This window comes from Cryptomeria japonica, chromosome 11, assembly GCF_030272615.1.
Source record: "Cryptomeria japonica chromosome 11, Sugi_1.0, whole genome shotgun sequence".
In the NCBI taxonomy this organism is placed as follows: domain Eukaryota; kingdom Viridiplantae; phylum Streptophyta; class Pinopsida; order Cupressales; family Cupressaceae; genus Cryptomeria; species Cryptomeria japonica.
Window position 1 is genome coordinate 656,590,453 of NC_081415.1, and position 144,179 is coordinate 656,734,631.

The 144,179-nt window shown below is 36.9% G+C and overlaps 1 protein-coding gene across 1 annotated transcript; it reads left to right on the forward strand.

Annotated features, from left to right (window-relative positions):
• Positions 1-8,086: 8,086 nt before the first annotated feature.
• Positions 8,087-107,325, forward strand: LOC131041187 (uricase-2 isozyme 2). The gene is made up of 8 exons (XM_057974186.2): positions 8,087-8,542; positions 20,673-20,765; positions 57,215-57,290; positions 75,612-75,721; positions 75,840-75,931; positions 106,289-106,438; positions 106,548-106,626; positions 106,855-107,325. The coding sequence occupies exons 1-8, from the start codon at positions 8,348-8,350 to the stop codon at positions 106,948-106,950; spliced, it is 891 nt and encodes a 296-aa protein (XP_057830169.1). The 5' UTR covers positions 8,087-8,347; the 3' UTR covers positions 106,951-107,325.
• The last annotated feature ends 36,854 nt before the right edge of the window (positions 107,326-144,179 follow it).

Here is a 144,179-nt window from a genome sequence, read left to right on the forward strand (position 1 = left end):
GAATCGGCAATGAATAGTGCAGAGGTACAAACTGAGAAACCAGAAGTGCATACAGAGACTACACCTGAGAAACTGACAGTTGAGAGCTCAAAGAAACATTCTGAGGCACATATGGAGAAATTGGAATAGAAACAGGTTGAGACACAGGTTCAGACTGAGACAGTGCCATTGGCTAAAACTAAAAAGCCTAAACCCTTGCTAATAGAAATGCAAACACAAACTGACCTACCAGAGGTCGAAACAAGCAAGGCTATTAGTACAACCGACAACATGGATATTGGGAAAATAGTTGGGCAGACATCTGGTACTTCAATAGCAGAATTCCAGCCTATAAATATGACAGAAGTCTTACTGGACTCAATAAAGAAAATCACAGTGTAATGCACAAGCCTATAAGGCTATTGATGACACAATTCCTATTCTTAAATTGGTAGCACCCAAGTGCATTGTGGATAATAAAGATTCTTTAGGTCAACTAGACACATTGTCTAAATTCATCACCGACAACATTTTGACAGTTGATCAAATCAACGAAGACACATTCAAAGAGAGGATGAAGAAGGAGAAAGAGAAATTCTTTGAGGAAATAGTAAAGAAGAATAAGGAACAAACAAAAACCTTATTATCGACACTAGGAGAAACAATTTTGGATTTCAAGAAACTGTATAGGGATACTTGCAAAACTGACATCTTGACACTGGACATAGATTCAGAGATCAACAAAACACAAACTGAGATTAACAATATTGTTGACAATCTAATAGGCACATCAGATTCATTTTTGGAAATAGAAAAGAAAATTGCAGATCTTGAAGAGAAAATTGAGAAGTTAGAAAAGGATAAAGAGAAAATAAAGGATAAGGCAAAGAGCTTAAAATGTAAACTTGGTCCTAAACTAGATTACCTCATTTCTTTGAGAAAAGAAAATTTTGAGGCTCTGGCTCCCAGACTTAAGACACCGGAAGAGAAAATGCACATACTCACCAGTACAGTTCAGAGAACACAAGAGGCATTACATGATATCAAAAGATTTAGCAACAGTTTAAATTTGGTTTTGGCAAATAATTTCCAGATTGTAACCCATCAGTTACAAAAATCTAGGCAGGAACCACACTCCACTGACAGCGAATGACAACCTTTGTCATTGATGTCAAAGGGGGAGTAGTGAGATGAGAAAAATGATCTAAATAGGACATCATCAACTCAGGGGGAGCATACATTTTTTGGGCACACAGTTTTGGTAAGACAATTTTGGCAGATTCTTTTTTGGACATCATTTTGGACACTTTTTGATTTTTCTCATGAGTGTTGCCATAAATGCCGAAGGGGGAGATTGTTGGCAAATGCACACTCCAATGAGAAATTGTAGGTGATTGAAAGTATTGTCATTGATGGAAACCTTACAATCATGTGATACCGGCAGGAAGACATTGGCACCGGGAGTGACATACTCTACACCGACATACAGATCACTGGCACCGAAAAAGAAGATTACCGGTACCATGGCTGATAGGAATTTTGTATAAATGTATTTTGTAATTAATTGTAAAATCTTTTGTAAGCCGACATGGTGGATTGTAATATGACTCATATATGTATGAGATCATTGCAGATCATTTAGATAACGAAGTATGAAAAGAATATAGCAGACCTAATGTGCGAATTATTAGGATAAGGGTTTATGTATATTGTAGAGCTTAAACCGGTACTGAATCTGGCATAGTAGATGTTGATCTAAAGCAGTACAAGACATTGGATTTGTATAATCCAATTTTGTAAGTCAGTGTGACTTCTTTTGTATTTGAACAGTGAGCTCTAGGCACTTGGCCTTCCTGCATGTGCAGGCCCCTATTGTAAACAGTAATAATCCTTTATTGGCCAGTAAGTATGAAAAGAATATAGCAGACCTAATGTGCGAATTATTAGGATAACGGTTTATGTATATTGCAGAGCTTAAACCGGTACTGAATCTAGCATAGTAGATGTTGATCTTAAGCAGTACAAGACATTGGATTTGTATAATCCAATTTTGTAAGTCAGTGTGACTTCTTTTGTATCTGAGCAGTGAGCTCTAGGCACTTGGCCTTCCTGCATGTGCAGGCCCCTATTGTAAACAGTAATATTCCCTTATTGGTCAGTAAGCGAATATTGTGGGTCACAAATCCCACCGAGGTTTTTCCCACACCTGGTTTCCTTGTTAAAATATTGTGTTATGGTGTGCTTTTCATGTTGTGGTTGTTGTTCTTATTTGCTGTATTATTTTTGGTATACCGGTACATAGTTTTAATATGCTTTTCATGTTATAAGTTAAGAAAATTCTTTTACCGGTCAGATACTGATTCACCCCACCCTCTCAGTATCTTTGGGAATCCTAACAACAAATGTTGTTGCGAGGTTGTGACTGAAGGGCTTGATGAAGATCAACGACTGTCGCTCACTCACGCGATTCTTTGAGGATTCGTAAAAGGGGTTGCGAGCTTGCGATTAAGAGGATTTGGTAGCATTGTTGGTAACTCGCCAGTTACTTTCCAAATTGTTATAACCAGTTGCCAATGTGTGATTAAAGATGGGGATTGATACGTGGAATTGTTTGCCGGGTTTTGTAAAAGTTTTGCCACGTGTTTTAATGACTTAATATCTTGAAATCACCAATATATTTTTTTATGGTTTGAAAATAGCTTGAAAACGCCAATATTTTATTTTTATGGTTTGAAAATAGGTTGAAATAGCTAATATTTTTTTTAATGGTTTGAAAATAGCTTGAAATTGCCAATGCAAATATTTTTTTGGTTTTAAAAACATTACAATTCGCCCATACAAATATTTTTTTGGTTTTAAAAACATTACAATTCGCCAAGATTTTTCACAAACTTTGAGCGATCATGGCTAATTCGCCAATGGAGGTTATTATTTTTCTTCGTAAACCACAAAAATTCGCTAGTAAAATTAAAATTTTCCTTGGGAATTATACAACTTTCGCCAGGTTTTTACACCTTGTCCGAGGGGGGGGGTTTCTTAAAGTTTTCCCTGCTGTTCTCTGTTGAACTGGTTAAGGATGAACAAGATAATGCCAAGAAGATTGTCCAATCTCTTGTTCCCAAATTGATTGGCAAGGAGGATTGTGTGTTGCTAGGGATGCCAATAACAAAAGAGGAGATTAGTAATGCTATTTTGGCCATTAGTAATGATAAATCCCTAGGTCCAGATGGATTTCCAATGGAGTTCTATAAGGAAAATATCAGTTGGGTGGTTGATGACCTACACTCACTCTACACCGAGGCAATTCAAAAGGGCTCCTTGGGGAAAGACATCAACCAAGAACTTATCAAATTAATACCTAAAGAGGGAGACAAAACCTTGATTAAGAATTGGAGACCAATCACATTTTTGAATGTTTCTTATAAAATCTTGGCTAAGTTGATTGCCTGTAGATTGGAAAAGATTTTTCCTAGAATTGTCAGCACTACTCAAACTGGGTTTGTTAAAGGGTGATATATTCTCAAAAAACTAATTACCTGTTGGGAGTCACTCCACTGGGCTAAGGAATCAAGACAAAATGGGGACATGCTTCTTATAGATTTTGAGATAGCCTACGACAAAATTGAATGGGAATATATTATTCAGATGCTCCATTCATTAGGGTTTCCTGCTAAGTTTTGCATAATAGTTAAAACTTTGTTAAGTGATGGCAATGCCTCTGTAGAAGTTAATGGTATAAGATCTCCTAGCTTTGCTCTCACTAGATCAATTAGGTAGGGATGTCCCCTTGCCCCTGCCTTATTTGTCCTTGCTGCTGATGCTATGTTCTATATCCTAAAAGATTGCTCTATCACTCCACATGTTAAAGGAATCCCCCTCCCTAACAGAGATGAAATTGTTAACATTCAATTTGCAGATGACATTGCAATTTTGCTTAACCTAGAAGAGGATAACCTTGATGCACTTTTGAAAAATATTGAACTCTTCCGCCTAGCATCTGGTAGTAGAATTGCTTTGCATAAATCCAGTCTTCTTGGCTGGGAGGACGACCCCCCATGTTGGCTCTCCAAATTCTCCCTCAAGTGGTTGGGCCCAAGACGAATTGTCAGATATCTTGGCATCCCATTTTTTGTTCTACCAAATCTGAAGGAGACATGGGATTGGGCAAGAGACAAAATTGATAAGAAGCCCTCCAAATGGAACACAATTTTTCTTTCCCTTACTGGAAGATTCCAGGTGTGTCAAAAAATCCTTGCATCCTACAATATATACTTCTCCTCTGCTTGGCTTTTTAGCAACTATCAATTCAACCATATCCAAAAGCAGATTAGAGACTTCCTATGGTCTGATGGTAAGGGAACTAAGAAACAACATGCAGTCAAATGGCAGTGGTGTACTATGCACAAGTTATTTGGTGGTATGAGGCTGCAAGATTTGAAGTTGTAGGGAATAGCTCTCTCTTCTAAATGGATACTTAGGGCCATGGAGGGTAATGAACCTTGGAGAATTCTTATAAGGCACAATATTCAGAGCTTTGTTCCTAAGAAGGCAAAGAAATGGAAAGGTCTTCCCATATTGGACCTCCTTATTGGAAACTTTGATGTGGCTCCCGTAGGGTTTGATATCTTCAAATCATTGTGGAAGGCTTGGGGCTATGTGAAACATTTGGTTAAAATTAGTATAAATGGCAGTACATAGGGACCTCTTGCTGCTAACAGATCAATATGGTGGAATGTTTATCATAATGAGAAGCCCTTGGCCATTCTTCAAGGATGCTCTGCCATGAAGTGGCACAATTTGGGCATCAGATGTTTTGAGTAGATTTTTGATAATGGTCATCTAATTTCTTGGGAGGATCTATCTCTCAGGTTTGGTATTCCCCTTTCCCATGGCAGAACTTATAACATTCTTAAGGCAACTCTCTCCCCTGTTCTCTCCCTTCCTTCTGCCCCCCTTTTGCACTCCCCCGCCTCTGCCTTATGTTGGACTGATGATACCCCTCTCCCTTCCCTTAAAGCTAAAAGCATTTACTCCTCCCTCACCGAGTCTGACTCTATATTCTTGCACTTAAACAAATGTTGGGTCCTAAATTGGGAATCTAAGGCTTGGAAGGACATCCTCAATAGATTCTGGAAGGGACCTAATGAACCTAAAAAGAAGTTCTTTGGTTGGAGTTTGTTACTGAATAAGCTTCCTCTATTTTTTTTTTTTGTTTTCTGCTGTAACATCTGTAGAGTTCCTACAATTGTGAAGCATGCTTTTTTTGAATGCCATTTTGCGAAAGAGATATGGAGATTATTTGGTTTCAATTTGGAATCTGCTTCTTTTGCTTTCATTGATGTTGTTCTAGGCTATATCAAGGGCTGTAGGAAATTAACAAACATCTTTTGGTCTCGTTTTTCCTTGGAAATTCTTTGGCTTATATGGAAGTTTCGTAATGATGACATTTTTAAGTGTAATTCCAGGCACCTCACTGAATCTCTTAGGAGACTCATTTTTCACTCTGTATTTGTGCAGGTTACAGTTGTTCTAAAGCTTGATGCGGGCAAATTTGACAAATGGATTGAGGATGGATCTACTATTGTCTTTATTTGTGAGCTCTCACATGGATTTACCTGAGAGAGAGATGACCTTGGCAAGACTGCCTTTGAGCAAGCTTTGATGTCCTTTATGCGACATCTGGAGCACAGGCAGCTCCGACTGGATGCTATTCAGGAGGAAGATGAGCTGATCTGAGACCACACTACACATTTAGATGGACGAGTGGAGATGTGGATGAAAGGGGAGTTGGGTTGGCTTGCATGGATCCCCCCACTAGGAGACAACACCTCACCAGATATCGACCTGTTGTTCCTATAGCTTCTGTTTCATGTGTTTTTTGCCTATTGTCCTAGGATGTAGCTCTTTTTTGCATATATATTTGTAAATCTGATGTAACTGTTTGGCTCTGCTGTGACTTTGCACCTTGGAGGTGCCCTTAAACTGTAATTTTTTTTGTATATGCACCTTTTTGGTGCCTCTGTTGTTGCTAGGCACAGTTTGATCTGATACTTTGTATTGGTGTTCTATGATATTTAATCAAAAAAAAAAAAATTCTTTTGAGAGAAGGAAAATGAAAGATATTCTAATAAAATATTTTAGAGTTGATTAATTAATACTATTAAATATGTTATAAATGATTCATAGGTATACAAATTTATAATTTATTAATTGATATGTATATGTATTTTCAATTATTTGTCTATATATATAATGTTTTTTGTATAATATAAGTACTTGTTACATAAAAATCAAATGGGTCCATTTATCACTATTTCATTGTCAAAGAAAAAGGGAAAAGAGTCTCATAAAGTAACAAATTCACTATTCAAACATTATTTCATAATAGTAGCACTATTGTCCAAATATGAATATTATCTTAATAGTACTATAAAATTGTCAGAAAAAAAATTAAAAGAACAAAGCAAAGCTGATATCATCCCAATAATGTAGAGTACTATTATCCAATAGAATAATAGATAAATCAATTTGTATATTTCTAAAAAAAAATATAAACAATAGAAAATTCGGTCAACTTATTTTAATTCTTGATTGTGATTGGTTGATGCTTTGACATTTAATATATGTGGTGAATGCATTAGCTTTAACATTCCTCTAGTAGAAAGTAATGAAAAATTGGACAAAAAAACATTCTAAAAGTTCTAAGACATGAGACTAAGCAGGCCTGGAATTTGACGGTCACCCCTACCTGTCATATAAATTTTGATGACGGTTTAGTCAATTCAATGCCTTTCATTTGACGTTTTAAGAAAAATATTAACTGTCAAAAAATATAAAAGTAGAAGATTGAGGCAATGAAAATCAATGCACATCTTTCTTGGGAAGAAATGAAAATCATTATCTTAATGAAAAAATAATGATAAATTAGTAATATATGTAAAAATCTTAAATTTACTAAATAAGTTTCTAAATTAATACACTAATATATATTATACATTAACATTAAATGATAATCAATTAATAATTACTAATTTAGTAATAATAAACATTTAAATTTTAAAATTATATATTATGACAAGTTTCTATAACAATCTTATTAAATATATTTAAAAAATTAAATTGACTAAGTTTCTAAATTCATATATAAAAAAATAGAATATATTGTAAAAATTCATATTAGTCCAAGGGGTTGAGCTTAGTTGGTTAAAGCATTGAGTTCTCAATGTGGAGACCCAAGTTCAACTCCCATGAGGGACACCTTTGTGTAAAATTATAAGTTGTGACTCTTGGTTTTCCATTGGTTGTATTTGTATCATTGTTTAAAGTGGATTTGTAAGTTGTGACCCTTGGTCTTCCAATTGTTGTTTCGAATGAACAAAAATGAGCTTTGTTATTCTATTATACTTAATACAAAAAATTCATATTAAAATATTTTATCAATTATATTCTATCATTTCAATTTTGACAAGTTTCTAAATTCATATGAAAAAAGAGAACTATTCTAGAAAATCATATTAAAATATTATAAAATTAGAAACAACTACATCCTTCCATATTCTAAATCCTTCCATTTCAAAATATTTTAAATAAATTTGTATTTTTATAATAAACATTCTAAACTAATATATATATTACCTACTATATTTTTTTAAGGTTTATTTATAATTTAAAGTGTCATCATGTCAATGCATACGTTCTACTAATTTTTTAAGCTGTCAAATATGGTTCAAAAGTGAAAAAACAGCCATTTTCCCGTACTTATTAATTAATTTGAAAATCAGAATACAATTCTGAACACAAAATACATTCTAATCCGCACATAGACATCATCCCGATTCCCAACTTTAAAAAAAATAAAATAAAAACCAACCAATAAACAGACCCGCAAAATTGAACTACTTCTTGTTGAATAATATGTTAAACATTCCTCTAGAACTCTGGAATGGCATCTAATTTTTCTTTTTGCGCCTTACACCTACTAGTTGGGCGGCCCCACAAAATCTTTTAGTAAATCGTCATCAAAGCGCTAACCATTTTTTATATTGAATTAAGCCAAAAGAATAACAGATGATATGCTGGTCCCGACAACCGTATAATAGAGAGAACGTGTATAGGCACTCAACTTTGGAGTCCTCCTCACCTTTTTATTGTGGGCGCAAACAACGGCTTATTCGTGAAAGCTTGTTTTCATCACAGATTGCTTTCCTCAACAGCGACGTTAATAGATTTGAATGCTGAATCTTGGAATAAATGCCTCTAAAGAGGAATTTTTTATTTTGAGGGTTATTGTAACAGGTGTGAAGCAGATTCATCAAAATACAACATCACTGGCATTTTAAAGAGGTGTGATCTGCGAGAGGAAGAGAAAATGGAGAAAAATCTGTTGTTGGAGCAAAAACATGGCAAGTCGAGGGTTCGAGTCGCCAGAGTGTGGAGGCAGCCCGATGGCACACAAATATTCGTGGAATGGACCGTTAATATTTCGCTTTATTCCGACTGCATTCCTGCCTACACGGATGGCGATAATTCTGATATTGTTGCCACTGATTCCATGAAGAATACGGTCAGTTATTGGCTTGTGTTTCTTTTTTGGGAAAAGATTTGTTGTTCGTTTAATGACATGTCTAGGAAATTGTCTGTGTAGGCCTGTTTTTTCGTTTAATGACATGTCTAGAAATTTGTCTGTGTAGGCCTGTTTTTAAAAACGAATTCTTTCAGTTAATTCTCCCAGTTATTAGATACTTGAGATATTTTATATACGTTTCTGTTTTCAAGAAGTATGTAGCGTTACCACTGTTTACCCCAATTCGTCGACTTAATTTGGTTATTACTCTTTAATATGATATATTAGTACCGTTTTCTCCAAATTCTTGATTCAATTTGGGTTATGGCTTCTAATATGAGACATTTTGATGGAATTATTTGTGCCTACATCTTTTTAAAATGAATCCTCCGAGTCATTAGATTTTGAAAATATTTTGTTTATGTTTCTGGTTTCAAAAAGTATGCGAGCACTGCTCTGTCCAAGTTATTTATTCAATTTGGTTATTGCTCTTAAAGTGAGATTTTAGTCCCGTTTTCCCAAGCATTTGGTTCGATTTGGGTTATAACTCTTAATTTGGGGAAATCGTGTGTACAGATCTCTATTTTAAAATGAATTCTCCGAGCGAGTTCAGAGATATTTTGTATGTATTTTTGCTTTTGTTAGCACTGGTTTTCCACCTTTGTTGATTCAATTTGAGGTATAACTCTCGATGTGAGATATTTCCGCATGAAGAATTAGATTTCTGGGTGAATACGGCATTCAATAATTAACCTGCCTTTGGGATAACTCAAGTGAATATAGATAGATATGTTAGAAAGTGGCCCTGAGCTCCGTAAAAGGATTAAGTGGTGGACTTTGGCGGAGCATGTTTGTACGATCAAACATAATATTAAAACTGAGGACAGTCATAATGGTTTAAAATAATTATGAAAAAAAATCTAAGGGAGGCAGTGGAGATCAATAAATGCGAGCAACTCCATGCTAATTTGATTGTTTTGGGTTAAGCCTTACCCCGAAGTCCATTATAAACGAATTAAAAGTATTCATCGCCTCGGTAAATAGAGTCTCTTCAATTTAAGTAGTTAAGTGGTTACAATTGATTGTATGACTGATTGCATTTAATATATTTCTTTGATAGGTTTATTAATTTTATCCATATTGACGATGGTACACTTGATTGGTTAGAATATTGAGGACTATATATCTATTTTGAATCAAAGCGAGAAAAAAATTACAAGAGAGAAGGCAGCCAAAATGCTGGCAAGAGTGCGGTCTTTACTCAGAAAATCTAATTCCTAATCATTGTAGTCTCTGGAAACAGAAAGCCTCTTATACTTCCCACTTGTCTTATCTTTTAAAAATATTTTTCTATCTTGTTAGCGCTATGTTGGAGTTGTTTCAATTTAGGTATAGCTCTTAATTTGAACTTCTAGTGCACTCACTCGCAACATTGCTGATTGTCTGTCTTACTATGGTTGATTGAAATAAAGAAGATGAGAATTTCCATAAGTCAATATAAGTTGCCCCAACCTGTTGAATCAATCCGTTGGTCTCTTGAATCAGTTGTTCATAAGAACTTTATGTTTTCATTTGACTGATAAGAGCTTGCAGTCGAGTAGGAAATGTGTTTGCCCTGTACGTTTACGCTATTCCTACTCAACTGGAAGCTCTTTTCATTTAACATTTTCACTTTTACGTAAGAAAAAATTAATCGTCATTAATGTCTTAGAACGGGTGTAATGGATTTTAAAGATATTAGGAGTGAAGAAAAATGTTCTCGTGAATGACAACATAGAACTGCGGTTCGCTTTAGGATGACATGCAATTGTGGTGCTAGGTATTTATGTTATTGTATCTTGTAAACAAGAAACATTTAAAAACATTATACATCAAATTATTTATTGGTGCTGTGCAAGAGTGTGTTTTTCATTTTTTCATTTTTTTAATCTGTTTTTCATAGTTTACAATATTAAAATGTTTTCCTCAAACGTGAGCTATATATGATCATGCTCATTTTTTCTGGAAGTTATTGCTGAGGAAAAAATTGAAGCTTCTATGTCCAGAAAAATCAAAATAAAATAATAAACTTCATGTCCAGACAAGAAAATTCTTAACATATACTTGAAAACTGCAGTGAAAAAAATCATATCTGTTTTCTGTAACACTACCAGAAAGTTGCATGGAATTGCTTGATCATTGAAATCAGAGTGGCAGTGCGCTAAATGAGGTTCTACCATAAGAAATTATATCATGAAATACATTTCCAAGTTCATTCTTAGGTTTTCTAAAGGAATTTATTCCATTTTTTATTATTTTAGGGTAATATGTACCATCAGTGAAAAACATAAAAGCATACGAATTTGATCTTGATTGTTATACCATTTATATTTATAATTTTCTGAAATCATTATGATTCAAGGGAAAAACATTTAAGATGATGGCATGGCATTAAAATTGCCCGGTCTTCTTCACTTATATTACAGTTCTGTTTTTGAAACTCAAAATATTTAAAAACGCTTTTAGACTTTATTTATGATCGATTTTGTAGTTCTTTTGATAGCTGTTTATCGAAGGGAAAACTACGCAAAGTTTTTCCTAAAAGGAATACGCGGAAGGTCTGTCTCTATAAAAGAGTAACACCTGGTATTGGACCTTAAACAGGGCATTTTGCCTTTATATATACAAAACCCAAAAGTATTTGTTAAGTTTATAGTCTCAGACAAAAGAGAAAATCGCACAGTAATGATCGTACTGATTGCATATTTGTTACGATCTTACTGATTGCGTATTAGTTAGTAGACTTAACTAACAATACTTAGACATAAACAAACATTCGAATTACACCTAAGTTGTTGACGCCGATGTTGGGTAGGATCATGACTCCACACAGGGTCATGACCCTATGTGGAACCACGATGGTTCCACATAGGATCGTGACTCCCTGTGGAGGCACGATCCAATATGTGAATGATATATAGATGCCAAACATGTTCCCTGCAGATCAAAAGAAAAGATAATAGAGCATAGGCGACCAGTATACGGATAAATACGAAATTCCATACTGACATTGCCAAAGGTTCATTTTATTACATACAGTAATAAAATCACTGCAGAGATCAGTCACAGATATATGTAATTTGCAAACCAACAGAGGCAATTTGATAGAAGAACAAAATCGAATTAACAACATACATAGATCAGAGAACTGATTAATAAAACTATTCTAACAGTTTGTTTAACATTTACATGGTATCAGAGCCTAACTATTCAAAGATCCGAACAGACTAAGGGAGAAGTTTACAATTAAACAAAGACTCATTAAAATGGCGCACACAATCAGATTCGAAGACAGACTTGAAGGAGCAGCAAATTTTGCATCTTGGAAAGTCAAAATTATGATCGTGCTAAAAGAGAACAAAGTAGACAAATCCGTGAAAGAAGACAAACCTGAACCCGAGGCTGAACCAGAGAAATCTATATGGACTTAAGGAAATGATAAAGCAGGTAAAATCATTATTGACGCAGTTAGAGATCATATAATACCAATTATATCAAAACATGATAAAGCATATGAAATGTACAGAACCTTAGAGAAGACATATGAAATAAACAATACGAGCAAAACCCTAGCTCTAAAAAGACACTTAAACCACATAAGCATGAATAAAGGGGAATCAATGAATTCATATTTCATGAGAGTAGGTTCTCTAAGAGATCAACTACAAAAACTTGATTATCATGTCGAGAAAAGGGAACTATCAATGATTACTCTAGATGGATTGCCTGATTCTTGGGAATCATTCAAACAAGGCATAAATGCAAGAGATAATTATACAGAATTTGACCGACTAAGGGAAGATTGTCTTCTAGAAGAATCAAGGCAAATAAAAGGCGGCAATCATAAAACTAAAGATCAAGATCTTCACGTTCTCAATACTGACTCTCATAAGAAAGGTAAGAAGAAAAACTTCAAGAAAAGAAAATTCCACAATGGGAAAAGTAAGAGAGACATGTCGAAAATTCAATGTCACAGATGTGATCAGTATGAACACGTCATTCAATTGTCCTAACAAAGTAAAACAACAAGCATCATTCACCGAAGTGGGGAGGAAGTCAGAAATTGAATCTGAGAAGTTTGTATTCTACTCTGCACTTTCAAGTCAAGCTTCAAACAAATCTACCACTTGGGTGATAGACGGTGGATCGTCAAGGCATGTCACTAGATTCAGAGAATTACTAGACTCAATGGAAGAAGAATCTAATGAGGAGGTAACGATAGGAGATGATTCTGCACATCCGGTAAGAGGTGTCAGAACATGTACCACAAAATTAAAGTTTGGAATCTCAGTTCAACTCATCGGAGTACTATTTGTACCAGGAATCAAAAGAAACCTAGTTTCTATTTCTGCGCTTGAAGATAATGGATACATGGTCTCATTCATAGAAGGAAAGGTAATGGTATGGCCAAAATCATCCACCTTCAAAATAGAACAAGTGATTGGTTACAGACAAGGTCATCTATATGAATTGTGTAATGAGCCAAATTAGACTTTATTTCATGAAGTCACAAATCAAACGGAAATTTGGCATAGAAGACTAGGGCACTTACACTTTCGCGCTCTACCCTCTATGGAGAAATTAGTCACAGGACTACCTAAATTAAATCAAATTCAATCAAGCACTTGTAAGGGATGTGCACTAGGGAAAAACATTAAAAGCTCATTTCCCTGCAGCTCTAGAAGGACTAAGGATGTTTTAGAACTAATTCACTCTGATTTATGTGGACCTATGTCTGAACCATCAATAGGAGATTCATTATACTATGTAATATTTGTAGATGATTTCTCTAGGAAAACTTGGATTTATTTTCTTAGAAGCAAGGAATCTGAAGAGATACTTAGAAAATTTAAAGAATTCAAATCTATTACAGAAAACCATTCTGGTAGAAAAATCAAAACACTAAGGACTGACAATGGTAGGGAATTGTTGTGACGTTTTCACACATCGCCCCATTGCAAATGGGGACCCTTGCTTTTTTTTGCTTTTTAGGGTTTTTTTTTTTTTTATCTTTTTAGGGTTTTGTTAGTTGGCCTTTGCATTTTGAGTGTTGTCGGGGAGATCAATAGGATAGCAAGTCCTACTTAAGTGATGTCCTGATCCTGAAATTTTGGCTACGTCTAAAAGTCCTGATCCTGAAATTTGACTAAGTCTGGAAACTGGAAAACCTCAAAAAACTAGATTTTGCAATATAACTCCTGGAGGTCTGAAACCACTCTCAAACATCCTGAAAGTATATATGGAATATAACTTAAAGTTCTATCTTTCTTCTTTCTTCACTTATACTTAAATGTTATATTCCATAAAAATTGTCCTGATAGAGAGTTCAAAAAGTCAAATTTCGCTCCTGTCCTTCACTGAGGGTCCAGAGCGAAAAGCGCTCCTGTCCCTCTCCAGGGGTCCAAGGCGAATCGCTCCTGTCCCTCACCAAGGGTCCAGAGCGAAAAGGCTTAGTGGAGTCATTCCTGACTTTGTTCGGTCAAATTGAGACATCAAAGGCATGATGGAGGACAAAATGAACGTGATAGAGCATCCAGACTTGATCAAAGACAATGAAATGATGGAGTTTTTGTCTAGAAAGGTAAAAGCGCTCCTGTCCCTCTCTGAAGGACCAGAGCGATTTTATTCTTGTACACATTTTTAGACCTTGTTTGGACTCGAACTCTTATTCATGGCGTGCAACAAGATGATATCTTCCTTAGTCAAGACATTTTTTGATGAAAATTGTAACGATTTGGCCTAGAGAGCAAAATTCGCTCCTGTCCCTCACTGAAGGACCGGAGCTTGAATTTCAAATTTGCACTGTTCTTGCAGGATCAAGACAATTTTATGATTCGAAGAGACCAAGGAGAACATGATTTATCCATTGAATATAATTTGGAAGGCTAACAAAGGACGGATAAGCTTGGATTTGCAAAATAGCTCCTGTCCCTCTCCAAGGGACCAGGGCGAAAAACCTAATATCCAGTCCTTCTCGCCAAGTTTGGACGAATCTAGGCCAAGGCACAAGTTTGGAATGATACTTAAAGTGCTTCGGGGTGGAATGGAGTTGCAAGGACCACAAATTTCGATGACAATTGGCAAAAGCGCTCCTGTCCCTCTCCAAGGGACCAGAGCGAAGTTATCAACATTCGTTATTTTTTGCCTTATTTTAGCAAATCGCATTAGATGCCAAATTCGTTAAAAACTTCAAAATATTTTAAAAAAATTTCAATTAAATTGGCATTTAATAAAGGTGCATGGCATTTAATAAATTAATTTTTGAGCCTTAGAAAAATCGAAATTTTAATTATAAAGGCATTTAAAATTAATTTTTATTAAATTAAAATTGAAAATGGAGCGCTTTGAGGTATTATTTTTATCCATTTTATTAAGTCGGCCTTCATCTTTTATTAGTTTTTATTTATTTTTGGCCTATTTTGTCAAAGTCGGCCTATGGGGAGGTGAAATGGTGAGCACTCTATATATTTGAGGCATGTTTTCATTATTCAAATCATTCACTCATCATTTCAAGTGCGATTTGGAAGAGCAATCTGAGGAGCGAAATTCATATTGAAGGCTATTGGAGAGGCGAATTTCTTGCTAGATTGGAAGATAATTTCTAGATTTTTGAAGACATTTGAAGGCGAATTTCCAGATCTTGAAGAAGCTAGCTAAAGGAGGCGCAAGTTGTCCAAGGGAGAGCTTTGATCTACACTTTGCCTAGCAAAATTCATCTATTTTTTACATCATTTCTTAGAGTTAATTCTCAAGAAGAGGTATGGCAAAATCATCTGGACACCCTTATTCAAGGTTTGATTGTTTAAGCATTTTTTGGAAAAATCTAAGTATTACATCCTAAATTAGGAAATGATAACTCAAGATTTCTCATGAAGTTTCCTAAATTAGAATCTTGAATCTTCCTTTCTTCACTTCAAGATATATTATTAATTGTGAAATGTTGTGTAGGTATCAAGATGGCGACTCCCAGGCTCGAAGGATCTACAAGTCGGAAGGTTCTCCTCAAGGAAAATCAAGCCAGATCAAGGACGGTCTCCTCAAGGGCAATCAAGCATCAACAAGGACGACCTCTTCCAGTCTAGCATTCCAAAGCGAGGTACATCATCATCCTGCAAATCAAGGACACAAGAAGTCAGAGCAAAGGGTTCGTTGAAGAAGCAGATAGTTCCAGAAGAATTAATTAAGGCTAACTTCTCAATGTTACCAAATTGAGTATCAACCAAGTGTCAAATGAGGTGGCATCCTAGTCATCACTTCTCCAGTCAATGTGGTCCACCTCAGCACATCCAGATTCAATGTACCTAACCCATGGGAGGTGGCACAAACTCCGATGTACCTACCCCGGCTATCCATTGGTGGAAATTTCCAGAGAGGACATGTGTCTAAGCAATACAATTTTATCATTGGTCAAGCATTAAATGTTATGTAATGGTTGTAACAAACCCTAATTAGGGTTTTCATTGTTGAATCCTGGCCATTGATCTCAAATTGATCTTAGCCATCGAATTGTATTGAGGGCACTATATAAGCCCTGGCATTTCATTTTGTAAAGCAATTAGAAATAGATAGAGATAGTTGGAAGCAGTTAGAAGACAGATAGAGAGTAGTTAGAAGGTGATTAGAATAGCAATTAGAGTAGAGTAGAGAGAGAAGGCAAAGATTGTTGCCAAGATGTTGTTGTAAAAGACTTGTAACTTCATTGAAGAAATGGTGAAATTTATGGGTCGATTCGACAATTTGCATGGTCTTTATACTTCTCATATTTGATTTCATGTTATTAGATGAGTGGAAGAAATGTGCTTGATTGATGGTGAAATTCGTATATCCATACTACTAGCAGTTTGTTGATTGCAGACTTGCCTTGCGTAGTCAACTAGACTCGTTCAGCCTAAGCTTAACTTCAATTTTTGCTTCTTCATTGATATGCATCAACTTGATGGTGTCTATGCCTGTAGTGATGATTTGAACATCATAAAGCTTTCCTTCGAAGATCGCACTAGCCTTGTGGAGATGGTCCTGCAAAGTCAAGACAAGACTTAGTTAGAATTTCATCAAAGATCATTCATTGCTCCTACATTCTTAGTATTAGGATTAGATCCTCTCCTCGCCCTCGTCTTTTTTCCTTTTTTCAAATCAGAGCTAATGAGAGCCTATGTTCTAGCAATATTCAAAGCAGATCAGAAGTTCAATCATCAAATGTAAGTCCCCTTGTGATTCCAGCAAATCACATCATACCACAGAGAGCTTATCCACACGTAGAGTCCCTACATCAAAGAACCTTGGAGTCATCCTGATTGATCCTTTTTCGCGATATCTTCAGCAATCAGAGGCTTTATTCAAGAGAGGATAAGGTACCTTTAGGTATTTTATTCTGTGTTAGGCAGTGTACAAAATACACGTCAACAGGAATACACTTCAGACTTATTTAAAGAATTTTGTAAAGATGCTGGGATTAAGAGGGAGTTCACAGTACCCTATAATCCTCAACAAAACGGGGTTGCAGAAAGAAAGAATAGAACAATAGTAGAAGCTGCAAGGGCTATGTTATTTGATCAAAACTTAGAAATTGCACTTTGGGGGGAGGCTTCTAACACAGCTGTATATATTCAAAACAGATGTCCTCACTCTCATATCATTGACAAAACTCCTGAAGAAGTCTTTACTAGAACTAAACCTGATATTAGCCATCTCAAAATATTTGGATGTCTTGTCTATATTCATGTACCCAAGGAGAAAAGAATTAAACTAGAACCCGTTGGGCAGAAAGGGATTTTTGTAGGATATAGTGAAACTTCAAAAGCCTACCGAATATACATCCCTGGTCAAAGACAAATAGAATTAAGCAGATATGTCATATTTGAAGAAGATGTAGCTATTAACAAAACAAGAAGTTCCATTACACATGAGACTTCAACCAACTCCATAAATTTGGAGGAAGATTCTATTTCTGAAACTCAGAGGGAGAATCTTGAGGAAAACACATTGGGACAAAAGAACACTACTACTGAGAACCCTAGGAAAAGACCACTATGGGCCACCAAAACAATACAGGAAGCAGAAACCTATGCAGCACCAAGAGGAACATTTAGGGAAAGCAAAAGACCTTCAAGATTTTCTAGCTATGTGACTCTAATGTCAGAAATCATAAATGTTGAACCCTCAAATGTAGAAGAAGCCCTTAAACAACAAGTATGGAAGAATGCCATGATAGAGGAATATCAATCTATCTTAAAAAAAAATGATGTATGGAAAATTGTGCCTAGACCTAAAGAAAAATCAGTTGTATCCTCTAAATGGCTCTTTAAAATCAAGCATGCTGCTGATGGCAGTATAGAAAAACACAAGGCAAGATTTGTTGCTCGAGGCTTCTCACAGAAGGAGGGAATTGATTATGAAGAAACATTTGCACTTGTTGCTCGATACACTTCAGTCAGAACAATCCTAGCTATAGCAGCATCTAAAAGATGGAAAGTTCATCAAATGGACATAAAAACTGCATTTTTGAATGGGAAAATTAAAGAAGAAGTATATCTAGAACAACCCGAAGGATTCGAGGTAAATAATGCAAAAACACATGTATGCAAGTTAGAAAAAGCACTGTATGGATTAAAATAGGCTCCCAAGGCATGGTACGAAAGAATTGACAGTTACTTATTGGGAATAGGTTTCTCTAAGAACATTGCTGATCCAAATCTGTATTTTAAGACAGTCAAAGGTGAAATGTTGATATTGATACTATATGTAGATGACTTATTAATTACAGGAGAAGATCATCTCATTACAAAATGCAAACAAGAACTAGCTTCAGAATTTGAGATGAAGGATTTAGGATTACTCCATTACTTTCTTGGATTAGAAGTATGGCAAAGACCATATGGTATTTATCTAAATCAAGGTAAATACACCATTGACATTCTAAAGAGGTTTGGAATGTTGAATTGTAAGTCAATGTCATCCCCTATGGAAACAAATCTTCATAAACTAAAAGAAGTAGTAGTAGACTCCAAGTTTGTAGATCCGACATTATACAGGCAGATTATTGGATCATTGATGTACCTTGTCAATACCAGACCTGATATATGTTATGCAGTGAATGCACTCAGTCAACACATGGTTGAGCCCAAAGAAATACATTTAGTAGCAGTAAAACATATATTGAGATACCTTCAAGTTACTCTGGATTATGGACTTCACTATGAACACACTGAATTGAACCTACATGGATTCTCTGATTCAGATTGGGCTGGAAGCGTAACAGACAAGAAGAGTACTTCTGGATTATGTTTCAGTTTGGGATCAGCTATGGTATCTTGGATATGCAGAAAACAATCTTCTGTAGCCCAGAGTTCTACAAAAGCTGAATATATAGCTGCATCCATGGCAGCAAAAGAAGCAGTATGGTCGAGGAAACTGATATTAGGATTCTTTGGTGAAGCCTAAAACCTACAATCATTCATTGTGACAACCAAAGCTGCATTAAACTTTCAGTCAATCCAGTTTTCCATGATAGATCCAAACACATTGAGATTCCATATCACTATGTAAGAGACATGACAAAAAGAAAGGTAATAAAGTTGGAATATATCAATACAGGAGATCAGACAGCTGATATTCTCACCAAACCTCTAGCAAGAGTGAAAATTGATCACTTCAGGAGGCTTCTTGGTATGGTTAAAATATAATTATTGATATATATAAAGATGTTTAACTATGTAAACTTCTTGTTCATATAAATGAGTATATGAAATTTATAATCTTTCCTATGTACATTACTAAAGGATGACGATTCTCTAGTTAATGAACACTTGTATTTAAACATTGTAAGGTTATGATCTTACAAATGTTTGGAAGATCATATAAACTGAAAATCATACAATTTGAATATCAGTAATATGATAAGTTATGGTAGACATTATGTAAGTGTATTAATGTCAGTGCACATACCATAACATGGATATCAAAGTGAGTATATCCTTAGTATCACATGTTGATACTTCACACCTAGGTGATGAGATTCTCATGAGATTAGTGTTGAGCTCAGTTAAAGTGATATGTATTAGGCCTATTCTTTTGAGACTAAGAGGGAGTGTTAAGTTTATAGTCTCAGACGAAAGAGAAAATCACACAGTAACAATCGTACTGATTGCATATTTGTTACGATCTTACTGATTGCGTATTAGTTAGCAGACTCAACTAACAATACTTAGACATAAACAAACATTCGAATTACACCTAAGTTGTTGACGCCGATGTTGGGTAGGATCGTGACTCCCTGTGGAGGCACGATCCAATATGTGAATGATATATAGATGCCAAACATGTTCCCTGCAGATCAAAAGAAAAGATAATAGAGCATAGGTGACCAGTATAAGGATAAATACGAAACTCCATACTGACATTGCCAAAGGTTCATTTTATTACATACAATAATAAAATCACTGCAGAGATCAGTCACAGATATATGTAATTTGCAAACCAACAGAGGCAATTCGATAGTAGAACAAAATCGAATTAACAACATACAGAGATCAGAGAACTGATTAATAAAACTATTCTAACAGTCTGTTTAACATTTACAGTATTTAATAATATTAGGCACTTTTTGCAAACCTTATAAGTAGATAATCTTATTTATCTTTTGTATTAAAAATTTGGTCTGCATTTGTTAAAAATAATATAGCAGCTGGCAAATCTGATTTTTGAAATTTTATGAAAAAAAAGCACGACAATTTTATATTAGTCTTCCATCCACAAAAAAACAGTCTTAGGGTTGCCCACTTGTTGTCTGTTGAAATGTTGTGGGGAGTAAGCAGATTCTAATAAATTGAGCTTATTCTCTCTCAACATACTATGTTCCTCCAACCAGCTGTTCCTTATATTATGATGTTTGTTGGTATATTATGCTATGCCATGATAACAATCTTCTATTCCATTTCATGACCGTTAATTACTTTATCCACCCCATCATCCTTCATAATATGTTACTCATTGATACATCATGAGATGCCATATTGATTCTCGAATATTGTATGCTAGTTGATATTTATTTTTGAAATGCAAGTCGCTTGAGCTGGCTTCCAATTATTTGCAGGTTTATGCTAAGGCGAAGGAGTGTTTGGAACAACTATCAGCTGAGGAGTTTGGTATTCTTTTAGGGAAACATTTTACCTCAACTTATCCAAAGGTTTGCTTCCTTCGTCATCTTCCTTGAAAATGTTAGTAAATAATGAGAATCTTGTTCTCCATAACTTTGTGTGCAATGTTCATCTTTAGGAAATAGATTATCATAAAATAATGAGTCTTATTTTCCATAATATTCTTGCAGTTGTTCATCTTTAGGAGATAGAATAACTAATTATGAAAATGCATTGCAGAAACATTGTGTACACGAATAGCACTTTTAATTATATATTTGGTGTTGGATTGGAAGATGTACCGTATGATATCGTACAGAATGTACAATAATATTTCCTTCTCCATCAAATATGTTGAGAAGGTTTACTTGTAGTCTAATTTGCGTAAGTACCAAATAACACAGTTGTGATTTAGTGCCAAAAAAAAGTGAATAAAGTTTGGCCCAAAAGGATGCACACCTTTCATACATAATAGAATTGAACTTAGGTGTTAAAGAGGAACGGACTAAACAGTGGCCCAAAAAGATTCAACCTGTCGTACATAATAGAATTTAACTTGAGGTACATGGTATTGTACATTCCTTACTTCCTGTGATTTGGGGATGAATTACAGTCTTAGAAAGAGTTGCTAACTAGTGGTCTGACTGTTTATTAAGCATTGGCTTGTGTTTGTATGCTCTGGTCCTACCTCCAAGATGATCTTCAATTGCAATAACACTCTTTTCTGTCAGGCTTGGTTACTAATCTGTTGCTGTTGTTTTTCCCTGAAGATGAATCCAGGAGAAAGAAATGAAATCTTATTAACTTAGGACAGTATACTTCATACACAGTTCACTCCAGAAGTTTTTAACATCACCGAACACTTGAAACAGGACAACCTGAAATCTAAAATATAATTATCTTATCTGTTAGTCATTTCTCATCTAGTGTGAGCTTCTTCCAGCTTGTCCTATTTTTATTCTTTTCTAAAATCCCTAGTTGTAGAAAAACCTATATTCTTAAAATTTCAGCTAACCATTGCAGGCATAGACTTATATTTCCATTTTGTCTTATGTGATAGCAAACTATCTGAATCACAAGAGCATGTTCACTATGCGAATTTTATTTCATGACACTCTGAAATGATTTGTTTATTGTTAGGAATATGCAACAATATGCATCTGATATTTTAACTTGTGGTTTCCAAGGGTCACTTCTTGATATTCTAATTTTCTATTACACGTAGCATCAAATTTACATAAATTTCCTGTACCTAGACTAGAAACAACTGTCAAATGTGAGATAGAGCTATTGTATTGGAGGGGAAACATAATGGTATCTGTTTATTGTCTCAACACATTTGTGAAGGAACACTGACAGTCCACTTTGAAAGAATTATTATTGGTCTACTAACGTAGGATCAATGCAGATTACCAAATTGGTTTCAATGCAGGACAATTTTCAACAATGCTTGGTAGCAGATATTGCCTCATTTGTTTAACTGAGCTTTATTAAATCAAGGACACAAGTATAAAGACAATTATTATGGTCCTGTTCTCTTCAGGAGGCAGTTGACATTAGGTGGAGGAAGTCATAAGTTACTTTCTATTGGGGAAATCTAAAGGGAAGTGACACCGTGTTTCTATTAAATCAAAAGGAAGCATATAAATCTATCCTTTTTTGATCAGCAATTCCAAATGTATCATTCAGATGTTTACAGTGCTAACCAAATTGTACTGCCTGTAGAAGACAAGTGCGTGCATATCTTTCCATCATGAAAGGTATCATCTGGATTCTATACGACATGCATGCATAAGAAGGTTACACAAATTTCATACTTCATGAATTAGCATAGAGAATGGATAGATAACAGGCCACATTTTATTTGAGCTATAGGTGAATTTAATGATGTTGGTAAAGTTTTGACAGGAGGGAAGATAACAGGAACCAATAAAACTTCAATAACTTTTATTTTCCTTAATTAGGGTTTGCACATTTTAAATTAAAAGTGACTTTTAACATTTTATAGTATCCATGTCTCCCAAAGCAACATTAAAAGTTACTTTATAAAATAACTTTTATAAAGTTAGTTTATAAAATAACTTTTATAAAGTTACTTTATTACATTACTTTATAAAATAACTTTATAAAGTCACTGTATCATATTGAATAACGTAAAGTTATTTAACTTTATCATTCATATGTTATTTAATATAATATCCATAAAACTTTAGTTGCTATTAAGCTATCAACTTTTGCAAAACTGAATTTCCAGAAGTAACCATGATACTCATTGCTCATCCTGTGACTTACTATAAATAGTAAGTATGAACAAAAGTGACCAAAAAGAGCTCTAGAAGGTACACACAAAACACACTGACTGAAGATGTTGCATGCTGAAGTTGGGAGGAGATTGAACTATGACTAGCTCCCAGAAATAATGGTTACTATAAATAGTTATTGCTAAAAATATTAAGTCAGCCTAGACTCCCAACTACCTAAATGGTGTTGAAATTGACAGTTACTAAAAATAGCAAGTCTCGAACCAATTGCCCAAAATCGCCCCAAAAAGTGCCAGACAACTTTAAAATATTCTTTGAGAAACAGGAAACCTCCAAGAACAGGCTGACCTTATCAGAATTGGAAGGCATAAAAATGGGGACATTCAGTCCACCCTTCCTGAAGATTGCTTGCCCTCAAGCAATCTGCATCTCTATACTAGAACCATTGCTATCTGTACTTGTATGCTGATTTGAATACCAGGATCCCATATCAATCTCAGAGATATGGCTCCACCAATACATTGCACCACTCTGACATAACTGTCATCAATCTGCAGCAGCTTGGGAAGCCTTCCATCTATCATGAAAATCCATGGATCCCAGGGTTGAGAATTATAATATTTTCCAAGAGTGGCTAGATAAGTATGCCCGCATAAATCTACCAAAGGAAAGTATCCTCAAGCTGCTAACAACTCCTTGTAACATAACTATTCAACTGAGAACCTCACTCCAAATGAAGCAACAAGTACCTCCAAGGACAAAAGGATGATGGGAGCTCATCAATATGCCAACCTCCAACAAGGAAAGGGTGATACAAACCTCTCCAATCCCTCCAATCAGCTGCTGTCCCCAAAAGATAAGCTGAAATCTCAGTGGTTAGCAGAATAGAACAGTTATCTAACACCAATGTGTGGACCACAACCCAATGAATTAGGGTTGAAATGCTTCTCTTGATCCATATCTTGCACCCTAAAAATGAATCAGCTCCATACTTCAATCATGCATCATGAGGGAATAGTGGATCAATGGCCTCTCCAAGAGAATCCACATGCTCAAATAATCTTGAATCAACATTGCCACCATCCATGTACACCCCATCATATACTGGTCCAAAAGATGTAAGCTCTACTTGTTGAGCATCTAGAAGTAATAACTCCTCAAATTCTCCACTAATGACCAAGGGCCCAACCAAATATTGATCACACTTGTCCCCCTCTACATGTGTAGGTATAACACTTGTGGCTGATCCACCAAGTGTGTGCTCAACTATCCCATCTTCATCTATGTTCTGAGCCCTCAGTCGGCTCTCCCACAAAGGTGACTCATGATCTCCATGATGTAGGTTGTGTGTATACTCAACAATTTCAGAATCATACCTGTCCTTAAGCCCATGCAAACCTGAAAGCTCCTTTTGCTTGACCATCATAATGGGTTCTCCTCTCAAACCACAAGTACCACTCTCATCCTCAAGTGTTAGGGTAGCCATAGAAGACTAGATTTCTGTTGTGGAGGACGATGCTTGAGCCAAGCTCAATTCTTCACAATTCTCATAAGTTTGAATTTTCGATTCTTGAAGCGCCATCTAAGTGCTCTTCAAAAAATCCTAGGTAACCTTAAGCTCATCAGTAATCCTATCTACTTCCTCTTATTTCCCTTTTAGTGCATCAAAATGGATCTCACCAAGCATGAAAAGGTTATCTCTATCAGAAAGTAGTTGTAGGTCATTTGTTTTCATTACCACTAACGCTTCTCTAAGTGCCTACGAATCTAAAAGGTGAAGTTCTCCACCAAGGTCCATATGCATCCTTGAAATCCTCCAACAACATCTTGCCATCAAATTATGGGTTTCATCAAAATGTTTAATGACTGAAATAATCTGGTCTTCATTTACCTTCAACTATCCCACCAAATGATAGGACTCTTAAGACCTATCAACCCCATACAAATTTTCTGATTTATGATGCAACATTAAATCGGATTTTCTTTCAAGGTTAATATCAACATCATCATAATTTTGTGTCAAAGCACACATAGACTCTATTGTTTCCTTGTACTCATCATATTCAAATGTTACACTTGATGATGACATGTATTCCTCATTAAGAAAGGATGGGGCAGTGTTAGAAGCACACACTACATCATCCACAAAAACCTTCATTTCACTGATTTTGTCGAGCATAACCTCCAAGTTTCCTACCAAGAAGCTTGTGCAATCACTACTTGCTGCAACATCAGTCCCATGACTGAAAATTGCACTTTCAAGTGAAGATTGCTTCTCAGATGAGGCTGCAATAGATGACTGATTTTCTGATTTGGCAACCTCCGTGACGGAATCTCCTTCGATCTTCATGTACTCTTCATTTATAGCTTCGATAGGTTACTCTCTCACATCCTTGTCCTCATAGGAATGAAGTGAATTTATGGTTCTTTTTTCTTTAGAGCTTAGAGTCCACTCCATGCATGTTGACTGATTTTTATCTTCTCCAAGATCACCTGTAAGAGGCAAGTCACAAACAAGTGCTTCTTCTTCCTTCACTAACCCTTCTTCAAGAGTAACTTTTGATTTTTCTTTCTTTATTCTTCTGATGTACTTCACCATACCCATTTTTCTAGGTTTCAAGATTACAACCACACTTAAGAAATCATCATTGGAAACATTTTTTTCAAATCCTCAGGAATGCTTTTGTACTCTTCAATTAGTTGGGTAGCTTCTTGTTTATAACTCCTCTTGATCTGATCTTCAATTGAATCACTCAATAATAGAATGGCAGGAACTTGGGCTCTGATACCACTGCAATGTCCCACCCCAAAATGCAACCCAATTTTTTCACACTTCTTTCACCTACATAGCTACGAAGGTATTTTTTCAAATATTTGACCCCCTTACTGATTTTCATCCTTTACCATGTCATGTTTACAAACAATTTGTTTGCAAGCTTGAATGCTTAGCTTCAGATTTGGAGGTAATGAGATGTGTGACTTTAATTGCAAATAAGAAAACTGAATAACATATGATTGCTGCAATTTTTTTAAATGAGCAATAAATATAAGGGAATTTAGTAAATATCATTCATATATTTCTGACCTTGAATTACATGCAACAGTGAGCAACAGACATTAGTTCTATGTCCTCAAGTATTAATGAAGTTCGGAAGATACAATGATAGTGAACAACAACAAGAAGTAAACACTTTGAAATCCCAACAATACTCAGAATCCCATTTCCACGTTCAGAGATTTCATAATCGTGAGAACAAAATTATTGCATCTAACTTTGACCTGTTACAAATCACAGAATCCTGGACTAATTCTTTCAAATGTTCGGACTGTAGTTTATTACAAACTGCTATATGTAATCGTCCTTCCTGAAAGTTCTGATTGCAACTCTAGAAATGGTCCACACATGATCTAGAAATAGTCTTTAGTTTCCTCTGGCAAGATCTAAATGTTTATCACTATTCACATCACTGTAGCTGCGAAGCACTATTCACGACAATGTAGCACTAGCAATGCCCAACATGCAGCTCAACAAGTCTGTCAAACCCTCTAGAGAGATTTCCAGTTGAAACCTCCAACAATCTGATAAAGAAGCACAATGGTGAATCTTGGATGAATCCACACCAAAGATGGATTTGGGTTTTCATCCAAACCATTAAGAAACTCCAAGGATTTTTGTCCTCATATTTCCTACAAATGAAGCTGGACCTTCCAACTCCTCAAAGAGAAATTAAATTAATCGAGTATATCTCAATTCTCAAGTGCGCTTTCATCGCAACACCTTGATTAGGGTTTGTACATTTTAAATTAAAAGTGACTTTTAATATTTTATTATATCCATGTCTCCCAAAGCATCATTAAAGTCACTTTATTAAATAAATTTTATAAATTCACTTTATCACATTACTTCGTAAAATAACTCTATAAAGTCACTTTATCATATTAAATAACGTAAGTTTAATATTTAATTTAACTTTATTATTCAAATGTTATTTAATATAATACCCATAAAACTCTAGTCGCCATGATGCTGTCAACTTCTGCAAAATTGACTATCCAGAAATAGCCACGATACCCACTAATCATCTTGTGACTTACTATAAATAGTAAGTATGAACAAAAGTGACCAAAAAGAGCTCTGAAAGGTACACACAAACCTACTAACTGAAGACGTTGCATGCTGAAGTTGGGAGGAGACTGAACTATGACTAGTTGCTCTAAAAATAGTAAGTCTTGAACCAGTTGAGAGCACTCCAAAGCATTCTTGGAGAAACTAGAAACCTCTAGGAACAAGCCAACCCTATTAGAATTGGAAGGCATAAAAATGGGGACATTACAAATGTCCAGAGTAACACCATCATTGTAGGGGACTTGTTACTAGAGAAGTTTGCCATGGGAAGATAAAATCCGTACTGATTGAACCATGAGTAATTGTAATAAGGATAGCTTAAGCATTAAGTATTTGTTTGGCTTCAAATCTTATTAAGAAGGCTGCAAAAAATCTATCAAATATGCCATGTTAAAATTTATATAGTCAATCCCATACTATCAAAATATTCTATGCATCAACCCTTGTTCCTCCGTGCACTTCTATAATAGCTATTTAATTCTTGGCTATTAATTTGATGTTGTTGGACTATTCTGATTTGACACATGAATTGGTCTCTTTACCTTGCACAATGCATGCTCGAGATCCCAATGATAAAATGTGTAGAACAACATATATTTAGTGTTGTTGTCACCAAGGATTTTGTAATCTTGTGTTGTGACGTTTTCACACATCGCCCCATTGCAAATGGGGACCCCCACTTTTTGCTGTTTAGAGTAGTTGTTTTAGGTTTAGTTGTCTTTTTTGGTTCTAGTTGTTAATTTTTTGCTTATGGGAAGAGGTTGGTTTGTTGGTTTGAGATTGAGGAGAAATTCAAAATTTGTAAAATTGTCAAATGTTGTCATGTTGCAAAGTTGTCAAGAAAATGTCAAGATGAGTAAACTTCCCAAATTTCCTCCTAGGGGTTGTTTTTCCACCCTTTGGAGAATTGATGAAACCTAGTGTTAAGCGATGGAGTTTGTTTCAAGACAATTAAAAAATTGGAATTTTTCTTCTATCTATCAAATTTCTACTTTTGGAGATTGAGCACTAAGTGAAAGAGAAATTGGAAATCTTCCTTGTGAAGATCGATTTTCCACCCTTAAGGGAAATTTATAAGGCAAATTATGGTGGAAAAGAAAATCTTCCTTGTACTCATCGAATTTCCACTCCTTCCTTGTCTTGTGCTTTTTTCCATCCCTTGCAATTGAGCGAATTATCAAGGAGGAAAGGAAGTGAGGGTGAAATCTTCCTTCTAAGGGTCGATTTTCCACTCTAGGTTAAAAGTTGCTAGCAAGAAATTGAACTAAGAAGGTTGAAAAACAAGGAAATCAAAATCTTTCTTCTACCTTGCATTTTTCCACTCCTTCCTTGTAGGGGTCGATTTTCCACTCTCAAGCAAACGATGAGCAATGCAAGTAAAAAATGAAACGATTCTAGAAGGTCAAAAAAAAGGAAATTAAAACCTTCCTTCTATGTGGCAATTTTCCACTCTTCAGTCGATTTTCGATTCTTCCTTCTAGAGGTCAATTTTCTACCCTTGGTCAAATTTGAGCAATGAAAGAGGAAAGTGAAATTTAAGAAACTAGAAGTGAAGTCTTTTTTGTGGAATTCAAATTTCCGCTCTTCCTTCTAAATCAAGCATTGAGTGAAATTTGGGAACTTCCTTGTAATACAAGGAAATTAAAACCTTCCTTGTCATGAATTTTCACTCCCAATTGTGATGAATTTTCAAGAGCCAAGACAAAACCTTCATTGTAAAACAAGGAAATTAAAATCCTCCTTCTACCTTGTGATTTTCCACTCTTCCTTGTGATGTGCATTTTTCCACTCCTAATCTTGGCGATTGAAGGATGATTAAAAGGTCAAAATTGAGAACTTTCTTGTAATACAAGGAAATTAAAACCTTCCTTGTCATGTGCTATCAAGCATTGAGAACTTCCTTGTAATACAAGAAAATTAAAACCAAAATTAAAACAATGGCAAGTAAAGCTTGTGTGCTTCACCTTGAATGATTATTTAAATGCAAAATTGCAAGAAGGCGGCTAGCCTATTTGACATTCAATTACCAATGCGAATTTTAATTAGCAAACAAAAAATGCTTTAAAGCAAAAGCCGGCTTGTTAAGGAAGAAAAGGGGTGTGACTTTTGATGTAATGCCTAGAAAGCAAGAGGGAAAGGTGTGCTGGTCCAAGAAAACATTTCCAGATTTGCTAAGGCAGAGAAGAATATTAATGTTTGATGCATTTTTGATGGTGTCTTGATAGATGTGCCTAACCCTATGTTTATATCCCTCAAGGAATGCCAAAAGTTGTAAACTTGAGCCAACGGACCTGGAAAGCAAGGGTTAAACCCTTCAAAGTTCACCGATCAATGGTGGAATTTCTAATCTGACCTAGCCGACTTGAGATAATGATTCAAAATCAAAACAATTAAGTGTTCAATTCGGCTAAGGGAAGCATAGGTGATTGGCTTGGCCAAGTTCATTTCCAGTCGTAATTGGAAGTAAAATTTGCCTTAGTTTGTGCAAATTTTTCTGGCTTCACCACCTTGGATAGAATTGAAAATCAGACCTGATTTCTGGTGCCTAATCTCAGTCAAGGTCAGACCAGAGCGAATTTGAGGAGGAGAAATACAGATTGAACCCGATCAAGGATAATTTCCTGACTTAAGTATTTATTTCCAATTCTGAAAAGGGAGTTCTGACATTTGATTGAGGTTAAATTTGTGTTAATTTCATGGGATTGAATTCATTTTATTGCCATTGTAATCTTCTTAACTATAAAATGTTTTCTTTTCCAAGTCTGATGCATGGAACATGAGGATGAAACAAAAGATGCAGCGTGGAGTGGACTTCATAAGGATTGCACTACAGATTCAAGGAGGTCAATCATATCAAGGACAAAGTCTATACTTCAAGGTGAACACGAGTCAACATTTCAATGCAAAAGTAAATCAAGCATAAATATGTTCACAACCTGAGTGAGGGATTGAATCGTCCAAGGAAGCTGATAGCCTGATATAGTGATCAAGCAAAAATGAGAGAATCAAGTTTCAAGGAAAGGATTTCCTCCTAATGCCTAAGGAAATTTGCTCAAAGATAGATAGTATGAGGAGATCTACAACGTGGTAATCAAGAGAGTGGAACTCTTCAAAGAACTTTTGAAGGAAAAGGAACTCTTCAAAGAACTACGACAAGAGGAGAGAAATTCAAGACATCACAATAATGAAGGCGATTTTGCAAAATCTTGAATTTCCTCCAAAAATCCAAGAATCATTGGTAGTACAACAAGGAAGTAGTTTGGGAAAAATAATTTCAAGATCAAAGGGCATCAAAGAAGGAAATTGTTATCACAAAAGCTCGAACCCTTGCTGAGCTATCAACTCAACAACCTTGTGAAACATGGAAACAACCCCAAAGTGTGGGACCTTATGCAAGGGGGTTGAATCTTCGGAGAATGCCGTCTTCCTTCTCTATCTAGGTGCAGGTGTTGAACCAACTCAACACTTCAAAACTAACTCAGCCTATCCTAACAATTTGCAGAGGTAAAGGGAAGAGAGAAATGCTTGAACTAAAGGGAGGTGATGCACCAAGAAGAGATTGTTTCTCTCCCCACCGAAATGACACAAAGAAAATCAACTGAAAACACCCAGGAGATGCACAACTTCAGTCGTATGAGTGACCCCAATGCATGTATGAAAGTTAGAATTCATTGAATGCCAAGAGAGGAGAAGGATTCCCACAAGCCACACTTAGAAAACCAGTTAACACAGCATATATGGAGAGAAAAAACCACAAGACATACACCTGTGATGGAGGTAAGAAAGCATACACAACATACATAAGTTGAAAGTAGGCAAGAATGGTGATTTCAATTAATCATAAGGCTAATGGCCAAACTTACAGTTGCATAAATACAAGATAAATACAAGAGAAGTGGGAGAGCATGCAATAGCTCAAGCCAATAGGGAGAGAGCCCTTTACAATGAGGCTTAAAGCCTTATATAGAAAAATGGGTTACAATGGTGGTCATGACCCCTGCATGTCAGTCTGGAAGTGCAGGGAAGTGCATGCACTAGGCTTGTACATGCAAGCAACCTAGCCATACCACCAAAGGAAACTCTGAGGAAGGTGGATTGACTAACCTTCCAAAGTCAGACATGACATAAGTCACCAAGCAAGGCCTCGTACCTCCTTGATGGAAATCTTGCCAAAAACATTTAATGCACCCTTGTGGCTCCGCAAAAGAAAGTGCACAAGTCACCAAAACTGTTGGAGCATTTAAAGCCTTGACTGTTGATCACGCCATCTAGAAGTGTCGCCAGTCGGAAGGAAGCTCAGAGACTTCGGAAGCTCGGACTCCCGAAGTGAGGAAGACAAGGGAAGGAGCAAGGAACTTAAAAAAAAAGGCTAAGGAAAGAATTCGGAACCTCGGGGTTCCGGAGTTTCGGGATAGAGAGAGGAAGAGAAGAAAAGGAACTAGGGAGAGAAGGCAAATGGGGAAGGAACTTCGGAACCTCGGGGTTTCGGAATTCCAGGGAAGGCAAGGGAAGGGAATCTTGGAACCTCGGGGTTTCGGAGTTCCGGGCAAAGGAGAAACTTAAGAGAAGAGGCGAAGGAAAGGAAGGCTAGGAACTTTGGAACCTCGGGGTTTCGGAGTTCTGAAGAGGGAAGGAGAAAAGGGACAAGGAACTTTCGGAACCTCGAGGCTCCGGAGTTCTGGAGAAACTAGGGAGAGAAGGCAAAAGGGGAAGGAACTTCGGAACCTCGGGGTTTCGGAGTTCCGGAGAATTGGAGAAAAGCTAAGGGAAGGAAGGGAACTTCGGAACCTCGGGGTTTCGAAGTTCTGGGGAAGAAGAAAATGGCCAAGGGAGGAACTTCCTCCGGACAAGGCAACACTTCAAAACCTCATGAACTAGTCCATGGAACATATCTCTGATCGGTTCTTACTGATGGACCAAGGGTGTCATAAAATGACAACATAAATATTTCAGGATTCCAAGGTTGGGATTAGAAATGCATCACAAGAAGGAAAATTCCCAAAAAATTAGAAAATGCAAATGTGATCAAGGAGAGATTGTTTTAGAAGAGTTGATCAAAGTTAGAAGGCTTGCTTGATCATTCTTAGATGATACAATTTGGGAATATGTCCCACTATCTTCATCATATCGGGCAATTGGAAATGTTGAGTATCAATAGATATGCCTCGATCACAAACACTTCGTGATGTTCTACATGTTGTGTGCGTTGTGGTGGCATCCTAGTCATTATCAACCCACTCAAGTTGTGCCACACTGACACGTTCATATACAGTGAACTTGACTCATCCAAAGGTGGAGCAAGTGACACATTGCACCTCATCAAATATTATTTTACATACCTAACATCATCATTCAATGGTTGGAATTCAAGATGGACTTGTGTCCTAAATGTTGTAATGATCTCATTGGTCAAAAAAGAGTTAGTTGTAACTAATCCAAATTAGGGTTTTATTGTTAAATCTTGGCGGTTGATTTGAGGATCAATCCGAGCCTTCAAAATGTAAAGAGACCTCTATATAAGGCTCAAATTTCTCATTTATAAAGGTTAATAGTAAAATAATTAATAGCTAGACAGCTAGTAGTAGTAGAGTAGGAGGAGGAAGCTAGAGATTGTTGCCAAGATTTGTGGAAATAAATGCTTAATTTCATTGAAGTTATGGTGGATCTTTGAGTTGTGTTTCTACATTTGCATGGTTTCTTGTTACTTCTCAAATTTAGATAAAGTTCATTTATTATGATGGAGACTTGTGATGATATTTGATGAATCCTTCGATTCATACCATTTACACCTTGTTGATAGCAAGTTTTTTGCATGGTTAGCATGAACCTAATTATTATTGTGGCTAAGTTCGATTGTGAATACTTCATTTGGATTGCTCTATTGTTGGGTATTTGAATGGATTGTTTACAATATGAAGATCTTTCACCACCTTAGGAGATCGCGCTCTTTCTATGGTGTTGTGAGCTATCTTTAGTTAAGTAGAAAGTATTTTCATGAAAGATTTGTCTGTCAAAGCATCATTCATTATTTTCATTGCCCTTAGGAATAAGAGCTAGCATAGATTCTCTAAACCCTTCCCCCTTTTGTCCTTCTTTTTCATTTGAGTTTCAATTAGTTTAGGCGAAGCAGCATCACATGATTGATACATCTGATGTTCATGTTCCAGTTATAGTGCATAAACATAAGTCCCCTTGGATTACCAACAATCACATCAACACATTGAGTCTATCCACATATAAAGTCAAAACTTGACTATAGGAACCTTTGGAGTCACCTCGTTTGATCATGAAGTTTAGCATTTGAGGAGATTTTGTTCAAGAAAGGATAAGATGCTTAGTATTTTATTCTGTGTTGTAAGGTGTCACAAAACATACATAACAATGTTATTTGTATTTGACCAATTTATTTGAATTTTAGTCATTTGGGGAAGGTGTGCTCACCATGATTTGTGTTGGTGGAACCCACCAAGAGTTTCTGTTGTTAGTTGTCATTCTTGAATTTTGAGTGCCTTGTGATATGTACCTTTTAGTCATTTGTTATTGTTACCCATTTTCCTAGGCTGACTTAGTTTTCTAAATGTTGTGTTGTAGTGCTTCTACATTTAGTTGGGATCTTGAGGTGTCATAATGCAATGCGATCTATACTTAATATTGCATTCCCTAGCAAATCATCAAATTTTTGTGTTGTTACCCTACTTGATAAAATTAATACTTGAATTAATGAAATAAATAACAATGCATACTAGACAAAGGAGTAAAAGCATATCTTTATTTGCACATGAAGTTATTATAGAAGTAGAACAGAGATAGCTGGCCAAGGATCAGACTACCTTTCTTGACTACAGAAAGACTATTTAAAGGTCTCAACTTTTGCCATGAGAACACAACTGTCTATCAACTCTTATAACTGCCCAAAAGTTGTGAACCAATTAATACATATTTAGATACAACCATATTAGTAAATCTAATAAAGGTATTGTATGTTGATTACATCATCCCCACCAAAAGAAAAAGACAAGAAGAAAAACAAGTTAGCATCAAGTAACATTAGGGAAATCTTTCCAAACTGATAACAACACTAAAGACAAATGAGAACCTTGATGCTCATTCTTTCCAATGGAAGTACTCATGGAGCATAAGTAGAACCAACATAACCAAAACACTTGCCAATGTAAGGAGAGCATTGGAGTTGAGGACCAAACAAACTAGGACCTCAATTTGATTGTACACGAAAGTCTGAAATGCTGCATCCAATCGATCACTAGACCTAGAGAGTAGTGGAGGTGTAAAAACCCCTTCTATATTATTCTCAAACTTTTCACACTTAAACACATTTGATACAGTTTCAAATCTGTTGTGTATGTTTCAGGTTGCAGTGTTTATATATTTTGTTTGTTTGATAATTGATATATTCAACAGTGGTTGTGACAATGATACTCAATGCATATAAAATGAACAGGAAATAAAGCATATAACAGTGGAATCAATCTGACCTCTTATCTTAGCACCAGCAATGTATTGGAACTCAGAGTACATTCAATATAGGAAGCATTGATATTCAGCATTGCAAATCGTTAATATTAATAACTGATTCGCATTGGATAATATCAGAATTACATATGAGGAATAACAGTATTGCTTGTTCCCGGCTGTAGCACAATATGAAGAAGATATCAAGTTCTGAGATGACACACAACACCATGGAAGGACCCCATACCTGGAGAAGACCACCTGTGGTAAAAATGGAAGCCAAATACCAGAATCACATCTGCTGTAGCATTATATCAGGGCCCACTCTCCACAAATAACACCCACGATATGTAGGGAAAGACCACAAACACAAGGAAGCGCTCAACAAGTTCCCACAGTATAGAGAATCCTTTCACTTCCCTACAAACCCTACACTCAACAATAAGGCCACAAAATACCTTGGAGTCCGCCCTTTCAAAGTGCCAAGGTCAAACCATAGTTTAAACACCAAATCAAAAGAGGGCTGTGCCAAGACTCATATTCATGATAGGAAGGAGAAGCCACACGTTGTAGAACCCAAACAATATCTCTTGCACCAAAAGACTCCTCACACAAATAATAAGAATAGCGGCCAATATCAATAAAAAAATTCCACATCAAATATTAATATTAAAATGAAATCCTTCCAACAACCAAAATTGTCTCTATTGGATACTTCACAAATTTGGAACACTATGCAAATACAATGTGAGATATTTGGATGATACCTCCAACTTTGGGCTTGGGCAAACAGTTACTCTACTGAAACTAGTAAATCCTTACGGTTTTCATCTCAGGGCTCAATCTTCAAGAAGCTCCCCAAATCAGTAAGTGAAATGAACCAAGCATGTCTCAAATGAAGGCTCAAATTACTCTTTATAACCATTGGAGATGACTTTTGGTTTTCCCTCTTCTTTACCTTTTAGTTTTTCCTCTCTTTGTAATTTAAACTTGAATTTGAGGGAAATAATAATAAAGAGACTTTATTTAAGCCTCACTTAATTAACCATTAAAGTCACTTTATAACTTTATTAAATTAAGTAAATAATTTTACTCTTATGATTTACTTTTGAGGGATAATATTAAATAATTAAATTAATTATTTAATTAAATTAAGTAAATAATTTTACTCTTATAACTTTATAACTTAATTAACCATTAAAGTCACTTTATAACTTTATTAAATTAAGTAAATAATTTTACTCTTATGATTTACTTTTGAGGGATAATATTAAATAATTAAATTAAGTAAATAATTTTACTCTTATAACTTTATAACTTAATTAACCATTAAAGTCACTTTATAACTTTATTAAATTAAGTAAATAATTTTACTCTTATGATTTACTTTTGAGGGATAATATTAAATCAATTCTCCTAATCTTGACTATAGCCTATGGGAACTAAATAGGCTAATAAGTAATAAGTCCTCCACGAGCAACTATGCAGATGGGGACATTGCAACAAGCACTTCAAAAGCATTTAGATGAAAAATATTGCTTAGTATCTCCATTTTCTACAAATATGAAAGTCATAGTTTGAGAAAGAACCAACTAGACTTTTCTTAGTCAAACTCAAAACAAACCAAATTTTGTCTGCTTAAAGCCACTTAAGGAGGTTGTATGATAAGTGCAATAGGAGTAGTACGATGGACCATGCATTACCACTTGACAAAAGATGTTTCAGTAATTCCAATTGCCTAGGTGACCTTCCTTCTATATAGTAGAGCCTTTGTATGGTGGCAATGCTCTAGGAGCTAAACCGTACAATAGTGCTAGAGGAGTTAATCTATATTCCGTAGTATGCCAATCACATTGTGTATCCTTCATCTGAGTTTGTATAGCGTATGACAACAATAACCAATAGATTGAATTGTACAATGGAGGTAGAATAGATAATCTTTATGGTATTATGAATTAGTCATAGAAGATCAAACTCTATGTAGCCCAATTTTATAGTTGAAATAATGCCTATGGTGGTTGGTAATGGAGGTTCTACGACAAACATGCAAGAATTATATAGGCCTTACGATGGAGAGAAACAATGCAATCCATATTGTGGAGTCTGTTGTGGCCTATTGTACAACATGTTTTGAAATTTTAAAATTTTGAATTTATTTATCCTTTTCTACTTGTATAGTTAGGGAGTTTAGAATATTATAAAATTTAATTTTCTTTTCCTTTTAAAATATTTTGGTTTTATTGGTCTTTTCCTCACTTGAAATTTTATTATCATCCTCTTTTGTTTTTCTCATGTGGGGCACACTTGTTATCTTCCACTTTGCTTGTAACAATTACCTGCAGTATACAGCACTATACGATATTTTCCCTTTTCCATAATTTTCCTGTAAAGTTGATTAGTCTTGACAATAAATATTCATATGCTCCAAATCAAATATTTTATTATTATTACTTTGAGATGTACACATTCATTGACTTTGTGATCTTTGATAAAGTGGGGTTCCTCTGCTAGAATTGAAAGTGTTGTCTTTCGCAAACCTTTTACTGCACCCAGCACATAACCTGTCCAACTTTTCATTGATATTATAGCTTCAATAGAATTATTGTGTGATAGAAATACCTTAGTCCTCCGTTTTCCAATGAAATAGGCTGCAAAGAGAAATTGTTTCATCCTCTTATATATATGATAGGAAGATGAAGGAATGTCATATATTGTAGTGACATGAAGTGTAAGGTTGGCTCTCATTTGTATGGTGGTTTTAGTCCATCCAGGGATTTTAATGTTGACAGAAGTCTTGTAGGAGTTTTATTGTGTTGTTGAAGTTCACATATGTCATCGAGGCATTATAAGCACCTATAAGAAACTATTACATAGTTATTTGAGGAGTTTTTGGGCTTCCTATTGTAATTTTGTAATGTCCCATTCCCATTTTCAGGTTCTCTAGCAGTGCAGTTGTCACTAACTTTTTGGGTTTGTGTTAGCTTGTTTGGAGGGGTAATTTGATGTTACCAGTGAGCTCAGATGGTTTAGAGGAGTTATATGATGCTTTCAAGATGTTATTTTAGACTTCCAATTTGGGCTCCATGATTCTTGGAGGGAGTGTCTATTTTTAGTAAGTCACCCAGTTAGGTCCATTTATTATCTTTTATCATTGGAATCACTCCTACGCAGTCATATTTTGATTTTGATGCATTATTGAGCTATATATAATTATTTTCACTAAGGTTGCCTTTTTAATTAAATTTATTTATCCGGTACCTTAGTGTTATAGCTTGTTGGAAAGAGAATAGAATATTTTAAATGATAGGATGCTTTAAAGTGACTTTAATTGCCAGAAGTGCTTTAAAAGTAAATTAAATCACTTTTTGGAGTTAAAAGGCTTAATAAATTAATAATGTGATTTTAGAAGGTAGTTTCTAGAAGGTTCCCTAATAGGCTTATAAAAAAGGGGATTTGAGAACTCATTTGGTATGTTGAGTTTATTATTTCTAATATTTCTTTTTGAGAAAACCTTGCATGGTTTTTTGAGTTGGGTTTGGTTCAACTCAGGCTTTGTGAGAATGAAAACCCTTGCAGGGAACATCTTCTATGTTGGTGAAAGATCCAATTTGGAGGATTACTCAACGATTTCACATAGAAATCATAGCTGGGCTTCATCGTGAAAGATCTCAGTTATATTTACAATTTTGAAGGAGCAGATTGAAAGAATTATTTGCAAATTTATGTCCTTAATTTGTTGGTTGTACAGCCTAGGGAGTGGGATGAGCATAGAGGAAGCTGGTGCTTGGGGTTTTAAGAGGTTTCTACAGCTGTTTGGAGGTGTTTAAGATCTGCACTACTATTTCTATCCATTTCATGTTCTTTGTAGAAGTTATTGAAGATTGGAGTCCAAATTACAAGTGCTTGCTAGCTGATTTCAATACCAGTTCAGTCTATTTCATTACTGCATTTTTTGCACACGTTAGATATCTAATGCTATTTAATGATGTGGGTTGCTTTCATTTTTGGGAAAAAGTGTATTTTCATATCAGAAATAAAATTTGGAATTTTTCAGTTTCATATATTTCAAAGTTTTGTCAAATTTCGAAGTTGTTAAATTGTTGCAAGTTAATTTATTACCTGCACTTTGTTTATCATCTCAAAACCATTGCAAAATACAAAACAAACAAACAAACAAAAAGGAAGAATAGGGTAGCATATTACATAATTGTTTTCTCATTTGAAATATTTCACTAGGAAAAAATTTTGTGTTTGCATCTTGTGTTGTGTTTTTCTTGTATGTTCCTTGGTATTTCTGATGTTTCCATGATATGTCCTTTGATATGCATGTGATGGTGATTTAGAAACCATTAGAGGTGGTTGGTGTGTGTATTGAGCATTTTTGTTGAACATTTTAGTATCCATTCGTAGAGCAGTGTGAGGAATATTGTCCATGTTTACAAATCAAAGGCTATTAGAGTATTTAAATCTTTTGGGAACAGTGACTTTTGTAGGTTGTGCAAGTACAAGATATTCACAAGATTGATTGGAGGCAACAATCTATTTAGATCGAAACAAGAGACTGGTTAAGGATAGTGAGAATGGCAAGGGAAATTGAGGATGATGGGGAACTTAGGTTCTAGGAACTTGAAGGAGAGATGTTGCAAGGATCTCCAGTGTAGAAGAGGAAGTGATATACTTGAAACTTTACAGCATGATTGTAGTTCTAACAGCCAAGTTGGGGGCTTAAAAAGAACATGGGGATGAAGATGAACCCAAAAAAGTAGAACAAGAGCAAGGAGAAGATTTTTCAAAGCTGAGGCAAAGATTAACATGCAATCCTATGGTGGCGAGATTAGTGTTGAGATGCTTGATGAAGAGATGTTTCAAATGAAGTCACACTTCATTTTGCATAGACTATCTTCTCAACAACAAATCTCTTTTGTAGAATTAAAGCTTTTCAAGGAAGTTGTGACTTGATATGAGTTATACACTCTCTTTAGAGTTTTAAAATGCCACTCATTTTGAAGCGGGATGATTGAAACACTGTTATGAAAGTAATTCTACCCTATTTGCCATGAAGAGGAAAGGGTGATGCAATGGCATCATTTGAGGTAAGAACAAGGACAAAGTGTGTACGTTTATATAGGTGAATTTAAGAAGAGAGTGGCTCAACTTCGTAAGGATTTAATGGACCATAAAGTTGTGGTAGGTTGTTTGATCACTTGAAAAGACCAGTCCTAATGACCAAATCTCAGACATAGATGAGGTGTGTACTTAAGAACACTACCTTGAGATAGAGTAGAAGAGGACCTTTTCATACGAGCACAAACAAGGTGAAGATCAGCAGCATGGTGCCAAGAAGAATGCTACTTCTATTGTGAATCAAAGGGCAAAATTAAAAAAAGTGTCATTGAAACATTGTGATAAATATGGGATTTTAGGGGAAAGGTGTAGAAAATTACACCTAAAATTGGTGCCTTCATTGGAAAGGGACACGTAAGCTAATGTTACATAAAAACCCATAGAGATTGAGTGCACATTAGATGAAAACAGCATTTGGCATGTGCCATACTCAGCAAGGGAGCATAGAAGGTTGGTGGCAGCTCTCGTGGAGGAGAAGAGCTTACACAACTATTTCAAGTGGTGGTACAAGTAAAGGTAACAATGTGCCATGTTTGATTCATGTTCAGAAGCAAATCTTGTTTCTTGTAGTCTGGTTAATGAATCAAAATCCACATCTTGTTTCTTGTTGTAACATGGAGTGCAGATTGAGATTGATGATGGAGTTGGAAATGAGTTTCATATGTTTGGGGAGCAGTGATTGCAACAATGTGCAGGACTATTTCATGAAGGTTTTCAAGTGCATTTTAAAATATGTAAGGAGCATGCGATCAGTTTGAAATCATAAAGGATGGATAGCCTTTGCCTTTCATTTATTCTGATGTCTTGTGTGATCAATCAAGAGGTAGGGTTGTTCCATGGTTGATTCATCTTTAGGTGAATGATGAGTTGACTTAGGTGTGTTATTGCCAAGTCATGTTACAAGGAATCCTAATGGTGGCATGGGGGCAAGAGTTCTCTTTCCTAGTCTTTTTAAGGTTTTCGGAACTAGAAGCTGTACAATTGGGGAGGTGTGATCTAAAAAATGTAAATGTTTTCAATTTTCTATTCAATGAGCAAGATATATAATGTTATTGTATTTTTCATGTAATTGTTAATTCACTATATAATAAATCTGATTATTATATTCTATGTTGCAGGTGGAAAGAGAGCATTAATAATTTCGATGATTCTCAAACATCCACCAATTGGTATATATATATGCAAGCAAGGGGATCAAGTAATACCTTGACCGGTCATGTCTATTAGACATGGCCGATCAAGATATTAATTGATCGTGCCTTTTCAAAACCATAATCGTACTTTACCGATACCAATCGGTGCGAATGTATTTAACAAATACAACCAATACTAATCGGTGTTTGTGCATTACGAATTATGACCAATGCTAATCAGTATTTATGTATTGGTTAAGAACCTGATATTAATCGGGATTTGTTTGCAAGGTTATATATATACAAATCAAGGAATACAATCACACAAGATCGTATATGTTAATATCAACATAAGTTTGAATGATCATGCATACGATCATCATTATTAGTATAAGAAAAACCGATAATGCAATAACATATAGAAGAGCAATTGTAATAATTATCAGACAAAGGAATGATAAATGAAGTCTTATCATAGTCTATCCATGATATAGATGATTGAATGAGAGACTTCATTTATCTCTCATTCAATCATTTATCTTACCGAAGCTATCATGTATCAACACTCCCTCTTAGCTAGGGAAGATAAATGAAAGACAACATATCTAGCATCACATTTCTCATGATAGTCAGTATTCCTTATGTAGTCTTATAATCTCACTCTCCAGAGGATCATATCACCTAGACATGTGACATGAAGTATCATCAATCATATGATACAAGAAATCACACCACCTAATAACGTGACATGAAGTATCACCTAAATATGTGATACAAGAAGTCATATCACCTAAGCACGTGACATGAAGTATCACCTAAATATGTGATACAAGAAGTCATATCACCTAAGCACGTGACATGAAGTATCACCTAAACACGTGATACAAAAGTTTATCACATCAACTTGTGATGAAAAGATATCACCTAAGCATGTGATATCAGTATTGCAAAGTAAGCAATACTAAGGATAAATACATAAGAGTAATTAAATTCTCATTTTATCCAAATTGTGGTATGTGCACTAACATTTCCAAATGTCTTTACCACAACATAATCATGGCACATCCATGATATACCAGGAATCACACATGATATTTGGTTTGATCATTATAAGATCGTCACCTTATAATGTCTACATACAAGTGTTCATTAACTGAGAGATCGTCACCTCTTAGAAATGTACATAGGGGGTGGAGCCCATAAAAGTCATATCACGACAAATAAGTTTACACACTAAACATCTTAATAATATAAGTACAGGAATACAAAGCAAATTAAATTTCAATCATACCAAGACCTTTTCTGAAGTTCTCAACTTTCACCCTGGAAAGTGGTTTGGTAAGAATATCTGCTGTCTGATCTCCTGTACAAATGTATTCCAACTGGATCACATTCCTGTCTACCATGTCTCGCACATAATGATATGGAATTTCAATATGTTTGGATCTATCAAGAAACACTTGATTCACTGAAAGTTTTATACAACTCTAGTTGTCACAATGAATAACTGTAGGTTTCATTGGTTCACCGAATAACCCCACAAGCAACTTCCTAAGTCATACTGCCTCTCGAGAAGCCATGGAAGCTGCAATGTATTCGGCCTCAGTGGAACTCTGTGCTACCGATGACTGTTTTTTGCTGATCCAGGATATCATGGCTGAACCTAAATTGAAACAGCATTTTGAGGTGTTTTTCCTGTCAGTTACACTTCCAGCCCAATCCGAATCTGTGAATCCGTGTAAATCTAGCTCAACTCTCTCATATGTGAGACCAAGGTTTAGGGTACCTTGTAGATATCTCATAATATGTTTTACTGCTACTAGGTGTATCTCCTTTGGTTCACACATAAACTGACTCAAGGCATTAACTGCATAACAGATATCTGGTCTCGTATTTACCAGATACATTAGGGACCCAATCTTTTGCCTGTATAGAGTAGGATCTGAGGGTTGTGATTTTGCTGCTGCTTCCTTAAGTTTATGAAGGTTTGTTTCCATTGGAGAGGTCATGGGTCTGTAGTTTAGTATTCCAAATCTCTTCAAAATGTCCAAGGTATACTTACCTTGGTTTAGTATAATGTCATCAGAATTCTGCCATACTTCCAAACCTAGGAAGTAATGAAGGAGTCCCAAGTCCTTCATGTCAAATTCTTTAGCAAGGTCTTTCTTACACTGATCTATGAGGTGATCTTTTCTTGTGATTAACAAATCATCAACATATAAAATCAATATCAACATATCACCTTTGTCTTTCTTATAGTAGAGATTTGGATTTGCATCATTCTTTGAGAAGCCTAGCCCTGAGAGCTAAGTGTCAATTCTTTCATACTAGGCCCTGGGACCCTGTTTAAGCCCATAAAGAGCTTTCTTGAGTTTACACACATGAGACTCTACATCATGAATTTCAAACCCCTCAGGTTGCTCTAGATATACTTTTTGTGCAATCTTTCCATTAAGAAATGCTGTCTTTACATCCATCTGATGTACTTTCCATCCTTTTGCTGCTACAATGGCTAAGACTGCTCTTACTGAGGTATATCTGGCTACAGGTGCAAAGGTTTATTCATAATCAATTCCTTCCTTTTGTGAGAACCCTCTGGCTACAAATCTAGCCTTGTGTTTCTCAATGCTGCCATTTGCAACATGTTTGATCTTGAAGAGCCATTTGGAGTAGACAACAGATTTTCCAGTTGGCCTAGGAACAATCTCCCAAACATCATTTTTCATAATGGATTGGTATTCCTCAGACATGGCATTCTTCCATACTTGATGTTTAAGTGCATCTGATACATTGGTAGGTTCAGCTTTTGAAAGATCATTCATGAGGGCAACATAGTTGGTGAATTTGTTAGGCCTTTTTCTTTTTGTGAAGGTTCCTGAAGGGGCAGCATACTTCTGAGCTTCTTCTACAATTTTGGTGGCTCGTAGTGGTCTTTTCTTGAGATTTTCTCTAGGTGGGTTTTGTATTTCACCTTCATTTTCCTCAAGATTCTCCGTCTGAAGCTCAAGGGTAGGATCTTCATCTATGCTAGGGGCAGGAACATGGACTTCAGGTTCCATGGAACTTTGGGCTCTTTTGAAGGCTAAGTCTTCCTCAAAAATTACATCCCTACTAAGTTCAATATGCCTCTGACCAGGTATATAGATTCTGTAAGCCTTGGAGGTTTCACTATACCCAACAAGTATTCCCCTTTTTCCAGAAGGCTCTAGTTTTGATCTTTTCTCCTTAGGTACATGAAAATAAACATGGCACCCAAATATCCTAAGATGGGTGATATCTGGCTTTACTTAAGTAAAAGCTTCCTCAAGAGTTTTATCTTCAAGATGAGAGTGAGGACATCTATTTTGTATATACACGGCAGTGCTGGTTGCTTCTGCCCAAAGATTGGTATTGAGGTTCTGATCTAGGATCACAGCTTTGGCAACTTCTACAATTGTCCTATTTTTCCTCTCAGCTACCTGTTGTGACCATTTCACACATCGCCCCATTAAAATGGGGACCCCCTCTTTTTGCTCGGTTTTGCCTGTTCTTCTCTCTGTTTTTAGGGTTTTGGGTAAGTGAGTGAGTCGTCTGGACTAGGGTTAAGCCTTAGGGTTTCCATTTTGATGTTTTTAAGCCAGAGTCCAGTCCATTTTGAATGATTATTGAGTATCCTCCTGTGGATTGCAATTTTGAAATAGGGTGAATCTGTCAGGATGTCGGATGGGTCTGTCTAGGTTCAGTCGGAATTTTGAAAGCAAGTCCAAATTTTGCCTAAGTATTAATGATGGAATTATGAGATTTTGTTCGGGTGACTTTTGACCAAATTTCGGAAATTTTGATAATTGACCCCTGGCCTTGGAGATAACCTAATTTTGCCTTATGAAGTGACTGAGAGCCTAAATTCTTGATATTTTGGCCTATAAAGGTAAAATTGCTCCTGTCCCTCTGTCAGGGACCAGGGCGAAATTGGTATTTTTATGCATCTTGGTTATTGACTTGTTTCATTTGTCTTGTGCAGGGTCACTAGGGGATGCAATCGAGCAGGAATTGAAGATTTGGAAGGTTTTTGAGACTCAAAATGGCAAATTTTTAAAAGTTTAAGGCCAAATCGCTCCTGTCCCTCTCTCAGGGACTAGAGCGAAATAGCTTACTTAGGGAATTTTTGGCCTTACTTGATCAAATTGAAGTGTCAGGGACGCAATAAGGGATGAAATCAACATGATGAAGCACCAAGACTTAGTCGTTTGCAATGAAAAAATTGAACATTAGGCCTTAAGGACAAAAATTGCTCCTGTCCCTCACTGAAGGACCGGAGCTTGAAATCCAAGATCGCCTTGTCCTTGCAAGATTTGAATGATTTCGTGATTTGAGAAGAACAACGAAGGTACGTTTTATCAGTTGAATATAACTTGAAAGGGGCACTATGGAGAAAATCGACCCAAGAAGTTAAATCGCTCCTGTCCCTCTGTCAGGGACCAAGGCGAATTGCTCAAGGCGCTCCTGTCCCTCTCCCAGGGACCAGAGCGATTTTCTTAGAGGACAAGTTTTTGGTGAAGAGGAAGTGAGTTTTAAGTTTGAGGCAAGTAAAAGGAGGCGTAACCACTCTATTGAAGATAATTTTGAAGATTGCAAAAAGCCAGTGAAGCCTATTTTGTCCTAGGCGCTCCTGTCCCTCTCCAAGGGACCAGAGCGATCTCTTCATAAGACAAATTTCCCGCAAAGTTAGAGCGAGTTTCATGTTGGAGATGAGTGAAGGGGGCCCCAATCAACCCGTTGAAGACAAATTTGAAAATTGGCAAAACGCAAATGAGCTTATAAGTGCAAGTTCGCTCCTGTCCTTCAGTTAAGGACCAGGGCGAAATCTAGGCTATCTAACATTCCCCTCCGAATTTAAACCACTCCAAGCCAAGATACAAGGTCAAGATGATATTTGGAATGCCACTAAGAGAAACGAAGTTGTAAAAGACCACAAAATTTGCTCAAATTGGCTAATTCGCTCCTGTCCTTCAGTCAAGGACCAGGGCGAAATCTTGGTTATTTAGCCTTCCCCTCCGAATTTTAATGAATCCAGGCCAAGGTACAAGGTGGCGATGATGTTGGAAATGCTTCGAAGAAGAGTGAAGTTACAAAGACCGCGAAATGTGATGGGAAATGGCCAAAGCGCTCCTGTCCCTCTCCAAGGGACCAGAGCGAAATCTTCAAAAAGACATAAAATGCTTGCATTGCAAAGTACTATTTCTTGTGTTCGGGATTCAAGATGGAAGAGAAAGTGATATTCTACGTTTACAAAGCAATTGGAGGTCGATATGATCAAAGGTTCGCACACAGAGCAAAGTTCGCTCCTGTCCTTCAGTCAAGGACCAAAGCGATTTCAATGAAGATCATCATTCCCTCCTGAAGCCACGCCAAAGCAAGGTTGAACGAAGTCAAAGGGTCTTTTGAAGGGTGATGGACAAGGAACCAAACTTTAAAAATTGACTAACTTGAGCAAAGATGCAAAATCGCTCCTATCCTTCAGTCAAGGACCAAGGCGATATTCATTAAAACAGTCATTTCCTTCAAAAAACTACGTCAAGGCAAGGTTACACAAAATTGAAGATGTCTTTAAGAGGATGGTGAACAAGGAGTTAACGACAAAAGTTGACAATTGTGAGCTCAAACACAAAGTTCGCTCCCGTCCCTCTCCAAGGGACCAGGGCGAAAATCACTTGAATATCAAATTTGCCTTGCAAAGGACGAGTTAAACATGCGCAAGACAAACAAAGATGATCACTCCTTACCTCGCAAATTGACTTGATGATTTAGAAGACAAAGACTAAGGAAGAAAAGCAAAAATCGCTCCTGTCCTTCAGTCAAGGACCAGGGCGAAAGTGGTTCAAGAGGCATTCATTCAAAAGATCAAATAGTCCAAGCTCAAGGTTCCCAATTAAAATGCCAATTTGGACGTAAAGGAAGTGACTTTGAACGTAAGAAGCGAGAAATACAAGACCAAAATGCTAAAGCGCTCCTGTCCCTCTCCCAGGGACCAGAGCGATGAGGTTAATATTCATTATTCTTCCCATGTTTAGGCGCCAATACCTTTTGAATTGCATTAAATGCTAAAAATCGATAAACTTTGAAATATTTTTAATTAAAATTGGCATTTAATGGGTGCGCACAAGGCATTTATTAATTAATTTAGCCTTTTTAAAAAAAAATCGAAACTATTAATTACAAAGGCATTTAATTAATTAATTAAAAAATTAAATAAGAGGGAGAGCGCTTGGGTTTTATTTTTATATTTATACAAAAGTCGGCCTCCTTTTATTTTAATTTTTTGTTTATTTTTTTTGCTTATTTTCAAAGTCGGCCTATGGGAGAATGTAATGGTGAGCGCCTATATAAAAAGGATACCTTGATGCATTTTTAAATCATCATTTAATCGTTTATTCACATGCTATTTTGGAGAACAATCAAGGAGCGAATTTAGATCAAAGGAGAAGTGCGAAATCTCATCAAAAAGGGTGCGAATTTGGTTAGAGGTGGAGGCGCATTTTGCTAGAGGAGGACCACGTTGAAGACTTCAATATTCATTTTGCCTAGGCGAATTTCCTTAATTTTGCATTCTTCTCTTAGAGTTAGCTCTCAAAGTGAGGTATGGCGAAGTCTTCTTTGTCTAAATTTTGAATTTTTAAATCGTCCTAGTCTCAATCTCCAATTTTGAATTTTGAAAATTTTGAATTTCCAAGTAGCTCAATCGTATTTAGGAAATGATAACTCAAAGACTTATCATGAAGTTTCCTAAATTCAATCTTTAATCTAGTCTATATTTCTACATTGCAAAATCTATTACTTATTGTGAAATGTTGTGTAGGTGTTACGATGGCGACCCTGAAGGCAGGAGCATCCACCAGTCGTCCAGCTCTCATGAAGGAAGATCAAAAGAATGAAGAATTGGAGACCAAGATCGTGTCAAAGTGGAGCAACATTGGAGATACCAACTTAGGAAACTTCAGTGTGAAGAAGTTTCGAGAGGTCCCTTACATTGGCAAGCCATCACCTGTCGCCAGGAGGATAATTGAAAGTGGCATCATTAAGGCGGCCGGCTTCCCTCCAGCAGTCCAGTGCCATGAGTTGATGATCGAATGTGCTCGCCATTATGATCCACAGTCCAGATCGATCGTGTCCAAGGAAGGAAACACTTTGGCTTACCTCTCAGAGGAGGCTATAGGTGAGGCTTTCCATCTTCCAGAGCACAGAGATATGATCTACAAAAGTATAGAAGGAGCCAGGTCCATGTACGAAGATGATCCAGACACTTGCCTAAGCATCATCAATAAGAATTGGTTACTCAAGAGTCGTCCTCGCTTGAGCAAGATTGCAAACACACCACATAGGATCGACTTCCAGGAGGAGTACAGAGATTTGATAACACTACTCAACCGAGTCACAGGAGCCCCTCAAGCCTTCTATTTTGAGAAGTGGATGTTCTACTTCATCCAAGTGATAGTTCAGGGAAAAGGAACAATTCATTGGGCTAGAATGATTAGCCATTGCTTGGACGTACAGTTAAGGAGACTGAAGGCTACCAAGTCCTTCCACATGAGTTCATACATCATATATGCCTTGATCAGGAGCTTTGAATATGCAGGACTACCTCACAGAGGAGTGATTGGAAGAGGACCCGGGGAGGTCAGAGTTTGTGATTCCTATGTTCACTTGCATCATCCGCCAGGAAGTAACTACAAGTTAGTCAATGATACCTTCACGATGAACATCACCAGGACATTGCAAGGCGGGATTCACAATAGGCTATCTTACGATGCACAAGATCTAGTAAAGAGGTACGGTGCTTGGTTTATCCAATTTCCGAAATTTACATATATTAGAGTTCATGGATGTCCTTCACCTCCATACATGTTGCCGAGATATCCGATAGACAGAATAGTGTTACTTGAGGTAACTAGACAGTTGGCAGCTTGTGCGAAGGCATTCAGACATAGACATGGAAATGGAGTTCCTGTGCCTATCATATTAGGGAATTCAGTTGAGGTATGTCCTAATGCTCTAGCCATGGATGATGCAGAGAAGGAGTTAGCTTTATATTCATTTTCATTCTTTGCCTTGAGAGAGAGCTTTGATCCCTATGGGTATATAGAGGAGACAGTCGGTAGAAAATATAAGCATGAGTTTCAGGTAGAAGACTTTGTGATGAATCTCTTAGATGATCTTGAAGTGAAAAGAAAGATGCATTCTAGATTGCCTTTAGACTTCATCAGGAAATGCAAAATTTACAGAGTGGCCGACCAAGCTCAGGACAGTGGCAGACATCTTCAATCATCTTATGATCGAGAAAGCAAAGCAGTAAGGTTAGATTGGAATGAACCCGAGATTGTGGATCTAGATGCTTTGATGGCTCCAGTTTTGTCTTGTACTCGCAGATGGGTTGATGTGCAGCATCAGAAGTTGAGAGAGCAAGGCATATCTATGACCTTTACTTTGGAAGAAAGACCAGCTGAAGGAGGAGCAAGTGTAAGTGAAGGTAATCCTAATCCCAAAAGCACAAGCGAAGGCAACATTCGAAGCGTAAGCGAGGGCAATCCTCATCCTAGAGGCTCAAAGAGAAAAGAGAGACCTGAGAAAAGAGAATCCTCCAAGAAGAAGCAAGAGGCCAACCGAGATCGTTCATCCGGCACATCTTCTCGACAAGAGAAGAGGACATTTGAAATGGAGGAGTCTATGGAATCAATGGTACAAAACGATAAACAGGAAGAAGGACAGGCACCTCAACGATCATCAAGTCAATCTCTCCAAATCAATGAGCTACATGAAGACAAGAACGATAACGAAGTAACATCTCCTCTCAGAGAAGAAGAAACATTACCTAAGGAGATACAGGTTAAAGAAACAAGGTCTGCCATCCCAGATTGGTTAAAGGAGAGACTAACAAGGGTGATTGTGATCGAGGACGAAGATAATGTGATTGATTTAGAGACCCTTGTTGGAAATTCTCAGGAAGTGATAGATAGGAGGAAGGCTACTAAGATGTCCAAGATGATCAGAGATGAGACCGGATCCAGGAAATTGCAGATAGCTACACCGGCATTAGACAAATATGAGGGTGAGATCCTCGCAGAGGAATATGATGTGGAGACATTTGAGCTAGGTCCACTCACAGCCGAACAGACATTGGATGAGGCCACCGATTCATTTGAAGCATTAAAAGACAAGCTTAGGGAAGAAATGGAGAAAAATAGAAAACTTGAGAGAGAGGTCGGTGCATGGAGAGGCTACTTTAGCCATCTCAATCAGCCTTTGGGACGTCAGGATCCAGCAATATCTCCTGCGCAGGCACTTCCCCTTGAATCAGTTGGTGAGGCAGAGAGAGTCAGGAGTTTGGTCCAGCTTATGAGCTCTTGGATTGACAAATCTCATACAGTTGCTATTGAATTTGCAACAAGGATGATGCAGACCATTCATCGAGCTATCCAGGTTCTTGAGATCATCCACAACCTAATGATAACGGTAGGGGCCTTTGCTCATACTAAAGATGTTATCATTTCTGTCTTGCAAGTAATCAGACAAACATCAAGGAAGGTCTTAGTACAAGAAAAAATAATGGATGGAGGACCTCATAGTTTACTTCAGTGGTCAACTTTACTCCAAATGAAGGAAGTCCTCTTCGAGGACATCAGTACTAGATGCAATCATGTAGAGGAGGTTATCCACCCGATCCAAGACAGAGTGTTTGAGGTACTACGTACTATTCTTGGCAGAAGGATCGAAGTTGAGACAGATGTAGATTTACAAGAATTGGAAGAAAGGGTCAAGGTCATCTTTTGCAAGGATGCGAATATTATCACAGATGAGCAACGGGACCAGATGTTTGCTACCATGCTCCTGATTGAGAAGACCAAAGAACTTGAACCTAAATGGGACGCTGCTCTTCTCAAGGCTTTTGATCAGGTCATCCACTTGGAGGAACGAATGAGGAATCTTCCCGAGATTCCAATTGCTGAGATCGAAGGAATCGTCTCCAGATTCATTGCATATGCTAAAAAGGAGCATTGGAAAGGGAATAAGATTCTAGAAGAAAGATTGTTATAGATGACATGGCACTTTAATTGTCATTGGTCTATGTCTCCTAGGTTTTTGTGCCAAATTTAATATTTGGCTATGCATTTAATATTGTTCAATAAAAAGGGGACTATTTGTAATAAACCCTAATTAGGGTTTAGGTGTCATAATCTTGGCCATTGATCTTCTTTTGATCTGGACCGTTCATTGTAATTGAGGATGCTATATATACCCTCACTTCTTTTCATTTTGTAATAGAAATTAGATACTAGAGAGAATTAGAGAGATATTAGAGATTAGCAATTAGATAAGAGCAAGTTACTTTGTAGCAAGATTGAGCTTTGAAGAAGGAATTTCAAACAATTGTTGTTTATGATGGCTTTGAGATCAATAAAATATTGAAGTTATGGTGTTTTATTGCAATTCTTGTGGCTATTTCCATGGTTGTTCGTTTTCTTGAATCATTCTCAGTCAAGGTAGTATTTTAGTTTGAAGAACAAAGTGTTGGACTTGATATTTGGTGAGATTCACTTTCCAAACCACTAGCTTCTTGCTGATTGTAAGAACGCCTTGTGTGGTCAACTAGAGAAACTTGAGTCACTTAAACCTTCAATTGTCATTGAACTTTGGATATGTACCTTTGTGGTAGTGTCTATGATCCTTGATGAATTGAAAGATCATTTGTTACCTTAGAAGATCGCATCAATTTCAGTTGAGTTGTTATTTTATGGCAATATTGAAGTTGGTAGAATCTTACCAAGTCCTGTCCGCATTAAGTCATTCTTAGGATTAGACTAGGATTAATCTCTTGCAAGCCCTTCTCTTTTGATCTTTTTTGAGAATTTGTTAGTATAGGAAATTCTATTTCGGAACGTAAGGCCCCTTGATGAAACAACAATCACAACGACCACTGGTGCTTATCCACACGTAGAGACCCTACATAAAAGAACATTGGAGTCACCCTGATTGATCCTTTCTTTGTGATATCTTCAGCAATCAGAGACTTTATTCAAGAGAGGATAAGGTACCTTTGGGTATTTTATTCTGTGTATGATTGTGTACAAAATACACGTCAACACTACCCCATTTTGTTGAGGATTATAAGGTATAGTAAGCTCCCTCTTAATCCCAACATTTTTACAAAAATCTTTAAACAAATCTGAGGTGTATTCCCCCCCCATTGTCAGTTCTTAAGGTTTTAACTTTATTTCTTGAGGAGTTTTCTATTAGTGATTTAAATTCTTTAAACCTATTAAGGATCTCTTCTGATTCTTTACATTTCAGAAAGTAGATCCAAGTTTTCCTAGAGTAGTCATCAACAAATATTACATAATACGAGAATCCCCCTAAAGAGGGTACAGACATAGGTCCACATACATTAGAGTGGACTAATTCTAAAACATTACTTGTTTTCCTAGTACTATTTTGAAAAGAACCCTTAGTATTTTTACCTAGGTCACATCCCTTGCATGCCTCTGAATGATACTGTTTTAACTTGGGTAGACCTATGACAAGGTTTCCCATTGATGATAAAGCTCTAAAATTCAAGTGACCTAGTCTTTTATGCCAAACTTTATTAGCATCTGCAACTTCATGGATTAAGGCTAGGTTGGGCTCTGTGCACAGCTCATATAAGTAGCCTTGTCTTTGACCAATGGTTTTAGCTTTCTTAATAAATGAATTCCTTGGCCAAGCCAACACTCTCTTGTCCATGAAGGTCACTCTGTACCCATTATCTTCTAGTGCTGAGATGGAGATTAGGTTTCTCTTGATGCTTGGTACATATAGCACTCCTTTAAGCTGCTATGATACACCTGACTTCAGTTTGATGGTGCAGGTTCCAATTCCTCTTATTGGATGTGTAGAGTCATCTCCGATAGTCACTTCTTCATCATTCTCCTCTATCATGGAGTCTAGCACTTCTCTAAACCCTGTAATGTGTTTGGATGAGCCATCGTCGATCACCCATGAGTTAGCCTTGTTTGATGCTTGGTTTGTAAGTGCCGAGTAGAGTACATACTTCTCGGAGTCATCTCCTCCCTTTGATTTTCCAGTTCTGGCAAATGTGGCTTGTTGTTTAGCTCTTTCTGGACATTTAGCAACATAGTGCCTGAATTTGTCGCACCTGTAACATTGAATATGAGAGAGATCCTTCTGGGAGGTATTCTTGCCTTGACGACCTTTCCTCTTTCTAAATTGTTTCTTCTTGCTTTTCTTATTGGAGTTTGTATTTAGGACTTGGAGATCTTCATCTATATTCTTTTGTTTGATCCCTTTCTTATTTAACCTTGATTTTTCTTGGAGATAGTTTGCCCTTAGCCTTTCAAACTTTGGATATTTAGCCCTTGCACTGATGCCTTGGACGAACATTTCCCATATACTAGGCAACCCATCTAGAGCAATGAGTGTTAATTCTTTGCTTTGGATCTCATATCCAAGGGTTGCTAGCTCATCCCTTAGGGCTGATATCTGCATGAAGTAGGCATTGACTGACTCCCCTTTGATCATAGCTATATGATTTATTTCTCTCTTTAAAGCCAAGGTTCTACTTGCATTGGATATCTCGAATGTATCTTCAAGTGCTTTGAACATGTTGTAGGCCGTTTCATGTTTCCTTATGATGGGCATAATATTATTCCTCACCCCATCAACTATGATTTTGATGGCTTTTTCATTTCCCTCTATCCATGTTGCTTTGTCAGGTTCAGTCTCAGGGTCTGTAGTTTCAACTTTTACAAATGATTCAACTTTATTTTCTCTTAGAATCATCTTAATTCTGAACTTCCATGCTGAGAAATCATCGCCTCCTCTGAGTCTATCTTCGAATCTAATAGTGCTGGCCATTTGGGGTAATGTGATGTTGGATATATTCTTGATTTGAATTTTACACAAAATTGAAAAGCCGCAGGTTCGATTTTACTATAGCTTTGATACCATGTAAATGTTTTCAATTTTCTATTCAATGAGCAAGATATATAATGTTATTGTATTTTTCATGTAATTGTTAATTCACTATATAATAAATCTGATTATTATATTCTATGTTGCAAGTGGAGAGAGAGCATTAATAATTTTGATGATTCTCAAACATCCACTGATCGGTATATATATATGCAAGCAAGGGGATCAAGTAATACCTTGACCGGTCATGTCTATTAGACATGGCCGATCAAGATATTACTTGATCGTGCCTTTTCAAAACCATAATCGTTCTTTACCGATACCAATCAGTGCGAATGTATTTAACAAATACAACCGATACTAATTGGTGTTTGTGCATTACGAATTATGATCGATGCTAATCGGTATTTATGTATTGGTTAAGAACCCAATATTAATCGGGATTTGTTTGCAAGGTTATATATATACAAATCAAGGAATACGATCACAGCAAGATCGTATATGTAAATATCAACATAAGTTTGAATGATCATGCATACGATCATCATTATCGGTATAAGAAAAACTGATAATGCAATAACATATAGAAGAGCAATCATAATAATCATCAGACAAAGGAATGATAAATGAAGTCTTATCATAGTCTATCGATGAGATAGATGATTGAATGAGAGAGTTCATTTATCTCTCATTCAATCATTTATCTTACCGAAGCTATCATGTATCAGCAAAAAATTGGGTCAAAACATTCATAGATGTTTGGGGTTCATGGTGTTCTATGTTCATTGGAGTGTTGACAAGGAGTTAGGAGATGGAGTTGTCACAAAATGATGTGTTATAGAGAGGTAGATGAGATGATATTGTAGGGATGCCTAAGGTGATTTGCAGCTCTTGGAAAGTGTCAAAGACAAGTTTATATAAAATCACTTGTGAGAAACCTATTGCTTTCCATTGGTGGTGAATTTCTTCTACCATGATGAATGCTCCACCTACCATTGTGAATTCTAGAATGTAGCAGTGAATGCTAGAATACCGTAGTGAATGCATGATTGCCGCTTAGTGGGACCAGCAATTTTGCTATAACATAGACAAAATCTTAAAGACAATGAGCTTTCATTGTTTGGTATTCCAATTTTTCATTTGGTCTTTCCCTTTTTTGAGGATAGGAAGATGGAGGAAGGCCATTTATTATAGTTACATGAAGTGTAAGATGTTGGCTCTCATGTTATGGTGGTTCTACTTTTTAGTACATCTTGTGATTGTAACAAGCATAGTTGTAGCCTTGTAGGGATTTTGAGAGTGAGAGGTGTTTCTGGTGTTGTAAGAGCTTTATTGTATTGTTGGAGCTCAAATATGCCATCTAGAAATTATAAACATTTGTAAGAAACTGTTACATAATGATTTAAGGAGCTTTTGGGCTTACTCTTGCCTGGAGTTACTCCCACTTGGATGGTTTCTCTAGGGAAAACTTATGTGTTTGCATATTGTGTGGTGTTTTTCTTGTATTTCTTTGGTATTTCTGATGTTTCCTTGACATTTCCTTTGATATACATGTGATATGTTGATTTGGGAACTATTTAAGGTCATTCGTGTGTGTGTTGAGGGTGTGTCAATTTCTGTTTATGGATCACTTATAATGTACATCATATCATGCCACTTTTTTCCTTTTATCTCCCAAAACCTAGTAGATAGATGTAAAACCTTTCCCTTTGTTTGTTTTACGTCCTCTTGATTCTCACTAGAGTCTATCATGTATCAACAACCCAAGATATCATTTTAATTATAAATGCTATTTGAAGCATAGGTTATGGTTGCAAGACAGATTCATCTCACATATCACACTCTTTTGTTACCAGATTCCTCTATTTAGGCCCTTGTATTGCACAAATTTAGTACTGGTTCAGGTTCAGGTCTAGGTTGTCATGGGGTTCACCCAGGGCCATCCCACCATGATTGCATAGACAAAAGAAAAACAGACCAAGACCAGTCTTGTATTTGACTATGGGAAGAAGAATGAGGTGCCGGGCCAATCCCAAGGCCATGACTGCACAGACAAAAGAATGAACAAACCAAGACTAGTCTAGCATTTCACAATGGGAAGAAGAATGAATGAACAAACCAAGACTAAACAAACTCCTTTGCAGTTTAATAAATGTATTGAGAAAATGCAGATAATGAAATAAATGAAATGGCAGCAGCAACATTGAAACAAGAGATGGAAATAATGGATCGCTTTTCGCATGTTTGATATGCCGGACTTAATGAAGGACACCATTAGCACTCGCACAGGTGATGTATGAATACGTGAGTGTAGAAAAGTGGATTGATGATGGCAATGCGATGTACTTGGTGATGCTGCAGGCATAATATTTGTTGTCTTGGTCTTATATTTCACCGCTACCAGATCTTGCTTTTTAATAGTATTGGCCTGAAAGGGATTTATAATAAGGTAATTTAGTAATGTGATAAGGATCTGGGCCAATCCAATGGAAAAGGTCTAAATTGTTGGGACTGAAGATGTGTTATAAGTAGAAGAAAATCATAATAGAAATCAACAGAATATAGGTAATTGTAGAATTGAATAGAAAATGAATAGAGAGCAGAAGATTGGAATACCATGCATGGAAGGAGAGCAAGTAGACAGCAAAATATATTGTAGTTTTATCATATGATTCCTATACATAAGAAGAGAAGATAACACCACAGCTTGTTCTGGATAGTTCAATATTTTAGATGTACAGGATAAGGTTGTAGCCTTGTACTTTGATGTTGGGATGTGCCTCAAGGAATATGAATGGATTCCCCAAACATATGAGCGGGCTGCGTATGTGATGATTTGATGGCAAGCTGTATGTTAATGTCTCTGTTCAAAAAGATGACTGAAATATTTGAACTGGAAGATGTGGGGAAAATTAGTACAAAGACTAACTTTGAAGTATTGTTTGTTAAGACCAACTTTAGGATATTTTCCTCATTTCTCTTTTTCTAATTTGTTCTTAAATCACTGAAGTACTTTTTGTCTCAGCTTAACCATAACAGCTACACTGAATTTGACTAATGTGACCATTGTCTGTGGATGCTTCCCATTGTAATAGAGGTTGTATCAAGGTGGTAGGGAGTAAACTATTGATATTTACCGATATCCTCTCACCTTTACACAATCAAGAGAAACTCAAAATGAACACGTTTGTAGAATTGCATGACTTCCATCTGTTTTGGATTACTAGATATCACTAAGGTTTACAGTTAAATGGTTTTTACATTATTCTTTGGCCATGTAGTTTTCTCTTTTTAGTTGAGAAATATAGGTCAAAGATGTCTTATATAATTCACTACTTATCACACTTTATTTATTTATTTTATTGCATTACTTAATTTCATAATACAATCCTTTTGTTATTCTATGTTTCATTTATGAAGATCTCTCTAAAGTATCTGTGCTGCAGGTCACAAGTGCCACAATAAAAATTGTTGAAAAGCCATGGGAGCGAATCTTAATTAATGGCACACCACATGAACATGGTGAGTTCCATCTACTATAGAAATGTTAAATTTAGTCAACTTCTTTAGAGGAGCTTTTGCCTAATTGAGATTCCAAAATGTTTAATTGATTTTCCTTAATATATTGTTTACATTTTACACATTGTTGACAGTCATGATGATCAAATGTATATTAGATTTTCATAGGACGTGGACAATTTTTTCTATCCTTTTAGTTTTTGTCAACCTTCTACTCAATAAGAAAATATATAAAGAGAAAGGCACACAAAACAAATTATAACTTTCAATAAGATCTTTGTGCACCCTTGCTGTTCATGGTGTTTGAAGGTAGGCAATCATTATGGATTTTGGGAAGAAGTGTGATTTTTGATCCTTTTAACTTGGAACCATTCTTAATTGGTGGCTCAGTAGTTTGGTAAGAGCATCATGTTCTATTTGCAACTTCTTTATTTGCATTTACTGTATTATGCTGGATCTTGTTATTGTAAAGACCTACCCCAGTTTGCCACTATTATTTTGCACTTTACCTTTTACTTATCTCTCAAGAATTATGTCAAACGGTTGCCCTTATGCTGATTCACAGAGTCCTCTTCTTACAGTGAACTTTACTATGCAACATTCTTCTACAGGGACAGCTCTTGCATTGTAAACGGCAATAGCAATATAACTCTACCTTAACATGCTGCTGTTCACAAACTGATGAGGGAAGATAATTCAGAAATATCAACAACTGTCCTCTCAAAACAACCCAACTGCTCCACCAAACTATTGTGGACCGTAGCAGCTGACTAAAGGAAATTCCCAGAACTATCCTACTGCAGCTGGAAATTGTGGTAGTATTTTATTTCAATCTGCTATCCTTATGCCTGCGTTGCCTTTTGAGAATTAAATACAAATTAAATTTGCTGGCTAATTGCGTTATTTCCTTGCTTCACATCTCTACACCCCCAAAAGGCAGGTCAAGCAGCTGAAGAGTCCTAATCACTTTCAAATTCCAAAAAGGTAGGTCATGCAGCTGAAGAATCCACACATCCAAATAAATCAAAACATTGGTACTGTTTTTTTTTTTTTTCTTTTTCTGATTTTCGTGTTCTTGTGAATTTGTCTTTTAGCACCACCTCTATAAGAGAGACTAGGCCTATGATTTCTTTTATAATTTCTCTCAACTACCAAGTTTAACTCATGTTCGGAAGATTTGTCTTTGTCCCCCTATTCATATTAAAATCCACAAAACCTTCATAGGCAGCGATTACCTTTATATTTTCTCTTTTGTCTCTTTCTGACTCAGATTTGTCTTATATTCCCTTCTTTTGTCTTATTGCGCTGAATCTTTCACAAAACCCCTTAATACTTACCATTGATCTCTTAAACATATTTGCGACCACAAATTACTTATTGCGATTTGCAAATTCCTTCGCACCTTGTGATTCGGCCATTCATACTTATTTACTATTCCTTAATATATATGCAGCTTGCAGTTTATTATTAGTTATTTGTTGCCCTTAGCAAGCATACAGATAGCTCAAACCAAATGTACATTTTTTTTCAGAAATCTAATTAAACATTTGACACAACCACAAATCTGAAAATTTGTCCTCAACAATCTCACATGGCAAACCTCAAAATACTGATCAAAGAACAATTGCACCACGAATGAGGGTTTTCGTCCTCACTTCAATATTCAGCACTATAACGATCCTAGAGTGGGATCTCTCTCAGAAGCACAAGGGTTTCCGTCCTTAGCTTCAGACCTTTGGGGTTTCCGTCCCGCGGGCAAGGGTTTGGCTCTCAGGGAACAAACTTCAGAAAACCACACAGTTCTCAATCTTCTTTATTATTCTCTCTGTATTTCTTGAGAACCCCAACTACCTTTTATAACTTGCCTGGGAAACTTCCGGAAGGGAAGAAATAAAAAACACTCTTTAATATAATGAATCCTTATAACTCCGAAAAGTGACTTTATTTTAAAATATTAAATATATTATCACTCAAGTCACTTAATAAATAATCAATTTAAAGTTGTCTTTTTTAATAACTCATCAGGACAACTTAAAAATTAATTATTTAATTAATTCATTAAATATTTTTTCACCCAAAAATTGGGGACATTACAGTCCTCCCTTCCCAAATATTGCTTGTCCTCAAGCAATACCATCTTAGCCCCAATACAATGAGTTAACCCAACCTGAACCTGAATATGATCCCAGGGTCCCAAGTCAACCTAGGAGATCTGCAACACCATTTGCTCATAACACAGTCTGGCTGGACACTTGTAAAGGGAACCTCCAAATAACCAGCTGTAAGAAGAGCAATCCAAAACTGCATCAACTCAATCAATTGCTGTAAAAATTGTCCGTCAAATAAATCAATCCAAGGTACTGTCAGAGAAAGCTCAAAGCAATCAGCATTAGCTCTCCCATTCCCAACTCCTTGCACTCTGTAACACAATCTCTTTGAAACCTAATCTGCTGTTGCAATTGCAAGTATAAGCTGAATGTAAGCAATAAATATAATCTGGTACTCGAACATTCAAGCAAAACCCAAACTGGTTAGCCCAAACAGACATCCAATCTATCTGAAGCCCAAATTTAGCCTTGACAATGAGCTGATTGTAATGAAATCACTCAAATCTAACTAAACTCACTTGGAAAAAAAGAACAAAAGGGAATAAGTGTTAAGAAAGCCTATTCTAATCCTAAGAATGTAGGAAATGATTGTTGACTTGGTGCAACCAAACCAAGCTTTTCTTTGCCATGCGGGAACAACTACACAAAGATGGTGCAATCTCCAAAGGATGAGCAGATCATTTTCATATTACCTTATGCACACCAACTTTATGAACAATGAGCATTAAGTAATTGAAGTGAAGCTATTACTCAATTTCAGTCTAACCACACGCACTGCAATTTGCAATCAACAAAACTCCAAGTGGTTTGAAGTTTGTGAACATTAGGCTTCACCATTCATCAACGTCTTCCATTTATCTAACACATCTAAACTATGAGAAGTAGAGACCATGGAACATGTTAAAATAGCACACAAGATCCACCTTATCTTCAATGAAAATAGTATGCTTATTATAAGAAGCCTTGGCAACAATATCTTTTCCTCCTAATCTACTCTAATTGCTACTTCTAATCTCTTCAGCTACTAACTATTAACCTTTACAAATGAGAAAACTAAGCCTTATATAGAGGATTCATTACAATTCAAAGGCTCAGATTGATTCAAGATCAATGGCCAAGATTACATTACAGAAACCAACCAGGAATGAGGTCAAGTATGTTGAACAAACTTTGAGGTAGTGCCATGTGTCACTTGCTCCTTTCGTTGAATGAGCATGATACATTGAACATGGACACGTTGACTTGGAGGAACTTGATTTGTTGAATGATGGCTGGATGCCACCTGAGCTTGCTTTGTAGACCATCACGAAGAAGTGTTTGTGGTTGAGCAATATCTCTTGATACTCAACATTTCTAGTTGCTCAATGTGATGAAGATGGGACATATTCCCAAATTGTATCATCTTTGTATAATCAAGCAAATTTACTAACTTTACTTAACTCTTTTGAAACTATTTGTTTCCTTGATCATGTTTGCACAATTTCATCCTTTTGCTTATGAACTTCACCCTTGTGATGCATTTCTACCTTCAACTCCGGAATATTGAATTGCTTCCTTCTTGTGATGCATTACCACTCGAAGTCATCTTTGAAATGTAAATCATATCTTTGATAGCTTTGATCTTCTTGTAATAATTGTAGAATTCCTCATCTTCATGCAAACCTTCATATTGTAATGTCTTGTGCACCTTGTTGAGTTCCACCCCTTGACCTTGTTGCAGAGTCTTGATGTGATGCTTGCTTTGATCTCGTACATCCTAACTTCTTCCTAATGACCTTTGGTTTTGAAATGTGAAACATGCCCCTGAAGTAGCATATAACCTCCTTAGTCTTTGACTTTGAACTCCTTCATGTTGTCATGTTTCTCAATTGGGATTGCCTCATTACACTGACTACTATTCTTGGATTTCCAAAGGAAATTCAAGATTGCTACAAAATCTCCTTCATCCCCAATATTGAAATTGTAAAATGTATGCGTTGACCTCCCTTGCACTCTTGTGTTTGCTGATGAAGTCTTCCTCTATCCGCCGATTGAAACATACTTGAACCTTGATTTATTCTCATGTTTGCATTTGCTCCACCTTCTTGTTCATCTTGCACACCTTCTCCAAGTGATCCTTACGCTCCATGAACCTCATTGCTGGCCTCCACCCTGAAATAAAAACATTTTGATCAGAGATTAATGTTTTTCAATTCTGGAAATGTATTTCAAGTCTGATTTATTAATTAGGATTTGATTTTCACCAGCTTTAAGGTTTGAGTTTCTCGTCTTGGCGGACTTTGATGGAGATTAACATTTTTGGTGTGGACATTAGACAAGTTCAATAACTTCAACACACTTGGGTGGAGTTTATGAAGGTTCAACACTTTGTAGAACGGAGCTTGAACATTTTTTATACTTTCACTCAAAGGGTGGCAGACTTTGGATCAATTTAGCATTTTTGGTGACTTGAAGCTAGCGGACTTTGCAACAACTTTACAATTTTGACTTGTGGCAAAGTTTGCTGAGGTTTTACATTTTGCATGATTGGATTTTACCTTGCAACAACAATCTTCAAAGTGGAGTGGCGGGCTTAGAGTGGGATTTGACATTTTTCAATGGCTGACTTTATCTCAATTCCCCACTTCTTACCTTCCAAAGTGGTAGACTTTGTGCAAACTCCCACATTTTGTAAAGTTTAATGGCGGAGAGTGTTCTCCCACATTGCTCCAAGTTCAATGGCGGACTTTGCATGAAGTTCCACAATTTTCACAACTTTGATGGTGGAGTTGAGTGAAATTTTACAATCTTATGCCTTAGTGCGGATTTTGAAGAGGAAAAGAACTAGTGGAGTTGGATAGGTGTTCAACAATTTTGAGTGGAGATTTGATCCTCATATACAATTTGATAAAAAATTGCAAAAGTTTAACATTGTGAACAAGAAATGCAAGATTTTCAGATTTCTCATAGCAACATTTCAAAATTTTGAAAACTTTGACATTTCAACAACATTTTGCATTTTGACAATTTCATTGTTGCACTTGACAATTCTAGTGTTCATTTTTCAACACTGTAGAGAAAAACTTGTATGAAATACTTGCAATTCTTGACAGAATTGCAAGTAAATTTTTGACTCCCAATTTGAACTTGCATTTCAACAATGTCTTGACAACATTTTTACAACTTTTCTTGCATCTTTGACAACTTTGCAAGTTTAACGACATTGATATGTTCTACAACATTGAGCAACTTTCAACTACACTATGCGTTCTTCATAATCACACCATTAATTTGAATCCTAGACTCACAACACATACCCCCCTTACTCATGAGAAAAGGCTAAAAACTTATGAAACTGCTGCCAAACTTATTCCTAAAGCATAAGATCTAGCCTATGGGCAAAAAAGAGGGGTCCCCATTTGCAATGGGGCGATGTGCGAAAACATCACAACAATATCATTTTTGAATATTGTAAACAAACCATTTTCTTTTTGGGATGGATGTGATGTTTCAACAGCTGTGCTTTGGAGATGAAACCTTGTAGGCATGGATAGTAATCATCATGAGGATGAAAACCTTTTGGGTATAGTACAAGTTCTAAAATGTCAAATAGAATCTTTAGTGGTGTCCAGTTTAAATATTGGAATATCTAGTAAGTTAATTTGACGTTGGAGCACTTTTTGGTATTTGTTATTTGTGTTTTTTGTAAGGGTCACTATAGCAACATCAACATTTGCTTTGTTTGTTATTCAAGCATTTTAGTAAGGGATATCTTTGTGGTATCAAAGAAAAATTCTTGCTAGCTCATGGAAATGTATAGGAGTGGAAAACACATAAATGATAAATAAAGATCAGAGTTTACGTAACATAATTAGCATCCAAAAGAGACAAGATCACCTCACTAAGTTGTTTATACCCGACAAAGAAATAGTAGCTGCAACTTAGGAGAGTAGGAATGGCAATGATTATTGAGAAGAATGTTACAGTTTCAAATGAATACACCCACCACCATTCCATTGTAGATCTAGGATGATATTAGAACATTGCAGAGGAGAGAGATCGTATGGAAAAGACTATCTAGTAAATTCCATTCTAATATCCGCAAAACCCATGTTTTTATGGAAAGACCAAAACCAGGATCTAGTAAATTCAATACTTGAAAACTCATTTTGGTTCCAACGTGCAGTTGATTGAACATGAACTGCTTCCTTTCTTTTGCAAGTCCAATTGATGATCCAGTGTTCTCAACTTCCTTCTTGTGGTAATTCTATCAAGCGTTTGATGATTCTCCACTAATTGTCCACTTGAATGGATAGGCTCTGGTCTTCACACATTCAATTGTTCATACGTTCAAGTTTGTTCAACCCTCCTAGCACCAATTCCGTTGATGTTCTTTTTAGGACACTTTGAACATAGAATTAAATACCAACTATTCTATCCTCTCTTGAACAAAGAAACCTCATATGCTAAACGATGCGATCAAATAAGGCAATTCCAAGGTTTACAATGCAAACAATCGACTTTATATGGTGGATAGACTTAGTGATTTGTTGTGATATGCTGGTAATCACAAAGGGACTTACGTTTAATCGGAGTGTGGAATCTAACTTATCTCACTTGGAAAATAAAGAACAAAAGGAATAAAGAGATAGGAAATCCAAGCTAACACATAACAATTTAAGAAATGATTGTTAACTTGATGAAATCAAACCAAGTTTTTCTTCGCCATGAGGAAACAACTACACAAAGATGGTGCAATTTCCTAAGGATAAGAAAATGATTTTCATATCACTTATGTGCATCAACACTATGAACAATGAGCATAAAGCAATTGAAGTTAAGATTTGAATGGATTCGGTCTAACCATACATTGCAATTTGCAATCAACAAATCGCAAATGGTATGAACATTTAGGCTTCACTATTAATCAACAATAAGTTCTTCCATTCATCTGATTAACTTCATATTAAACACATCTAAACTATGAGAAGTAGAAACCATGCCACATATTTAAAAGTCATACAATGATCCACCATAGCTTCAATGAAATCAAGTTTTTATTTCTCCATAGTCTTGGCAACAATCTCTAACTTCCGCCTCCTACTATACTCTACTAACTATCCACTTTTAACCTTTACAAATGAGAAGGTTGAGCCTTATATAGCTATCCCTATTACAATTCAAGGCTAGCATTGATTTTAAGTCAATGGCCGAGATTACAATACGAAACCCTAATTAGTGTTAGTTACTGCTAACTCCTCTTTGCCCAATGAGATCATTACAACATCTACAACACATGTCCTCTTTAATTCAGACCAATAAGAAATGAGGTTAGGTATATGTGTTTTCGGTCTCGTAAGATGAGTCAAGTACATTGAACTTGGATACTTAGACTTGTAATCTCTTGATTGGATGAATGTGACTAAGCACCACCTCATCTTGCTCTTATAGATCATTACAAAGAAGTCTTTGTGTCTCGGGCAATATCTCTTGATACTCAACATTATCCAACTGCTTGATGTGCTGATGATGGTTCATATTACCAAATTGTATCATTATAATGATCAAACCTCTAACTTTGCTTAACTCTTCTAAAACTATCATTATCATTGATCAAGCCTCTAACTTTCTTCCTCACTTGGTCAGCTTGCATTTTAATTGTTTGAGTTTAAATTGATTGAATGTCAATCAGGTCGGCTGTTCTTATAGCATTTGTTTTACATTTTAAACTTTCACTCTCCTCAAATAGGGCCAACTTAGGCCTTTTTTTCTCCTTGGGGTGGGTTTTGGAGTGTTCAGGACATCTCCAAGTGCATTTTAGATGTCCTTAAGGACAAATTAGAGCGCTAACCTCATGTGCATTAATGCAAGTCAGCTAGGAATTGGTTTAATTTTCTTCTCTTTCTGATTAGGTTGGCTGGGGTTGATTTCACCACTAAAGGGGGTATAAATAAGGCTTCCAGTGCTGACATCTCTCCACACCATTCACCTTTAAGTCTGCTCTGCCTTGTATGATGCGAATTAGGTCTGATCCTCTGACTATAAGGTCTGATTTGCTGATTTTTTAGGTCTGATTTCTGATTTTCATTTGCAGGTCTGGGCGATTTTTGATATGCTTTGAAGGATTTTTTCAAGACAGAATTTGAAAGAGTGCATGGACAAAGACAAGAATGCTAGGCGAGGTTAAGGTGTTCCAAGGACTGATCGAAATGTGAGTGCAATTCCTTGTGCATAAGGACTGAATGCTAAGTGCATTTGGAGACCTTCTAGGGACAATGCAAGGTGGATCTAAGGTAGGGATAGGGACAAACAATCCCCTGTGGAGTGAAGACAAAGCTGAAGGCGGGAATGAGAGGTGGAGAGGGATAGTGCAAGATGCCTATGAAGTGGGATTAAGGACAAGCTATGGCAGAATTCTCATGCTTCCAAGGAAAGTCATTGGCACATTCTAGGGGGGTTATGGACAAATCCTAGGCGTGTATGAGATGATGCAAAGGACTAGGGATGAGGTGGAATTCTAAGGTGCGAAGGGACTAATCCTTAAGTCATGAGCAGATTTTAGGGCATGCTAGTGATAAAACTAAGGCGGAACAGATTTGACATGCAAAAGGACAAAACACTAGGTAGAATTGAGAGGGTGTCATGGACAAGGACACATACATTGAGCAAGATTTGAAGGGTATCATGGACAAGGAATAGTACAATCCAAAGGTTGCTAAGGACAAAACAATTGCCACTTGAATGTAGTCAAGAACCATAATGCTAAGCAACAATGTAATGATATCAAAGATGGGTGCAAACTCCACATGTCCAGGGACAAATGCATGGGCACAAATTAGGGGGTTCCAAGGACTAGGGGCCAATATGAGAAAACTTCCCTATTGGACAAGGACAAAGTGTTGAGCGCATGTGAGGGTCAATCAAGGACAAAAAATGCATTCCATCCTTGACATTCCAAAACATAGACAAGGATTTTTATCATTCCCTTTACTCCATCCTGTCAAGGTCGGGAAATCTAACCTTGACAAGGAATTCTCCTTGTCAAAACATCAAATCCTCGAAGCATTCTTGAATCAACTTTGCAACATTTTGCAATTTGACAACTATGATAACATTTTGCAACATTGACAACATTTTGCACTTTCCACAATTTTGCCCTTAAATCTCAGTCTCGACACTCTACCATGGATTTTGGACTCAAAATTTGAGTTCCTGACTCGATTGCACTTCCTGACTCGATTGCACACCATGGACAAGACATTGCATCCCTTTAGATATTTCACAGATGGATCAACACCTTGATCCAGGGCAACATGATATAAACCTCTCATAAGAAAAAAATGTTAAAGATTACGACAATTGCCAAGCTGAAAACAAAAACACTTAGCTAAGGAGCGAAAAAAGTGGGGGTCCCTATTTGCAATGGGTCAATGTGTGAAAACATCACAAGAAGTTGTAGAAATTGCATGCATATTTTACACTTAGTTCCCTGGTGGAAGAAGATGTGATTCAATTTGCCACCTTGTACTTGAAAGCCTTAGCATATGATTGGTGGTATCTTGGCCTCATTAAATAAGGACATGACCTTGTGTAGACATTTGAAGGTTTCAGCCAGAGGTTGCTGGATGGATTTGAAAAGAACGACGAGGGAGATTTTTTTTAGAGTTAGCTAAAATAAATAGCAAACTTTAGTGGATGCATATGTAATAGAGTTCCAAAGAGTGGCACTTGTTGTATTGGATATATTTAAAAAGAGGATCATTTTTCTATTTGTTGAGGGCTTATTTGAGCCTCTAAGGGGCCTAGAAGCCTTTGCACTAGCTTTATTGAATGGAGCTATTGAGGGCCATGACACTTGAGTCATTTGTGTTGAGGAACAAGTTTACACAATAGTCAAGGGCACTCACTATTGGATTCTAGAGGTAAAATTTTCAAAAAGTGGATCAAGCTTGTAGCCACAAAAGACTATGCAATAGCCTTTCACAATGAGGAGGCTAGATGAAAGCACTAGAAATGAACTTAAGAGAAATTTGTGTTTCACTTGCAAAGAGCCATGGGAACTCAATCATAGATGCCTTGGTAAGGGCCAAGTCCATTACATAGTAGTGTGAGAAGAATGAGCCTATAGAGCCAAAGCCACAAGCAATCATAGAAGAGAAACAACCCATAGAAGATAGTGACAATTTGAAGGACAACAATGACAATTTGACTATTCTATTGGGCACACCATAGCATCACCAACTCAAAGTTTGTGGAAGGTTATTTGGGTAGTAGATTAATGTGTTGATAGATAGTGATCACACCCACAATTTCATTGATGAAAGCATGATGACCAAGGGGGGTTCAAAGAAAGAGGATTTTGTGGCTTTCAATGTTATTGTTGCAAATGAACTCACATTTACTTGCTCGATGATCATGTGCCAGATAAAATCAACCCTTGACAACTATGAGGCATGTGATGAGTTTTAGGTTGTGGGGTTAGGAGACATATATATAGTTTTATGAGTGCGATGGTTGCATTCTCTTGATGACTTCTCCTATAACTATCAATCCATGGAGTTAAAGTTTAAGTCACAAGGAAAATATGTTACTATTAGAGGTATCCTAAGGGGTCACCAAAGGTGATAAAAGAAAAAAGTATGGAAATATCATTCTAAAGGGTACAAGTTGCTTGGTGAGGAATGGTGTGCACGCTACTTCATCTTTTGGTAAGAAACTTATTTATTGTATTAATATTTAAGCTCCTTTGGATAAGTATAGCATGGTGTTCTGTAATATCTCGTATTGGAAAATTCCTGAAAATTTGCAATTATCACAAACAATGTATGCTTTGATACCACTATAATGGCCTGAGCCTATTTTCTATGCCAATTTTTTGGCACTTTTCCCAACTTCATTGCATGGGCATTTTGTCAAATAGTTTATATGCAAACTTAATAAAAGGTTTTTGATTGTGGTGGTTTGTAATTGTTTGTCTTGTTATTTTTTGGAATATTAAATTGGTTGGCAAATACATTAACAAATTCACAATGCTGAAGACATTTCTTCAAACATATATGATTCATTCATTACAACAGGGAATACCAATAATGCATTTAACTAGTTGTTCTAATGCAAGATAGATACATAGTACAACTATTGACAAAAAAAACTTTGACTAGATTCTAAGGTTTAATATTTTGTTATATGTAGTAAACCTTTGTGTGATGTGTAATGTCCCTCTTTGGGTTTTAACTAAATTTAGTCCTGAAACGATAATTCCAACTTAAGATGAGAATTGTATTATCTTTACCAATAGAACTTTATAATAAAATTACCAATTGTAAAGCCCATTATGGGATATTCCTAGTTTAGGGCCTACAAACAATATGAATCACAAGAAGTTGACATTAAAAATGTTAAGTATCAAGAATCCATGGTAGAATCTAAAACCATATTAGCATTATTCATATCTAAATCAATAAACCCTAATATCATTAATATTTGCCCCAAGGAATATTCCTTATAGTCAACCATATTAGGAATTCATTAGAAATGCTTGCAAACAACAATCTCAAGGATGATTGGGAGGGCATGGAAGGATTTCTCATCCATTCCATTCCCTAGTCCACCTTGGAGGTTGGAAGTCCTCCTTGACCATGCCCAGGAGCACGGAAAGGATTTTTGGTACATTCCACCTCTGGCCCATGAGCATGGTAGGATTTTTGGTCCTTCAACACTCATGAGCTTGGAAGGCTGTCTGTCCTTCCTATTTGCAAGACATTTCTATAAATTCAAAATAAATTGCTAAAGGAATCTACTATATCAATTGTTAATAAATACCTCTTAGTGGAAATGCAGTAGATTTACTCACAAATGGCTACAATAACTTAATTTCTGCAATATATATATATATATATATATATCATGATTTATATTCTAAAATTATTCTTCAATTTGATTTCTGAATACTATTCTTTACTGCAATTGATATCTATTTCAAATAGATGTCTTAATTCCCTATTCTCCCTTGATGCCTTCTACAAAAGAAGTGTTTCCCCTTCTATATCTTTTAGTGATAGCAAGTCACATCTCTTCATTGCACAAGAGTCATACCCTTTCAAGTTAATCACTGCCTTGAAGTATTTTTAAATCTATTTTAAGGGTAATCCTTTTTTTGGTATCGCTGGCCATCGCATCCCTTAGTCGGCCCCTTTTTAAACCCTATTAACTTCATGGCTTGGACGTTATTAGGAAAACTGCAATCAGTATTTATGAATGATGTGATCTCTTAGGTGGGGCATGCCATGATGCAATAAAAAGATAGAACTTATATATGCGATATGTATAAACCAAATTATAATAAATTACATAAATTCATATATATACATATATATATATATATATATATATATAACATCATATATTCATATACTTTCATGGCTTATACATGTCTTATAATTCATTCATCATTTGTCATCCATATATATATCACATATATCTTTCACACTTATTTATTCTCACATATATTTAGTTAGGCCCATAGCTATATTGAGAGGGGGGGGCGGTCAATCAGTATAATTCACTCTTTCTAAAATTCAAATTTTATTAACAACTTAAATCCAAATAACACAAGTACACAGTATGTATGTAAACTCTAAATAAATTGTTTTATATAAATGATACTTTTACAAAATGTAGAGGCACCAACCCCTCGTTCCAAAATGATATCCACAAGAGTTATTTGTTCCACACTAACCTGATATGCTAACCACTCGAATCTGAGAAAATCTGATTACTAATGCTGCTATAAAACTGTCATAGTATAGTCACACTATTTATTCAATAATCTGCATTAATATTGCCTTGGATTCTGCTGTGTACTTATTAACACTGTTTCTTCATTGAAATTCTCTTACTTTAATTCTCTATTATCAGATCTGTAATGTCCCCTTCTCCATGATATGTCAGAGATAGCAGAAGATTAGCCTATCATTGACCCTCATAGGCTAATGTGGTGTTTTGAGGGTCCAGTTTGAGCATTCATGAGCTCTTCTGGTGGCAGTTGGCAGTGTTCTTCTCCAGACCCTTGGATTCTTTTATGGCAGTGTATTCAGGTGTTTCTGGCTCTGTTTGAGGGTACTTACTATTTATAGTAAGTCTTGGGGTTGATAGAGGCCAACCTTACTATTTTTAGTAAGACATCCAGTTATGCAGAGTATGCAGTAGACTTCTCAATGGTGCTCACAGAATTGAAAAATAATGATTAAATTGGGAATTATGATATTTTAATTAACTTTAATAATAATTAATTATAAGTGAATATTAATGATTACTATTTTGACTTAATATTTTAAGGGACATTAAATGAAATAAAGTCAAATATTAATATATAGAGTTAGGCGTCCACTTTATATTTATTTAAATGGCCTAAGTGAAGCATTTAATAAATTAAATGAAACATTCAATGCTTTTTGGGAAATTGTGCCATATTGGAGAAGATATAAAAGGGCATTAATGAATCATTTTTATTCATTCTACATTTTGGCATTTGGAGAAAGTTGTCTGAGAAGAGAGAAACCAAGGGTTTCAGTCTTTGATTTCTTTGGAGAGCATAGCTGCTTCGAAGTTGTGCATTCTGAGGTTGTGAGATATCAACTGAGGATTGCCATTGATTGATTGGCTCCATTCAGGGATCAACAGTGTGCATATTGGAGAAGAATTTTCCAAGGTTTTCAGATTTGTCTGTCCAATCTATCCATAGTAAGGGGAATATTGATCATTTTCTGCCAGAGATCATTCTTGGAGGGGCAGAAGCTGTCATAGAAGCTGTACCATGTCTCCTTAGCTAGGCCGTACAGCATTGGAGGGGCTGCGATTTTATTCTTGGAGGAATTTGCCCTGATTTTGGCATTATTTCTCCCTCATTAGGGCAGCTAGGATTGAAGCGTCTTTAGCAAAATTCAATGAATTTATTGGCAGTGAATTGCTGCCTTCAAGGCAATTCACAGAGTTGATGTATGCTGCTTTTTGATAAGACAAACCCCAGTTGCAATAATAAAATCATTTGCGGATTCTGGGTATGTTGGATGTACTCATCCTTCATCTATAATTCAGTATTGTGAGTTTAGATTAATATTTCTTGCATTCTATAGTTGGCTTTGTGTTTACTATTATTTTCCAGTCTTGCATCCATATTCAGAAAATTCCAAAAAAAAAAACTAGGAAATTCAAAATCCTTCAAACAAAATACAACAAGCAGTCTTGGTTAGTAAATATTCTACCAAGGGGTGGGATATTTCAAGATCAAAGACCTGATCATGATATTTGCAGCCAACAATATTATTTTTCTCACAACATTGATTTGTAATTTTTTTCTTCATATATACGTTGATTTGTGAAGAGATATATCTTTTGATCAAGAGACACCTCCTTTTTATTAATTCGTGGCACAACTAATATTTATACTCTTTCATTACGTTGAAGTTACCTTTTCATAAATCGTGGTGTTTGACTAAACCACATCTTCTCACAACACATTTTTTAAGACTAAACATACCCACTTCTAAATCTTTTCTTGGATAATCAGTGACAAATGAATTGGACTTTTTGTTATTAAACCAATCAATGTCTTAATATGGGGAAGTAAATATCATTGCTTATTTTATATTGCTGTTATTTTAAATTGAGGATCGATGACATATTTCCATCTTCTGAGTCAGCGATGTAATAGATAATAGACTTCCACCTTCTGTGTCACTTCATATGGTTGATCAGATAGCCATCTTCTCAGATTGAATACATTCAAATCAGGTTTGCTGCTTATATTTTACTTCTGAATATACTGCTGCTTATACAGTCAGTTACTTCTGAGAAGTAAGTTTGCAAGTAATCCCTTGTCAATCTCATTCATCCTTCAATGCTCCCTGTTTAGTCTGATCAACAATATCTGACATCAATGACAAAATCTCAACATTTAGTTCATATTATTCTATACACATTTCCACTTCAGTCCACAGTCTTATCTCCCACTTTTCCCTCTCTATATAGCCTCTTAATGCCTTTCCATCATATCATTTCATAATAGAAGCACTTAATTATGCCGAGGGTGTTCTCTATTTCAAGTGTATTATTCTTTATTTCAATCAATATCTATTTCAAATAGATGTCTTAATTTTCTATTCTCCCTTGATGCCTTCGATAAATGAAATTGTCTCCCCTTTCATATATTTCAATGATAGCAAGTCACTGTTGGAAGTGAAGTCCAACGAACTCCTTCCACTTTGCCGCCAAAACCTTTTGGCTCTTCAACTTCTCTTGTAAAGCTCTTTAAGAACTATTTGAATATCATTGTCGTGTGTATTCTGAAGCTGCTTGCAGCTGTGTATGTACAAACCAGAATTGTTCATCAGTATAATTGATTCCCCTGCTTTAAGTGTGGACGTAGGCAATCTACCGAACCACGATAAATTGCATGTCTCTTTTGTCTTTGTCTGTGAATTCATTGTTCAGTTTTCTGCTCTTCTAATTCGCTTTAAATGCTAACAATTGGTATCAGAGCCACGTTGGCTTGAGCAGAGATGGAGGAAGAAGGAGAAGGTAAAATTTATAACTTCTATGGCAGTTTTACGTTCCATGTAAAACTATGCTTCAAGCCCCGCGTACATTGGTGGGATGGCTGGAAGAAAGAGGGGAACTTAGTTGAAGAGGAGAATCCAGTGAAAGAGAAGGATGTTGGGATTCTCATTTGCTCTCCTCTTGAGCCAGCCTTGGCACTTATTGGCCAAACTGTTAATGGTCGGGAAGTTGTAGGCATTCGTGTGGTGAAGGTTGAATGTCATGATGTCTCGGTCGGAGTGCGGGATGAAGAGTGTATGTCATTGGAGACCCAAGTTAAATCTGCTGTTGACTCCTGGGATGAGGAGGGTGTAGATTGGAGTGAGGCAGTAGGGCAAGGAAGCCGAGCAAAAATTGTGGCTTCGGAGAGCTCCGCAGATGGCATGGCCTTGGCAAAAATAAAGAGGCACTCCCGTGATGCTGAGGACAACCTTTGCACATATAATTTCATAGAAGACTACGAACCTATGGACTTAGATGAAGAAGTGCAAAGACGATTTTCTGGTTTAAAGCGAAAGCGGCCATTGACAGGAGTAGAGGACAATGGGCATCGCTCCAAGCAGTTTCAGGCATTGCAGGGAGAGAAGGAAGATGCTTTCTCCCGACCAGTCTATTAAGACTCACCAACTCGATTGGATGGATGTGGATGATAGTATCAACGTGGATAATGAGCAACCTCGCGTGAAGGAGGTAAACAAATCGTTGCAGATGGAGAAGAACATGCTGGATTCGTGGAATAATATTCCGAAGAAGTTTTTATATGTGAACAGGGAGGAGGCAATATTGACGACTGCCGTAAAGGAAGAGGCAGAGTATCCTCGCCTCAGTAAGGAGAAAATTGTTTTTCAAATAGAAGAAGTTCAGCTTTTAAATTTTATTAAGTCTGATAGAATTTGGAGTAGGTTCATTCAAAGTTTTCTTGAACAGATTTTGGCGATGTTAAAATCTTCGTTGGGTTTGGTTCGAATGTAAGATTGAACATGGAAGCAGGGATGCCAGTGCATGGCTGTACTGGTTGGCCTTCACAGGGGAGATTGTTGGGTATATGAAGCACAATGGTCACATGACTGTTTGTCTTCCCCAGACTCTTCATTCATACCTGAATATGAATGTATAAATATATGTGTGCAGTCTATGTACTATGTATTGGATATTTGGTTAATAAGATAATTCCCTGCGTTTCTGGTGGACGTAGCCACTTAGTGGTGAACCACGTTAAACCTTGTGTTGTGTGCCTTGCTAGGTTTGACCTATTCTTGCATGTCGTCTCACCAGAACATGGTCATTTATCTATCTAGATGTTTAACATTTTTCTTCCTTTTCAATGGAAACAAAATACAAAGATAGATTTTACAGTAAATGAATTGTTATTGTTCTATTCTCTTGTCTGTATTTTGAATTTTGAGAGAGTTCTCTGCAATCAAAGTTACAAATTTGGTGTAGTTTGTAGGGTGAACATGGAATAAAACTAATATATTTCTTTGTACTTTTACATGATATTCTCCTCACTTAAATTGTGTACTTTTGAATAAATGATATGTTTCTGCAAAATGTTTATAATGGAGATTGATGTTTTAAGTCTAGAGATATTTATTTGGGTTAGGTAGCAATGGACAAAATGATTTAAAACAATTAAAACATTTCTCTGATTGTGAATGCAAAATGATGTGCATTGCCCCTAGACCCCCATTGAGGTGTTGTCTCTTGACCCTATAGGGGTTGTTGCCCCTAGACCTCCACTAAACTCATTTGATTAGCCAACTACTCTCCGAGTATGATTTTGCAAACTATGCTTTCAAGCTTACCTATAGTTTTTTGTCTACAATATCATCATCAAATTGGACAATCTTCCCTAATATTACTTGATGCTTAATTGTTTTCCTTACCATTACGGAGACAACTTTTTCTTTTAGGGGATAATGTAGTTAGTGTACAATGCCTATTATTATGTTGTGATAATATGGAAGGTGGTGATATTTTTGAAGACCCATATGATGATGCTTGATTAGTGACGGTTGATTGTTGATGCTTGACATTATTATATTTTAATTCTAGTATATAATATATATCATGACATTCAAGTATGATGAATTGACATTGTAATATTTTTTATTTTTATGGTGGTTTTGTTTATTATACAATATATGTAGCTATGTATGGTATTTTAAACTTAATTACTGATGAAAATATGTATATATTTCTGATTATTATATGTTTTTTATATGGATGGGAAACACCAAATTGTTTTTTAACCAAACCTGCAAACCAGACCCTCGAACCCAAACCTGAACCAGCACCAGAATCATAAGTTAGCACTGTGATGAATATAAATAAAATAATCTACATTTTGCGTGTTGTGCCTGCATTCTGTCTCCTACATATTCCTACATAATATAATTTGACTAAAGGATTGCTATAGTTCATGTTGGTAATTATTAATAAATGATAATTATTGTTTCTTTCTCATATTCCCTCTTCCAACTCAAGGCATTAGTATCAATTTCTTCATTTACAGTGTACGCCTATATAACATAATTATTAAGGATTATACCATATTTATATTGATTCCCATTAACTGGTTTATTTATATGTAATCCATTTTATTTACCTGAACACAATAATTTGAACTTGGAGCCTGTAGGTTTTAAGCTTGGAACGGAAAAGCATACGACAGAAATTAACATAAACAAATGTGGAGAAGTGCACGTGACATCTGGAGTAGAAGGGTTAGCTTTATTGAAAACCACACAGGTATTCTTCTACAATTTAGCATATATAAAGGATGGTGTTACTGCTTGTAAATGAAAAATAATTAATTTTTTTGGTACTGTCTTACTAGAAACTTATGAATTATTTTCATTCATGACAGTCTGGATTTGTTGGGTTCATTCGAGATAGATACACCTTATTGCCAGAAACAAAGGAGCGCATCTTAGCTACAGAGATATCTGCTGTGTGGAGGTTAGTTCTAGGAAAACAAAATATTTTTTATTTGCCTATTCTAATTATTGTACATTATGGCTTACAAGCTTCAATACAGTTATGCTTTGGTGTTGACACTTGGACATATTATAGGTAGCTAGAAAAATAACAGTAGTCTTTACATTGAAGACCCAACCAACTGGGAGAGTTCAATCATGACATAGGTTGTGTCAGCAAATAGGATTCCAGGCAGTGATGTGTCATTTGGATACCTCCGAAGGAACAAAGAACCAACTTAGCAATGTTTTAATATCTTGTCCAGTATACCATCATTACTAACCATTAAAGAAGTTTTATAATCTGCAGTCTAACCAGTAAAATTACATACTTGATCCTTCAGTGAGCAATAGGAATAACTTGATCATTATATGGGCTGCTAGTTCACTCATTGTCACGTGTTAACTTTTCTTGTGTCATACACAAACATGAAACACTTGCTATGAGATATTTTTTGTGATGGTGATTGTGTTTATCAAATGAAGAAGTGTATAATGGCGTTTCCTTTTTTCCCTATATTGTGCTGTTTTTATGATTGGTTAGTTGTAACTGTAGGATACATTGCCAATTGGGGATGATAAGTTTCAAGGGCAAGTGAGAACAATGAAACTAAATTCCTATTGATTTATTTCTTGATGTCAGGTGGGAAGACAGATTGGTAACTGCCATAGTATCTGTAGAATATAAATTGCAATGGATAAATAGATTTTATAAAGACAGAAAATGTATTTAATGTCTATGAGTGACAAAAGCATGTTACTGGGACTTAAACGTATAAAAAGTTACCTTAGTGAATATGGAGTCTCAAAGGAACTACAACAAACAAGCTTGTAGAGCAGGTTACAGTAGAGAATTTGGACTGCTAGAATGAACTGCAGAAACAAAGATTAAAGCAATAAAATTAGAAAAAGGGCCTTCATAGTGCTACAAATGATAAGGTTATAATAACCCTACCAGGAAATATTGTTCCAAACTTGCAATTTTTCCTGATTTTTAGCTCATTGCATATCGTCAAACATTTTGCATACAACCAAATATGAAGAAGTTATGAATAATATCAGTCATAATAGATGCATTTAAAACTCTAAATCATATGTTTATCATTAAAACATGTCCCACATTCAAAAGTTTCACAAAGACATTTTGCAAACAGTTTGCAATTTTTCTATATAGCTGGAAATGACTACAAGAGTAATACAACTTGCTGTCCCAAAAAATCAGAATTACAAAGATGTAGAATGCTTAATCTACTAACCTGCAAAGATGCCAAATATTCTTACAATAGGTGCCAAGATGATGTAGAAATGTGAACAACATTGGAACTAGTAGATAAGAGTGTACTGATTACTAAAATTTGATTGCTTGAAATTATATGATGAGGGCAGAACTTGAGACACAAAAAAACACAACAAATTGCAATAAAAGACTATATTATTATTATTTGAAAACTATCTTCAATACATGCAATTACATTCCAGAGGAAATAATCCTCATAGGCTGCAACAACTTACAGCTATAGAGCTTTCTGGAAACCCTTACAACGTGAATTTTCCAACTCACAACTCACATCCAACAACTCTCCCAAAAACTCAACTCACAAGTTTCCTCAATGAATCCTAAATAGCCTCCCCTCCATTTTGGATCCAAAATTACAATTTAAAATTAAAATTTGGCGGTCTAGCACCAAAACATACAATTTGAATTTCAAAATTGAGCCAAATTTGAAAACTGGAAACTTTCCGAAAAATGGTTCAACTTCTGGCAGCCATAACTTTTGAACCGGTGATCGGATTGATGCGTTGTTTTAAGCGTCGGAAAGCTCTCTGAGTGAAGAACATTCTAAGTATTAGCTCCGCCAATTCCCACTATTTTCAGTGCCGTTCAAGGCCATTTAATGCCTCAAATTTGACTCAATAATTTTTTTCAGTTATTCAGGAAAATGAAACTTGAATAATTTTCAAACTGTTAATGATTTTAACCTGATTCTTTCACCAAAGTGCTTATTTTTCCGTTCTCAAGCTCCCTGCAAATTTCGGCCTCCATCCGTCTTCAAGTTAAAACTTTATAAAAATAGTAGGTTGGCTAGAAAAAAGAAGTTGAACAATTCTGAAAGTTGGAATCTCTTATTCGTCCAAATGGGTATCCAGAAATGCAAAAACATTAAAAGAAAACTAACTAAAAGGAAATATTTTTGGGTGATGCAGGATTGCCCTTACACCACCAGATGGTCCTGCATCATTATAAGATCCTCCAAAAGTAGAATCTGTATTGCAACTCCCAGAGATCCGAAACCATTCTCAAATATTGTAAAACTATATACATGAAATATAACTTCAAGTTTAAGGAAGTAAATGCCCACATGTAAATGCCACTTATACTTCCACCAAATAAGCACGAGCAATGGGTAGATGTATGGCCCTTTGAAACTCTTGTTATATAAAATTAAGCATAAGAATATTCATTGAGTGGCTATCATTTGAATCACCTAAATTTGGAAGGGCTGACTACAAATGGCCACATCCTTCTTCCAAATCGGTTTGTTGTATACAAGAGGCTGCACCAATGTCCCAATAGGCCCCACAAGGCCTGACATCCCATATAAGACTTTAGCGACTCTCTTAATATACTCATGCCCTCCTCCTAGAATGATGGCAGCCAACATAGGGGCTCACAATTTCTAGTAAGTAATTTTCACTTCCAAGATGTAAAGCGACTAGCAAGGTGCATGCAAAATCACAGCTCCTTGTCTATGCCTAGAATAACATCACAAACACCCATATATGGCATCCCATAATCAACACTTGACACTTCTTGTCGATGGCGCTTAGGAATATAGCAAATGAATAATTCACCACCTATAAATTAGATAACCAATAATTAATAGTTTGCTTGCAAACTTTTGATAAATTACTTCAATAATTATACCCAACTATGAATCCTATGTGAATCCACCTTTGAATCCTTTCTGCACATGCTATGACTCTAAATGAATCACACAAAATTGGCTAGGGAGTAATCTTTCACCATTGAAACCAATCTTACCTTAGGGTTTCATCTAAGGCAGAGGAGATGAACAATATTAAACCTCATAGAGAAAATAGAGTTAAATGAAATGTTTAGAATCCCCTTCTCCTCCGATTGTCCTTTTATAAGGCACTTCTAGAAATTTCCAGAAATTATAATTTAATATCACCTTTTAATAATAATCCTTCAACTCTATAAAAATGACTTTATTTTATTATTTTCTTTTAAGCCTTAAAGTCGCTTTAAAAATCACTTTTATAAATAATTAATAAAAGCTGTCCTTAAATTCACCCTTTTGACAACTTAAATATATATCTTTTCTTGCACATCCACCCAAAGTGGTGAAAAATAATTAAATAGCTCAAAAGTGATTTCTAATATGCCAACATACTCTAAAGCTCACTAGAGATCCACCTAATTAAAATTGATACTTTCCAAAAATAGAATGTTCCTCCAAGGAGTTTGGAATGCACCTAAAACGACAAAATCACCCTTGAAAAGAATAAATAGACTCATCTTGATCCCTTGAACACAACACTACTATTTGAACTTCATTTTGAAAACGCTGGCACTCTCCAAGAAAGCTGGAGTTTTCAAAGATGTTGGAAAGACCAAAAAATGAGGACATTACAAAGGTCATGATCCTAGGTTCGATCAAATTACTTTAAATGTTTGAGGCTTCTACAGTGAATAATTTATGAAATGTATGTCTCATCTCTGAAATTACCATGTGAATCTTTACAGCCAAATGGATTTTAAAAATTCTTACAATTATTCTAGAAATACACATTTCAAATAAAAGACATTTTATATAGGGGTCTGTTGATGTGTTTTTTATGCACATGCGAACACAAAATAAAATACCAAGGTATCTTATCCTCTCTTGAACAAAGTCTCTCATATGCTATGCTTCACGATCAAATGAGACAACTTCAAGGTTACGAAATGTCAGGTCTTGATGCGTGGATAAGTTTATTGGTTTGATATGATAATGCTAGAATCACAAGGGGACTTACATTGTATATGAATGCTCAATCTTATCATGGATCAGGGTAAGTATGCCAATAACCTAGGATTTGGCAATGAAGCTCCAGACTTAATTCTTACTAAAAAATGAGCAAAAGGAATAGGGTTCAGGAAATCTATTCTAAGCCTAGGAACGTAGGAAATGATGAATGGATCTGGTGGAATCAAACTAGGCAAGGTCTCACAATCATGTATTGACACAAGCTTAGTGCAATCGTCTAAGGTATACTTAAAAGATTTTCAAGCTATCACCATCAAATGTTGACACATCCAAGTTGATGCTTGTCAAGGGACGCGTAATAGTTGAAGTTAAGCTTACTTAAAATTCCAATTGACCACACAAGGCACACTTACCAGCAGCAAGAGGCTAGTGGTATGGATTAAGGATTCCACACAAAAAAATTCAACAAATCTTCCACTCAATCTAACATACATGAAAATAAATTCTAATCTAAAATCTAATCTAACTTTCTAATCTAACTTGGAGGAATTGAGAACCATGAATGCAAATACAACACTTGAAGAGCAAAATCACCAACAATTGAACAATGATTATGATTCAAATAGCTGCAACATATACCAACAATTCTACAAAAACTCTCCCTTACAAATGAGAGGCAAGGAGGCATATATAGAGTCTCTTACAAAATGGATGGCCAAGATTGATCCAAGATCAACGGCCGAGGTTACAAGATAAAACCCTAATTAGGGTTTGTACAACCACCATTACATTGGCCAATAAGAAACAAGGGTAGGTAAGATAAATAATATTTGATGTAGTGCCATGTGTCACCTATTCCCTTCTTGAATGAATGTTGACTTGGTACCCTTTGATTGAACGAGTGGTGACTAGGATGCCACCTTAGCTTGCCTTGTACACTTAACCAATTTGCCTTGTACATTCTTCATCTTCACAATGTTTGGAATCCCTTATGATACTTTACATTCCATCCTTATGTTAAGGAATTCCATGAATTGTTCCCTCCTTATGTTTGGAAAATTTCCCAATCTTGGAATTTTGAAATATTTCCTTCCTTGACGCACTTTGATATTGAAATTCCTTGATGTAGTTCTGGATTTCTTGATGTAAAATCCTTTGTGTTCATTTCTTGAACTTACTTTCCTTCATTTGTTCACCATCAAAGTGAAGTCTTCTTCATGATTGATCTAGTCCTCACCTTCGCCTTTTGGAATCTCTATCCAGAAATCCCCATCCAATCTTTGAAGCATTGATCTTCCTTATACTCATTGCATGCATCCTCCTTCACCTCAAACCTTGATCATCATACTTCCTTTCCTCATAACAGTCCTGCAAAACAAACAAGCATTGAATCAAACACCCATGTGATAAACTTGATTTCAACCTTGGTGGGAAATCCATCCGCATATGGACTGATCATTCCTCAAAACCATCCGCATTATCCTTGTCCATTCTTCACTTGGTGGAAATTTGGTGCCTATCTGGACAACTTCCTTCCTTTGTAATTCCGCCCTGCAGTGGAAATCCGACCCTCATCCAGACTCACTGCCCTTGAAAATCTTGTGTTGATTGGATGACCATTCCATGGAGTGGAAATCTGGACACCATCAGGACTTTGTTCCTGACATTTGTCCCAACATGTGATAGGTAATCTTAGAAAATTGTAACGCCAATTCTGGAAAATATGAAGGTCCGAATTAAAGTCTGGAAGATTTTCCTTCAGAAAAATTGATTTTCAGACTTAGGATAAGTCTGATCATAATTGCCAAGTCCGAAGACCCCCCTGTAAACTCAGAAAATCAAGTATTTGGAGTCCAAAACTGAATGTCCAGGTCTGGAAATATCACTTGGAGGTCTGAAAACACTCAGAAAGTGACTGATTTTTTATATCAAAGTTGTAATAAAAGTCTGATTTTCTGAGGACAAAGTCTGAATACCCCCTCCAATGCCTGAAAATTCTCAGAAAATGGTGTATTGAAGTCTGATTTTTTGATTCTTAAGTCTGAATACACCCTCTAAAAGTCTGAAAATGGCTCCAAAGAGTTTGAAGACACTTTGAAAATGATGAATATCAATGGCTGGAAGTGGTCACAGCCATGTCACATGCTTGCATTTGAATTATTTTGACCTTCAAAACTCAGAACTGGTCACATCTGGGCACAACTATGTGGTTGGAAATGAAGTTTCAGTCTGAAGACAGCCTGGTATACTTAGAAAAATGTCAAAAATGGTGCCCGGAAATATACCACAATTTTGAAAATGCTTGGAAAAGGGTGTGGAAAAGTCTGATTTTTAGCTCTTAAAGTCTGAAGACACCCTTCCAAGGTCCAACAATGGCTGCCCAATGTCTGAAGACAACCTTCAACTTCAATAAATCAGTCATTTAAACTTGTCGCAGTCATAGGAAACACCTGTGTTTGATGGATTTCACCTTCCGAAAGTGAAGTTTGTCAAATCTGGGCACAAACAAAGGGCTGGTAAAAAAATATCTAAGTCTGAAGACAAATCTGAAAATGGAGTTTCAGACTTAGATCAGCAATGGAAGCTCCACCAAATGCCCAAAAAATTCATAAGAAATGACGCCCAAGTAAAATTTTCCAAGTTGGCAAGTGGCTGGAAATGAAAATCAGTCTGAAGACAACCTGCAACTATGGAGTTTCAGACTGTAACAACAATGGCAGCCCTTGAAAATGCACTGAAAACTCCACCAAACAACCCTTAACCAAAATCGCCTTAGTGTGGATGAGTTGGGCAATGAAGAATAATTCTTAAAATGTGTTCCCAACGAACAATGGAGGTCAAATCACTCCTAGCAATGGCGCCCAACAAGGTCTGAAAATAACGGCAGCCACCAAGCATGAAGAAAATCACCCCAAACAACGACACAAAGCACTCCCAAATAAAAATCGAAATTTTCCCAGCTATGGTGCCATTCCAAAATTCTAAAAATGTCTTCAATGGCAGCTCAGATCTGCAACAATGGAGGTTGGAACAGCCAAGCTGGAAAAAATGGAGGAAAGAATCTTCAACCCAACACTTCACTTCAGCACTTTGCCAAAATTTGCCAATAAGGGAGAAAAATTACCTTTCATGGAGACACCTGGCAGATTTAATAATAAAATAATGTTGGAAACTCCTCTCATATACTTGCTTTTACCTCTCACCTTCACCACACAAGCAATGTGGGATAAAACACTTGCTTAAATACTTTCTTGGTAAAAACCTAACTTGCTTCTAGAAGGTTCATATATTAAATGATTATTGCAAGTTATTTAATTTTGCTTGTAAAATTTTAAATAATCATTAATCATTATTTAAAAGCAATTAAAAATGGGGATTAGTTATTAAAATATTGCAATTTAAATCCAAATTAAGCCTCCAGGGGAAAATCGACTTGGGTTGGGATTGAAAAATCCCTTTAAAAATCATTAAAATTGTCAAAAATTCCCCATAAGGGAAATCGACCCTAGCTTGGATAAAAATCCATGCATAACTTCATGAAAAATGCACACAAAACTCCCTAGGGGAAAATCGATGGCAGTCTAGATTGAAAATCCACACTCCAAACTTACTTTACATGCAAAAATCACTCCCTAGTGGAAAATCGACCTCTGTCTGGATGAAAATCCGGATTCAAAACTCTTCAAAATGCTCGCAGTGGAAAATCAACTTCTATCTGGATGAAAATCCAGACAAAAATCCGTAGTCACTTGTCACAAAACATCCTGGTGGAAAATCGACCCAAGCATGGAATCATCCTCAACGTTGTCTGCACTATAGTTCGCACTCCTGGTGGAAAATCAATGGCAGTTTGGATAAAATCCTGACACTTAGCCAAATTTTAGCACTTCTAGGGGAAAATCGATCCAGGTACGGATAAACAGTGGTGGAAAATAATAGCCAGTATGGATTTCAGGGGAAACCCATGTGTAGTGTGGATTTTGAGTGGGGGCATGGGGTGGGTAGTCTGGAATGTGAGGGGAAAAACACCTCTAGCATGGAATTTGACCCTCTAACCCTTGGAATATGGATTTCCCTTAGGATTTTATCATTTTAACCACTCAAAATCACTTAGAAACTTTGAATTTAGACTGGACTTAGGCAAATTTTCCAAAAATGTGAGCAAAACTCTAGGAAAATATTGGAATAAAGTGTGAAATCAATTTAAGTAATACCTTAAGAGCGAGAAAACAACTCCAAAAGGTCTTGGAATGCCTTGGCACTTTAAAATTATTGATGCGCGTGTTTAAAACACGTTAACGCTCAAAAGGTCATACAGTTAGGCAAAACTTAGGATCATTAAAATATCAACGTTAGCAACTTGATCCTATAACTTCAAAAAAACCCTAGATGGCACTAGGCAAACACTAGGAAACTCGGCAAAACTTCTACTCTAAAAAGTGAAAAGTGGGGGGTCCCCATTTTCAATGGGGCGATGTGTGAAGACATCACAACATCTAGCGCCACCTCGAATAAATGTTCCTGAACACTTCAAAGATAAAGACCCAATCCACACTTAGAACCTCGGGAAAATTCAACCCAAACCTATCAAGAGACTAGGAAAGTACCTCGAAATGGAAGAAGAATCCCGAACCGGACCAAGGTACCTAGTCTTTGATTACCCATGTGTGTGCAAATGCATTCATTTTGGCTCATGAGGACATTGCAACCCTTAGAATCCATCGTGACTAGCTACGTGATTTATCCTAACTTCATAAGCATCCTGGATAAAGCCTCGTTGCCAGTCAAACGTCTATAGCCTTGACGAGGTTATCGCTGTTATCTCACGAATATTGCTCCACTGCCAGCCAGGCGTCCATAGCCCTAGTGGAGTTACTCGCATGTTCCCATAGCCCAAACATTCTGATATATGTTTTTGTTTCATCTTTCTCTTTTCTTTCTCATTATACTTTCTTTTCACATATCTTCCATACTTGTAGTTTGACACGTAAGCAGTGAAGCTCACTTGGGTTTGACAATTACAGTGGCGCTGAAGCAGGATTTTAGATTTTTCACTGGCCACAACTTCACTTAAGAAACCACAATGACTAAGAGAAAACAATTAAGTGTGTAAAATATAGCAATTGAAAGATGTCGATATCCAGACACAATAAGTGATTTTCTTCCAAGTCAAGTACAAGTCCTAACCAAATGACGAAGCTGGAGAGGAACAACCTCGGATTCAAAAGCACTTCATGAATAGATACCTAAGAAATGGACCGAACATAAGATCCAAAATCTTACTAGCGTGCAAGAAGACAACACAACACCCACCTCACAAATAGAGGTTCCCACTTAGGACACCTAACCTAAGCAAAGCGACTAACTAAAGCAAACTAAACGACTTGAGCCACTAAAGGATCTTGAGTCAGATGACCCAAGGCAAATTAACAACCTGGCTCAACAAAACCTCTAAGCTATGCATGAAAAGAAAACCTACTCTAACTATATACAAAACTCCTAGAATGAACACGACTCAAAGAAATGACATATGTAGAGCATGGCAATTGTGATGGTTCTCAAAGGGGCAAATTCATCCTTGAATATGGAAATGTAAGCTATCACAATGTAGGTCTCATATTCAATCAAAACTCCATTCAAAATGATCAATTGGGGTAACTCATTAGGTCCATGATCTACCCAAATGCAAGTTGTTTTCCCAAAGCCCCCATAATCAAAATCATAAAAACTTTCAAAGCTAGGATTAAGGAAAGAGACAACCTGGGGATTTTCATGCTCAGGTAGGAATTCTCGCTCGGCATTCTCAATTCCTCATTAGAAAAGAGACTAACAGCTACATCAGGAGGTCGCCATTGGTGATGGATCATTCCACTTGCATCTTTGATATGCAAATCTTCGCTCACCGGTTCTCCTTGCGTCCTTAGGACTGGAAGTAGCGCAACCTCAAATTGCTCATCACTCTTCACTTCCATGGCAACAACAGGTTCAATATCTTGCATAAACCACGCATCTTTATGAAACTCCATAAGCATGTCCTCAAAAATGAGATTCTCCTTGATAAGCTGATCTTCAAAAATTTCCTCAATTCGCTTCTGGTATATGATCTCAAGTGATAGCGCCCCATCGAATTGTTCATTATCCTCTGGATCTATCTCAATAATGTTGGAGGTCTCTTCCTTCTTGATGGCTTGACATTCTTCATTCAACTCTTCTTCTTGCAAAACTAAATGCTCATCTATACTATCTCCTTGCAACCCATTCAACAATACCTCTGGAGGTCGAAGTTGGTGATGAATCATGCCATTCGCAGCAACTTGGTTGTCCTGGAACAATATCGGCAATGACTCCTTGTACTTTTTCCTTAAGACCTTTCAGTGCCCCCTCGAATTGTTCTTCATATCCGGGCTCACTTGTGATAACTTGTAGTTCTTCGCTCAATATTTCCGTATGATTTTTCTCTCCCTCACGACTGCTACTTGAAACTTCTTGCATTTCCTTCTCAATAATCTCCTCTTGTAGCGAGAGTGATAAATCATCAAGGAATTCTACATTTTGCAATGGATGCGAATCATTATCCTCCTTGATTGTCAGACGAACATCTTGATCATCACCTGTCACTGTCTCTTCAACTTGGATATTTTCCTCCTCAACAGATTCCTCCTTTGGTGCAAGATATGGAAAGTTATCCACTGCAATGCATGGATCATTAGGTGGACTTGTATCATCGACTTGCAAATGGCTTCCTTCACTATCGGATGATGTAGCGATGCCTTGTGTTTGTGTTCTTCTATACTCTATAGCTGCAAGGTATGCACTCCAAGATCTATCCACAATACACTCTTCTCTTGATGGGATTGGCAATCCGAATTGGCATCTGACTTTGTTGATAGCCTCTTCACATATTAGACAAGTGAATTCTGAGTGAGGTGCATTGTGAATCCAACACCAACGGGGAAGCAACACGCCTTCAAATTGTACATTACCCATCTCAATCTATTCTTGAACTCTCAACTTGAATCTTGAGAAAGAATCATTTCCATGGATATCATCATTAGGCATTATGCACAACTCTGGCTTGAGAGCATCCCAAACGAAGATCTTTCCTTGTAGAACCAATTCTATCCTTGACAAGAATGTCAAGCAATGCATTTCATCATGTTCATTCGTCTCATGGAGTCTAGATTGTCGTGGCCTTACAAACTCGGACATGTTGCGTGAATGCAACTGCGCATTCAATCTCCACCAAAGTTGAAGAATATCAACTTCTTGCTCATTTTGGTGATGCCACTCCATTTTCTGATTTTTATTTTTTGAAATTTTTCACTTTTTTTGGATTTTTTGACATAAGAGAGATCTATAAAATCTCGAATTCAACTTGAAAGCTCATTTTGGTTCCAGCCTCCTTTGCAAATCCACTTGATAATCCAGCAATCACCTCTAATTGTTCATGCATGTATTCACTATCAAGCCCTCCTTCTAGCGCCAATTCTGTTGATGTGTTTATTATGTACATGCGAACATAGAATAAAATACCAAGGTATCTTATCCTCTCTTGAACAAAGTCTGTCATATGATATGCTTCGCAATCAAATGAGACAACTCCAAGGTTACGAAATGTCAGGTCTTGACGTGTGGATAAGTTCAGTGGTTTGATGTGATAATGCTGGAATCACAAGGGGACTTACATTGTACATGAATGCTCAATCTTATCATGGATCAGGATAAGTATGCCAATAACCTAGGATTTGGCAATGAAGCTCCAGACTTAATTCTTACTAAAAAATGAGCAAAAGGAATAGGGTTCAGGAAATCTATTCTAAGCCTAGGAATGTAGGAAATAATGAATGGATCTGGTGGAATCAAACCAGGCAAGGTCTCACAATCAGGTATTGACACAAGCTTAGTGCAATCGTCTAAGGTATACTTAAAGATTTTCAGGCTATCACCATCAAACGTTGACACCATCCAAGTTGATGCTTGTCAAGGGACGCGTAATAGTTGAAGTTAAGCTTACTTAAAATTCCAGTTGATCACACGAGGCACACTTACCAACGGCAAGAGGCTAGTGGTATGGATTAAGGATTCCACACAAATAAATTCAACAAATCTTCCACTCAATCTAACATACATGAAAATAAATTCTAATCTAAAATCTAATCTAACTTGGAGGAATTGAGAACCATGAATGCAAATACAACACTAGAAGAGCAAAATCACCAACAATTGAACAATGATTATGATTCAAATAGCTGCAGCATATACCAACAATTCTACAAAAACTCTCCCTTACAAATGAGAGACAAAGAGGCATATATAGAGTCTCTTACAAAATGGATGGCCAAGATTGATCCAAGATCAACGGTCGAGATTACAAGATAAAACCCTAATTAGGATTTGCACAACCACCATTACATTGGCCAATAAGAAACGAGGGAAGGTAAGATAAATAATATTTGATGTAGTGCCATGTGTCACCTATTTCCTCCTTGAATGAATGTTGACTTGGTACCCTTTGATTGAACGAGTGGTGACTAGGATGCCACCTCAGCTTGCCTTATACACTTAACCAATTTGCCTTGTACATTCTTCATCTTCACAATGTTTGGAATCCCTTATGATACTTTACATTCCATCCTTATGTTAAGGAATTCCATGAATTGTTCCCTCCTTATGTTTGGAAAATTTCCCAATCTTGGAATTTTGAAATATTTCCTTCCTTGACGCACTTTAATATTGAAATTCCTTGATGTAGTTCTAGATTTCTTGATGTAAAATCCTTTGTGTTCATTTCTTGAACTTGCTTTCCTTCATTTGTTCACCATCAAAGTGAAGTCTTCTTCATGATTGATCTAGTCCTCACCTTCGCCTTCTGGAATCTCTATCCAGAAATCCCCATTCAATCTTTGAAGCATTGATCTTCCTTATACTCATTGCGTGCATCCTCCTTCACCTCAAGCCCTGATCATCATACTTCCTTTCCTCGTAACAGTCCTGCAAAACAAACAAGCATTGAATCAAACACCCATGTGATAAACTTGATTTCAACCTTGGTGGGAAATCCATCCGCATATGGACTGATCATTCCTCAAAACCATCCACATTATCCTCATCCATTCTTCACTTGGTGAAATTTGATGCCTATCTGGACAACTTCCTTCCTTTGTAATTCCGCCCTGCAGTGGAAATCTGACCCTCATCCAGACTCATTGTCCTTGAAAATCTTGTGTTGATTGGATCACCATTCCATGGAGTGGAAATCCGGACACCATCAAGACTTTGTTCTTGACATTTGTCCCAACATGTGATAGGTAATCTTAGAAAATTGTAACACCAATTCTGGAAAATATGAAGGTCTAGATTAAATTCTGGAAGATTTTCCTTCAGAAAAACCGATTTTCAGACTTAGGATAAGTCTGATCATAATTGCCAAGTCCGAAGACACCCCTATAAACTCAGAAAATCAAGTATTTGGAGTCCAAAAATGAATGTCCAGGTCTGAAAATATCACTTGGAGGTCTGAAAACACTTAGAAAGTGACTGATTTTTTATATCAAAGTTGTAATAAAAGTCTGATTTTCTAAGGACAAAATCTGAATACGCCCTCCAGTGCTTTAAAATACTTAGAAAATGGTGTATTGAAGTCTGATTTTTTGATTCTTAAGTCTGAATACACCCTCTGAAAGTCTGAAAATGGCTCCAAAAATTCTGAAGACACACTGAAAATGATGAATATCAATGGCTGGAAGTGGTCACAGCCATGTCACATGCTTGCATTTGAATTATTTTGACCTTCAAAACTCAGACATGGTCACATCTGAGCACAAGTATGTGGCTGGAAATGAAGTTTCAGTCTGAAGACAACCTGGTATACTCAGAAAAATGTCAAAAATGGTGCTCAGAAGTATACCACAATTTTGAAAATGCTAACCCATTACCCTGAGGGTAATAGTTAGAGGAAAATTTAAGGGTTATACCGTACTCAAAAGCCCAATTTGAAAATCTTAATGATGTGAAGGCTGAGCCATTGTCGCAAACCAATGCATAAGGACACCCAAATTTTGTAATAATGTTTTCTTCAAGGAATTTAATTACGGCCTCAGTAGTGCATACCTTGAGAGCTTGAGCTTCCGACCATCTGGTACAATAATCGGTAGCAGTGATGATATACCTTTGTTGGGCTGAGGATGCGAGGTTGATGACACCAATAAAATCCATTCCCCATTTTGCAAATGGTCTTGCCTCGATTACTGGATTTAGTGGCATGACAGGATTCTTTTCTCTGAAGGCGGCAACTTGGCAAGTGTGACAAGTCCTGACATGATTAAATGTATCTTTGAAAAGTGTGGGTCAGTAGTATCCTGCCCCCAGGATTTGATGAGTTGTAGCCAGGTTAGCTCCATGTCCTGTCCCAAATTTGGAGTGAAAATGTTCAATTATTTGTTTGGCCTCTTCTTTACCAACACACCTTAGATATATTCCCTCGTGATTCCTGCGATATAGGACGGATCCTTGAAGCATATAATGTTGACACTTTATCCTCAATGCTCTTTTCTGCATGGGTGTCATATGAGTAGGGCATTTGTGGTCGAGTAGGTAAGTCACAATTTCCTTGTACCATTCATCTGGGGTGACATCCTCCAATTTATAAATTTGCTGAATTAACCCGAGCCCATCGACTGCCAGTGTCTGAGCTAAAGCCTGCCCTCGAACAAGTTTTATAGGTTGGATTTCAATATCAAATTCCTGAATAATGGCGACCCACTTGCCTCTTCTCTCTCCTAGTTCATTTTGCATGAGGAGGGTCTTTACAGCTGCATCTGGTATAATTGCATAGATTTTGGCCCTTAAGAGGTAATGTCTAAATTTTTTAATGGCTTTGACCAATGCATATGCCTGTTTTTCAATATTGGGATATCTGAGTTCTGCATCTTTCAAGGGGGTACTCATGAATGCAATTGGATTCTCGTTCCTCTCTTCACTCCTTTGGGTGAGAATAGCTGCACAAGTGTATTCAGAGGCAAATGAATACAGGTAGAAGGGCCTCATATAATCAGGACTGATCAGTACTGGCGCTTCCGCGATTGCCGACTTTATCTCCTCAAATGCTCTCTTGGCCTGCATCGACCATTCTATTTTCGCGTCTTTCTTCAACATCTCATTCAAAGGCCTGACTATTTCGGCAAACCCTGTGATGAATTTTTTGACAAAATTGATTTTGCCGAAGAAAGATTTGAGTTCCTTCTTACTGGCTGGCAGGTTGATGGTTGATATAGCCTTTACTCTTTCAGGATCAATAGAGATTCCTTTCTCTGAAATGACATGTCCCAACAGTTTCCCTTCCGTTACCCCAAATATACATTTCTTAGGATTGAGAGAAACACCGTATCTTTTGCACCTCTGGAAGACTTTTCTTAGATCATCCACATGATCTTCCCTTTTCCTAGAGAAAACTATGATATCGTCCATGTATATGATGATGCATTTCCCAATTAAGTCTCTGAAAGCAATATCCATGGCTCTCTGAAAGGTGGCCCCGACATTGATGAGACCAAAAGGCATCCTTTTGTATGCAAATGTTCTCCACTTGGTAGTGAAAGCGGTCTTCAGTCGATCTTCAGGTTCAACCAATACTTGATTATAACCTGAATATCCATCCAGAAACGACATCATCTGTGACCCGTTGACAATCTGCAATACTTCATCCAGCGATGGTAGTGGATAATTGTCCTTTTCTGAGGCTCGGTTGAGATTTCTGAAATCAACACACAATCTGATTTCTCCACTCTTTTTCTTGACGGGAACCAGGTTGGCAATCCACGTCGAATGTCTTACTGGAAAGATGATTTTGGCTGAGAGCAGCTTCTTAACCTCTTGATATATTAGAGGTTCCAGTAAAGGATTAACTGGCCTTTGTCTCTGTCTAAACGGTTTGCTTCCTGGCTTCAAAGGGATTGTTTGAGTGATGATTGCAGTATCATAAGTCTTGAGATCTTCATAGCTCCAGGCGATGACATCTGGGAAATCTCTTACATTTTTCAAGATACCATTTCTTTCTTGTGCAGTGCAGGCCTTTCCAATGAACACATTCTTAACTTGTCTATCATCACCAACATTGATTGTGTCGCAACATTTCCTTCCATGCTGTGGCTTTTCATTGCCCTCAATTTGTCAGGATCAAAGATTCTTTCTAATTCCACCATTCCTTTTGGAATAGTGTTTGTTTTCAAATTCAAAACTCCTTCTGCATCCAATTCTGCTCCCTCAATTTCTTCTTCATCAATGATTTGGGCTAAGAAGACGTCCATGTTGGTCAAGAAATCTAATATATGCTTGTCATCTTCAAATACTTGAAAATTGGTGATGTTATCTGGGACTGAAGGTACTGAGGTCAGCTCTACTGTGAACTTCTTCAATCCTTCCATGGCTAATGGTATCAAAGAGCCGGCGGCTTGTGCAAGAGAATTAGCCACTTGATTCTGATGTCTGTATATGGATTTGATATTGAAGGCCTCAAAACTTTCGATGAGGTCCCAAACTCGATTCCGGTATCTAGTCAGCCTTTTGTCATGGCACACATACTGCCTTCTTACTTGTCTTATCACTATTTCTGAATCTCCATATACTTGCAGTATTTTAGCTTTCTTTCTGATAGCTAGCAATAACCCATGAATCAAGGATTCATATTCAGCCACATTATTGGTGCAAGGGAATTGTAGCCTATGGGTGGCGAGGTAAGTTTCTCCTGCCGGACTAATTAATTCGAAGCCAGCTCCAGATCCGTGCTTGGATTTAGATCCATCGAACCTTAATGTCCATATTGGATTTCCTTGGTCTTCTGTTTCTTGGACCTCTTGGTTTTCGACTGATGTGTTGGATAGAGTTTCCTCTTCTGAAGAACTTTCAATTTCTGGGTCTTCAATTTCTTCTACAATCAATGTCTGTGGGACCCTCTTGTATACTTGTTCTAATGCAGTTTGGCACAAAGCATAGGATAATTTTGAATGGACAGCATTATGTATCCTACACTAGTTGGGGAGGAGCAGATCTCGGACGAACGCCAGGTTGCCAAGTTGCATACTTTGTTGCACATTCTTGTGGACAAATTTTCCAAAATTTTCAAACATTCCATCATCATCCTGGTCGGATCCTTGGTCACTTTCCACGACAATTTCTGTAGACTCCATCACTTCTTGTTGACTTCTTCTACTTTAGGTTTGTATGTCCCTAAATCAGTTTCTAAGAATAGGACTTCATTATCTTCTCCATACTCGGTTATCATAAGTCTCAATCTTGGAGTACTGTCGATTTTGATTTGGTTTGGAGCTCCTCTCCAAGGTAGCCACATATGTGCAAAGTCCGTTGACACATATCCATTCAACTTTCGTGACCAATCTCTACTCAGAAGCATCCCATATGTGTCAGGTATATCCACAACTGATATGTCTATGAAATTTTGAACCCTCGGGTCTGCAGCTAGTTGCATGTGGATATTGTTCAACTCTCCCATGACTGGAACTTGTGTCTTGTCTAGTTGAGTGACTTTCCTTCTGGTGGGAGCAGGAGTTATACCTAGCTTTTGACAGACGGCCAAGGGCATCACATTACTAGAAGCTCCTGAATCATATAGACAGTTGTGCAATAATTTCCCAAAAATTCTGACTGACAGCAGGAACGGGGCTGGCTCATCTTTTCCTTGGCAAAGGATTGAGGAATCCTCATCATGTTCTTGATTCTTTACTTCATTGACCTTTGGATTGTTACTCCTTTCTGATGTTTCCTCTTTTGAATTATCCGTCTTCTTTAGAGGCTTTCCTTTCTTGATCGCATCTTTCTTAGCCGCAACCCCTTTTTCTGGAAGAATCTAACTTGTAGTGAGACTTTCTTTGACGGTGGGTTGAGTTTTCTTAACCTCGCCTCTTTTGAGTAACACCTTTCCTTCTAACATATCTTCCTTTTTGGCTAGGAAGGCTACGGTCTAGACCATACATTCGTCTTGTTCAGATTGTTGCTTGCTATCAGGTTCATCTTGAATTACATTGATGGTGGCTTGAACATTGTTGGCCGCTTCTTTGGACGTATTCTGAACACTTGGCCTTACTGTGTTTGGATCATTCAGACTATTAATCACAGCATCTTTAATCTTTGATACCTTCAATAGCTCATAAAGCGGCAAGCTAATTTTAACCTTCTTGAGTTCTTCCAACACCAACATAGCCAGCCTTTTCATTTCATCCCTTGCGGGAGGAGGAACATTCTTTTGCCTATATTCTCGCGCATCTTGTGGATACTCCGGATTATTACTAGCCTGTGGATCTGGAGGAGTAGAGAAATTGTTTGGAGGGATCGATGTTGTCAGAGGTTCTTGATTTCTCTCATTTCTTTGGTATACTCTCGGACCTACACCTCCTGAGGATTGGTGGAATACTTCTTTTATCCCTTCAACTAGGACGCTATTATTCAAAGGCGCGAAATAATACTCTGAGTCTTCAACAGGTTCATTTGCTGATGCAGGTGGAAACTGGGAACCAGGAGGTACCATTGGTCCATTAGCCGACTCTGGTGGAAATCTCCCATTTTGAGCTTGGTTATTTCCCCCTTTTGGTAAATGCTTGTAGCTTTCCACAACCATGGCTTGATCATACCGGGTAGTTGGGACCATTTCATATCCTGTTGTAGGAGGATTTTCAGGTGGATCATTGCTACGCATCTCCTGCTGGAATATGTCGGCTGCAATTTTGAATTTAGGACACTGCAACTCAGAATGTTGGTTTGTATTGTGGAGTCTACACCAGCTGGACAAGGCCGCCTCTGCTAGAAACACTTTACTGGTAGGATGATTTTCTTGATTCTATGAACTTGATGGGTTGTCTAATGGCGTCACCACGTTTCCATTATTAGGAGCTATATTCCGTGTTCTCCTTTGAAAGCCTTGATTGTTGTTTCCTTGATAGTTGTTTTTGAAACCTTGATTATTATTTCCTTGGAAATTTTGATTGTTTGCTTGTTGGCCTTGGTTGATCCTTTGCATGCTTTGAAGTTGATTATTTTGATTCCTCAAATGAGTTACCTCAGTTGACAGTTTCTTGACTTGTTTAATCAACTCTTTCATTTCGTCCTTTTCTTCCTATGTTCTTGAAGAGTTTGTTGCATTTTGCAGGTACACAGATTGTGCTGGTGGGGCTTGTGAAAGTGCAATTCCAAGATGAAGAACCAACTGGTTTGACGGCTGCATATTAGGATATGTTGCTTGCGGAATAGGATTCACGACTGGGGTCTAATTGGCCAAGGCTAAACTAACTGCTTGAATTTGGTTCGATGCTGCAGTAGGTCCCATATGAAGTAGCGGCCCAGTAATATTCTGCCCCATGTGCTTACTGACTTCAATAGCTTTTGCATATGCTGCGTTTAGATCATTCGGGATCGGATGAGTTCTTACGAACATGGCAGTGAGATGATCTAAGGCTCCATAATAAATCTCTCTTGGGTCAGCAATGAGATATGGATGTCGTAACATCGTGTAAGCCCTGTGGAACCTGTTATTGAAAGAAGTGATCGGCTCATGTTCTCTCCTTCGAATCTCAACAAACTGCCTATACAGCTCAGCTGGTGTGGTTGGGATAGCGAACTTTGCAATAAATGTATCCTTCATTGCATCCCAAGTCCTGATTGACCCTGTTGGTAAGTGAATGAACCAGAAGTATGCTTCTTCTCCTAATGAGTAGGGAAAGAGCCTACATGCTACATCTCCATATTCAACTCGCCTATTACGAAGAAGATCTTCGAACATCTTGATATGATCCTTTGCTGTACGATTGAAATCATTGACATTGAATTTGGGATAGAAATTCTCCGGATTCTTTGGCATGTCATGATAGATTGCAAATTCTAATGGTGATGGATTATTGATCATCCATGTAGCGCTATTGAGCACATGAGCAAGAGGAGGAGGAGGAGGAGCATTGTGAGCCATCGTGCTTCCCGAAGGTTGGAAACTTGATTGAGAGCTTGATGATCTGACTTGGCTTGCTGGTTGAGAAATTGCCTGGATACTTGTGTGAATTGTTGCTTGTACTTGTTCTTGAAGAGATGGAGCTTGTAATGACTCGGAAGTGCCTTCTAATCTTGATTCAGATTCCCTTGGAGTATCTTCTCTTTTGACCCGCTTCGACCTTGAAGTGAACTAAAGTTCAATCAGATTTTTGGTGCCTGGTGTAGACCTCAATATTCTTTGGTGTTTTTCAGGCGAGAAAGAACCAATACGATCCAGCATGAAGATCTGTTTTGTGGAGATTATTGCAAGTTCCTTTGATTGCGAAGTTCTCTGGCGGCGGCTCTTTGGCGTTCTTCAACTCTGTCTGTTTCTGTTCCAAAATGATTCTAACTCTGTTATACTCAGCTTCACTTCTCCTTAAGTTCCACACTAAGTCGTTCAATCCTGAAACAATGTCTTCTTGAATGTTGCCTATTTCCAAATTAGGTAGGTTGCACTACCTCATTCAATCCTTCATGTGGCAACACCATCGTGATACATGATTATGTTGAAAAATATATATATTTTTTTTAATTTTCCGGATAGTTCTGTTCCTTTTGATAATCAAACTTTCGTGTAAGAAGGCCCTCCTTCTAGCGCCAATTCTGTTGATGTGTTTTTCGTACACGACCAAACATAGAATAAAATACCCAGAGGTATCTTATCCTCTCTTGAATAAAGTCTCCGAATGCTGAAGATGTCGCAAAAAGGATCAGTCGAGATGACTTCAAGGCTCTTTGTTGTAGGATCTCTACGTGTGGTTAAGCACCAGTGGTCGTTGTATATGCTGTTTCTTCAAGGGGCCTTATGTACTTTCAAAGAAAGCTTGTCCACGTTACTTTCTTTCCAAAAGCAGGAACAGGATTTTCCTAACACTAACAGATTTTCAAAAAATGCCAAAAGATAAGGTTTTCAAAGAAGGAATACTTGAACTGATCCTAAGAATGACTCAATGAAGACTAGACTTGATAAGATTCTACCAATTTCAGTTTTGCCAAGAAATTACAACTTTATTGAAATTGATGCGATCTTCTAAGGGGATTCAATAGTTTTTCAAATCATCAAGGATATAGATACTATCATAGAGATACATATCAATACTTCCAAGAATGATTGGATTCTTAATCAATCTCAAGGTTTCCAGTTGACCACACAAGGCGTCCTTACAATCAATAAGAAGCTAGTGGTTTGGAATATGAATCTTATCAAAGATCAAGCACAACACTTCGTCTTTCAAACTTAAAATCTAAATGCTATTTTGACTAAGAGTGATTCAAGAAGATAAACAATCATGAAGATAACCACAAGTATTACAATAAAACACCATAACTTCAATATTTTATTGATCTCATAGCCAAATGGACAACAATTGTTCAAAATTCTTTCTTCACTACTCAATCTTGCTACAACAATAACTTTCTAACTTTCTTCTCTTTAAGCTCTCTCTCTTCTCTAACTTTTCTCTCCAAACCTTTGAAATGAAATGATTGAAAGTATATATAGCATCCTCAAATACAATGAATGGCCCGGATCAAAAGAAGATCAATGGCTAAGATTTTGACACCTAAACCCTAATTAGGGTTTGTTACAAAAAGTCCCCATTTAGATAAACATCACTAATCCATAGCCAATAAAGAATTGGCACAAAAATCGAGGAGACATAGACCAATAGGAATTAAGCTGCCACATCATCCTATAACAACTTTTCATCTAGAATTTTGTTCCCTTTCCTATGCTCTTTCTTAGCATATTCAATGAATCTAGACACAATTCCCTCAATCTCAGCAATGGGAATCTTAGGAAGATTCTTCATTCATTCTTTCAAGTGAAGAACTTGATCAAAAGCAGTGAGAAGAGTTGTCTCCCATCCAAGTTCAAGTTCTTTGGTCTTCTCAATCAGGAACATAGTAGTGTACATCTAATCTCGTTGCTTATCTGTGATGATGTTCTCCTCTTTGCAAAAGATGACCTTGATTCTATCCTCCAACTCTTGGATGTCCACATCTGTCTCGATCTTGATCCGCCTGTCAAGAATGGTACACAACACCTCAAACACCTTATCTTGAATTGGATGAATGATACCTTCAACTCGACTGCATCTGGTGTTGATGTCTTCAAAAAGGACCTCTTTCATCTGGAGCAGCGCTGACCACTGTAGGAGGTTATGGGTTCCTCCATCCATTATCTTTTCTTGTGCCAGAATCCGTCTTGGTGTTTGTCTGATCACTTGTAAGACAGGGATGATAACATCTCTAGTGTGAGCGAATGCAGCTACAGTTATCATTAGATTATGGATAATCTCAAGGACCTGGATAGCTCGATGAACTGTCTTCATCATTCTTGTTGTAAATTCAATGGCTACCGTGTGGGATTTATCAATCCAAGAACTTATAAGTTGAACCAAGCTCTTCACCCTTTCTGCCTCACCTACTGATTCAAGAGGGAGTGCTTGTAAAGGAGATACTGCTGGATCCTGACGTCTCAAGGGCTGATTAAGGTGACTAAAATAGTTCCTCCAAGCACTGACCTCCCTTTCAAGCTTTTTATTCTTTTCCATTTCTTCGTTAAGTTTGTCTTTAAGTGCTTCAAATGAATCAGTTGCTTCTTCCATCACTTGCTCAGAGGTAAGTGGACCAAGCTCAAATGTTTCTAAGTCATACTCATCTGCAAGAATCTCATCCTCATATTTGTCCACCACTGGTGTAGCTACCTGCACTTTCCTGGAACCTGTCTCATCTCTAATTACTTTAGATATCTTTGTGTCCTTCTTCTTCTCCATTAGCTCATGAGAATTTCCTATAAGGCTTTCCAAGTCAAACACATCTTCTTCCTCTTCAACCACAACTACCCTTGTTAGTCTCTCTTTCAGCCAATCAGGAATGGCAGATCTTGTTTCCCTCACTTGTATTTCTTTAGGTAGTGGCCTATCTTCCTAGAAAGGAGATGTTGCTTCATCATCATTCTTTTCTTCGTGTTGCTCATTAGCATCAACTTGGGGAGATTGACTTGATGAATGCTGAGGTGTCTGTCCTTTCTCTTGTTTATCATTCTGTACCATGGATTCCATAGACTCATCAACTTCATATATTATCTGCCTCTAATCTTCCCCTTGACTCGCCTCCTTTTCATGCCTAGAAGATGTGCTTGGTGGGTGATTAGGGTTTGTTTTCTGCTTCTTCTTGGAAGGTTCTTTCTTTTCAGGTCCTTCTTTCCTCTTTGAGCCTTTGGAATGAGAAGTATTCTCACTCACACTTGCTTCTCCTTCTTCTGGTCTTGCTTCCAAAGTAAATGTCATTGATACATTTTGCTCCTTCAACTTTTGATGCTGTACATCCACCCATCTGCAAGTGCAGGATAAAACGGGAGCCATCAAAGCCCTCAAGTCTAAAACCTCGGGCTCATTCCAATCTATCTTCACTTCTTTGTCCTCTTTCTCATAGGACGACTGGAGGTATCTACCATTATCCTGAGCTTGATCGGCTACTCTATAAACTTTGCATTTCCTGATGAGATCTAAGGGTAGCCTGGAATGCATCTTTCTTTTAACCTCTAAATCACCTGGGAGATTCATCCAAAAGTCCTCCACCTGAAACTCATGCTTTTACTTTCTACCGACTGTCTCCTCCATATAACCATGAGGGTCAAAATTCTCTCACGAGGCAAAGGATGTGAATGAGTATAAAGATAATTCCTTCTCTGCATCTTCCACGGCTTGAGTATTAGGACACACCTCAACTGAGTTCCCTAGTATGATGGGCACGGGAATCCCATTTCCATGCTTGTGTCTGGATGCCTTCGCATAAGCTGCCAACTGTCTAGTCACCTCAAGTAGTACTATCCTGTTTGTTGGATATCTTGGCAACATGTAAGGTGGTGAAGGACACCCGTGAACTCTGATGTATGTGAACTTTTGAAACTGGATGAACCATGCGCCATACTTCTTCACAAGCTCTTGTGCATCTAGAGACAGTCGATTGTGAATTCCTCCTTGCAATATCCTGGTAATGTTCATCGTGAAGGTGTCATTGACTAACTTGTAGTCACTTCTAGGCGGATGATGCAGATGAACATAAGAATCACAAACTCTTATCTCTTCGGGTCCTCTTCCAATCACTCCTCTGTGAGATAGCCCTGCATATTCGAAACTCTTAATCAAGGCATATATAACATATGAGCTCATGTGGAATGATTTGGTGGGCCTTAGCCTTCTCAACTGTACGTCCAGACAATTGCTAATGATTTTGGCCCAATGAAGCATTCCTTTTCCTTGAACTATCACTTCTATGAAGAAGAACATCCACTTTTCGAATTGAGAAGCACCTATAACTCGATTGAGCAAAGTTATCAAGTCTCTGTATTCCTCCTGGAAGTCAATCCTATGTGGTGTATTGGGAATCTTGTTCAGGTGAGGCCGACTTTTGAGCAACCAATTCTTATTGATGAAATTCAAACAAGACTCAAGATCATCTTCATAGATTGACCTTGCTCCTTCTAAGCTTTTGTAAATCATGTCTTTATGGTCCGGAAGATGAAGAGCTTTGCTTATAGCTTCCTCTGAAAGGTAGGCTAAGATGTTCTCGTCTTTGGTTACGATCATCCTTGATTGTGAGTCATAGTGGCGGGCACACTCAATCATCAACTCATGACACTTGACTGCGGGAGGGAAACCTGCCGCCATGATGATGCCACTCTCGATTATCCTCTTTGCAACAGGTGATGGCTTACCAATATAGGGACCTCTCGAAACTTCTTCACATTGAAGTTTCCTAAGTTGGTGTCTCCGACATTATTCCACTTGGACACGATCCTGGTCTCCAATTCATCGCCCCTCTGATCTTCTTTGATGAGAGCTTGCCGACTAGTAGATCCTCCGGCTTTGGGGGTCGTCATTTGATGCCTACACAAAAATTTAAAATTAGTCTTAAAGTATCATACCTTAAAGCATAGAACTTAAGACCTTTCAAGGGAATAGTTCAAAACATTAATTTGAAAATGACATGATAACTCAAGAATTATGAATTTTCAAATTATGAATGAAAATCAGATTGCACAAGACTTAGATTTTCAAAGGATTGCTATGAAATCAAAATAAGTCTTGAATAGAAACTTCAAAAGGATTCTTCATACCTTCTCCTTGAATGCTTAACTATGAACCTTGGTAAATGGAAGAAAGAAGATCAGATTTTGCTGGACAAAAAATTGAATTTCTGGCCTTCTTTTGGATGAACTACACCTCAATTAGCCTTCAAAAGAACTTCGCTTCCACTAGCCTCCAAAGGTTTAGCAAATTCTGGAATTTAGCTTCCAATTTAGTAAGAAATTCGCCTCCAATCTGCTAGATTTTGCTCCTCTAATGTGCTCCTCAAATTCGCATAAGAAGGAATGAATGGATGATTCGAATTTTGAAACAATACTCCTTCCTTATATAGGGCGCTCACCCTAATTCTTGTTGAGGCCGACTTGACAAAAAGGAAATAAAATGAAATAAAACCCCCTTTTTGAAGGATGGCGGACTTGGCAAATAAAGGCAAAATAACAAATATTGAGCGCTCAACTTAATTTTTTCATTTTTGAATTAATTTCAAAGCTTTAAGGGTGGATTTTTACATTTATTTTAAGGCTTGAAAATTAATCAATTCAATTACAAAGGCCTCAAATTATGCGAACTTAATTTAACCTCTCCAAATGTCTTAATTTTAGCAAATTTGGTGAAAATTTGGGAATATGGAGGTTTGATTGAGGCTTAATTGAGCTTCCTTTCTCCTTAGGCTTTGAAATATTCAATAGTGATGAAGGTCTAGGTTCACTTCAAGACCTGTTTGAACCCATCCAGGCTTGTTCACTTGATCGAATTGAAGTTTTCTCAACCTACATTTTTGCAAATTTCCATGACTTTGTCTTCACAATTTGGCAATTTGCCTTGGACTTAATCAATCAAGGTTGAATGATAGGTTTTTTGATGATTTCGCCCTGGACCCTCTGGAAGGGTCAAGAGCGATTTTTCAATTTAAGACTTGAATACCTCATTCCCTTCACTCCAAAATCTCCCGGAAGGCAAGCTTATGTTTGTTTTGGCCTAATCAAGGTCTTGCATTTCAATTTTTTTATCATTTCTCATGAGTAATTAGGTGAAAATGTAAATTTCGCCCTGGACCCTTTGGAAGGGTCAGGAGCGATTTTTGCTTGTTAGGTCAAAATTCACCTTAATTTGATCGTTGACCTCCTCCAAGGCAATCTCCAGGGTTCATTTCTCTCCATCACTGGGTTAGCTCATCAAAATTTTGAAGGAAATGCCACCTTTTGGGAATTTCGCTCTGGACCCTTTGGAAGGGTCAGGAGCGAAATTCTCTCCTGAGCTCAAAATTCTCATTTTTGTAAGTCCAAAACCTCACCAAGGCATTCCAAATGGCATCTTTTACTGTAGTTCAGGCTTAGTTTCACTTGAATTTTGGAGGAAAAGGTGTCTTTAGTGTTTTTCGCCCTGGGCCCTCTGGAAGGGTCAGGAGTGATTTTTCTTGCTTAGGCTTACTCCTCCATCATTTTAACTCCAATCAACCTCACTCCAATCAACCTCACAAGGTTAGGCAATGATCCTCTTCATTCACTTCACACATGCTTGGTTCGTTATTGCAAGGCAAAATAGGTGTTTGAGGGATTTTTGCCCTGGACCCTCTGGAAGGGTCAGGAGCGATTTTCCTTCTCTGACCTAGAATCATCAAATTTTGAAACAAACACCTACTCACAAGTGGTCTCAAAGGCCTTTTATAGCTTGGTTTAGCCTTGTCTTAGCACAAACTTGAAAGGAATGTACTGGTTTTGAATTTTTTGCTCTGGACCCTTTGGAAGGGTCAGGAGCGATTTTTAGGTTTCAGGGCAATTCCTTCATCCTTTCATCTTCAAATCATTTCCAAGTGATAGAACATCAGGTCTTACTCCTCTTTGAGTCTTGAAAACCAAAATCCAATCATGAACTGCAAGGAAAATAGGAGGATTTGGAAATTTCACCCTGGACCCTCTGGAAGGGTCAGGAGCGAATTTCCCTCTTGGCTTCAAAATTTGCATTCTTAGCATTCCAATTCCATTTCAAGGCAATTCAAATGTCTTCTCACACCCATGTCTAAGCTTGGTCTAGTCCAATCTTTGGAAGAAAAGATAGGTTTTAGGATTTTCGCCTTGGACCCTCTGGAAGGGTCAGGAGCGAAAATCATGTTCTAGGCTTGATTGCTTCTTCTTGACAATTTCGATTAGCTTCAAAATGCAAAACACTCTTCCTCACGCCCATTCAAGCCATAAAAACTAAAAAGTTGCTTTGACCTTGCAAGGAAATAGGTGCTTTTAGGAATTTCGCTCTGGACCCTTTGGAAGGGTTAGGAGCGAAATTCACCATTTGGCTCAATTCCTTGACTTTTTGATAATTTCTTGCAACCTCAATTCACTCCCAGGGGTAATTCTTTCCATGCTTGACCTTATCCCATACTTGGCTTAGCAAAATTTGATAGCAAAAGGTGATTTTGAGGAAATTCGCTCTGGACCCTCTGGAAGGGTCAGGAGCGATTTTTGCAATCTTGACCAAAAATCTTCATTTTTTCACCTTAAAACTTCTTTGCTTAGTGGGATTTCATCTTTTATTGCCCTAGGAACAAGGTTTTCATGTCCAAGAAAGGTTAAAAATGGGTTTACAAGGAATTTCGCTCTAGACCCTTTGGAAGGGTTAGGAGTGAAATTACCTTTCTTGGCTAAAATCTCCATCCCTCAATGCTATCAAACACTTCTCAAAGCAAGATCATGTCCATTCCTCTTTTCAACATGCTTTGGGCATCACAATTTGGTCAAGTAGGGAAGGAAATGAGGTCTAGGAGGATTTTCGCTCTGGACCCTTTGAAAGGGTCAGGAGTGAAAATCATGATTTGGGCTTGATTCTTCCTTTTTCCAACTCAAAATCACCTCAAGAGGTAACTAAACAACATCCTTCACCCAATGGATAAGGTCTTAAGCCAAAACAAGGTTAAAAGAATAGGCTTGCAAGGAATTTCACTTTGGACCCTTTGGAAGGGTCAGGAGCGAAATTCACCATTTTGGCTAAAATCCTTCATTTTCAATGCTATCAAACATGCCCAAGGGTTCCAACATGCTCATTCTTGTTTTCATCATGCCTTTAACACTTCAATTCAACCAAACCAAGCAAGAAATGCCTCCTATAGAGATTTTCGCCCTGGACCCTCTGGAAGGGTCAGGAGTGAAAATTAGGTTTTAGGCTCAATTCAATCATCATTTCAAGTTGATTTCACCTCTCAAGAAAAAGGCACTACTCTTCTTTCATCTATGCCAAGCTTGACTAGATTTTTGCAAGAAAAATAGAAGGATTTGAAAATTTTCGCCCTAGACCCTCTGGAAGGGTCAGGAGCGAAATTACCCTTCTTGGCCAAAATTCATCATTTCTCAACACTTCCAAATCTTCAAAGGTATCAAATATCATCCAATCTTCATTCCAAGAGACCCTGCACATCAGAACTTAGCCAAAGTTAGGAAGGAATAAGTTTTGAGAAGATTTTCGCTTTGGACCCTCTAGAAGGGTTGGGAGCGAAATCTCCATTCCAGGCCAAATTGCTCATTTTTCATGTTTCAAACTACTTCACAAGGCAAAGTTAGGTCCTTTTCCAAGCTAGGAACAAGTTTGCAATTCCATCTAAGGCAAGAAAGAGTTTTTAGGATGAAATTCGCGCTGGACCCTCTGGAAGGGTCAGGAGCGAAAATCCTCTTTCAGGCATCATCTTGCTCTTCAAAAATCCATTAATTCCATCTCCGGGCAAAACATATCAATTCTCCTCCAAACATGCCTTAGAAAGTATCACTTATTCAAAAATGAGGAGAAAAAGAGCTTTTACAATGATTTTCGCCTTGGACCCTCTGGAAGGGTCAAGGGCGAAATTTCCCTTTCAGGCCAAGTCATACCTTAATTTGCTTCATCCTCCATCAAACTTGATCGAACCTACTCCTTTTCTTCACTAACTCTGCTCAACTGACTCAGACAGGGAAACCAACAGGACTCTGACAAGAAAACCCTCAATCTAGACCTATCCTGACTTGAGACCCATTCTCCCGCTCCTTGATCTAACCAATTTGACTCTCCTGAAAGGCATGCTTCATTCTGGCAATCCTGAGGCTTCAGGCAGACGACTAACAACCTTCTAAACCAGACTAGACTTAGCTTGAAAGAAACCCTAAAATGAGCTTCCAAGGTTTAACCCTAATCTAGCCAGCCCAGGCAGACCACTCACTCACTCAAAACCCTAAAAGCAGAGAGAAAAACGAGCAAAGAGAAAGCAAAACCTAAGGCAAAAAGAGGGGGTCCCCATTCTAATGGGGCGATGTGTGAAATGGTCACAACAGTATGGATAAACAGTGGTGGAAAATAATAGCCAGTATGGATTTCAGGGGAAACCCATGTGTAGTGTGGATTTTGAGTGGGGGAATGGGGTGGGTAGTCTGGAATGTGAGGGAAAAAGCACCTCTAGCATGGAATTTGACCCTCTAACCCTTGGAATATGGATTTCCCTTAGGATTTAATCATTTTAACCACTCAAAATCACTTAGAAACTTTGAATTTAGACTGGACTCAGGCAAATTTTCCAAAAATATGAGCAAAACGCTAGGAAAATATTGGAATAAAGTACGAAATCAATTTAAATAATACCTTAGGAGTGAGAAAACAACTCCAAAAGGTCTTGGAATACTTTGGCACTTTAAAATCACTGATGCGCGTGTTTAAAAACACGTTAACGTTCAAAAGGTCAAACACTTAGGCAAAACTTAGGATCATTAAAATATCAACGTTAGCAACTTGATCCTATAACTTCAAAAATACCCTAGATGGCACTAGGCAAACACTAGGAAACTAGGCAAAACTTTTACTCTAAAAAGCGAAAAGTGAGGGGTCCCCATTTTCAAGGGGTCCCCATTTTCAATGGGGCGATGTGTAAAGACGTCACAACAGGGTCTTACAACATTGCAGAAATCCCAGTAATGCTCTAGCACCTAGGATCCTTGCAAAATTATGTGAATAGAGATCACAAAACACGTGTGAATTTACATGACTGCCCTTTTGAAGATTATATTTTTTGGGTTACTTTGTGAAATCTTCCTTACAGAAGGCATGCAACCTACCACATTTTTTATTCCAAAGCATATTAGTATATAGCTTATAACTTTTAAGCGAATGGGTTTATAACTATTCTAGAAATACAAATACTTAATGCAATTTTATTTGACTGAATGCATGTAAGTCATAATTTGTTGTTTTCATGGTTCTGTGCTGCAGATACTCAAAAAAGCCATCTTGCTATACAACAGCTTACATTTCTGTGCGAAAATTACTAGTTGATGTGTTCTTTGGTTCACCACATGAGGGTGTATACAGCCCTTCTGTACAAAATACTCTCTATTTTATGGCAAAAGCTGTCTTGCACAGGTTTGATTTGCCAAAGGTTTTGATAGAGGCCCAGTGCTTCCTTTCACATATAATTTTTCTGGAGTTATTTTTCACCACATTAGTTCTTAATAATAGTTGTTTTTGGCAGATTTCCAGAGATTGAGTCAATTCGTTTGAGCATGCCCAACCTCCATTTCCTACCTGTCAACCTGCCAAATATCGTAAAGGTAAAGACTAACATAATAGTTTTGGCAAATGGGTCTTGGGATTTGTTGCTTTCCTTAGCTTCCTTGCAATAAGATGTACAGCAGCTAATATTTTTACTTGCCTTCATCCATTTTGTTTAAAGCACAAGCACTTTTACTGCTACCTTTAAAGTTTAAAATGAATTGATAAACTTGCCTTTGACCTTGGAGATTGAACATGATCTATTTGTACTTAATTTTTTTTCACAGTTCGATCATGATGTCTATTTGCCTACTGATGAACCTCATGGGACAATTGAGGCCAGCTTGACACGAAAAAACTTATCTACATTCTCAAAGCTGTAGCTGGAATTGGAATTTCAGTACTAATTAGATGTACCAGAGAAACATTCAGATATTGTTTTCCCTCTTGGTTGGTTCTATCATTTCTAGAAATAGTACATCCATCAAGAAATAAATAGACAGTGAAATATTTGTGTACTTCTTACTGTTGCCTTTCAAGAGATTGAACATAATATTGATTTGCCTGCTAACGAATCTCATGGGAGAACTGAGGCTTCTGAATACAAACAGAGACCAGTTTTTCAATGGTGTAGTATACTCAGAGTTGCAGCAATGTTGTATGTATCTAGATATATTTTCACATACTGCTTTTGGTTTTGGATTGTTGTCAAATGCAATTTCTTAAATGAAATAATACGAGCCCACTTTTACACAAAAGATTACAGTTTCTCCAATTCTTTGCTTTCTTCATTTAAAAATAAAATAGAATTTTAATTTAGGATATGACTATATAAACGTCCAGTGTGATCCTTAAATTATGATGATTGTGTCGATTTAATATGTTCTAACAATGATAAGCTTAATATCTCCTGTCATTTTTTGCATCAGGTACTAAGTTACTGTAAAAAACAATTTTGTTAACATGTTAATTCTGTGTTCTTCATTGAATATGTAATCAATGAAAAAGGAAACTGTTGTAATTTTTTAATGAATTATTTTCCCATGAAAAACGTTGAAAGAATAAAAGTGATTATTTTTTATAATCCAGTATTTTGTTTGAGTTGTTTTTAATATCGTCCTTTCAATTTTTTTGAAATACTTTCCTACGTTGTTTGGTCCCTACTTTTGGGACACGGCTAATCTGGCTCCAAAGCGGCTCACTAACCTTCGTGTTATACACTTTTCCGAAAAATGAAAAACTCAGCTAGTTCTGCCGAGCACGACCAAGATCTGTAATTTTTGTCTAACCTTCATGTTATGCGGAAATCATGACTTTTTGGAGCCAGTTTAGCCACAGCCCTACTTTTGGCATTTTATACTACAATTTATTCAACAAATTCATTTTTTTAATGCTGGAAACACGAGCAACTTTATAACAAATTTTGTTTAAAAAAGAAGAGAACTATTGAAATGGCATTAAGCATTTTACTCTATTGATTGAGAAAGAAGCTTATTATTCAATTTTCCAAGATTCTGCGTACTTGATAGTCTTAAATCAAACAGAAACAGCATATCTTGCGCTGATAATAAAATGTTGCTTTTCACGTGATTCTGATTAGAGTTCAAGTGATGAGGCTTGTTGGATACAATACATTACAATAGCTTTGGCAGTGAGCCAATCTTCTGATCATCCATCTCTGAGAGTAAATTGCTAAGGTAGATTCTGCTTCTACCAAGAGTGATTCATTCGATCTTTTCAGAGTGCAATCCATAATGCACCATAAAGTTAAACTGTTAAGATATTTTACTTAATTTAAGAAATGTTAGCTGTATAAAAAAGTTAACTTGGACTTTGGGGGATTGTGCACTGCAAATTCTAAGTTATAGAAAACGCCCCTTCTAAAAGGATGAGCTGAGTAAAGATACTAATTTACTGGAGTTGTAATTATGTTAAACAATCTACAAACTGAAACACATTTTAGGCTTCTCACAAATCAAGGATGTCAAACTCATTGGTTTCTGTTACATCTATTCTTCCTGTTCCATAACAGAAACTTTGTATTTATTGTCGCTATTTTTACATTTGTGCAAACCCTATGTTGCCCCAACCTCGTGCTAACATTTTTTTTTTACAACCATAAATTGAACCAAATTACTATAGGTGTTCTATTCTCCTGTTAACCTATTCTTCGATTTATTACTATCATTTGAACCAAATTATTAAATTGCTTTATCCGAATATCCTTAAAACATGACTTGTCTGAGGGACTGAATGATTGCTTGTTTTCCTTGGAAACATAGGTGACAGCAATTATCTTCTACACGTAACTACCTGGATTCGGAAGACTATCTTCCAATCACAGATTATGGTTGCTGTCTTCAGTCATAAAAGCAAATTTTAACTGCTTGATCTTCAAGGCCTTGATTTGATAGTATTTCCTTTCTTAACCATTTTAATAGTTTCTACTATAAAAAAAAGGCTGAATGCTTAAAAATATCTAGTTAAGTCTGTTGGGCTTGTAGTCTAGTCCAGTTGAGAAAGGGTGGCATCATACATGGCAGCCAATTTCAAATCCTAATGGGCAGAGCTACATTGTGCGTGGATAACAGGAGCTTAACCTTAGAATCATTCAAACAAAATGAATTATATATAAAATTCGTCCACAAAATTTAGTAGTACGCGATTTAACCGCGATTTATCCAGTTTCTTTACACAAATAACCGTTGAATTAGAAATGGTATTATTATGTTTGCCCCACACGACATATACCTTTAGCAGTTGAAATGGAATAATGTCTCCAACTATACCATTTCTAACTGCGACTTCTAAAGAACAACATACATACTTTAAAATTGAACAATGCCATAATTTACTTTCATCATTAATATAAGAAGACATACATATTTTAACATCAGCTTTTCCCAGAGAACAAGGAGGTGCAAGCTATCTTTCATTCAATTTTTCATGCATATGTTTATTTGAGAACTAATTTAAAAAAATATGTTATTGATTTACACAACAGACTAATATATTTTCAAAATATGAAGATAGATATTTTGAAAATTTGCACATAAAGTGCAGTGTAGCATCAAGTTGCTATAGTTTCGACATCTGAGTACTGAACAGAGCAGAACCCCTAATTACAACCTCCCTAATTCGAATATAAATGAGTAAAAAATATTTTTTAATATAATAATTTTGTTTTCAAGATCTTATCTCATCCTTCAAAGAGACTCGCTTGAAATGACGATCTAACTCTATTTTTGGTGTAACTATTATTGAAATAAAAGCTTGTACTCTGGATCATTTATTGTTGTAAGTTTATGACTAGTTGCATAGTGTTTGATTATAAATGATATGTTGTTTTTAATATTAATAAGCAGCAAAATTAGGGTGCTGATCTTGCAAACAAACAACTCGTAGGTAGCTCTAGTCGTTAAAGCACATTAACGGTCCAGTCTATCATATCAAAACAGTTAATAGTAATAAAAATAATAGTATAAAAGTCTTTGGAGTGTATGAAACTAAGACGATCAAAACACCAAAAAATGGTAGAAAAGTAGCTATGCAAATATGCCACTCCTATCCTCAATGACGAATTTAAATAGCTCCTTATAGTTCCTTTCATCTTCAACCTCCTTTATGAGCATCTTCTTTTGCAGCAAGCATACAGTAGTGGCAAACTTGTGCATCACCTTTGTGTTGAAACTAGAAAAATGAACCATTTTCTTTTCAAGGTTAATAGTTTTTGCCTTCAGGGTAGCAAGGTCAGCAGCTGTGGCATCACATTTAATGCAGGGATGGGTTTTCCTTGCTAGGTGGGTTTCATCAACCGAGAGGGCATCAACAAACATGTGTTTTCTCTGTTGGGTCCATAGGCATTGACTTAGTGCTATTCAAGTAGCAAATGGTCATTTTCTCTTAGTTGTTCTCATCAAAATCTTCACACTCCTCCATCTTAGAGTCTTCATTGAGTTTATCCACCTCCATTTTATCTTTTCTTTTTTTAGTAGTTTTCAGTTTTCACCGGATCTATAAACTTAATCACAAAAGTAGATCTGATAAACTACAACAATAACAAAGATAAGCAAATTGATAACGCAACACACAACACCAAGATTTTGACATGAAAAAACCCAGTTAAGGAAAAAACCACGATGGGAACCTACCCACAATAAGATGATACTCTACAGTAGTATGTGAAAATATTACAATGGGGAATGCACATGCATTCAGGCACATTGCCTAGAGCTCATTGCTCAAAAGATAATGACCCAGAAGGCTACAACCCTCAAGGAAGTCTGACTGACTTGCAACAAGATTCAAACTACAATTCGAAAGGAATGGACTGCAATAATAGCATCTCCAAATGTCTGATGACAGTTCCGGTTAAGCACAATTGTCTGCTCAACAACACCAATCTCTGCTCAATCACAATGCTGAAGGATGAATCACTTGATCGCACATACACCACTCTTTGATAATGCAGACACAACCACGACACCTAATTTACATAACTATATCACCTATTTATACAGTTCATCAACCTTGTCAACAAGGTCGGCTAAACCCTCAACACAGAATTACAAAATTATATCACACGATACAAAGATCGACCACCAGACCAATATAATGATATACATGACATAACATGGACCTAATTCAAGTCTCCAAACATGCAATACCACCGGAAATCATGCCAAGATCAACCGCAACACGTTATACTACCAAGAAAACTACATAACACGAAGAACATCATTGGTTCAGCAAAGTCACCAAGAACTCGCACAACAATCAATGTGGATCATCAAAACAAATTAGACATGATTAGGAAATACCAACAAGCACGTTAGAATCATCAGTATTAGTTGCACCAACACCACTTATCAAATCTTCATCTGTCAACATCTGGAACTTAAGAACACTCAAACAACATCAACTATCACGAAGAAAGATAACTTGCGGAGCACCAAATCATAAACCATTTGAAATGAAGATATAAAAGATCATCCCAAACAATATCTCAAAATTTCAGCTCAAGATCCGATCACACCGAAATATACTGGAGGAAATACCAAACTCTGCAAAGCACTGATTAGATAAACAAACTGCAAAACTGGATCATCTGATATGATCAATTAAACTTCCCAGATCACCAACACCAGTACAGAAGAATATAATGATACTAAAGATACTCCATACACCAAACCATGATCACAATGAACCGATCTACAATCACTGGAGCAGGAATTTGTTGACATCAATGGCAACAACATATCCTAGCAACAACAATGTCCAACACCAAACCCCTTGGGGAGTAGGCGAGCTAGGAGTGGCTTTAAGGGTTACGTTATTGTCCAAAGGTGAAGCTTCAGTTGCGCCTGAAATTCTTAGGAGCTTCTTCTTACTCTTGTGACTGTTAAGAGAGTCCATGATGGAAGCCACGAGTGGGGAATCAGAATGCAAAGGGGCCTTTGACACAATTATAGCACTTGGTGGGCACATGGCTAAGTGGAAGTGGTAAAGCTAGAAAATAAGCCCCTGATGGAGTGAGATGGGATTTTGTTAGGGTCCTTCACCATTTCAAGGGCATCCTTAATGGAATTTTCTAGGGAGTTAAACATGAACAATGAGAGGCAAATCAAATTATTATGATGGAAGTGATTAAGCAATGGAAGGTGGTACTAGTAGTAAACTTTAAACCTGCCTTCAAATGTGAAGAATTTCATTATCATGAGAATCTCGTACCGAGGCTTCAACAATTCCTCACGATCAAACCCACTATGCAACTTACTAGGCTTTTCACCTTTCTTGAAAAAGAGGGCAAGGCTATCATTGTCAACAATCCTACTCTTCTTTTTCTATTTTCTACCCTTGGTGGGTAGACCAGTTGCTTTGGCAATGACATCTTCTTCACCTCAAATGAGATTCTATCCATTGTAACCCTTTGATTCTCCCATGAAGTCGCAAATTGGATGTAGAGATTCTCATCAAACCCGTTGATACTCTCAATGAACTGAGAGATCCTCCCCAGAGCATATGTGCCACATAGTGCTATCATCTTTAAACTCAAAATGGGCACTAGGTTCGATTCTCACCCTATCACCCCCCATACTCATAAAAGTAGCAAGCAAAACAAACTTAGCAAATTTTCGTTGTCTAAGAAACCAACAAGCAGATACCAGAATAGGAAATATCCAAATAGATATCGAGTAGATGGGATGCACACCATAGTAATAAGAATTATTACTAGGCACCATCCACTTTAGATGCCAAACATGTCACCCGATGGCCTTAGTACAAAAAAAGAGGCCAAGTAAGGAAACACCTCTATTTTATCTCCAACAAATCTTAAGATTTAAGGGTTGCAATATAGATGTACTGCAAGATAAATTTTGAAACCCTTTGGGGATATATGCAGTATAGTAGTTACTATTGATCTAAATGATTGTCATCATGATGTGACAACCAAGAGGTTCTGCATTGGCTAGCCAACTAGTCGAGCGCTAGGTCACTATATGAGCCCACCACAATAGCACATAAAACCAAAGGGACCGTTGCTGAGTAAGAGGGACCACATCACTCATCTAGGTCATCCAATCGAATCACCTATGAAAATTTGTAAAGCAACCAGATAGCAATCCCAGTCATCATAATGGCTGTTAAAAAACTCCCACCAATAACCACCTATGCTCAAAACACAGAACATGCCAATCCATTCCAAACTACTCCAGTTGAGAAGAGAGGGGATCATATCCATCTAATTAAAAATGTCACTAATCATCATGACTAAAATCAATGGTCCACTCCTTAAATAGGATTCTTTGCACATTTTCAGGTAGACATCCAAAGCTCTGCCAACATCTCAGGGGCATTGTAGCCAAACTCAAGGTAGCCAAAGCATCAACAATTATATTTCCTTCTCTAAAGGTGTGTTTCATCTCAAATGACTCTAGAGCCACCAAAAGTTTTCTAATGTTAGTCACAATACCTTCCAATTTCCAACCTAGTGTATTAGAACCCTTAACAACATCAATAATAAGTTTAGAATTTCCCTCAATGATGAGATGCCTAATACCAATTGAGGGAGCAAATTTGACTTCCTAGAAAAGGGCCATGCCCTTGGTCTAATTATTAATGCCAAAGCCAATGCCTCCTGCATAACTAGCCACTATAGTTCTAGTAGGGAAATGACTTATTCCTCCTCCCCCAGCCGAGCCTAGGTTACCCTAGGCCACCCCATCAAAGTTTAGTTTGCACTAGTCATTCCAAGGGGGAGACCATTTAGTCTTGATTCTAGCTATTTGCTTTGAGTTATCAAATTGGAGAAGGAATTAGGAAGACCCCAAACCTTTGCAAGGGTAGTATCAAAGAGGGTGGAAGGGTGAGAAGGGCAAGCCCAATGGGAAATAGAGATGTTGTCCAGCAAGAGCTTATAGAAAAATTTAAGAACTTCCTCAAGGCTCTTCTTTTCATCCCTAAAGATCTTGTTCTTTCTCTCTTTTGAGAGGCTCTAGGCAATGTGAGAAGGGTTTTGTTTCCATAGTTCCCTAATGGGGGGTGGGGAGAGGGGGTGGTTAGTAGGAAGGGCCAATCCAATCATCAATAAGGGGAGGTAGCTCTTTGTTCATGCTCAAGTAATTTGTAATTTTTGCAACACATAACCTCACACCTTATGAGAAAAAGTGCAATGGAGGAGGATGTGGGGAACCATTTATTCATCTTGCTTACAGAGAACACATATGTTAGGAAGTTGGAACCCACACTTGGTAAGATTATCCTAGGTCAAAATTTTATTGTGCATAACAATCCACCAAAAGAAATCAATCTTAGGGAGGAGCTAAGGATTCTAGACTTTCATTAAAAAACCACCATTGTTGACATCCTTAAACAACATGTTGTAAACTAATTTGATAGAGAAGTTTCCTTTGGGATTTTTGGTCCAAACAAAATTGTCTGCCCTAGGAAAGAGGGGGAGCTTGATTTGGTGAAGCTCTTCTTGTAGCATTGAGGCTATCCTAAATAGATGAGCATGATTTTGACAACACATCCTCACATGCACCCAAAGATTGTTATGTGAGATGTAATCCAATACATAGGAACTGAGAAAAACTTTAGCCTATCCTTGGAGAGCCTTGTAGATGGGGTGAGTAGCAAGATGTTGATTAGTTAACTATTTATCCTCATAGAAGCGAATAAGATGGCCATTCCCTATCTACCATTTAAGGCCCATAGAGATTATTCTATAGGACTTAAGAATATTATTCCAAATCCTATAACCACTCAAATAGCCATACTCAAATGGAACCTTGTAAGATTTTTCATGGTTTAAGTACTTAGCACCCATGATAGTACCCAAATCTTTGTTTTCTAAAGTAAGATTCCAACTAACCTTATACATCAAGGCTTTGTTGAGGTGGATTGTTTTCCTTATCCCAAGATCCCCAATGGATTTTCTGAGGAGAATTTTATCCCAGATAACCAATGCAAGTCTTTTCTTCTCCCTAGTCCCAGTTCAAAAAATGTTCCTTTGTATTCTCTCAAATTTTCAGCTATGTTCAAGGGGATTTTGATTAAAGAGAAGAAGTAAACACGAATACCTTTAAGGGAAGCAACAAAGAGTTGTAACTTATCCACATTATTAAGAAGTTTTCATTTCCAACCAACTAATATCTTTTGAAACTTCTCTAGAATGGAGTTCTAGAAAGTGCGGGTAACTCCCTTAACAATAAGAGGAGCCCCAAATAGACCTTAGGTAGGAGAACACTTGGCAACCCGAGATGTTTTGGATTTTCCTTTTCAAACGATCAACAGTGTTGAAGAAATAGATGCTACTTTTTTCATAATTAATATATTGTCTAGAGACCATAACATATTGATGTAAGCATTTTTTCCATTTTCTTGCCTCCACCATTGAGGAAACACCAAACAAGATTGTATCATCAACAATCTATTGAAGAATTGAGAGAGTAATAATGGATGTAGCTTTGACACCTTTGAGGTCACCATCAACAACAAGCTTCTGAAAGTTCTTACCTAATACCTCTGCCAACATAATAAAAAGGTAAGGGGAGAGGGGGTCTCCTCTCTGATTCCCCTTTCAGTTCCAAAGAATCCCCTAGGGACTCCATTGACCAACATAACATATCTAATAATAGTAATGCAATCACTTATTAGCCTTATCAAGTTATCTTGGAATCCCAATTCCTTGAGGACTTTAAATAAAACGTCTCATTTGACCCTATCATAAGCCTTGGAGAAGTCAAGTTTAAGGATCATACCTAGGATGTGGCTCCTATCCATTAAGTGCATGATTTCATGTGTAGTGATTTTTGCATCTAGAATTTCTAGCCCAGGGACAAAGCCTTTCTGGTTGGCATTGATAGTGTTACCAAGCATAGGTTTGATTTTATTGACAAGGACCTTAGAAAAGATCTTGTAGACTATATTGCATAAACTAATAAGCTTGAAATTAGGCACTCTAGCAAGGTCAAGAATCTTAGGAACTAGAGCTATAAAAGAAGCGTTGAGGTTCTTGAGGATTTTACTAGTACAAAAGAAACCCATGGTAACCATAATTATATCATATCCCACAATATCCCAATATTCATGGAAGAAGGCTAGAAGGAAGCCATTCGATCTCGAGGCTTTGTAGGCCCCTATAGAGAAGACATGTTTAACTTCATTTTTAGTAACAGGTACCACGAGTTGGGTGTTATCAAGTTTGTTATCAAAGTTGTAGGTAAGTAGTTTAATAGCATTTCCTTCAAACCCGAGTCATTGGTTGAGCCATTCTCTAAGCAGGCATGGTGAAAGAAACTAGAATCCATGGTGCTTGATTGGGTATCATTCATGATCATATACTCATTTTCATCAGTGAGTGATTGGATGGTGTTTTTTTTCCTATGCCGGAGTGCAAATTTATGGAAGAAAGTATAGTTTCTGTCTTATTCATTTAGCCATTGGAATCATGACTTTTGCTTCCAATAATTTTTTTCTCTTTAAATTCTCTTTTCATTTCCATCTCAAGGTCTCCTCCTCCATATGAGTCACCTCTAAAAGGTTGTCATTAGCATTATGTACCTAGATGTTGATGAGCTTAATACTGAGCTCTTTCTTCCTCAATATGTAATGTCCCACCCTCTCTGGGACATTGAATATTTGAACGGTAGAAGTAGAACACCTACTTGATCTTTAATTAAATTAATAATACCATGTGTATTTTGAATGTGATCTTTCAAAGCTAGACAAAAGTTGCAGAAGGTGTGTTTTTTTGTGTTTGAAATTTGAATAGATAAATGCTTCCTACTAATAACAAAGAAGTAAATTGAACACTGATTTGAAATTACATTTCAAGCATCTATATTTTTATCAAATTTCTATTGAAGAAGATTTCACAAATCTCTTGATAAAAGTCTATTACAAAGCAAGTGAAGTCCTTAAAATCACTACCAACATACTGGTTAGCTTGAGTAGTAAAAAGGTAGAACTCAGGAGGTAGCATACAACCAAGGTGTACATTCAGAAAATAGTTCATTGTGATCAGAAATCTGCACCTTTTCTCCTCAAAATTCTATCATAGGGAGGTCTGTAAAAGGCAATAGCGATAGAGAGTATAGACTAAGGTTTCCCCTTGAGTTGGGGTTTGTTGTGAACACCAAAATCCTTAGATGGTACGACCTATTAAAGATCTGATTTTATTGACTTAGATGCCCTTTCTAACTACTACAACCTTTCTAAATTTGTTTGTTGTGTTGGAGATGATGATTTCACAGAAAAGGATTGATTTATATGAGGTTTGTGGCAAATATGATCTCCCAAAGTGTTGTAGAGGAGGCCAGCCTACCAAGGAGTCACCTCACTTCAACCACTATTGCAACCTCTTCAACTGATCCATTTGGTTCTTCAAAACTATTGTCAAGTCTTCACACAGTTTTCTCTGATGTGTCAATAGAACCCTTGTGCAAATATGTTCAAAAAATGTATTACAAATCCCTCTAAATAAGAAAATATGGCTTCACACACAAGCAAGGAGGAGCCTTTAGAACTACCAAAATTGATTCACCTTATACTCAATGGAGACCCCTGATGAATGGAGTTTCTCTTCACACCCTTGGTTGGTCTCTCATAGCTGTAGATGTGAAGAAACAATGGAGGTTTACATCTCCAAAGTCCTCAAAACTACAAGCTCCTCAAAGGAGGCGAGAAAGAGAAACATTATCCAACCTAACACCTTACCTTCCAAGTTTTCCTTTTAATAGATCTCCAAAGCTATGCCCTAATTAGGGCTAAAACCCTAACACCTCAAAAAGGTTTTATGAATATATTAATTAATGATTACTTTTGTTTCATAGCAATTCTTCCATTTAGGAGGACTCCCTTTATGTTATATGATTTTTTCACTTAAAGCGACCTTTTATCTCGCACTTCCCTTTTCACTCTCTCATTAGGAATAGATACATAGGAAGAGTGACAATTTAATATTATAAATGTGTTTTAAATGACCCAAATGGGAAATTATGAAGTTTTATGCATCAACTTTAATACTTCTTTTCATTTGCTCTTTTTTCTCTCCTCATGGATACTTGTCAAGGAAGCACCTCACTCTCTCTCTAGGATTTGACACTTTTTGATGATGTTTAATGTAGTTTCAAGTTGGCATCATGAAGGTAACAAGGCTTGACATTTGGTGTAGGACGTTTGACGAAGACTTGATTTTGAAACCGATTTTCTTTTAGTATAGAAAACACTTCAATTGGTGCTTTAAAATTAACCAGTGTCTTTTGTGGCTTGAGCAATAGGCTCTTTTTGTTTTACCTTTTAGAGGGTCTGCCTCCCAAGAAGCCCTTAAGGCTCAGTGAGAGGGAACTACCCAAGTGGTAATGAGACTAAGGCCAAGCCCATCCAAGCCACTATAAATAAATGTGTATGTGAGGAAACTTGCAGGCAATAGGTGTTGATGTGTCATATTGACATATCTCTCCCTTAGCATCCGTGTGATGCATAAAAACATGCAAGGGCTAGGAGGCCTCATTAATTTGAGCAAAACACCACACGTATGGCCATCTAAATGGATGTCCTTACTAGAATCTCATTGTTTTAGCAACCTTACCTTCTACATGTTGACTCGGGTGTTGTAATACGCACATGTCAAAGAAACCTCTCATGTACCCTTCAACTTGAGATAGAAAATTTCTCAAGATCTTTGGATCTTTAGAAATTTGAATCTTGGTATGCCTGAGAAGTGAGTGTTGTGGAGAGGAACCAGTGCTACCAAGATTCTATCTATCCAATTGAATGTAGTATTTTATTGCAAGGGGATTCAACAAATATTGTCCTAGCCAAACGTTAGGATTGTGCTTGAATGTACTTTTATTTCATTGCAAACATCAAATCAAAAATATTTTATCTACCATGTTTTTAATGTGCATTCAAAACAAACATTTCCAATGACAATCAAACACCACACTTCAAACCAAAACCTTGCAAAACAAACATTGAACATTAAATTCATCCTCTTGAAACAATCATTTTAGGTCTCTTGGGACATCGTTTTACAATTTTGATCTTTTAGGTCCTTGCATAGTCACATCATTCCACCTGGTCACACCTTTTGTCCTTTGCATCTTTAGATCATCCACACTAGTTAGTCCTTCCATTTGGTTCCATCCCTAGTCCTTCCATATTTTGATCATCCCATCTTTTATTCCTTGCATCCTTTAGATCATTTTTTTTTGGTTGGTAATAAGATTATTTTATTAATAGATCCGGGATTGAAACTGTCCTGAACCAGTGGTGGCTACAATTAGGGAGCCACCTCCCTGGGAAAACCTCCATCCTCCAGTGGAAAGGCAATATAGACACTCCCAACCAAACCCCTCTTACCTTTCTTTCGTTTCACCTCAATCCATCCATCCACTTGAGCATTCTCTAGTAACTTCAGATTTTGGATCCCAACATAATCCACTTTCTGAATAGCATGGTGCCCCTCCCTAAAACCTACAAAATAATTTCCTTGAGAACCAGACCCATCCTCCAACTTCTATTCAGCCACGACTTCACCCTTCATCTTCTTCTCGGATGCACATCCAGCCTATGTAGAGCTGCCACCCAAAAGAGAACCTCCATTATTTGCACACCACAAACCACTGACTACCCTTTGCATATTAATTGTTGCATCCAAACCCTTATCACTGGAAAGATCCCCCATGATTTGGGGGAGGGGGGGGGGTACAGATCTCCTACTACCTTATCCACCGTATAAAATTATGGAGAAACATCTTTCCACCAAGATGTTGAATGCTTCACCCTAAGCCTAGTGCAAGAATCAACAACATGCCCAACCTTAAAACATCGCCTACATCTGAAAGGAATCCCTTCATAATCTACAGACTGAAGCCAAATCCCTTTGGAGGATATAAGAGAAATTTTAGAAGGGAGGCCCAAGGTAACATCCACCACAACCAACAGCTGAGTGAAAGTAGTATGCAATAGATTTAAAGAGTCTTTATCTACCATTAAAAACTTACCTAAGGAGTTCCCGACAACTTCAAAACAAGAGTCAAACCAATACTGCATTGGAAGGTTTGGAAGTCTGATCCAAAGAGGAGTTTGATCGAAGGACTCTGATTTAGGGTTGAAATACAGATGCCACAGTTTCAGCATCAACACATGTTTGTCCTCCCAAATCCAATGACCTCCGCCAAAGACTTTGTTTCTGTATGCCCGACTTTGGAAAACCACAATGAAAAAGCCACGAGCATGTGGGTAAATCTGAACATAATCCTCCACCAAGGGTTCCCAATTAATTGAGATCCATTTGTGTAAATCACCAAGACTCGACCATCTGCCTATGAAGTACCCAATAAGCCCTAACTTTGAAAAAACCACTTCATTATGTTCAACTTCCTTCTCAGCCTCCTCTGACAGAATAACATAAGTAGATTTGGCCGTGGGGACCAAAGTCGTAGCAGCAAGGGCCTAGTTACCCATTCCATGGGACACGCCTCTCGGTGGAAGATGAGAATCTCTTTGGATCAATGCCCTCCCATCGCTTCCCCCCTCCCTCTTGTCATTCTCAGAAATGGGCCAAGAGCGGGTTTGAAAACCAAAACCCAGACGAAAGCGAACATCTCAAGCATCTAAACAAAGCTGGTTTCGCACCGCCGCAGAGCCTCCAGTAGCCTCCACACCCAGTCTAGTTCGAGACCTACCTCCCTTCACCATAGTTGCCCAACTTCAAGCCGCTCGACTAGGGGAAGAAGAAACCCTAGCCCATGGGGCGACTCGACACGACATCGCGCTGTGCCAAAATTTTTATGGTCCTTTAGATCATTTTAATCTCCTTGCATTTTGGTCCTTTCATATTGATCCTTCCATATTCATTCATTCAATCGTATTCTTTAGTCCTTGCGTATCCATCCCATTCAGTCGTATCCTCCATCTTTGCATATCCATCATGGGTCAAACAAAAATTTCAGGTCACTCCTTTTGGTCTTAAATCAAACATGGGCTATCATATCACCTTTTACCACTTGAGGTCTATCATACTTGAGTTGGGAAATATATCAATATCGGGGAATAGGGTAACTTTCTTGGAGTCCATCATCTCCTACCTTAGCATACCCTCTTTTCTAGAGCATTGTCCTTGTGTCTATCCATCATAGCACAAGTTAAATCTTGCCTACATAGTCATTTTCAGACCTAGAGTTACCTTTATCTTACTTTAGAGTTGTCAGCATTTGAGTCAGTACAAATCCTAGCATTGGTTTTCATAATCCATTTGAAGTCTGGTATTTGCACTCATTAGGTCATCCTTGCATTCTAGATTCTGCATATCATTCCATCTTGAGTCGCATACATTTTCCTAGGTCAAAGATCAGAACTATCATAAATCTCCATGGCTACCTTGCACCAAAAAATTCAAGATCTCAAGAGAGAAATATATGACATTCAAGTCCAACAAAAAGATTCAATGACCCCTCTTGAGATAAAATTTCATGATATCAAGAACAACAAACTTCAAGGAATGCTAAAAAGACTATATAAGGTGTAACAACAAGTAATTGAAAACCAAAAGCCAAATCTCAAACAAGATCACATGACTCCTTCACCAATACAACAAAACATTTCTTCCAAATATCCCTTAGATAGACATTTTACACCTTTGGGACAATCTATTGAGTTGTTTTTGAAAGAGCTTCTTGAGCACAATCTTATCACATTGCCTAACACAACCACACGAGGATGTAAATTTTTGAGTAACTATTGCATGTACCATAGACAAAACAAACATAAGACTTCAGATTGCATGGAATTAAACATAAGATTCAAGACCTCCTTGATAATGGTATTATTTAAATTGACGATCCTAATGATTCATCTCAGAAGAAATTAGATGTCATTACCAAGCTTGATCAAAATAATACACCTATGTCTAGCAAGGCTCCACATGTGGCCTCCATATCTTCCATGATGTGGCCTTCATCTCCTAAAGCTTCTCAACAAAATCCATACCATCTCCTTCAAACAATGAACCTAATGATGACACTTTTCATGTTGACCCTCAAGGGCTATCTCTTATGGAAATCCAAGCTAATCCCAATCTTGATACAAGTTCTTGTAATGGTTTAAAAATTTGAGATCCTATGCCATCATGCACTCCAATTCCAGACATACGCACTCCAAAGAGTCCCATCCAAAATGCTTCCCCATCATGCCAAAACATGAACACCTTCCAAGAATCCCCCATGCCTATGAAAAATCCTATCCCTTCCTTATAGGTGGATCCATTTCAAGAGGATAATCTGAAGAAAGAAGAAACAAGTCCTATCATAAATCAAGATCAAGATACCAAAACTCCCCATTCCCATCTAATGGTTGACCAAGATCTTATCTCCCTGGAATCCCATGATAATCCTCTTATACCTTCCCATTTGTTCCAAGATGATCTCCTTCCATCTCAAGAGCTAAGCATCCTTCCAAGTCCTATTCCAAATCCACTTTGTAAGCAAGATCATGTTTCCTCTTCCTCCTTTTCAAATGATCCTATTCAAAATGAAGAGCCAAACACCCTTTCCACTCTATCCAATGGCCTTCTTCCATGTCAAGATCAAAGTATCCCTTCATTTCCTTGTCATAATCCTCCATGTCCTCCGCAAGATTCTGTCCTCCAATATGAACATATCATGCCTCCATATCCACCTAAAGATCCCATCATTTCCTTTAGTCCCCCTCATGACTCCAACATCTCTATACAAGTTGTTAATGAACCTTTTATAGGTCAAATGAGTTCCTCCACTTCCATTCAGTCTAGTCTACTTTGTGACCCTATCATTTCTTTCATTTTGTGTCCATCTCAAAGTAAACTAGCATCTTCTTTTAAAAGAAACGAGTAACCCATTGATCAAAGGATTAATCAAGGCAAGGAGTCAAGCCTCCATGAACAAGGTACATCAAAACACCACCATATCAAAGCAAATCCCAATGGTCATGGTCACAACAACAAAACTGACTTTCAATGCATTGGTATCCCTATTAAATCCCAGATCCTTCCATCTAAGTCCAAATATACACCTATCCGTTCATCCCTTCCATCCATTTTAGGTCCTTATACCCCTCCATCCCCTATTCAAGACCAATAAAGACACACATCTTTGAGAACCTTCCCACCATCTACCTACATTACTCCATCCATCAACCCTCCATATAATCTCTATCCACCCATAAATCACATTCCTCTTCCAAACAATCTGGATGCTAAGAATAAAATCCACAAGTCTAAAAATCCACATGCATTTAAGGATCAACATGTCCCATCTAATCAACATGTAAAAACAAAGCAAGATGTGATCCAAAAAGAAAAAGAAGCATTTAAAAGGCCACAAAGTCCCATTGAGAAAAATAAAGAAAATTCAAAAGCCATATGGGTTCCCAAGGCACTTGTAGAAGCAATGCATTCCAAGGAACTACAAAATAAAGAAAATTCAAAAGCCATATGGGTTCCTCAGATGCTTGTAGAAGCAATGCATTCCAAGGAGCCACAAAAGATAGAAAAATAAAAAACCATGTGGATTCCCAAGCGACTCCTCAAAGCACAACATAGTAAGAAAAAAATAGAGTTGGCATCCAAGATTGCTATCCTTGCTTCCAAACCTCTACGACCTATCAAATCCATTTTGGGTCCTCATGTTCCAAAATCCATTGCCACTCCTCCATCAAAATCACAAAATCTAAAATACACTTTTCCTCCATCACTCCACCACCCCTCAAGGTGTGCACCAATGTTGATCCGACCCACATTTCCATTCACTCATGCACCACTCTTCCAATATATCATCCATTATCAAATACCTCTTTTTCACCCTTCCATCCCTCCTATCCAATCCTTTGCATAAATCCTTACCCTAGTTTCATTTAATTATCCTACCAATGTCTTTGAGCATATAGGTTCATAGCCATGGTCTATTGTAACACATATTTCAAGGGTACCATCCAAAGAAGTGAGACACTTGAGTCATTTTTCGATCTCCTATCATGAATTCATTATCTTCCAAGAAGTAAAAAAAAATGAAAAAAGAAAAAAAATGTAAAAGAGAAAAAAGAAAAGAAAAAAGTGAAAGATAAAAAAGAAAAATAAAGAGAAATAATTTCGTCCATGTGTGAAAACCACTTCTTGTGGCGCCTTGGGAAAGTATAATGATGAAAACCTGGCAAACAGGCATCATGCATAATCCATTATCCTTTTGTACTTTACACCAAGGGCAAGTTCGATCCATGCTATCTTATCTGCCACATCCATCTATTATCCTTCATCCTTCATTATCCTTCATCTTCCACTATCCCTCATTCACTATATATCCATGTATATACCTTTTCCACCTTTGATCTTAACAAGGTTAAGGATCTTTTTCGCCTTTGTGTGTCCTATCTATTACACTTGATCCACACCCTTCAACTCCTATCCATTATTTTGGCCATTTCTTGCTTTCATCCTTCATTACCCCCTTTGATCTTGCTTATCCTATCTACCTCCTATGGACAAAATGCAAAAGATGTTTTCAAAAAATCTCTTGACATGGTCATTTCTTTGGACCATATGACATTTGTTACACCATATCCTTGTTTTATGTTTCTATATCCAGTCCTTGTGCTTGGAATAACATGTTATCCTATTCAGAGGTAGTCCTTGAAAATTGCATAAGCTTCCTTCATCATTCACTTTTCCATTCATATCTCATTAGTTCATTCACCCACTCAAACTCCCTTTTACCCTGCTAGACATTAGGAACAAACATGAAAAATCTAAATATCATAAAATGTCCTAAAAAAATCATAAAAATCATAAAATGTCCTAAAACAAATCCTAAAAAATCATAAAATGTCTTGAAAAAATCCTAAAAATCCTAAAATGTCTTGAAAAAATCCTAAGAATTGTAAAATATCCTGAAAAAATCCTAAAAAGCATAAAATGTCCTGAAAAATCCTAAAAAATCCTTAAAAAATCTTCAAAATTGTAAAATATCCTAAAGAAATCTTCAAAATCGTAAAATATCCTGAAAAAATCATAAAATGTCTTGAAAAAATCCTAAAAATTGTGAATGTCTTGAAAAAAATCCTAAAAATGATAAAATGTCCTAAAAAAATCATAAAAATCATAAAATATCCTGAAAAATCTTAGAAATCATAAAATTTCCTAATAAAATATCCTGAAAAATCCTAGAAATCATAAAATTTCCTAAATTTTTTTTAAAAAATAATAAAATATCTTGAAAAAATCATAAAATGTCCTGAAGAAACCCTAAAAATCATTAAAATTTTCCACAAAATCCAAAAACATTTCAACATTGCGAAGACACAAACACTTCGGACAAGCATGCAACTTTGAACTTCAACGAAACCATGATGTGACGAGCTTATGATTGAGCAGACATAACGACACCCTATCGACATATATGAAATCAACATGATAACCAGACAATGATTATTTTGGCATAAAATATAATGTCTATTTGTTTCATTATATCTTCTGATTATTTTTATATTTTATCTTTGGTGACATGTCTTTTAGCTTTTCCGAGATGTCTTTGACTAGAGATTTTATCTCCAAGATGTATTTGACTAGAAAGGCGAGGATGAGGCATCTTCACGTATTTGTTGTTTATGGATTGTTCCTTAGTAACATGATGACTCGTCTTAGGACATGATCATCTAAGATCATTGAGGACATAATGGTCCAATGTAAATTGAAGCAATCCTTTCTCATTTGATGTATTTTCTTCCACACAATTGGTATGACGATTCATTTGGTCTTATTCATATCTAGATGATTTTTATCCTTTTTCTACAATAAGCTCGATGATGATACAAGCACTTAAAAAGCACAAGAATTTTCATCACTTTCATATCCTCTTTCTCATCATTCTTCTTTCTCATCACTTTTCTCCTGTCACCAACCCTTTCTTCTGTTTCTTTTTCATCATTTCTTTCATCATCTTCTTCATTCTTCTCATTACAACGAAATCAATCAAATTATTTATCCAACTAATGCATGTCACTAAATATTTAATCACTTTATCAAATCAATCAACTTGCTTCTTGCAATCTCAACGCCCCTGGATCAATCAATCCTTGGATCACCTTATCTTGTGCTAGCATTAATCTCAATCATCTTAATCAACTCAATCGACTTAATCAGCTTATCAACCTGGCTATACTGATCATTTCCATCAATTGTTCAATTACGCCTCATCAACTATCCATTTCCATCAAATGTACACCTCAAATTAATCACTTGCGCAATATCAATCATCCAATCTCCTTTGTATAATCTATCAAGAGATCAATCTCCATCAATCTCTCAAGGGGGCATATCATATCAATCATCACCCTTACCAGGGTATCTTTGGGGCATATATTAGTTTATCAATTTTTGTTTGAAACAATGTGACAAGCTACATTGTCTCAAAGAGGCAAAATGTAGAGACATACAAAATTTCATTAAAATATCCTCTTATTTAGTCCTAATTTTCCAATCATTATCAAGTGGATCCATATAATATAATAATATTATTCTCCATTATCTTATAATATTCATTCATGAGTATTGATTATTTCATTATTCCTCATTATATCATAATAGTCATAATATATTATTAATTCATTAAAATCTATTAATATATTCTATTATTAACCCATTTTCCAAATACCCTACATATCAACTACAACATCTATTTATCATCTCCCACTCTTGGCCATTTCATCCACCTAATGAATGTGGGATATACATTTCTACAGTACTCGTTTACCCCACATTCATCTTGGTACTTGGATTCCACCTTGCGAACATTATAAATACCTTGCTCCTCCTCATTTCTAAGCCCGATAAATCAATCCATCCCTTGCATCTTTGCTTTCTTTTGCATTCTAGTTAGTATACTTTTACATCCATCTCTCATATCTTTCAATCATTTTTGCATTTATCTCATAAGCTCTGTTCTCCATAGCTTATTGTGCCTAGTGCTTTGAGAGAAAAAAAATCTTAAAAATACAATACCTTGGTTGATAGGAGGGCAATGGAGTCAGAAATCCATTTGCATGCATGTGTGTGTTTGGCAGGTACTCCATTGATATGATGCTAGAACATTTGGATCTCGATTTATGAGGTTTTAGACTTGGTTTTGAATTTGCATCTACAGATACAACATCACAATCAACCAAAAACCAAACCAACTAACACAATAGAAATCAAAATATCATATCTAGACACTTGTCAATCAAATCATCACCTGAAAATCGAACTAGAACATTGCACAAACCACATGAACATGTCCTTGAAATTGTAACACTTGAATCCACATATCCAAAAGCCACTAGGTATTCTTCAAACCTATTCTCACAGATAGCCTTACTGTTAGAAACATCAACAACCAATTATACCATCTGAGTAATAGAGGAACTACAAATTTGATAATGCAATATACATAGAACATAGACATTATATTCAAAACCATAACACATATTCTTCACATACCATAGGAATGAAAGGTATTTTCCCACTAGAAAATTAAGAACACTTTCCTACATTGAAAATTCTACTATACCATCCATTTGAAAATACTTCAACATCTCCACAAGAAAATTCAACAATACCAAAACACATAAATACTCTTTCCTGCATATTGAAACTTCCACAACACCATTCATGCTTCAATATCAATGAAAACACAAGACGGGTTGAGATAAATGACAAAACAACACAACTTGGGTTTCCAACATTCTCCCCCTTTTTCATTAATGGCAACACATGTGTACGCCAATAGAAAAGAAAACTCAACTCAACTTGTATATATCTCCCCCTTTGACATCAAGGAGAAAGGGCACTCTACAAAAACATTATCTCTTCCTTACAGATAAATGTTAATAACTAAAATACTCACTGCTCCCCCTAAGGGCAGCCACCAAATCAATTTGGGAGAAAAATGTGAACTCTAGAACTCCCCTTGTATGGATGCACCACCTGAGTGGTTATTGTTTAAAAAAGGAGGGGAAATGACTCCTAGCTTCTATTAGAGATACTCAAAAATATTCTTCACCAACACCTTAGTGAAGATATTTGCAAACTGTTCTTTAGTGGATATATACTCCAATTTAACTTTCTTATTTGCAACCTTCTCTCTTAAGAAATTATAATAGATTGCAATATGTTTAAATTCCTTGAATGCATCATCAGATTCTTAGAGATGTTAATAACACTTGTATTACCACACAAAATAGGAATAGCTTCATCAAAAACTACCTTGATATCTTATAGAGTTTGTTTCATCCACATAACTTGAGTGTAACAAGATGCTGGTGCAACATATTCTTCTTCTACAATAGATAATGATATTGAATCCCACTTCTTACTCAACCAAGAGACCAATCTATCTCCCAAGAAAATACACCACCACGTGTGCTTCTTCTATCATCTGTACATCCAGCCCAATCAACATCTATTTATGCTTCTAGTGTAAAAATATCATCCTTCTTATACCATAATCCATAGTCTATAGTTCGTTTCAGATACTTGAATATCCTCTTCACTGCTTGTTCATGTGATTGCTTAGGACTGGCCTAATATCTAGCCACCAAACAAACAACATGCATAATATACAATCTTGAGGCAGTCAAATACAATAATCCTCCAATCATAGATTTGTACCTTTTTGATCAAGATCTGAAGATTCATCATCGTTGTTTAGCTTACAACTAGTAGCCATAAGAGTTGCAACTAGTTTAAAATTCTCTATTTCAAGCTTCTTCAGCAACTCTTTGATATACTTGGTTTGAGAAATAAAGATTTTTTGACTAAGTAACTTGTATTCCAAGGAAAAATGATAGCTCGCCTATCATAGACATCTCAAATTCATTTTGCATTTCTTCTGCAAACTTCATGCATACAATGTCATCTCCTCCAAATATGATATTATTGAAATTCACAACAACAATCAATAATTTTTTACCTTTAATTTTGAAATAAAGATTGTTGTCTGTAGTACCTTTTATGAAATTTTGTTGCAACAAATATCTATCCAACCTTCCATACCAAGCTCTAGGAGCTTTCTTGAGTCCTTCTTCAACCTACAAACCATATCTGGTTCTTCTATCAACTTGAACCCATACAGTTGTTCAATATATACTTCTTCCTCAAGTTCTCCATTTAGGAATGTTGACTTGACATCCATCTGATATACCTTGAAGTTTTGATGTGCTACAAATGCAAGAAACATTCTTATAGCTTCCATCCTTACCATCAGAGAAAATATCTCTTGAAAATCTATGCCTTCACCATTTGAATAACTTTTGCAAACCAATATTACCTTGTTTCTAGTGACTTTTCCATCTTCATTCAGCTCATTCTGGAACACCCACTTGGTTCCTATCACATTTTTGTTCACTAATTTACATACCAATTTACCTATCTCATTCTTCTCTATCTAATTCAACTCTTATTACATTGCCTTTATGTAGCTTTCATCTTTACAGGCTTCCGCATAGGTCTTTGGCTCAACTTTAAATAGTAAATAATGGTTTGTTTGTTTACTAGATTATGCAAGTCTTCTTCTTGTTTGACCACCCTTGCTCTTGTCTCCAATGATCTGGTCTTTTGAGTGGTTCTTTTGCACATACTTTTCTAGTATCTTAGGAGCTTGTTCAAGTTCGTCTTCTTTTACATTAGTCTCTTCCTCTTCTGAGTCAATTTTCTTTTTTGCATTGACTGACATGATTTCTATCTCGATCTCAAGTTTAGATGCAACCTCAATTTTATTACATTCTTCAGAGACTTTCACATTTGCACTTTTCACAATCTTCTACAACCTCTTGTTGTAGCACCGATAAGCCTTTCTTTTTGTAGAGTATCCCAAAAAGATTCTTTCATCTACTCTTGCATCAAACTTCCCTAGATCAATTTCATCTCTCTTTATGTAGCAGTTGCTTCCAAATATTCTAATATAATTAATTGTAGGAGGTCTAGCATTCCAAAGTTCATAAGGTGTCTTTGCATGGTTTACTCTGATCAGTACCCTATTAAGAACCCAAATAATTTAGTATGCACAACTCCTTTCTAGTATACATTAGGCAAGTTAGCATCCTTCAACATAGTTTTAGCCATTTCAACAAAAGTTCTATTTTTTCTTTCAACTACACTATTTTGTTGAGGAGTCCTCAAAGCATAAAATTGCCTCCTAATAGTGTGTTCTTTACAAATATCAATGAATTCATTTGATGTAAACTCTCCTTCTATATCATACCTCAAACATTTGTTTCTCAATCATTGACTTTAATACTTTAAATGTATTTAAAGCTTCAAGATTTTCTGTTAAGAAAGTAACCCAATTCATTCTAGAGTAATCATCAATAAATAAAATAAAATATATGTCTCCTCTTAGTCCACTTGTCCTTGTAGGTCCATACAGATTTGTTTGAATCAACTATAAAAGTTGTGAGGTGGCATACTCCTTGTTTATGAATTTCCTCTTTGTTTTCTTTCCTAACTAACATTTATTGCACACAGTATCAATAGGCTTGATAATCCTTGGTAAATCTCTCACAATATGATTAGAGTTTATCTTCACCATATTATCAAAATTGATGTGTCTCATTATTTTGTGCCACAACCAACATTCATTGTTTTGGGTTAACAAACCACTTAATCCACTATTATCCCTTACATAGTCAACATTGTCATTGGTCCTTGTTTCTTCTACAAACAAACTTTCAAAGATTTATTTTATGATTTTACATCCAAACCCCTAAAATATGACCTGATAGCCTTTGCTACACATCTAACTTTCACTTAATATGTTATTTATCAAACCCTTAAGATAATAAACATAATTAGTTTTATGCATACCATCAATAGAGATGCTTTATTTTCCACATATAGGTTCAACTTCTTCTCCTACCAAAATGATCCACCCTCATATTTTTCAAGGTTAATAAACTTGTCTCTATCACCAATCATATGGTTTGAACATATGAAGTTGATGATCCATGCCTTTGGTTCCACTTTTGCATGTAGTGCAGTCTTCTGAACTTCCAAACTGCCCATCATTCTTTTCTTCTATAGCTTCGGGAACGAATATTCTTCATTTTAGTCATTTTAATATTCTTCTTCAAATGAGTAGGCCTTTGTTGAACAAAAACTCTTCTTATGTTTGTTTCTACTATATCTTTTGATATCTTTGCTATTTCCTCTATAGTTCTCCTTTCCTCTGTTATCATCATTAGGTCTTCCACCATAATATTCTTTATACATACATCTAGAAGCATAATGACCTATTCTACCACAATTGAAACATTTTAGGGGTAACTTACCTTTGTACTTTCCAATTCCTCTCCTCAATCTTCTTAAAAAGTTTACTTCAATCTCATCCATGTCTTCATTCTCTTCTTGTTCTTCTTCTAGCTTCTTTGTAGCTTTGAATACAACTTCCTTTCCCTCTTGATGTCATCCAATTAAACAATCTTAAAGGTAGCGAGTGAACCAAGGAGCTGATCCACAATGTACTTATCCATGTCATGGCTTTCCTCAATATTATAATTCTTTGGTTTATAGTTTTTGGGAAATGTGCCATTATCTTCCTTACAAATTCACTTTCTTCTACCATTTCACCAACACCTCTAAGAGCATTTACAATTTCATTCACTTGATGAATATAGCCTTCAATATTTTCATCATCAGACATTCTCACATTCTCAAACTTATTCTTTAGATTTGTCATCTTAGCTTGCTTTGTCTTTTCATCACCTTCAAATACACTCTTTAATTTCTCCTAGATTTCTTTAGCTGACTTAGACCTTGTGACTTTTCTAAATACTACATCATTCAAACAAATGATAATTGCAATTGTAGCCTTTGCATTACTCTCATACAATTTGATTTCATCCAGAGTTGTAGGACCATTCTGCGGAGCGGTATAACCCTTCTTAATGATTTCCCAAATTTCAATTGACATAGTTGCCAAATGATATTCCAACGTTTCTCTCCAATAAGCATAATTTGTGCCATCACACTTTGGAGGCTTGAATGTATAGTCCTAAGCCATCGTGGACCTTCCTTAAGTGATTAAGCTTCTTAAGAGAACCTTTCTCTAATACTAATTATTGAGCATACCATAAGACTAAGAGGGGGGGGGGGGGGGGTGGACCATAACCATATAATCACAATAGTAATCAATCATGAAAGTATAAATCACAACAAACACATGAACACCAAATTTACATGGAAAACCCAAGGAGGGAAAAATCATGGTGAGCATTAAGCTCACAATATAAATATAATTTATTACAATATTTCTTCCAGAACTTGCTCTTGAGAGGACTTGTAGAAAAAAGGTGCACAAACTTAGGGCAAGATACAAAGGACTTGTAGATTTGAAACACACTATCTCAAGGCTAGATACAGAAAGCTGCCAAGAGAGTCATTGTCTTTCACTAGAGAAAGGAATAGCTGAATTGAAAGAAACAATATCTCCTAATCATTAAATTGTCCTTGAACCACTATGTCAAGTGACAAAGATCATGGCTAATATATTTGACTAGAAACTCTATCTCTAAACTCTATCATACAAAAGATATAATCATCAAAGCTCTTCACAATAAACCTTCCCACAACCTCAATATAAAATCTGCTTGTAGACCACCAATATTTGTTTCTTATCACATCAAACTCATTACATACCATCACTCATACATTTGCACTCATTTATATACAAGATTAATCATTAAAATCCTTAACGAGGTCAGTCATAGAAAAAATAGACAATATTACATAAATTTGCCAACCAAACCAATAAAAACCTTTGTGGTCCACTCCAAGAGATAAAGAGGACCCAAAAACATCTTAAGACAACCCTTTCAAATTATTTCAATGAACCGCACATGCTAATACATCTTCCAAAGTCGGCATCAAATGAAATGTGTAGATAGTCATTAAAGAACTTTAGCTAGTCAGCCCAAAAACAAATTTCTAATGCAAATGTGCAATGCAGATCTACACACACCATGGTGAGAACTAAAACACTAACGAGACTCACCGGACCAAGAGAATATGATCCAAGTAGGATACAACATCACAGTCAATCGGAAACTAGAGCAATTGACAACACAAAACTCAAAACATCACAACTCCACTTGCCTATCAAATTATCACCTAAAAATTGAATTGGAACACTACAAAAAATACATGAACATGTATTCCAAACCATAGCACTTGAATCTACATATTTGGAATCCAACAAGAATTCTCTGGACCTATTCTGACAAACACCTTAACTATCAAAAATATCAACAACCAACTCTATCATATGAGCAATAGAGAACCTGCAAATCTAATAGTGCAATATACACAGAACAAAGAAATTGTATTTAGAACTGTAGACACTCAAAATTGTCCAGTCTAATTAAATAAATATTTTATTTATTTAATTATCTAAGCCTAATTCTTCTATTAATTAAATAAATCTTTATTTATTTAATTAATTCATTTATCCTCTTCTAGCCTTATTTCTCATTTAAATAAATACATTTATTTATTTAAATTATCCTTTTCCTAAATTAAATAAATATTTTATTTATTTAATTGATCCCACTTCTTCTATTAATTAAATAAATCTTTATTTATTTAATTAATTCATTATCCTTTTCTACCCATGACACATGTCATTCATCTCTTAATTCCTACAGTACCTACCTCTTTCATTATTTTATTATTTCTTTAACCTACCCTCTAATCCTAGCCGACCTCCTTTTTTTTACACCTCTCAATCTTATCCCTCCATTTCATATAGTGTCTTCTATTTAAGGAGATGCTTCCTTCATTATCAAACCCTAATCACTAATCTTAAGGACTTGACTATACTATGATCCTACTTGCAACCACATTCCGTTCTTTGTTGAGCTCTTGTGTACATAAAATCTGAGAGCAAATATATCAAGCAAGATCAATGGAGATAGGAAGAATGGAGATCAAAACCCTACTGGACATGTAATGGTATAATCTTTGTGATTTCATTTTATTTGCATTGTCTTAGGTAATCTTCATATGTTATGGTGGATCTTTGTTGTTGTTAGGCTAGGGTTTGGTGGTTGAATTCATTTAGCCTTTCAATTTTGTTATTATTGTTATCCATTTTCACCACAAACATTTTGGCACGCCCAGTGGGACTCTTGTCCCTTTGCATTTAACCTCCTTATTGCAGATTTTGTGTTTTTGAAGTTGCAGATCGGACGTTTTCGACAGCATTTTTGGTATTTCTGCGTCTGCGTACTTTCGGATCACGTTTTTGATTTTCTGGCGCGTCTGCGACAACTTAAATCACATCTGTGTTATCGGCAACATTTTGTTTTGCAGGTTTCGAAACTTGTGTTTATGCCCTGGAATCGCGTCTGTGATTGCTGGAGCCGCGTCTGTGACTTATAGCCGCGTCTATGTCTCACATAACCGCGTTTGTGTCACAGAACCGCGTCTGCATCTAGGATAGTCGCGTCTGTGTTTAGCAGTTTCAAAATTTTGAAGTTTATTCATTTAATTCCAGTTTCGCATTTTGGGTTTCAGATCTACTTTATTTTGCGCTAACATTTTCAGATCTCACTAACGAAATTGGTGCAGCTTGTCTTGGAAACAAAACGTTTGGTTGAAGGCCCCTATTTTCACAAAGTCTTTTGGGTTTAAAATTTACCTAACTTGTGTGCTTGTAGGAAGGGATTATTTGAAACAATCCAAACTACTAACAACCTTTTGTTGCAGATCCTTGGCAAGGGTTTTTTAATTTTTATTGTGTGCCTTGTTTTCATAGACTAGCAAACACTTCAATTGGTGCACTAAAATTGAATCATTGTCTTTTGTGTCTTGAGAAATAGGCTCTTTTTGTTTAATCTTTAGAGGGCCTGTCTTCCTGTGTGGTCATTAGGACTACTAGTGAGAAGAGAATGACCCAAGTGGTAGAGAGGAAAACCCACCTCTTCTGAACCACTATAAACAAATGTATTCATGGTGAAAACTATGGATAACGTGTGTTGATTAGTTCATACCGACACTATGTCTCCCCATAAACCCGTTTGATCAAATTTATTTGATCATTTGTAGGGCGTAACCCCTACCGGCTGGGAGCCTTCTGTATTTACAGAGCTGAAAGTGTCGCATGTATGGCCACATGAGCGGATGCCCTTACTAGCACCTTTTTGTTTTAGAAGCCAAAATCCTTCTAGTTGTTGGGGCAGGAGGTCGGACCTTTAGTAGCGGCCCACACACATACGGTTCTTAGTAGAGATACAAAGTTCACCACGGGGAGTTTTCGTGGGGACTGATGCTTGGCTGACCCGAGAAGTGAGTGTCGAGGGTGGAGCCAGTGAGGTCAAGCATCTAAGTATCCACTCTGAATAGCATAGCCTCGGGGGTAAAACCCCATGTGGGATCAACAACTATTGTCTTGGCCAGCCATAAGAATTGTGCTTGACTTATTTTAAACATTCAAACATTCAAGACCAAACAGCAAAACATTGTGTCTTTTGTGTCTTCAAGTGTATGCAAAACAATTTTACATCAAACAACACACTTTTCTTGGAGTCATTGTTAGTCTAAACACTTGCAAACATTGAGTCCTCATCAACATTGTGTCCTCTTGTCACGAAAAACAGTCAAACAGTCAGATTTGGTCACAACAAAGTGACTTCACAGATTGGAAAAAATTGCACAAATTTTACAGAAACGCGTCTGTGTCTGTTCTAATCGCGTCTATGCCGTATAACCGCATCGATGAAGGGCATAATCATGTCTGTGTCCCTAGAATCAACAGTGCATTTCAAAAAAATCTCAGAAGCGCGTCCGTGTTGAACAGAGCCGTGTTTGTGAAGTATACAGGCGCGTCTGTGTTCAGAATTGCAAAAAATTTTACAGTACAGCAAACAAACACAGTCAATTTTGGAATTCTTGAGCTTCCTAGGTTGTTTCTCCAGGTTTCATCTAGCATTCAACCTGTCTTGGGGTCTCACAGTCCATCATTGCTTCACATCTTGCATTACATTCACACTTGTCTAAACTTGAGTCAAAAGGTCACTTGCTTGTCCTCACTATACTTTGTCAACACATTACATACAACAATACTTTGCTAAGTGGTCCCTCATCAAGGTTTCTTACCTTTGGGTCTCATTTGGTCTTACTTAGAGTCAAGGTCAACTTACCTCATCAAGAGAAACTATCCTCTCTTTGGAAGCCACACCTACTCTACTACATACATACTTGGTCTTACACTTTGGACATTGCAAGTACACCTCAGATTCATTTACACTCCATCCAACTCTTGGTCTTCCATTCTTTATCCATTTTTCATCTAGTCTCACACATCTTGGTCAATACCTAGTTCATGGTTGAAACCCGTTTTCAAAAATCTAGGAGAGAAACTAAAGAGGCTCAAGAGTCCGCAAACATGAGTTCTTATGAGTATGACAATGATATCTTTTTTAATACTGATCAAACTACATTACTTGACATGGATGTCTATAGAAACATTCCAAATGTTGAGAACACGGACACTACAAACAACAATGCTACACACAATGACAATATGGACAACTTGTCAATACATTTAGCAGATGTGGAAGAATCCATTATGAATCCCCATTTCAATCGGTTGGTTGAGGAAATAATGAGGAGGGATAGACAATACTTCTTACAAATGATGGCACAAAGTGGAGCCAAGATACCTCATGATTTTGACATGTCTCAAATAATGGAAAATCAACCTTTGTAACAAACTCACTCCAACATGGATCAAAGGAGACCTAATAGTGGAGGAAATAGAGGACCATATATGGTACCTGAATCACCATCATCTTTGCTTCAAAAACCAGAGGTCCCACATACACATGGTCAAGTATATGATACTCACCTTCGCAGACCATTATGGAAGTCTTATGCAGACAGATATGCTCAATCACATACTCAAGCTACAGATCAACCAAAACAATTAGATATTCAAAGGCATGCTCAAAATTTGGACACAAGGAAACCCCGTGTCAAATTTGGGGGCAACACAATAGAACATGACATGCCTGTAGAATATGGTATACATGGACAAAATAGATATGGTGTTCCTCAAAATGAATCTATACCAAGTGCTCCATATATGCAGCATCACTATAGACCTCCCCCATATGAACATGTGTATGATCAATATCATCCATATGTGCAACATGCTCCTCTTCCAATGGGTGCCTCAAGCATGGGGTATGGTCCGAGAAGTCGATCTCCACCTAAGAGTAATTTGGAGCAACAAATCAGGGACTTACAAAAGAAAATGGAGGACTACACCAAATCCAACATACACAATGAGAGACATATGTCCTTATCCATTCGACAAGAGCATTCCAATGCCTCCATTTCCTACACACTTTGTGACGCCTAAATTTGATAAGTATAGAGGAAAAGGGGATCCTAAGGCACACATAAGACAATTTTTCACAGCTTGCATTGAAGTAGCAACAGAAGAGACATATTTGATGAGACTATTCCCACAAAGCTTAGGTGATCAAGCTATGGAATGGTTCTCCCAACTCCCACCTGGTATTAAGTCATGGGGTGACTTAGCAAAGGCATTTATTCAACATTTTTCCTACAATATAGAGACAGACATATCAGTCACTACTTTATGCAACACCAAGAAAAAAGAGGGAGAGTCTTTTGCATCATTTTTACAAAGATGGAGGAATCTAGCCAGCAGATGCTCTTGTGAGATTCCACAAAAACAAATGGTAGAGATGTTCACACAAAACGTTAACAAAGACATTGGCTATGATCTAAGGAAAGCTAGTTTGTCCACCTTCAAGGACGTCATTGAAAAAGGCTTAGCAACAGAAAACGTCCTAATTGAGCAAGGAGTCATTAAGATATTTAAGGAGAACAAAGATGACTTTAAAGGAAAAGACAAGCCAAGATTTTGGAATAAAAACAAGAACACGGTCAATGATGGTGTTGTTGATGCCAACACAGTGCGACCCAAATTCATCTTTTCGGGATCAAGTTCTACAAACAATCAAGTGAATACTCAAACAACTTCTAGATCATGAAGGAAATACACCCCGTTGGGAGAACCACTTGAGTCAGTCTTCAAAAAGCTAGTGGCGAACAAGGTAATCACAATTCCATATTTTCCTCCATATGAACCAAAGGTCAAACCAAATTGGTGGAACGATGATGAGTATTGTGAATTTCACAAGAGCAAGGGTCATAAGACAGGAAATTGTCATCAACTGAAGAACATTGTGCAAGATCTCATTGATAGAGGTGACATTGAGATTGAGGGACACTCATCCAATCAAGAACATGAGATGTTTAAGGAGTCGTTCCCAAAGCATGACAAGGGAAAAGCTAGAGTCACAGATGATCAAGCCAACTATACTAGAGAACCTTACAACTATGATTCAACTATCAATCACATCTCGATGGACAATCATGTCTCTACTATTATCATTAAGGACAAAACTCCTGAAAAATCCCACTTAGAGACCCAAGATTGTCCTAAGAGGTGTTGGATCTTCTTCCGAACCTACCTTTGAATGTCATGTTACAACCCGTCAAGGTAAAATCACTTTGCAAGGTGCCTTCACTAAAAATACCGCTTCTTCATCAACCAAACTTGAGTATGACCTTGTAGAACAGTTAGGGAAGACACTCGCGCTCATCTCCATCCTTGAGCTCTTACACATATCTCCCACTCATAAAGCTATTCTTGACAAAATCTTGAGAGACACTGCCGTTCCTACTGATCTAAATGTGGATCAATTTCAAGCCATGGTGGGATACCTTTCTGTTCCGCACTCACTGACATTCACAGAAGCCGATGATGCCTCCATAAGTCAGCCACATAATGCACCACTACATGTTGAAGCCTTCATACACAAACATAGAATAAAGCGAGTCCTGATAGATGGAGGAGCTGGTCTAAACATTTGTACATTGAGCACCATTAAACAATTGGGATATTCTAATAAAGCTGTAAATTCAACAAATCAAATCACCATCAAGGCATATGATGATGAAGAATGCTCATCCAAGGGCACAGTCACCTTACCTCTAAGAATTGGACCAGTTACAAAGGATGTGGTTTGTCAAGTCTTGGATCTAGATCTCACTTATAATATATTGCTAGGACGTCCTTGGATCCATGAAATGAGGGCAATCCCATCGAAATATCGCCAATGCATTAATTTTCCTCACAATGGAGTCGAGGTAACAGTTAACGGTGATCCTAATCCATTCATATATTGCAATAACCTGAGATCACATATTGAGACCATCATTCCCAGTAATCGTGAAGCTGTTCCTTCTTCGGCATACATTGATCCTGAGTCATTGAAACCTTTGACATCAAAACAAGGTGAGCTTAAAGGCAAATTTCAGGACAAAGGCATGGGAGAATACACTTTAAATCAGACCATGTACTTACAACAAGTCATGAGTTCTCCAAAAGAATATGGAAGACCACATCCTAACAAGCAAATATCCATCATGGTATTCAAATGGGACCCTACTACCTTTCAAAGATGGGGCGAATTGGAAGAGGAGGGTTTATACAAAATGCTATATAAAGACATCGAAGATGACACACAAGATCACATCAATATACCCTGTGAGAAATATGGCAAAGGCTTCAAGATTCTACAAAAATTTGGGTATGATGGAAAAAGCCCTCTTGGGTTACGAAAGGAAGGCATCATGGAACCTTTACAACCTGAATTGACTGTAAAAAAGGAACACTCGAAGGGACTTGGTTTCCTGACTTCCAAGATCCACACTAAAAGGACAGAAGAAGCATTACAAATCAAAGCTGCCAAAATTCAACAAGAGGATCGCTATTCCACAGACTCCAACGAATGGGAATGGGGTTCAGACAAATCCTCCAGCGATTACGAGCTCACCGAGACATTCAGAGAGCCAGATGAACCCACAGAAGAAGAGGAATTTTATAAAAAGTTCAGAGTTGGTCAAGAAATAACCCATGAGGATGCCACACAGTCTTTGTCTCAAGGTTCTAGGTTGAAATCACATAGGATGAGAACACTTGTCCCAAAATGTGCTACTAGTGATGACAATTTGGATTCACTCGCGATCAAAACTAATGAGAGTGCCATTGATGACCTCGATGATTACCTTGACATACCCGAATATAACTGTATCTTCACTCTTAGCCCCACAAACTTTGAATACATTAAAGGCCTTCCCCTTGTTCACCATCAACTCATTGACTGGGATTATGAAGGACCAGCACAGTTTGACACATTCCAAAATGATGAAGCTGTTATTGACTATCTTGGCATACGAGACGGCCTTCCCCCTGGGGACCATAAAGCAGGATACATTATAGAACTCAACAACATGGCATATTTTGGTGAGGGTGTCGGACCTTCCAGTCGCAAAAATGTGAAAATAAGAACAAACCAAGGGTCTTATGGCGAAAACCACATCGTGGCGCTATCTGATCCCGACAAAGTAAAAAGAAAGGACGTATCTGAGGGCGAAAACCTCTCTGAGGCACCCGAAGATGGAAGGCTCAACATTCTCCCAGCATCATAAGAGGAAAAGTCATCCATGTTGGTAGAGGAGACTATCAAAACAAACATTGGTACAAAAGAGGTTCCACACAACATATTCCTGGCTCAATCATTGACAGAGTCCGAAAGGTTAAAATTCATAAGCTTCTTCAAACAACGACAAATCAACTTTGCATGGTCATCGGCTGATATGCCTGGACTAGATCCGGATTTGGTAATGCATCATTTGACAGTCAAACTGGGGGCAAAGCCAGTGAAACAGAAATTAAGAAAAATTCATCCACAAGTGGCATTACTAGTCAAAGCAGAGCTGGAAAAATTATTGGATGTCGGATTCATATGCCCAATTGATTATCCTGAATGGATCTCTAATTTAGTACCTGTCAGTAAACCGGATCGCAACATCAGAATATGTACAGATTTCAGAGACATCAACAAATCTTGTCCAAAGGATGACTTCCCATTACCAAATATTGACTTGATTGTTGATCTCACGGTAGGTCATGAAATGTTATCATTGATGGATGGATTTTCTGGTTATAATCAAATCAGGATCGCACCTGAGGATCAACACAAAACGTCATTCACTTGTCCTTGGGGAACTTTCTGCTGGAATGTCATGACCTTCGGGCTAAAAAATGCAGGTGCTACATATCAAAGAGCCATGACTACTATCTTTCATGATCTCATGCATGTAACGGTGGAAGATTATGTTGACGATCTCTTGGGTAAATCAGTAGATAGAGATACACATTTGGACATACTTTCAGTCATCTTTGATCGGTTGGAAAAATACAAAGTAAGATTAAACCCCAAGAAATGTGTCTTTGGAGTAACCTCCGGGAAGCTCCTAGGATTCATTGTGTCCAAAAGAGGAATCGAAGCTGATCCAGCAAAAGTCAAGGCCATCTTGGAAATGCCACCACCCAGAAATATTAGTCAACTTCGATCCTTACAAGGCAGACTCCAGTCCATATGAAGATTCATAGCGCAACTTGCCGATAAGTGTAATCCTTTTCAGCACCTGCTACATAAAAACATCAAATTCAAATGGGATGATAACTGTCAACAGGGTTTTCAGACGCTCAAAGATTATCTTTTGAATCCACCAATTTTGATGCCACCAGTTCCAGATCAGCCTCTGTTACTATACATTTCAGCTACTCCAACAGCACTGGGGGCACTCTTAGCACAACAAATTGCTGAGGGCAAGGAAAAGGCAGTATACTATATCAGTCACACGTTGGTGGGATATGAGCTAAACTACACACCAATCGAACGTGCATGTCTCACCGTGGTCTTTGCTTCATAGAAATTATGACATTATATGCTCACTCATAAGACTAAGTTGATTGCAAGGATAGATCCGTTGAAATACCTTCTCAACAAAGCAACACTTACTAGGCGACTAGCCAAATGGGTAATGATCCTGAGTGAATTTGACATCAAGTATGTGGACAGAAAAGCAATAAAAGGACAAGCCATCGCAGATCAATTAGCAGATGCCCCCATGATTGATGATGTTCCTCTAAATTCAGAATTTCCAGATGAATCCATTTTAACAATATCACATGTAAAGCCATGGCAACTGTACTTTGACGGCTCATACACACAGCATGGGGCAAGAGCTGGCATCCTCTTTATAACTCCTCAAGAAGACTCTATACCAAAATCATACCGCTTATCATTTCCTTGCATTAACAATATAGCGGAATATGAGGCATTAACAACTGGATTACAGATTGCAGTTCAGTGGAAGATCCAGGAACTTCGTGTTTTTGGGGATTCTCAACTTGTCATCCGTCAAGCAACTGATGATTACCAAACAAAAGATGAAAAATTAATGCCTTACAAACAAATGGTGGATGACCTGAAACAACACTTCACAAGGATAGATTTTGAGCAGATACCAAGAGAGCAGAATCGTGCCGCAGATGCCATGGCTACAATTGTTTCACTGATCGATCTACCTCCAAATGAGACCTGCTATGAGTTCTTGGTGGATAACCTTTTGGTTCCTTCATATGAGATCACTCCTACTGAAATGATATTTGTTGTCGGTCCCGAGTCCCAGTTATATGGTTCCATCTTCACATACCTTCATGACAATACCCTACCTCCTGATCTATCAAATAACCAACGTCGCACCTTCATTCGCCAATCCTCTCGATATGTCATTTTAGCTGATATCCTATATCGACGAGGTCTAGATGGCACTCTTCTTAGATGTTTAGAAAGCGACGAAGCTCAGATTGCGTTACGTGAAGTACATGAAGGGATATGTGGTCCACATGCTAGTGGTCCTACCTTGGCCAAGAAACTCATTAGGACTGGATATTACTGGCCCAATATGGAAAAAGACTCATATCAGTTTGTTAAGAAATGTAAGCAATGTCAAATTCATGGAGACCTCATACATGCACCAGCACAAGAATTACAACCAATTGCGTCTCCTTGGCCCTTTTGTCAATGGGGACTCGATCTCATAGGCAAGATTCACCCTCCTTCTTCTAATGGTCATAAATTCATTATCACTGCCACAGAGTATTTCACAAAATGGATTGAAGCCGTGCCTCTCACACAAGTCACTGGAAAAAAAATTGCTACATTCATCCTTAACTATATCATTTGCCGATACGGTATTCCTGTTTCCATTATCACTGATAACGGGCGTCCCTTCAAAAATCAGGATGTTCGTGAACTCTGTGACCGCTTCCATATTTCCCATCGTTTCTCCACACCATATTACCCCCAAGGTAATGGCCAAGCTGAGGCGTCTAATAAAACAATCCTTAAAATCCTTAAGAAGACAATCGACGATGCTGGCCGTAATTGGCATATCCAACTTAATCCTGCACTTTGGGCCTATCGCACAAGTGTTCGCACACCTACAGGAGCTACACCTTATTCACTTGTCTACGGCACTGAAGCCATCTTGCCTATTGAGGTCGAGTTACCCTCTTTACGGGTCTCTTTGCAAAATATCATCGGTGATGAAGATTATAGGGTCTCTCGCTTACAAGAACTTGAACTACTGGATGAACGGAGACAAACTGCTTTTAATCATCTCAAGGCTTACCAACAATGAATGAGTCGTAGCTACAATCACAAGGTCAAGCCTCACACATTTGAGGTAGGTGATTTGGTTCTCAGAGAAAACCCCAAGAATCAGCAAGATAGAGAGAAGAAGGGCAAGTTCGAACCAAATTGGCTTGGTCCTTACACCATTATAGCAGCATATGGATCTGGGGCGTATCAACTCTCAACTATAGAAGGTGAACCTTTGGAGGATCCTATCAATAGCATGCACCTTCGCAGGTTCTACACATAGCTCTTCAGAGTATCCTAATTCAAAAATACAAAAAAAAATCAAAAATTTCAAAAATACAAAAAAAATTATAAAAACAAAAAAAAATCGTTACTTTGTGAAAACCTGGCAAACAGGCGCCTTGTGACACAAAAAACATCAAAAAATTGAAAAAATGTAAAGAGAAATAATTTCATCCAACGGTGAAAACCACTTCGGTGGCGCCCTGGG

Excerpts from the sequence above, each read along its gene's own strand:
- LOC131041187 (XM_057974186.2), top strand. The coding sequence starts at position 8,348 with ATGGAGAAAAATCTGTTGTTGGAGCAAAAACATGGCAAGTCGAGGGTT. Across the intron at positions 8,543-20,672 it reads CTGATTCCATGAAGAATACG|GTTTATGCTAAGGCGAAGGA; the intron begins GTCAGTTATTGG and ends AATTATTTGCAG. Across the intron at positions 75,722-75,839 it reads CTTTATTGAAAACCACACAG|TCTGGATTTGTTGGGTTCAT; the intron begins GTATTCTTCTAC and ends CATTCATGACAG.